Below are 141,054 nucleotides of genomic sequence, written 5' to 3'. Positions count from 1 at the left end.
TGTGAAGTACACAACAGGCCCTGCAAAGACTTGGCCTTAGCAGAGGAGTGGGATAGAAGTTGTATTTTAATAGGACTGTTTTGGTAGCTTCGCTCAAAATAAAAGCAAGGGTCACCTCGGTGAGAGGAGATGACGGCTAGAGAAGATCCCTAGCTCACCTGTGGTAGCCTTTCCTGAGTGGACGATTACAGGTGCATCACCATACCCAGCTCAGAAGCTCGGCTTTCAAAATGTACTATTCCCATTGGGACTTAAAAAAAGTCACTAAATTCTGCATCTGTAGACCATCCCAATCTTGGTGGGACAAAGCCAGCGAATGTTCTGTCCCAGAGCATGGGAACTAGCAGCTCTGGTGGCTTCAGCTCATTTGAGTCCCCAGCCTACACTGGAGGGGTAGGACTTGCAACTGTGTGCTCTTCGGTAGCTCTTCCTGAGGACAAGGCTCCAGAACGCTGGGTTGTGAGCTCTTCTGTGCCTCGAGCTGCTCATGCTCTAGTGCACACTGTTCCTTGCATTTCACTGACCACATGCAACACAAGTGTGGAAACTTCTAGGAACCCACCCCTATGAAAAGCATACTTCACCACAGATTCTTCTGGAATATGCTGCCAGAAGCTTTACCTCTGAAGGGCTTGTCGGTCTGAGACACAGTGTAGATGTAGAGTAGAATTAATCATGACATATTCTATACAGTCAGGCCAGAATTCTCAAAGAGAATGAGTAATGGGGTAGATGGAGATAGAATCTTAACTTTTATGTGGTGTATGTTAGCATGAAGAAAACTGCCAAGTGCTGAATTAGGGGAAAGTACAACATAGAAAAACATCCTTTGAGGGGCTGGAGAGATGGCTCAATAGATACAAGCGTTCGCTCTGTAAACATGAAGACCAGAATTCAAGTCCCCAGTACCTTCAGGAAAGCCAGGCATGGCCATGAATGCCTGTAAACCCAGTATTAGGGAGTAAAGACAAGTGGATCCTGAGAACCAGTCAGCTAGCACATTTCCAGTTCAGTGAGAGACCCTGTCTCAAGGTGATAAGGATAAGAACAGTGAAGAGGACACCCAGCCTCCTGTTCTGGCCACTGAGTGGGCACACACAGATGTGTGCATCCTGTTTCCGGCGTGTATGCACCATACAACACACAGAGGTGCTTTGGGGCCTGACATTGTGGCTCACTCCAGTGGCAATCCATCATCCCAGCACTTGGGAGACAGGCAGCAGAATCTAGATTTCAGGAGCCAGCCTGAAGTACATAAGATTCTTTCAAACAAGTGGTTTTTATGTGTTAAGAGATTGAGAAAACAGTTGCAAGCTACACGAACAAGCTTGTCTGAACCAATAAGTGAAGGGTCCTCTTCTCCCCATATACAATAAACTCAAAGAAGAAATAAAGTCCCTAGCCTTACTGTCTATAGTGTAAACAGAAAATAAAGCAATAGTGATAAAACTTAGTGCTGGAGGGCCAGCAAGATGGCTCAGCAGGTAAAGGTGCTTCCTGCCAAGCTTGACCACCTCCGTTTGATCCCTGGGATCAGCCTGGGAGAAGGAGAAAACCAACACTCAGTAGTTGTCCCCTGACCTTCACATACATGCCGTGGCATGTGCATGCCCACATTGTTACACAAAATTAATAAGTGGGGTTTTTTTTAAGAACTTATTGTCAATTATCTAGGTAGTGACTTTACTCACTTCTTAATCTTTTTATTGCAGTGCTGGGGAAGGCATGCCAGGCTCTGCCACTGACCTACATCCCCAGCCCTGTAGCAGTCTTACACAACAGAACTGCAGACTGAGGGGGTTGCAGAAGATAGTGCCCGAGGCACTGAGTTTGGTCCCTTGGGAACCGTGTGGTAGAAGAGAGAACCAGCTCCCAACAGTTGTCCTCTGGTCTCCAGACACATAGATGGTACTTATACAAGAGACGAGCGCCGAGGAGGTGGTAGTCCTGGCAGCTGGTTGCTTTTCCTGAGACATTCCGAGTCTGAATTGTCCCCTGAACTGAGGTCTTGAAAGGGAATAGAGCCAGGTATGGTGGTACCTGCCTGTAGATTATTTCTTCCACTCCTGGGACACTGAGACAGAGGATTTTACGTTCAAGTCCAGGCTAAGCTGTAGAAGAACATATAAGAGTAACAATTTCACATTGTCAGCCTTGGGGAATCTGATCAGAGACTCCCCTATAATGTCCCACAGGGACACAAGGCCTTGGATGCTAGAAAGATGTTCTGGATGGATGCCCTTCCCAGGCACAGTGGCACAGCTGCACTCCCTGTGTTTACAGAGAGAAATGGCAGCAAACAACTTCGGGGGAACTAAAGAACCTTCGTGTTTTTAGGTGAGATCTCACTATGTAGACCAGGCTGGCCTCAAACTAAAATTGAGCACTATTGAAAGTGACATTTAAAAAAGCCTTGGAGGAGCTGGGCAGTGGTAGCCCTCGCCTTTAGTGCCAGTACTCAGGAGGCAGAGACAGGCAGATCTCTGAGTTCAAGGCCAGCCTAGTCTACAGAGTGAGTTCCAGGCCAGGCTCCAAAGCTACAGAGAAACCCTGCCTCAGCAAGAAACAGTAAATGGATGGATGGATGGGTGGATGGATGGATGGATGGATGGATGGATGGATGGATGGATGGATGGATGGATGGATGGATAGATAGATAGATAGATAGATAGATAGATAGATAGATAGATAGATAGATAGATAGATAGATAGATAGATAGATAGATAATAAATGAGCCAGCTGTGGGGCAGGCAGGAAGGCAGACAGATAGATAGAATGAATAAATAAAAAATTCGCCTTGGGGCAGCTATAACTTGGGAGAGGTGGCAGGCTGACACTTGCCCAAAGCTTCAGAGAGTGAAGGTAAGTCTGTGAGAGGAGACAGACTAGAGACGGTCAAACTACGACAGGAGTCTTGAGGAAAGGATTCAGGACTGACCTCCTGTAGAGGACAGGGATTCCACCTTGAAGTCTGAGGTCTTAGGAAGAGTGATAATCAGTTTATCCGTTAGTTCTTTTGTCCTTCCTCTTGATGTTCTTGCCAAGGCTCTCCTCTTAGACTGGGTTATCCTGCCTTAGGGTATTGGTGCATGTGTGTTGGTTTTGTGTGCAGTGAGGTCCAGGCTCGTTTTTTGTGTGTGGACTGTGAGTATCTCTAACACAGGGTGTTAACAACTGGCTATTCCTTCTCATTGTCAAAAAGCAGTTTGCCACAGAAGTTAGGCTTGCTTTGAGATCCTTGGTTCTGCTCCACTGGTCTGTGCACCCATCTCATGCAGGTCCACACTAGGGTCGGACTCTATAGTGGGTTTTGAAGTCTGCAAGTGAGTCTCCAGCTTTAGTTTCTTTTTCTCCTTTGCATTTCTCATTGCTTTCATTTGCATTTTCTGAGGACAGTGGTGTGGGGGGTTGTTGTTCCTACTGTTCTTGTTTGCCTGTTTGTTTAGTAGGGGGTGTTGACACAGGATCTTGCCTCAGACTCAAAGAGATCCACCTGCCTATGCTTCCTAAAAGCACAGATTATAGACATGCACACCACACCCAGCAAGTTATTTTTAAAGAAGACTAAAGTGAGTGGCAGAATTGGGGGTACAGTAATGTGCACCTTAGTAGTAGAGCCCTTGCCTAGCACACAAAACCCTAGATTCTATCCTCAACAACACAGACACACAAAGGTGGACCAGTCTATCACAGAGACCAGCAAACTACAGCCTGAGGGATAAATGTCATGTGGCTTATTTTACTATGCCTTCCCCCAGCTAAGAAAAATAATATGTAGTAGAGAAAACTATTTGTAGCCCACAAAATCTAGAATAACTGGCACCTGGTGTAGATGTAACCAACCGTCTTATTAAATAAGAAACACAGAAACAATGTAAAAGAGAAAGCCGAGAGGTCAGAGCTCAGAGCTAAAATCTCACCCTTCCTCCTGCTGTCCCAGCTTCGTGAAAGAGGGCTACTTCCTGTCTGTACGCCTTTTTTTTATAGTATTATTGTTCTGCCTTCTCATTGGTTGTAAACCCAAACATGTGACGGCCTCGTCACTGTCTGAATGTACAGCCCCCTAGGTCTTAAAGGCATATGTCTCCAATGCTGACTATATCCCTGAACACACAGAGATCTATGGGATTAAAGGCGTGTGCCACCACCGCCACACTCTTGCTATGGCTCTAATAGCTCTGACCCCCGGACAACTTTATTTATTAACATACAATCAAAATCACATTTCAGTACAATTAGATTACCACCACAACCTGGTTCTTTATCAAAGATCTTTCTTGATCAGATATAAAGATGGATTTTTAAATATCTTTAATAACCAAGGCAGCAGGGGTATGGATGGAGATGAAGATAAGCAGAACTTTGTGATCTCATCCACTTCCAAACAGATCAGAAACTGAAATATGAAGAGCAGAACCATAGGCCTTCAGGAGGAGTTCTCTTAACACACACACACACACACACACACACACACACACACTGCCTCTCCCCCTCATTTTGAGACAAAGTCCTGCTCAAAAGCCCAGGCTAGCCTGTAACTCTTGGTAGTCTTCTGGGTACTAGGATTGCGGTGTGTGCCACAACAGCTGGCCTGGAAGACTTTCAAAAGGCTAGTCCAGACAGGCATGGTATTGCACACTTATAATCCCAGCACTCAAGAGGTAGACACAGCAGAATCAGGAGTTCAAGACTAGCCTCACCTGCGTAAGAAGTTGGAGGTCAGCCTAGGCTATATAAGACCCTGTCTCAAACAAACATGCAAGTCCAAGAGGGAAAGATTAGTAAGTTAAGTACCATTAAGTCAAGCCCTCTGTGCCTTCAGAGGCACCACCAGCCATGGAAGTGAAATTGTTTGCAACTGTAAGCTCGGGTGCAAGTGCCCAGGCCATTTCTGGAACTTCTCACTGTATCTTCAAGAGACAAACAGCTTACTAGGGAAATGAGGTAAAGCCTCGAACATGGACCTACTGGACCTGCAGACACTGAGACATCTGATTCTGAAATGCAGCAGGGATATGACATGGCTGGAGCTCTCAACACCGCTGCTGACAGGAAGGCAAACCAGTGCACCCAGTCTAGAGAACAGATTGTGTAGTTACTAAAGTGAGGATATGTGCTCCCTAGAGGATTCACAGTGGCATTATTTAATAGTCACAAACAACCCAGATGCTCCTTGGAAGTAAAGTTGGGAGCTAAAGGTTTTTATTTGTGACAGTGAGGTCACCGTGCAGTGAATCCCACAAATGATCCAGTGCTTAACCACACATACATTCATACATTTCATATGTATTTCCCATGGCTTCCCTTTTTTTTTTTTTGTTTTGTTGTTGTTGTTGTTGTTGTTGTTGTTGTTGTTGTTTTGAGACAGTCTCATGTAGTCCAGGCTGCCCTTGACTTCTTTATCCTCCTGCATCCTAAATGCTGGGATTTCAAGTGTGCCCCACTACAACCAGTGGTGTTGGGTGTGGAGTCAGGGCTTACCAAACAAGCACTCTGCCTACCTGAGCCCCAGTCTAAACTTCATATAGTACAACTTGACTGCACTCCAAATTTAACCACACTGTGGGACAATTTAGAACTGGATGTGAGAAAGGCACACATACACACATGCCTATAATCTCAATGCTGGGGATGTAGACAGTGTCCCAGGACCAGCAGCCTATGGGTGATAATGTAAATAAAGAATCTAAATAAATAAGTGAACATGATCATCCTCTGGCCTTCACACAGACACACACAGACACACACACACACACACACATACACACACACACAACTACACAAAAGTAATAAGAAATATCCCCAGTGTTGGCATAAGTTACTTTTTAGTGAAGTCAGGGTTTTATGAGGCCGCACTGGGGTTCCAGTCACGTCTCACTTGATAGTTTGTTTAGACAAGTTCTCACTATGTAGCCCTGGCTGGCCTGTGCCTCTGGAATGCTGGGATTGAAGGTCCAGCACCTCCCCTGGCCCTGTGAGTGCCATTGTGTCAGTTGTACTTTTATGTGCTTTCTCTGTCTGTCTGTAATTGACTGTGGTAAGAATTGAAAGGGAAGCAGTGGCTGAATATGCAAAGCCTTTTGTAAGGAGGTGAGTTGTGTTGTTTATCAAAGGAAAAGCAAACAGAAAGGAAGTAACCCAAACACTCACTAGGAGCTGGGCAGCCAGACTAGAGCTCTGACCTCTTGAGCACTGTGTAAGGGCCAGGAAAGCTGAGGAGTCTGAGTGCTGATGTGGCAGGAAGTCCTGGTCCTGCAAGTGAGAAAGCACAACATATCTGTCTATCCTGTCACCAAAGAGAGGCACATATGCCTGGGACATAGATGAGTAAAGCCTAGTATGGCCAGACCACCTCCATTCCCATTTTTGTTTTGTATCCCTCAGCCACAAAATGGTACACTCGCTGAGTTACCTGCTGACACAATAATAGCCAGTTGCCCAGGCTGATCTTCAGCTCTCTGGGGCTCGAATGATTTTCCTGCCTTGGTCGCTGAATGAGCTGGGAATATAGATGTGCACTGCCATACCCAGCTCTAAATTATTTTTATTATATTTATTTATTATTTGTGTGTATGTGTTCATGTATTACTGAGTGCATGTGTTGGCCAGAGGACAATTTATTGAGCTCAGTTCTCTCCTATGCTGGTATGGGGAATCAAACTCAGGTCATTAGACTTGGTGACAAGTACCTTTACCTTACTCACTCAGACATCTCATCAGTCCCGAAATTATATTTATTTTTAATTGTGCTGAAAACATATTATTTTTATAATCATAAAAGCCATGAGACATTTTAAGAACAGACTGTAAAACTCAGACCCTGCAGAAGCATGTTTTATGAAGTCCGTGTAGCATTTAGGTAAGCAGACTTCGGGTTAGCTCTCTTTGACTAGCTGTAATGTGCTGTGTGAAAGGCCTGCCTCCTATCGCCCAATTCAGCAGGGAGTGGGTAAAGCCTGTGCCCTCCAACTCTGTTGCCTGTCATTGAAGCCACCATTGCCTGGCTGTGTGGGGTAGCAGTCTCTCTCAGGTAGATTCTGGGAGATACAGGCTTGTCTACCACCACCTCAGGATCCGTCCTTCAGAATTCCCATTGGGCTCTACCCTGGGAGGTAAATTCCGGAAAGAAGGCTGCCCAGTGAGTGCAGGAGTTGAGGAGCCTGTAGTGGGGCCCTGCTTCAGCCTGTGTTCCTCACAGCTCCATGAGAAGGAAGCTCTAGGTCAGAACACCAGGAGGAAACAGGGCTTCGTCCTTGTGGGGAGGTTAAAGATGATTCTCCAAAGAAGTGGAAGGGAGGGACACTGTCCACTGTCCTTACTAAAGCCCGAGTAATAATCACTTCCGTAAAGCAAGGTCTGCCCTGATCTGGCCATCCTTAGGATGGTGAGATGATGGGTTTATTGGCTCGTAGTGCCCTTTGTCTTTGTTCTTCATCTTTTATGTTTGTTTGTTTTATTTTTTTCATTTGTTTTGTTTTGTTTTATTTGTTTTACATCCCAACCACAGTTTCCCCTCCCACCTTCCCTCCCATTCTCTAATCTTCTTTTTTTAAATGTAGTGAAATGTACCTTTTTGTTTCTGCAGTCCCTTGCCATCAGCCCTTCTAACAGAACAGCCTTACAAAGTACAGGTCAAATTTGTGGCCCTATTGTGTGCACGCCTCTGCTGGTGGGGCCTTGGTGAATGCCAGTGGATGTCACCATCTACCATGAATCTCAAGAGGTTGGAAAGGGGAAAGTGTCATACTCAGACCAGCTCAGAATCTTGTTGGAGCCAGGGAGGTGCACATGTGCCACTGTGCACTTGCAAAGGTCAGAGGACAACTTTAGGAGTCAGTTCTCTTTGCATTGCGAGTTCAGGAACTCAAACTCAGGGCATTAGATTGTCCCACGGCACTTTCACTCACTGATTCACCTCACCAGCTCTACTCTCCACCTCATTATTTGCAACAAGGTCTCTCATTGAGTTTGGGTTACACTGGCTAGCTAGCCAGTCCTGGGATCTGCCTATCTCCACCCCCTAGTGCTGGGGTTTCTACCAATGATGGCCACCATGACCAACTTTTCATGTGGATATTGGAGATCAGAATCCAAGTCTTAATGTTTGCATAGGAAGCACTTTACTGCTGAACCATCTCCCTAGCTACCCTCCCCACATGGGTGCCCTTCCATTTTCTGTGGTACCGTGAACATGAGTATCCATCCCTGGATGTCCATCTCACATTCCAGCTCCTGTTCCCCGTGAGGACTCTGCCACAGTCACTGCATTTGTCTCTCTTGCTGGCAGACAGTGCATTGCCACCACGTTAGCTGTCCAGACCTTCTCAGAGTAGTTTGGGCACTCTGCCCTGGATCACCTCCAGGGAACAGAGTTGGGACTCAGCGTATCTATGGGATGCTCCTTGGGTATTTCTGATGCCCTGGTCCCTACCATGCCTGCCTGTTTGGAAATCTGCTGTAGTTCCCAGACATAATGGTAGCTGCCCTTCCTAGGAAAACCCACCACTTAGAACAAGCTATCTAATATAGTAAGCCATTTGGTACCCAGGCTTCTTCAAATGCATAAGGACGAGGAAGTTCTGTTTCCCTGCTGTGTTTATTAATAAGGCTAGCAGAGGCCTCCAGTCAAGCCACTAGGCACAGGGGTCCTAAGCTCTGGTGACTCAGAGGATTGGAAATCAATCCCTTAAACTGTGTCTCCCATTTTAAGCTCCCATTTTCATGGTGTTGGCCTTGAACTCATGATCTTCTTGCCGCCCTGATGCCAAAAGGGCATGGTAAAGTCAAAGCTGAATCCAGAGTTAGAATTATAGGTATGTGCCACCTTTGGACCCTCAAGCCTTGGTTCTCACATGTGTTCCACCTCTGTTGCTCTTTATCCAAAATGATCTTCATGTCCCATCACTTAAATCTCTTGTCTCCCAAGGCAGCTCAAGCTGACTCTTTCTCATTTCAGTCCACTCTGTGGTGACATTTCAGTGAGATTAGGCTGTGGAATAGAAGGCGGTGTTCTGCCCTGCCTGTCTGTATAATCCCAGCACTCTAGAGACCGAGGTAGGGTGCAAGTTTGAGGCCAGCGTGGGCTAGAGAGCAAGATGTTGTCGAGGAATCCCAGTAGTAGAAAAGGGCAGTGTCCATTAGAATAAAACTTAGGCACCTAAGAAATGGATTAGAGGGGAACTTGTTTTATGTGTTTAGAAAGCTAAATGACAGGCTGGAGGGATGGCTCAGCTGCTCTTCCGGAAGACCCAGGTTCAATTCCTAGTACTCACCTGAGAGCTCATAATCAGCTGTAACTTCAGTCCCAGGGGATCCAACAACTGCTTCTGGCCTCTGGCACCAGGCACGCCTGTGGTGCACGGACATACACACTGGCAAAACACCCATACATGCAAAATAAAAATACAGGGAAATTTTTTAAAGAAAAGGAAAACTAAATGAAAACCATTTGCATGTGGCAGCTCCTACGTTCTGCACCTTGAGCTCTGTCCTTTTGTTTTAGCCGTCTGGTTTACTGATGCCATCCCTTCTCTTGTACTCTGGTGAGAAAGTCCAAACTGCTGACAAATCCTCCAGGATGACTTAAGAACACAAGGCACAGGCCCCTCTGCTTGTTCTTCTGATCTTCACCTTTAATTGGATATTTGAGTCAGAAGAGGGGTGTTGCGCTCACAGAGCACCCATTATTCTCTGCCCACTCAGTCGTTTGGCAGATCCTGTACTGAGTTTTTTGCCGTCAGCCTGGCAAAAACAGTAGTTCCCCCTCCTGCCCTTAAACTTGAACACAAATGGCTATAGATGTCAAAGGCTGAGGTTTGAAAGAGTCACTTGGGCTCCTGGGACCCAAATGCTTTCATTTAAGGAAAGGTCATTTTCTTCATGACACAGTAGATTATTGCTTTCCAGTGCACCTACCTCAGCACGCACCCAGCCTGGACAGGCATTTGACATAATTAATGCTTCTTAAGTCTCCAAGGACTTCACCCACTAAGAGGAGAGGGCTGAAGCCAGTCCGGCTGTAATCAGTCTCTGCAGGACCCACTGGCACATGCTGGCAGGGAGGGGAGAGGCCCCAAGGCTGCCCTGTAAACCACCAGGGTTTTCTTAGAATCAAAGAAAACCCAAGTACACTCAAGTGGAGTCCAGCACATGGATCAGACCATGGCCTTGATCAGGCCAGCTGACAGGCACTGAATCCCTAAGCTGTGGCACAGCGACATGGCAAACCCTGCCGCCCTGATGCCAAAAGGGAATGGTAAAGTCAAAGCTGAATCCCATTGTAGTCAGTTGTGAAAAGTGTTTTGGGATGGTATGGAAGAGTCACACTCCTGAGCCAATAACCTCCACACAGCATCTCAGCTATCGAGGGCATTAGGACAGTCCCAGGAACCTAAACTCTTCTGGAAGATGCCAGTGCTGCAGCCTCAAGGAGCCTTCTAGAAAGTGCAGGCTAGCCTCCCTGGAGGAAAGGTGGTACTCATGCTTCAGGCATCTTCATGGGAGAGCTGGATCTGTGACCAGCAGTCAAGTGATGTTCTGTCCAGTAGTCCCTGGGGCAGCAGTTCAGGACAGTGTGTGTGCCTCTCCACAGAACGTGCTAGCAGCCTTGCTTAGGGGGCCCTGCTGGCCAGGGGAGGAAGCCCTGGGTTGGGTAGGAAAGCCACTCTAAAGGCACATTCCCTGGATGTTCCAGGCTTTCTCCTTATCTGGTTTGGGAGCTTAGAAGGCATTCAGTCCACTCCTGTTTGGAAGCACTGTCCAGTGTTTCTTGGTTGTTTTTATGCTAATGTTCATGAAGGCACAATGTCTCCATTGTCATTTCTTGGGTTTTGGCTTTTTGTTTTGAGGTAATTTCAGGCCTGGAGAAAGGCTACAAGAGTTGTTCTGAGAGCTTCCATCTGCTGCTGTTTGGGCCCACTCTCCTTCTTTCTCCCTCCCCCTTCCTCCTCCCTCCCCTCTTCCCTTCTTTCCCTTGTCATATTTTCTCAGCGATGTTTTCTAACCCTTGCAGCCTCCTACCACAGAGCTGTAAGGAATGGATTATCTTGATAAACTTCCAACAAGCAACAGGTTTTAATAATTTTACCATGATTCTCCTTTCTCATGAGACACATTCTACATGTGGCTTTTTTCTCTCCCTCCCTCCTACCCCTTTATTTCTCCTCTGAGCTTGTCTCACTCCAAAGCCCAGGCTGGCCTTGAACCCCTGGGTGTCATTTGGCCTGGCCAGGATTACAGGCTGAGCCACCACACCTGGCTCTCTGACTTCATTTAGGGAGTCTTAATCTTACATGCAGAAGGATTCCATGGAGTTGGAAAGTTGGCTCAGTGGTTTAGAGCACTTGCTGCTCTTGTAGAGGACCCTGGTTCTCTATGGGTCAGGCCTCATTTCCTCCCTGCCTCCAGGAAATGGATTCCGCTTCAGGAACCCCCACTGGAGCAGCACCGGCCCAGCTCTCCCCATCTTCCTTCCCAGAGGCCAGCCGCTCTGCTCTGAGGGCCTTTGAAGGGAACTTGCTGGAGCTTGTAGTTCCATTTAGGGCTCTTACCCAGTTTCCTTTTAATTGACATGCGGGGTCTGTTTAACTTCCTGCTGCTATTTTGTCAAATAGCTGTGGTTTAATAAAGATGCACACAGCCTGTAACAGACTGTGTAATTGGAGCGTTCTGCCCTGCAAGCTGAGGCTCTGAAATAGATCTTAGCCCTGAACCCGCTCTGAGCTACTCAGGATTATTAAACGGAGATGATTAATCCTCCTTGCAAGCAAGGCAAGAGCTGGCTTAAGTAAATAAGCTGGCTTTGTGGAAACTTGGTTCTTTTTATGCAGTTTTTTTTAAGTGTATAATTCAAGGACTTTCAGTAAATTTCCCCTAGTTGTGCAAACATCACCCTAAACCCATTTTTAAAACATTTCCATCACACCAGTGAGATCCATCACGCCCATCCACACTGGCCCCAGCTCCCAACCTAGACAGTTGCTTGGCCATTCCTGCCTGCAGACTTCCTGGGTATTTCCTGTAAATGCAGTCATACAATCGCTGGCTTCTTTTTTGTTGTTTTATTGTGCTGTCCTGGGGCAGGGGGAGGGCGGGAGAAGGAGACTCACAGTGCATGTACATGTAGAGGCCAGAGGTCACTGTCAGGTCTCCATCTTTGTTTTGTTTTGTTTTGTTTTGTTTTGAGACAGGGCCTCATGTACTCTGGTTGATCTGGAGCTCACTAAGTAGATGAGGCTGGCCTTGAACTCACAGAAATCCACCTGCCTCTACCCTCAGTGCTGAAATTAAACAAATGTGCCACTGCACATTTTCTCCATCTTATTTTTTTAAAACATTTTTTATTTTATTTATTTTTGTGTATGAGTATTTTGCTTTCATTCATGTTTGTGCACTGTGTGTCTGCTTGGTACCCGAGGATCTAGAAGAGATCATTGGATCCCCAGGATCTGAGGACACTGACCTGCTAAGCCGTCTCCCCAGCCAGCCACGGCTGACTGCTTTGACTTAGCATCCACGGTTCAGATTCCCTCAAATTATACATACATCCTGTATATCAGGATGCCATGCATTTTTTGTTGCTGTGTTTCATTGTGTGGATGAACAGTGTTTTATCCACTAAGGACAGTGCTGCTATAAACAGCTTTATCCCACTTTTTTTCATACTGGCACTTGGACCTGGGTCTTCATGCATGCCGGGCAGTGCTCTACCCACCGAGCTACATCCTCGACCCTTTTCTCACCTTGTATTTTTAGACAGTCTCACTAAGATACCCAGGCTGGCAGTGAACTTGAAATCTTCCTGCTTCAGCCTCTCTAATGGCTAGGATTGTAGACCTCAACCACCAGACGATGTTGTTAGGAAGCTTTTAAAGGAAGGGTAAATATGAACAGTGAGGGCCGAGGCCTTATTCTTTTAGGCTGTTTGTCTTTCCAGAAAAACATTTGGAAGGCTGTGTGAACAGCAAGTCTGCTATGATGTCTCCCCTTTCCATTCTTGCTGTTACAGACACTGAACCCAGAAACCACTTTTTTCAAAGATTTCTTTATAATCTTTGTGTGCGTGTGCGCGTGGCACGCACGCTGGTATACACATGTGCATCTGGATGTCCTCAGAGACCAGAAGAGGATGTTGGGTTCCCCAGAGCTGGAGTTACAGGCAGTTGAGTCACCTGGTGTGGGTGCTGACAAACTCTGATCCTCTGCAAGAGCAGCCAGCGCTCTTAGTCGCTGACCTGTCGCTCTCACCCTGCCTCCCTTTTGACATCTCAATGAATGTTCTCTTCTAAAAAGGAACTTACTCATTTTAGGGTAGAATGTGATAAAATATTGTATCTTCCCCAGCCACCTTGAAGGAGCCAAACTCTGTGGTATATTTCTATTTACCAAGCTTGGAAATTTTTCAGAAATACCAAGTTAATTCTCCCAAAAAAGTAAAAAACATGTTGCTTTGAGAGACAGTCATTGACACCTTTCAAATGTCCACTTTGTCTGGAAAGTTCCTACTGCTCAGGCTATGGGAGGATGACACTTCACCTGGCACTCTTCCTGCATAAATGCCTAATGTTTCTCCAAGGAGGTGTCCCCGAGGTGGCCTGGCTTTGGCTCTGAGCATTCCAGACTGTTCTCTGAAGAAGGCCCTCCTAGGTGGCACTGCCATCACAGAAGCCCCAGGTCTTCATTCTTAAATGGCTGGCGCATGTGTTTGTTTTGAGACAGGCTGTCCCTATGTTGCTCATGCCAGCCTCCAACTCAGGATCTCCCTGCCTGCACCCCCAAGCGCTGGGCTTACCACCCCCGGCCTGACTCTAGTTCTAAATGACAGGGTATTTGCTTCACAGCCACAAAGGGGAAAGGCAGGAATGATCAAGAAACTTAAATGTTAGCTGTGGTTTGCTCTCCGGTCAGTTGGCAAGTTGGTTTTATTCTCAGCCTTTGAGTCCTGCCTGGGACTGTCCACTGCCTTCACAGGGGTCTGTGTGGAAGCTGTCTGCTGGTGACAAACGAGGACCTGGAGAAAGATCATTTTCCTCCATCTGACTTGTTTCATATGGTCATTTTTATTTTTGGTAAGGTCAAGTTAACTAAAGTAACTCATTTTTTTAGGTTAATTAAGACTAATTAGAGAGAAGCCAGGTATGGTAGCATAAACCTTTAATCCAGGTACTCAGGTAGCTGAAGCAGAAAGAAGCAAGCCTGGAGTACATCACACACATGGGTACACGCATGTGTTTGTGCACACACACACACACATAGAGATCAACCAGATTTTGAATATGATGAAATAATCCAATAACAAAACATAAACAGAATACATAGTTAAGCAAAGTTACCTAACCAAAGTTTTTCTTTTTGTGCTGGTCAGTCACTAAAAAATGCAAATGTCACAGTTTCACCTGTACAACCAGATGCTTATACCTTGAATTGTTTCTTTTGTGGGGATCAAACTCAGACCCCATACATGCTAGACAAATACTCCACCACTGAGCTCTGTCCTAGCCCTAGCCCTCGGTTTGCTTTGTATTTTGAGACAGGGCCTTGCTTTGTAGCCCAGGCTTCAAGCTTAGGATCCTCTTGTCTCAGCTTCCTGGGGAGCTGAGATACCAATGTGGCCAGCCTTTTTATTTTTATTTTTTCTTTTCCTGCTTTGAGCCAGCCTTAGACCCTGAGGCCTTTGGTGTCACCACTCCTGTTGCTCATGGGTCTGTGCTTTGAGTGGCAGGTGTGTCACAGTGTTAGCCTCCAACAGCAGCAGGAGTGGGTGAAGGGCGTTTACTCTGTCAGACAAGGCCTTGACTCACAGTGAGCCAAACAAGGGAAGCCTCCCTCAGAGGGCCGTTTGTGCTGCGCCTGAGCCATCTGCCATGTGAAGCTGTCACACTGGCAAGTTGGCAAGTGTGTACTACCATCCATGGTCACATGAGGTCATTCTGTGTCTACCTCTCCGGAGGAACATGGGGACAGTGACCTTCATACTTATACCACTCTGAACACCGCCCCGTGTGCGTGCATGCGTGCGTGCGTGCGTGTTAGGGCACAATCTCATAAATTCCTGCTAACCTCTCATCAGTAGAACAGTCAACAAGTGGGACACTCTAAGAAGAGGGGAGAAGGTGACTTCTGTTTGTTACCTCTGGTCAGAAGCCAGGAAGGAGCTCTAAGCCCCTTGTCCTCCCCGAGTCCAAGTTGAGAGTGCTAGTTGAAGGGGTGGCTTGCTGAGTCAGTGGTCCTGGGGCCACAGGCCCAGGAGTCAGAGCATCAGACCAGAGAGACGGCACCAGGGCTCTTTATGAGGACAGGCCCCACAGGGGAGCCTGGGTCTCCCTGCCCTTTGCCTGGCCTCCCAGCTGGCCGCAGCGCCTGGGCTGCATGGCAGAGCTTGTCTCTTCTTGCTTCAGAGAGCCCACTGCCCCCACATCAGGGATGACTCAGGGCCTGGCAAGCAGAAGCTGCTTTGAGCCTTTTTCTTTTTGTTCAGCCTGTGGTGGGGGAGCTCAGGCCTTGTCATATCCAGCAGGAAGACTCTGTGACCCCTTCCCTTTGGCAAGCCTCCACCACCAAATGGGAGGGACTTCCATATGTCTGGCCCCTCATTGTCTTGCTGCTCTGTGCCCCTGGTCTTCTCAGAGGGGAGCTGCCACCCTTATTCACGTGGCCTAAGTGTAGTCTGTAGGAGACACAGTTGCACTTCACTGGTGGGCAGAAAGCCTGGCATCCACAGTTCTGTTCTCAGGCTGTGTGTGTGTGTTTGTGTGTGTTACACATGTTATGCATGTGTGGACATGTAGAAGCCATAAGGTTGACTGACATTAGATATTTTGTTCTGTCACTGTCCACCTTAGTTTTTAAGACAGTGTTTCTTTCTCTCTCTCTCTCTCTCTCTCTCTCTCTCTCTCTCTCTCTCTCTCTCTCTCTTTCTCTCTCTCTCACACACACACACACACACACACACACACACACACACACACACACACACACACACACACAGTGACAGTGTGTCTTCACCCAGCTTTTACATGGTGATCCAAACTCAGGTTCTCAGTGCCCAGCAAACACTTTACCAACTAAGCCGTCTTCCCAATCTTTACTAGCTTTTTGACCATGGCCAAGTTAACTTCTAAACTTTGGTTTCTTTAACTGAGTGGGGGGGGGGGATGAGATTTTCTGTACCTTCTTTGAATTAATCAAGATAAAATGTGTCAGGCATACAATCTCCCCAGTGCCTGGCACCTAGGAGGGGGTGGTGTGTGTGTGTGTGTGTGTGTGAGAGAGAGAGAGAGAGAGAGAGAGAGAGAGAGAGAGAGAGAGAGAGAGAGAGAGAGAGAGAGAGAGAGAGAGAGACTGACTGACTAGGGGACAGAACCCAGGGCTTGGCGTGCTAGGCAAGCATTCTACCACTGACGTGCACTTTCAGCCCATGGCTTTTGTGACAGTCTCACTGTGTAGCTCAGGGTAGTCTTGCACTATTGATCCTCCTGCCTCAGTCTCCCTGTTTCCACCACTTTCATTAGCAGCCCCAGCTTTTCATTTGTTTGTTTGGGTTGTTGCTGGTTGTGTTGAGTCAGAACCTCCCTATATTGCCCAGGTTAGTTCCTGTGTTCTTCTACCTCAGTGTCCTGAGTAGCCATGGCTTTTAATTTTATCAGTGTTGACAGTTTTTCTTTTCCAGCAACCCATTTGGGCAACTGCTTGTTGTCAGACTTTTAAAAACAAACAAACAAACAAACAACCTGAAGCTGCTCAAAAGCACTTGCTGTGCAAGCATGAAGAGCTGGGTTCAGATCCCCAGCATCACATAGAAGCCAGGGGTGGTTGTGCACCCCGTAACCTGGCGCTATGGAGGGACAAGCGGGCAGATTGCCGGGGCTTGTCGGCTTCCAGTGGAGTAAGAGATTCTGTCTCAGAAGAACAGGGCAGAGAGTAACAGAGCAGGACCCTTGATGGGCCTCCTCATGCATGAATCATCAGAAGTTCAAGGTCAACTTAGGCCTCAGAGCAAGTTTGAGGCCAGCTGGGGCTACATGTGACCCTATTTGTAAATTTAAAAAGAAAACACAGTCAATACTTGTAAATCAAGTAAAACTTAGTTCGAACTTTCAACTTGGAGGCTGGTTTAAAGGTGTGCCTGAGCCAGGAGGTGGTGGTGTACATCTTTCATCTCAGTACTTGCGAGGCAGAGGCAATCGGATCTCTGAGTTCAAGGCCAGCCTGGTGTACAGAGTGAGTTCCAGGACAGAGAAACTCTGTCTCAAAAAACCTAAATAAATAAAAGCATGCCTGAACACAAGCTACTCTTGCAGAGGATTCAGGTTTAATTCCCAGTACCTACATGATGACTTACCACCATACTTAAGGGATCTGGCACCTCTTCTGGCCTCCACAGGTACCAGGCACATACATGTAGATGAAATCCTCACACACATAATAAAGGTATGCCTTTGTGAAATGGACTTGGGTCTACCCAATAAATTAAACTAAAGGACAGTGGTCCTGATGGGCCTGTAGGAGGTGTGCCTCTCTCAGCTTTCTCTTTTCTTTCCCTAGACCTCAGTAGCATCAGGTGGCTTTCCTGCTTCCCTTCTAGAGTGTCACAAGTCCCATCCTCACAGCAGCCACCCCCAAATGAGTGCCCACCCCTGTCAGCCTAGCCTCAGCACTGGGGTCGGGAGAAACTGAGGCCTGGAGAGGTAGCAGAGCTGGGCTGCCATGGAGCCTGCAGCAAGAGGGACTGGGAACCCATAAGGACCAGCCAGGCCAGTATGCACTGGAGTGGGAAGTCCCCACAGGACAGCACTCGGTTCTGAGGGAGTTCAGGCTGCCTGTCTGTGACAAGCAGAGCTGGGCCAGCTGCTGCATGCCTGAGGGAGAAACTAAACTTGCCTGGGGAAGGAAGTAAGGGTGACCTTAGGGGAGGGGCATGGGGAGACTCACAGGGATGGAAGGCTGCAGACTTTCCTGATGGGGGTGTGCTTGTGAATGCACCTTCACACGCACCTCCATGGGGCTCATCAGAGATGACCTTACGTCAAGCTCTAATTCCTTTTGTCTTTAGAATAACAAATTTGCCATAACAAGAGGGAAAGCAGTACCAGTGACTGCTGGAAGGGCATTTGGAGCTCTCCACTGCTGCCTAGATTGGGATTGGTCACTCTGATTTACTCTGGAATTTAGTCCTGAGCTAGCCCTGGTCCTGCATGTTATGTGTCTGCTCAGAGAGTATTTGGACTCGCTTGGGCTCAGGAGGAAGCAAATGGCGTGGAGATGCCAAAAAGCCATCTTAGAGTAGACCTGAGGAGTTCTGTTTCAGTTAAAAAACTGCCTCTGGACTTAAGCATGGTGGTACATGCACTCAGAAAGTTGAGGCAGGAGGATCACAAGATCCAGGCCAGCCTGGGCTGTATAGTAAAACCCTGTCTTCCCCCCCCACCCACACATACACAAAAAAAAAAAAAAGCCTAATAAGAACTAGGGACTGGGGAGTTGCTCAGTGGATAATGTGCTGAGTTCAAATTAAGGATTGGAAGGATTGGCCTGCCAGATCCTGGGAGCTTGCTGACCAGCCTGCCTAGCCCAGGTGGTGAGCTCTAGGGTCAATGAGAGACTGTGTCTCAAATACTAAGGTGGAACAAAAAAGAAGAAAGAAAAGAAAAAAGGAAAATGGAAAACAGTAGAATAGTTTCAACATCCAAAGTTGACCTCTGGCCTCTACACATATGTATACACATAAACAGGCACATACACGTACATACAAACATACATACATACAGTGAGTCATGGTCAAATTGAGTTTGTTCCAGGAAGGCAAGCTGACCCAATGTTAGAAAGTGAACGTAGGGGCTGGAGAGCTGGCTGGGTGGACAGTGCTTGCCATGCAGACTACGTGATCTGAATGTGATCCCTGAATCACAGTAGAGAAAACCAACTCGTCTAACCTTCATGCACTTGCATGTGTGCAAACAACAATAATAACAGTAAGTAAGCTAAAAAACTTATAAATACTTGTCACATCCTGGACAGCTACAAAATTTAGTCTGAAAGCATGTACACATTTTAAAAGTGGCCAAATAAGCCGGGCGTTGGTGGCTCACGCCTTTAGTCCCAGCACTCGGGAGGCAGAGCCAGGCGGATCTCTGTGAGTTCGAGGCCAGCCTGGGCTACCAAGTGAGCTCCAGGAAAGGCGCAAAGCTACACAGAGAAACCCTGTCTCAAAAAAAAAAAAAAAAAAAAAAACAAAAAACAAAAAAACAAACAAAAAAAAAAAAGTGGCCAAATAGTTCCGGACCCATAACTGAGTGGAAACTTAGAATAAACTCCACAAATACCACAACCCGCAGCCAGCAGAGTCCTTGTCCTGAGTTTGAGGCACTTCTTCCTCATTTTTTCTTGTGTTTTGTCACCTAAATATCACTAACAGGTAAAGTATGGGAGCATACAGCCTGCACCTGGGCTCGCTCCCTGACCTCCTCCTTACTTTGGTGTCTGTAGTTTGAGGACAGTAACATCTGCCTCTCAAGTTGCAGAAAACTAGTAACAGCAGAGGTCAACTGATGTCTGGCTCCTAGGAAGCAAGGTCTAGGCATTAGGGAGGTTTGGTTTGGCGCAGCTGGGCCTCTCTTATATATCCCAGGCTCTCTTATATATTCCAGGGATGCCCCTGGCTCAGTCTTCCCATGTCTGGCTTGTCTGTTAATTTTTATAACTAGTGTTGTATTTAGTTTTGCCTGTGTTTTAACTTTATGTGTATAAATACTTGTAAGGTTGGGCATGGTGGCACATGCCTGTAATCCTAGCACTCTGAGAGTTGGAAGCCACCCTGGGCTACGTGAGACCGGACTCCAAAAAAAAAAAAAAAAAAAAGGAACATAAATGTTAGTAGACGAGCTGACTGTGGCAGGGTTGTTTCTCAGTTTGAGGCCGACCTAGGCTACGGTAGAGTGAGGCTCTGCCACCACCACACTCCCTAAAAAGAAAAACGTTACCCTGACTTGTTAGACAGACATTGTGTTTTGAGATGCATTATAGACATGTAGTGATCATAACCCCCATGTTTGCAGTGCTGTGTTGATTAATGGCACAGCTGAGCTGGGGTCCGCTGAACTTAGAGGTAGATGGTGGTCACTTCACACTGGGCTGTTGGAACCATCCTCTGTGGAGCAGTGGCTCTCCTAACAGGTTCCTTGTCCCCGAGTCTTCTTCAGGCTCAAAATTACGTTCCCAACACTAACAAGCGTGTCGGGGTGCCGTCACTCAGATACCACACTAGATATGTATTTGTATATTCTTGGCTTTGAAAATGTTCTCAGAGCTAAACCTGACAGCACAGGCCTGTTGTCCCAGCTACTCTGGAAGCTGAGACAGGAGGATTGCAAGATCAAGGTTAGCCTAGACAGTTTAGTCAGAGCCTGTCTCAAAATGAAAACTCTAAAGAGGGCTGTGGTTAGGGTCTAGTGTAGATCCTGACCTAGCATGTGAGGCTCTAGTGCAGTCTCCAGCAGTGGGGGTGGGGCTGGACTTCTTCAGTTTTCATTTCTAATGCAAGGATTATTGGAAGCTTGAGCTACCGAGTGCTTCGGGTTCCAAGTCTTTGCTCTATTTGGGAATGGAGTAAAAATCCAGGGGCTTTCCAGAGGGAGCTGAAGAAGCAGGTGCTGACTCACCATGTTCAAGGCTAGAACTTCCCAGCAGGCTGTGGGGTTTACTGATTGTTTATTAGCAGTTCTGCCAGTGGGTGGGTGGGTCTTTCTCACTGCTAGGGGCCAGGTCTAGACAGGTGCTAGACAGTGGGCAGTTGGGGTCACGAAGCTAAGAAAAGGGAAATACTTGACAAAGTCAGCCTTGAAAACCACACATTGGATGGGGCAGTGGTGGCACATGCCTTTAGCACCAACACTGGAGAGGCAGAGGCAGGTGGATCTCTGTGAGTTCGACGCCAGCGTGGTCTACAGAGTGAGTTCCAGGATAACCAGGGCTACACAGAGAAACCCTGTCTTGAACCACCGCCCCTCTCCCCAAAAAATAGAAAACAAAGAAAGAAAGGCACACATTGGGCTGCGACTCCTGCAAGTTGACCTCTGACACACATGCACACACGGTGGTGTGCATGTGCGCACCCCACAAATAAATAAACTTTTGAAAAAAAAAATTAGAAGAAAGCTGGGTATTGTGGCACATACCTTTTTGTTGTTGTTGTGGTTTGGTATTTCGAGACAGGGTTTTTCTGTGTAGTTTTGGCGCCTGTCCTGGATCTCGCTGTGTAGAGCAGGCTGGCCTCAAACTCACAGAGATCCGCCTGGCTCTGCCTCCCAAGTGCTGGGATTAAAGGCATGCGCCTCCACCGCCCAGCATGACACACACCCTTAATCCTAGCCTTCAGGAGGCAGAGGCAAATAGATCTCTCAGAGTTGAAGGTCAGCCTGATCTACATAGAAAATTCCAGAACAGCCAAAGCTATATGGTAAGACCCTGTCTCAAAAAACAACTACCAAAAAGAATCTCTAAAGGGCTTTGAAGGGACGAAGACGTGTATCTTTCTACAGTAAACAGGACCTCTGAGGCTCAAGGGACTGCTAGGGCTGAGGGACACTAGGGAGCGTGACATTTTTTGGCTCATAGTTTCCTATCCCTAAAATACTGCTTTCTATAGCTGGATAATAAGCTGCCACTATATGGCAACTTAAAGCCACAGACGCCTGGTACACAAGAGGTATAGTGTGTGTGCCCAGAGGGTAGAGGACAGGACTGGGCTCTCAGGTCCTCAAGCAGTCCAGATGTGATCTGTGCCTTCATCTAAGTTATGTGCCTGATGTTCCCATTTTCTTGGTAGCTGTCAATAAAGACTGTTCTCAGCTCTTCCTTGTTACCTGTCACCCTTGACTGTGTCCTCCAAGGACCCTGTGCATGTCACATCTGTGCTGTCCCACTAATCCCCAGCCCTTTAACTGCACTAAACAGGGACACCTCCTCCTCCTTGTTGATGCCACCACCTAATCTAACAACAGGGACATATCTAACAGTAGTGAGCCTTGAAAGCATACACAAAGACTGCTCCAGACCATTGAGAGACCTGAACAGAGGAGGTGGAGAGTGACCCTCTGGATGACTCAAGACTGTCTTCTGGCTCCATACGTGTGTGCAAGCACACACGCATGCGTGCCCCAGATAGAGACTCCTCTTTCCTTCTGCTTATGCTACCACCTCAGTAGAACCGAAGGAATGCCCCGGCTGTGAGCTGTCTCCCCTGTCCAGCTGGCTGGGATGGAATAGCTGTGACCCAGCAGCTTCCTGTCTTTGTACTGGGGGAGGGGATGTGTGTGGACGGACCAGGAGAGGGAATTGTCGGCATAGGGGCTGAGCCACTTGGTCTCTTGACAGAGACTTCCTTACATGGAGGTGGGAACTGCTGTGGGAAAAGCCCATGCTGCCTGGAAAGGTGAGAGCTTGTTTCTGGGCCTCAGGGGCCTCTTCCTACCTCAGAGCTTGGTTGCCAGCCACCAGGGCCGTCTTTTCTGCTTATCGTGGGGGCTGGGTTGGGGGAACTTGAGTGCTGCTATCCCGGGAACAAAATCCTCTCTTTGAGTCATTCCTGTGGCCTTCCCTCCAGAGCAGGAAGGAAGTGACTGTTCACTTCTTCCTCTGGGCCATCTGGGACAAAGGACAGAGAGACGGACAAACAAGGGCCAGGCTTTGTGTGCACATATGTCATCTCAGCACAAGAAGGCTGAGGCAGGAGGATCATTAGTTCAGGCCAGCCTAGGCTGCATCATGAGACCCCCCCCCCCATCTCAAAGGTTTAAAAAACAAAACAACAAAAACAACTGTCCTTTAGAGGTTGGTGAGCCCTGTTCTCAACTTTGTCAGAAAATCACAAGCTGTAATGGGTGACCTGTCTTAGCCTTCCCTTGTCAAAGACCTAGAATGTCCACCTTTCTAGGATGGCGTAGCATTTGCCTTCCAGGTGTGTGGACCTGAGTTTGAGTGGTGGTACATGCTTGTAATCCCAGCATCTGTAGGCAGACAGGAGGAACTCTGGGGTTCACTGGCCAGTTCAGCCTGGTTGGTGATCTCCAGAACACTGAGAGACCCTGTTTCAGAGAGGTGGACCGTCCTCCTGAGAATAACACCCAAGATTGTCTTTTGGCCTCCACACATGTGCATGTGCATGCATACACCCACACATGCACTCTTTCAAGCATATAAAGTAAAAGGATCATTTTGTCTTGGTGCTGTCTTGGTGCACATGTGTGTATGGCCTTGCCTTTGTCCACTCCTGTGAGAATGCACCAAAGTAAAGGCAGCAGGTGAGCCAGGCCCGCTGTCATCTTTCAGACTAAGGTTCTTAGAGAGCCATGCTCTTTGGGGTTCGTGGAGGAATTGCTTTCCCATCTTCAGCTTGCTTGCTTCCTTGCCTGTTTTTTTCTTTTAATTATCGTTATTACATTTATTTTGTGTGTGTACACATGCTCAAGCACATGCATGCTGTGACACACATGTAGAGGTCAGAGGAAAACTTTGTGGAGTCAGTTGTCAATTTCTTCCTTCATAGGTTCCAGGGATCAAACTGAGGTCATCAGCCATGGCAGCAAGTGCTCTTACCACTGAGCCATCTCACTAGCCCAGCCGTTGATTTCTAAAGGAAGCTTTGCACACTGTAACCCCCCCCACACACATACACACACACATACCCATGGCATTCCCGTTAGTCACCACATAATAGCCTCTCGGCTCCTCTAGGGCCCTGTGAGTGCCATTGCATTTAGTTAGAGGGCAGGGCCGTGAGTGATGCACACAGGGAGGGGCATCAGTTGTTCGATGGCCCAGTTTGTGTCCAGAAGAAAGACTCATCACTAAAGTCTCCTTGTTCTGTGTCATGAATCACAGAGTGCTTCTAGAAACTGGATTGCCGGTTCTTGTCCCCTCTCCTCAGGACTTAGTGTTTTTACAGACAGCACCCAAAGCCCCTTGGGCCATGTGTGTCAGAGACAAAACCACACAGCAGCCAGGGTTTTACTTCTAGCCCTAGCCCTTGCTGCTGGTGTGACCTGGAGATGCCAGTATCCACCATCTATACCTGAAGGCCGCAGGGAAGCACCAAGAAGAAGAATTTGAACCTAGGGCTGGAGCTGCAGGAATAATAGATGTTTCCTTTACTTGTTTGTTTTGAGACAGTGCCTCTCGTATCAGAGGCTGGCCTCAAACTGGCTCTGTAGCTGAGGGTGGCCTGGAACTCCTGATCCTCCTGCCTCCACTTCCCAAGTGCCAGCATTATAGGTGTGCCCACCACACCCAGTTTGTATGGTGTTAGGAGTGGAACTCCGGACTCCATGCTGCATGCTAGACAACCACTCTAGAACTGAGCCACATCTCCAGCCCTGACGCAGCTTTTTGTTTGGTTGTTTGTTTGTTTGTTTTGTTTTGTTTTTTTAAGTTGTAGGGTTTGGGGATTATTTTTGCTTGGTTATTGTTTTGTTTCTCTGAAATAGGGTATTGTTCTACCTGGATTGGTTGGCCCTGAACTGTGGTATCCCGTCTCAGCTTCCCAAGAGTTGGGATCAGACATGTATAGCACCACACCTGTATCATTTCTTAAACTACCTGTACTGTCCTGTGTTGCTCTTCGTAGCTGTGACCCAAAGCAACCTGAAGGAGGAAAGGGTTTGTTTGGCTTACACTTCACCTCGCAGTCCATCACTGAGGGAAGTCAGGCAGGAACCCGGAGACAGGAGCTGATGCAGAGGCCAGGGAGGACCACTGTTCCACTTCTCCTAGTTTGCTCGCCTACCGTTTTTATACAACCCAGGAACTGCCTGCCCAGGGATAGCACCATCCACAGCGTTCCCACATCACATCAGTCATGAATCAAGAAAATGCTCCCCAGATTTACCACAGGCCAATTTGATGGAGACATTCCTCTGTCTGGTCCCTCTTCCTAGATGACTCTAGCTTGTGTCAAGTTAACAAAAAACCAAGCCCACACGGATACTCTCTGCCTTCCTAGACTTTGCTTTCCTGTTTTGCACAGCGGAACAGCTCTGCCATCGTCCCCCACCCCCACCCCAGCTCCCACTACACCCTTTCATCTGTTACTGGGCTTCCTCCATCAAAACTGAGTTGTGACTGTTTCTCTTCATGACAGGGTGAATCAGTGAAGTACTTCCTGGATAACTTAGACCGGATTGGCCAGCTGGTGAGTAGCCCCCCCTCCTTGCCACCCCAGTCTACCATCCAGGGTTAGAAAACCTGATGTGGAGACCAAAGCAGACAGCAGGCTCCAACGACAGCATGGCCCAGCTCAGCACATCGAGTGACTGTAAACTGTTCCGTCTGTTATGTCCCCATTCGGCTCTACACACCTGGTCTTAGGGAAGAAATGGCCCTGTGAGAAACACAGGAGCCCTGGCTAGGGCCAAAGGAGGCTTTTCTGTCACCTGTTCTGGGAGAGGAGTTCTAGCATATGCCAAGGCCAGCAGTATGATGAGGCTCCAGGTAAAGTGGTGATCATTCATGGTGACCAGCTTGCCTGCCCGAGAGCACCTCCATTGTCACTGCCTCCGCATAGTGTCTCGGCTCTAGATGTGGTGGAATGACATCAGCAGGCCAGAGGGTCAAGAGTTAGAGGCCGGCCTGGGAGACGGTCTCAGTACGACATAGAAATAAGATCCGTGTGCATGGCTAACAAAACTGAAGAGCACGGTCACACCGCCGTTGTGCTCCTGAAGGACCAGCAGAGGCTCCCGTGCCCACCAGCCAGCACCCAGGCAGTCTGGAGACTCCCTACTACCTGGCGAATGTTTCTGGTGATAGATACTCTTACTTTTGTAACATTTGAACTGAACTGACCTCCAATGAGCCCCCACTCATCCCACATGGCTAGTGTCACTGAAATGTCTGTTGTCTGTAGATTTTCTCCTCCCTGCTGGGCTGTCTTCCCCTTCTGATTTACTAACTGAAATACCCATATTATTCATCCATTGAGTGTCTTAGTCTGGATCTCACTGTTCTATTTTCATAGTGTAGTGGACAGATATCTTCTGTCCTCTGTGACCTAGTAAGTTATCTCCAGCTAGTGTTGGTCATGGCCTCTTGGCTTTTTGGTGAGACATGAGTGGAAAAATGTTCTAGTCCCTGAGATCTTCACAATGCAGAATCAAAGAGGTTTGAAAGTTGCCACAGTTAAGTCTCAGTGGTGGAGCACCTGCCTAGAATCCCCCAGTGAGGGGCTGGGGTGTGGCTCAGTGGTGGAGCATGCAGAAAGCTCTGTGTTTTATCTTCAGCACCAAATAAAAGAAAGTTTTCTAAGTCAAACATATTAAATTTCTCATAGGTTTCATTTAGATCTCATTACACAACCTAAACCAAATTAGTTAATGGGAAGATTTTAGAATGTACATGTTTGGAAGCTAGAAAACTCAGCAATGTCTGTGGTATAGAAACAAATGAAAAAGATGTTTAATTTCTTCTTGTGGAGAAGACAGACGAGATTTTACACATGGCTTAACTGAAGATTCTGGCTATTCTGTCTCAAGCCAGAGAGCATGTATTCACTGCTAAACGAGGTGTTTAATCCCGTTGTTTTGTTGCGAGGTAGATTTATAGTTCTGTCAGTGAGACTTGCTTTTGGCATTTGGTTAAATGTTCTTGCAAAAGTCCCTGTATCTTTCTGCTGCAGCCTGTCTTTCTGCCAGCTTTTTTATGCTCATCCCTTCCTGTTTTTCTTCCTTCTCAAACGTCTCCCTTCCTCACATTTTCCAGAACTACTTCCCCAGTAAGCAAGACATCCTGCTGGCCAGAAAGGCCACCAAGGGAATCGTGGAACATGACTTCGTCATAAAGAAAATCCCATTTAAGATGGTGGATGTAGGCGGCCAGAGGTCACAGCGCCAGAAGTGGTTCCAGTGCTTTGACGGGATCACATCGATCCTGTTCATGGTGTCCTCGAGCGAGTACGACCAGGTCCTCATGGAGGACAGGCGCACCAACCGGCTGGTGGAGTCCATGAACATCTTCGAGACCATCGTCAACAACAAGCTGTTCTTCAACGTCTCCATCATCCTCTTCCTCAACAAGATGGACCTCCTGGTGGAGAAGGTGAAGTCGGTGAGCATTAAGAAGCACTTCCCGGATTTCAAGGGGGACCCGCACCGGCTGGAGGACGTCCAGCGCTACCTGGTACAGTGCTTTGACAGGAAGCGTCGGAACCGCAGCAAGCCGCTGTTCCACCACTTCACCACCGCCATAGACACCGAGAACATCCGCTTCGTGTTTCATGCTGTGAAGGACACGATCCTGCAGGAGAACCTGAAAGATATCATGCTGCAGTGAGAGAGAGACAGCCCCTCTGCCGTCCTCTCGTGCCTCCACGGCCCAGGGTCACATGTCTGGTGTGTCGTCGCCTGCATGGACCTGCAGTGGGCATCGGATCCACACCATCTAATACCTGGCTCAAGAATGCTGGACTGCCAGCCACACCAGCGAGCTCCAGGCAAGAGGACGTAGGAGTGTCAGTGACAGCTACTGAATCCGGGGACTGTGAAACTACTGAATCCACGCCATCGCTCTGGTGTTGATCTGTAAAACCTGGCAACGCAGCTTTTTCCCTCCTTCCAGAAACTGTTCCTTGCTGACACAGCTTACCCAAGGTCCAGGCACACGTGTCCTCTCATTCATGACAGAAACACAAACCCAGCTGGCCTTGCAGCTGGCTCTTCCCTCTGACTTGCAGGTCCTCACTGAGACACACTAACTCGGAAGCTTAGCCTCACGTTAGGCTATAGAGGGGCATGTGACGCTGCTAAGCTCAGAGTGTCCAAGCTCAGGCCACAGTGCCACCCCTGCAGAGTGCACACACTGCCTTTAAAATTGTGCCAACACCCTCAGACGCCCCACTCCAGGCATATCAGGATGAGCCAAGGAGCCAGGTGTCCCCACTCCCTCTGTAGAGAACAAAGTGGGAGTCGTGACACCGCCTTAGTACCCCAGCAGTCACTCCCCTGTCTGCGTGCCCAGCGGGGCTCAGCGTGGAGAGGGGCCTCTGGAGCGGCTCTGGCTAGCCCGTGTATACATACTGGTGCTCTCTACTCCATCCCCATCCCTCCACAGCCAGTGGCAAAGACACAGAACCAAGTGGCCTTGTAGGTGGCTCCTATGCCTTACTTGACAGTTGGTGGCATGTAGCATCCTCTATCCTGGGCTCTGGAAGCAGGCCAGAGAGATGCTCTGGAGTTGCAGAGCATCTCCATGCCTTGGCTGCTTGGTGGGCCCCAGCCACTGGCCCTTCAGGAGAAGCCCTGGGCTCTGCACACCACCCCTCACCGTTGCCTTCACAGTGCGCTCTGCTCTCAGAGGTGCTGGCAGGCTGCCTTCCTTCACAGTGCACACAAAGCCAATAGGCACCCTCCAAACTCTGGGGACATCAGCACAACATCTCAGCCTGGCCTGCCCAGCTTCCTGGCAAGTGTCACACTATTTTACAATATATTGCATTCCAGACCTGGCCCTCTGTACATTAATTATTCTCTAGGGGTTGGGGGTGGGGCTTATGACTTCCTAGCATTTGAAACAAAAGATCTCTGGCCCCAGAGTGTTCTGTGGCTCACTAACACATCCAAGGGCCCTGTCTGCAGGCACACTGCTCCTGACACAGCATCCCATCTTGGCTTATTTCAGCAACCAGACAAATAGGATTCTTGGAGCAGATGCTAAGCCAGGAGAAGGGGGGCTGCTTCTGAAACCCCACTATTGCAGTGCTGTGATTAGGAAATAGCAGTCAGCCTCCCTGTCACTTGCTCTCGCTCTCTGTGCTCAAGAGTTTGTATCAGCGTTTGCTGAGCTTCTGACTCTTTCCTTTGGGAAGAAAACAGCCATTCTGCCTGCTTCACCAAGTCTTCATGGGCTGAGGGGATGTGGCCAGCAACCTTGCCGGGCTCCTCAGGGGTCTTAGGTCCGCACACAGTAAGCATCCTTGCCAGGTGCCTCATGTATCTCAGTCAGTGCCAAGACCCCAAGCAGACACAAGCTGTTCCCCAGCCGCTGTTGGAGGCTGTTGTGACTGAGGTGAGTGGTGGGGTTGTCAAGGAACAGTGCTGTCCCTCTGACAGCCTGACGTATGTACCAGTCCCTTTCAAAGCTGGAAGCATGTGAGTAGCAAGATGTGAACTTGCAACTAGCTGAGCAGGTGGATGGCCAGAGGCCCAGCGGCTTGGACCAGCTCAGCCTCTGGCCCACCTCCCTGGTGAGCCAAGCCTGGCCATATCCTCTGTTAGGATGCCCCACTCTGTGATCCGTGATGCAATCGGAAAAGGAGATGGTGTTTGCAGGGCGAGGTTGAAGTCATTTACAAGTCTCTACACATAGACTATAGTCAGGTTTGTCTCCCAGACCCTAGGCTTTTCTATTTTTTTTTTTTTATTTTAATTTCACTGTTACCTTGACTATTGTCCTTTTTATTGCAGTGTTGGAGAAGCAGAAGGTATTTGTGCCTCCTCTATTACTGCAAAAAAACAAATGTAACAATAAACTTGCTAAAAATCAGCCTGCTTCCTGCCTAGTAGACTGTAGATGTTAAAGAATGGATGGGGTGGAGGTGGGGGTATTCTGAGAAGTGTTCTTGACTCTCTCTATAATTTAGAGATCACTAGGATTTCTAGTCTTGTGATTTCCCTACTTTTTTGATAAGATAAAAATAATAGCAAAAAGAGGCCTGGGGAGTGGCCCAGGGAGACAACTGCTTTCCATACAAGTGTGAGGCCCTGGGGAAGCAGGGCCAGGGACCCAGAGAGCCTCAGGCCCCAGTAAGACACCTTGTCTCAGTGAACATGGTGGACAGCTCCTGGGGAACAGCCCAAGGATGACCTCCACGTGCACATACACACACAAAAACAATACCAGTGAGCCAAGCTGATGGGTCGGACTGGCCAGCTTGGGTCTGAAGTAGTTTGGTTTGTTAGGGTTTCGCTGGGGCCAGCTGCCCTCTACTTCACACTGGTGTTGGCATTGATTGGGTGGATCTCGCTTGAAGATTTGAGCATCACACCTCTAGATGTTGGTTAAAATGAGTCCTTGGTTTTACTTTGCTTAGTAAAAAACACTGGTTACCGCTCAAAGCCAACACTCACTTTCTCATTTTCCCATCCCCAAATCTTCTTCACTTGAAGATTCACTATTGCAAATTTTAATTTCATGTACCTGAGCCTGGCAGGTGAGAGAGCTATCATAAATGCCCTTTTTAAATGAAAGTCCCCCAAACACGTGATTTGATGTGGTATATACATTAAAATGCACCTTATCCAGGTACGCAGTCATACACCTTGGGAGGCAGAGGCAGGAGCCTCTACTACTGCTTACACATTCAAAGCCTAGGATGCAGGAGACCCACTCCAAAGGGGCCAGGGAGAGGGCTCAACAGATAAGAGCACTTACTGCACACGCCTGAGGACCGGAGTTCAAATCCAGAGCCCCACATTAAATGTCAGTTGTAGCTGTATGCTTCTTCACCCCAGCACTGTGGAGGACAGGGACAAGTGCTTGCTGGCCATCAGTGCAGCTCCTAGTGAGAGACCCAGCCTCGGGGGAGAGTGGTAAAGCAGGGCCCTGGACATCCTCTGCTCGTGCATATCGACATACGCACCCCACACACTAAACAACAAAGGAGCTGCTGCTCACTTCACAGAAACACCAAGAACCAGCCAAAGCACTGTGTGAGCTACTGGTAATGGAGACATTTTCCACACCAGGTGGTTTGTTGGGAAAAAAAACCACTGGCTTCAGCCTCTGCCGGGCAGCACCTTGAGCAATGCCTGGAAGCATGGGAGTTAGGGGCTTCCTTTTCCAGCCCTGGCACTGGTGGGCAGAATAAAGGAGGTTGTTCTAGCTGTCACCTTGGCACCATTATGGTGTGACCTACCCAGATGAACGTGATCCCAGCCCTTCCAGATCTTGGCAGAGCTGTTCCCTGGGACTGAGGGTCTCAGTAACTGGCTTTCTCTCTCTCTCTCTCTCTTTTTTTTTTTTTTTTTTTTTTTTTTTTTTTTTTTTTTTTTTGGTCTTGAACTTCCGTTAGTCCCTTTGTCTCCATCTCCTGAGCGCTGGGATTATAACTGGGTACCACCAGGCCTGGTTTATATAACCCAGCACTGCAAATGGAACCCAGGGCCTCCTGAATGCTGGGCACGCACTCTGCAAACTGAGCTACATCCCCAGCCCAAGAACCCAGCTTTTGAAATCTGCTTGCGAGAAATGCAAAAGACCAGTGGACAACAGCTGGCAGCTCTTCCTGCCCTGGCTCAGCGTCCCCCAGCATCACCTCGCATTGCCGGCTGGAGCCCAAAATAACTCAGGTTTATTTTTGAGCTCGGCTTCTTGGGTACGAGGCAAATGAAAACAAGCTTTAAGTCAAGAGGCTTGTTTTAAAAGGCAATTTCCAAGAAACATCTGGGGTCACTGTGGGTTCAGCCCCACCCAGCATGCCGTGTTCCTTGTGATAGCTGCCAGGTTACGGGCCCCCTGCTTCAGGCTGCAGAGGGATTGAGTCCCCAGGGGTCTTTGTTTTATTAGTATTATTTTATTATTTTATTACTGCATGTGTGTGCAAGTATGCCACGGCATGGGTGTGGGTGTCAGAGGGCAACTTTATGGAATCAGTTCTTTCCTTCCACATTTACATGGAGGATCCAGGGCTGGTTGACGGGCTCACATGGGAAGCACCTTTACCCACTGAGCCATCTCATTGGCCTGATTTTTGTTCTAGGTAGTGTAACCTCCAGCTTCCCACCCTGTAGAGAGGCAAGTGTGTAGAAGATTCCAGAAGCTGTAACAGCTGGGTGGGGGCTGCCCGGGAGACCAGGTACAGGTGTCCAGCCATCTGTGCATCTCCTCATTCTGCCTATTTTCCCCACAGAGTTCAAAGAACATGGTTAGTGAAAGCAGAGGGCTCGGGCAGGCAAACGGCCTCATTTCACTCAGCTCCATGTTGCTGAGCCTCACGAGGTTACCACCTCAGCTTCCGTAGCCATAGAACAGAGTGGCGTGCTGTGCACACTCACTCTCAGATTTGAGGCTGGGTGGCAAGATGGCTGAACTGAAAAGTGCTTGCCACACAAGCCTGATGCCCTGAGTTCAATCCCCAGAACCCATGGGGTGAACTGACTTCCAAAAGTTTTCTTCTGACCTCTACATGCATGCCACACAAGTGTACCTTCCTCTGCCCATTCACACACACTAAGGTTTTAGTAAGAGAAGTGAGTGAGTGGACACAATACATTCCCTGCACTTAGAGGCTAAGAGGCATGGCAAGGCCTGGTGATGGACACCTGAAGTCTCTACATGTGGGAGGCCCAGCAAGACAGTGAGCTCCAGCCCGAGGGGATAGAGCAATATCATCTCAGCTGGTAAAGGTACTCAGGACCCAAGTTTGATCCCCAGAAACCAAGTAAAAAAGCTGGGCATGCTGGCACATAATCCCAGCTCTGGAGAGGTGGAGACAGGCAGCTCTCTAAGGGCTCACGGGCCAGCCAGTCTAGTTTAACGTGGCAAGTTCCAGGCTAGTGAGAGACTGTCTCAAAAAGCAAGATAGACATTCTCAAAGAATGAAAGTACTATTTTTTTTAATAGCAAGATGGACCAGGCCTGTGGTGCACACCTTTAATTTCAGCACTGGGGAGGCAGAGGCAGGTGGATTTCTGTGAGTTAGAAACCAGACTGGGGGACTAAAGAGAAGACTCAGCACTTAAGAGCACTGACTGCTCTTCCAGAGGACCTGAGTTCAATTCCCAGCAACCACATGGTGGCTCACAACCTTCTATAATGAGATCTGGTTCATAATAAAAGAGGGAGGAGAAAAACCAAACTGTCTACAAAGTGAGTTCTGGGAGAGTCAGGACTATGTAGAGGGACCCAGTCTCAAAACAATGTTGACTTCAGGCCTGCACATGTGCACGCATGTACACACACACACACACACACACACACACACACACACACACGTTCCTTTTCAAGACCTTTCCTGTCCCTCCAAAGCCTGGCTATCTGCTGGCTGGATTCACAGAGTGACTCACCTTAGCACTGCTCAGACACCTCCTGTATGGAATGTTCTGGCATCCCCTTAGACCTCAGTGGGATCCAAGTTTGGACTTTAGCTTTACCCAGCTCTCCAGCTAACCCACCGCATGATGGAGGGTCTTCTCATCCACAAAGGTCTGTGTCCTAGGGGGCAGTATTCTCAGGACAGCAGCCCCTCCCTACTCATGCCCTGGCCACGAGGTGAAACTCCATCTCCCATCCCCAACAGTTCCTGTCATGAACAGGAACATAATGCAGGCCTGCCTTCCTCCCTGATGGGAGCCTGGGCTCCAGGCAGAAGAGGGGACATCAGGGCAGCTGAAGAGGTATCCACAGCCATCGTCCAGGCTCTGCTGCTCACCCAATAAAGCCAGAAAGCATAAGGAAGCATGCAGTGGGTGCCCTGACAACACACGGTGTGCGAGACCCAGCAGCGTGAAGCTAAGGAGGCAGGAGGGCCAGAACCCCAAGGTCGTCCTTGGCTACACAGTGAGTTAGACATGAACTTGGGCTACTGAGACCTTACCTCAAAAGGGAAAAGACAAAAAGAAAACAAAACCATGAGGGGGTAGTGATAGGAACCAGGAGGAACCTGCAGGAGGAGCCTGGCAGGAAGCAATCAGTGGGGATATTCCCTTAAAGGGTAGGTAGTTCTCTGGCCCTTCTGCTTTGCTTCCTGGTAAGGTGAGCATCTCTCCACACGCTCTCCACCCACAGTGATGTTCTCCCTCACCACAGACTAAAAGCCGTGGGGCCAGCCCACCACAGAGCAGTCCTCAGAAGCCTGAGCCCGAACAAATCTCTATTGTCGATTGCCTTGGGCCTTTTGTCACAGCGGTGAAAAGGAGACTAACACAGCCACTCACCAGATGCACACGTTCCGCTCTACTTGCCAAGACCCCCACCCTCCTCCGCTCTCGGGATAGTGAGACTGGCATTGCTAGCCAGCTGGGACATTAGAGAACAATGAGGGTCACTTTAGGAAAACAATCAGTGTGTGTGTGTGTGTGTGTGTGTGTGTGTGTGTGTGTGTGTGTGTGCAAAAGAACTTCAACATTACACGGCACAGAAACAAAGGGGAAAAACACAGCTGTGGATGAATAATTTTAATACCCTTCTTCTGTCAGGAGTGTATAGACTGAGACAGGAAAAATGCCATCAAAGAAGAGCCGAGCCGCCACCTCCACACTGGCCTAACTGGTAGTGACAGCAGCAGCAGCAGCCTCAGGGCTGGAGAAGGGGCAGCTCTGCCTTCTATGCCCAACCCCATGAACCTGCACACTAGTCACCCCATCACCCCACTTCTTTCTGAAGAAATGGCCAACCTCACAGGGCACAAATTTCTCTAGGAGAAAATCCCTCCAGCCACAGAAAAGAACCCCGTGTGAGTGACAAAAGATTGAAAAGAGACAGTGCTGGACACATGGCTCAGACATCAAAGGTGTGTTCAGCACTTGCAGAGGACCTGAGTTCAATTGCAAGCTCCCACAAAGGGTGGCTCACAACTTCCCGTCATGGCATCCAGGGATTCAGACGCCCTCTTCTGGCCTCTCTAGGCAGCTGCACTCATGTGCACAGACACACACAGAGAAACATACACATAGCCACATAACCCGTGCCATCGGGTGGTCCAGAGCTCCGGCTGTGAGTAATTAGACAGACCAGAGCCCCTCCTGTAGGGAAGAAGAAGCATTTGGCTAACTCCTGCCTCAGCCATAGCTTCAGACCACATAACACGGGGACTCAGTAGTCAAGCACCCAAGGAGCTTTTCTTCAGCTTCTGGGGACATTTCTTTTTTTTTTTTTTTTTTTTTTTTCGAGACAGGGTTTCTCTGTGTAGCTTTGCGCCTTTTCCTGGAACTCACTTGGTAGCCCAGGCTGGCCTCGAACTCACAGAGATCCGCCTGGCTCTGCCTCCCGAGTGCTGGGATTAAAGGTGTGCGCCACCACCACCCGGCGGACATTTCTTTTAACCCTGAAGATACCAGAGTGCCCTCAGTCACTGGGCAGGCATGGTCTGTTGGTATCTTCAGAAAAAAAATGCCAGGAGCTGACTTCACTGTATTGGATAGTCCATCTCTCTGCATTAATTCTCTGTCCCCCGGTGGCAGTGGGAAGAACTGGCCTTGGCAAGTCTTCGAGAGCTCAGCCGCCGCCTCAGGGAAAATAACTTGTCCTCCAGGACCCTGCGCAGCCCCACATTGTCCTTGCCACAGGGCAGGTGCGGCTTGGTGACTGGGAGCTGCCCTGTGAACATCTCCCACCGGCCCAGGGCATCCACAGCTGCATCAACCTGGACCAGCTCCTCTTCCGCCACTTCCCTCTCCAGGGCCTGGATACATGCATCCAGCCACTGTCCATACTCCTCGATGGCCTCCACGGGGCCCCCGAGTTTCAGCAACACTTCTGAGGCCACCAGAGAGCTCAGGCCATCCTCAGACCCCGGTTCAGGCCCTTCAGGGAAGACATGACTCCACGCATCAGGGGTTACTGGCTCTGATGGGCTGGTGACAGGCTCTGTGTCACTCTCGCAGCCCATGCCTGAGTCAGCACTGAAGGGCAGGGTGTCCTCTGACACAGACGGTTCCCCGGCCTCTTGGCCAGACCACATCTCCACCGTCGCCCGGGTCCAAGTGTGGAGTCTCTGTGGGAAGAGACATATATAGACTGGGGTTGCTGTTTAGTCAGGGAGCTGCTGGAGACCACCCCAGGGCCCGCAGGAGGCTGGAGCCCATAAGGGCCCTTGAGCTGGCCTATCTGAGGACTGGAGTCCAGGCCACAGCCGAGCTGGACCTCCCAACTCCCAGAAGGCACCTTTTACAGGCACTCGGCAAGCTAGTTATGTTAACCAGCCATTGCTCAGAGAGAAATTACATGAAGATTATAGTTAATCTGAACTTTGTGTGTCCTCGTGTGCATGCAAGTTGGGGGGGGGGGCACACACATGCATGTAGAGGTCAGAGGTCAACACCACACATGCTCATTTTGCACCTTGTGTTTTGAGACAGAGTCTCTCACTGAACCTAGAGCTCGCCATGGTTAGGCTGGCTGGGCAGCGAGCTTCCGGGGTCCTCCTGTCTCTGCCTCCCCAGCACAAGGGTTGATAATGGACACCACCACACCCAACTTCTTTGGGGCAGGGAAGGCTTCAAGACAGGGTTTCTCTGTGTAGTCCCAGCTGTCCTAGAACTCGCTCTGTAGACCAGGCTGACCTCGAACTCAGAGATCCGCCTGCCTCTGTGCGAGGATTGAAGGCGTGCACCACCACCAGCTGGCCATACCCAACTTTTTACATAGGTGCCAAGGATCCAAATTCAGGTCCTCATACTCCTAAGCCATCTTCCCAGCCCCTAGAGGTAAAACTTTGTTTTCCTCCTTTTTTAATTTTATTTATTTGTTTGTTTATTTTTTTCCCTTCTTTTTTAAAAAAATATTTAGCCAGGCATGTGGTACATGCCTTTAATCCCAGCACTTGGGAAGCAGGGGCAGGTGGATCTCTGTGAGCTTAAGGCCAGCCTGGTCTATAGAGTGAGTTCCAGGACAGATAGAGCTGTTCAGTTGAGGCCCTGTCTCAAGAAAACAAACCAAAAAAATGTATTTATTTTATATGTACATATATGTGCCTGAGTGCATATATGTGCACCCCATGCATGCAGGTACCCACAAGGCCAAAAGAGCTGGAATTAACTAGCAGTTGTAAGCCACTAGACATGGGTACTGGGAATCAAACTGCTCTCAACCACTGAGCTGTCTCTGTAGTTTGGAGTTAACCCTTTAAGCCAAAGGGAAGAGTCAGCACACTTTCCACCCCTGAATGCCACCTACTGTCAGCTGTGTTGTGACGTTAGCATCCTATGGTACATCCCAAGATGGACACCCTCGTGTGACAGGATGCAGCATGTCCCAACTCTGCTGTGAAGCTATGCCTAAGTTAGCTCTGTGTCCCCTATCAGAATCCCCAGGGACTGTCCTAGTGACAGTGAGCAGACTCCACCTCCTGTGACAGCCAGGAAGGCCAGAGTCCCTCAGGTCCCCATGCCCTATCCCCAGAAGGCCTTGGCCACCCCAGGGTGCCAACTCAGTCCCTGGCTTACTCTGACAGCAACTCTACCACAGACCTGCAGGGAGGGGCAGGATACCCCAGTTCAAAGGGGCCCTCGCCACCAAGGCTGAGTTTGACCCCGTGACTTGTCTTCTCAACTCTATATGTACACCATGGCACACCTGTGCATAAATAAATAAATGAATTAATGAGTTTCTAAAACTGAGGGGGAGCTGGAGAGATAGCTCAGCAGTTAAGAGTACTAGTTATTTTTCCAAAGGACCCAAGTTCGATTCCCGTCATCCACGTGGCATCTGTAACTCTAGTCTCAGAGGATCTTCTTCTGGCCTCCATAGGCACCAGGCACACAGATGGTGCACAGACATACGTGTAGGCAAATACACACGAAAATGAAAATCAATTTTTTTTTCCTTCGAGATAGGGTCTCACTATGTAGCCCTGGCTGTCCTGGAACTCACTATGCAAACCAGGCTGGCCTCACACTCACAGAGATCCATCTGCCTCTGCCTCCTGGGTGCTGGGATTAAAGGCGTGCACCACCACACCTGGCTGGCTAAATAAATCTTTATAAAAATTAAAAAAGAAAAAACTTGAGGGGAGGGAGGCTTCCCACACCGAGTAAGCTGAGCCTAGACGCTGAATACAGCCAATTTTTACACAGACAGGAATAGCTCCTCTCTGCACTGAAAACTTGAACTTGATTTCAACCAAAGGTGGACTTCAAATAAGAAAATCAGGCAGCACTTGCCTTTGATCTCGGAACCCTGAGCCAAGTGTCCTAGTTTGCAAACAAGCCTTCCCACGGGGATAAAGGGGGGTGCGGGTGGGATGTGGCAAGGAATGCTTGCAGCAATACTGCATGCTGACAGCAGAGGGCAGCATCCCCTCACCAGCTCAGCCAAGAAGGGCTCTGCGGCTGTTTACCCTTCTGGACACCAGCTTGGTGTGCATCCCCTTTCTCCCAGGGACTGTACTGCCTCTGGGTACAAGACCCCCCAGTGTCCACCAAGGAGCAAGGAGAGGAAAGAGGACATGGGGAAGATGTGGGGGAGGGGGCCCTCACCTGAGCTCTGTAAATACAGCGCTTCATGGGGGACCATTGCCCTCCTCCCCCACTGCAGCCTGACGTCACTGACACCACCCCGGGTGTTTCATCGGCCAGAAAAGCCTGCAGCCCCCTCCCCAGGAGTGATGGTGCATGCGTGTCCTTTGGTTCTCCTGCACACAGATCCAGGTCCTGAACCTGTCCCCTCCCACTGCCTTGGGGTGGCTGCCCCACACCCCACACACTCACCTTATACCTCTCCAGGAGCCTGAAACCCAGGAGGTGTTGCAGTTTCCGTAGGCAGATGGGACAGAGGTCTAGGGGCCTCCTTATGGCCTCATCCAGGCTAAGTGCACCCTGCAGGAGGCAGCGGAGCCAGCGACAGCTCCCCAGGCCCAGGAGGTGGCAGAGCTCATGGCAGGTGACCTGAGAAGAAATGACACCATGGCCTTGCCTCACAGTCTCAGCACCCAGTAACTCCCGCCCAGGGATACCTGAGCTGGCTGGGCAACCCTAGAAGTCCAGTACCTTGGGTAATGAAGATCCCTGGGCAGGATCCACGCATCCCCCGCACTGCATCCTCCCTGATGATAGATAGCTCTAAGAAGCCACACAGCATGAGGAAGCTTAGCAGCCAGCCAGACCAGGGACCAGATCCCAGAACCCTGTAGGTTCATGGCTGTGTGGCCTTGAACACTTAGGGTCTTTGAGCCTTGGTTTTCTCACTCCGTAAAGTGAAGGACTGTTGTGGCATATTATTTTAAGGTGTGTTACATTTGTTTATGCTGTGGAACATTTGTTTAATGATGCAAAGGTGTGTTGCATTCTTTTATGTTGCGTTTGTTTAACTCTGTGAAGCTGTGATAGTTTGCCTGTCTAAAACACCTGATTGCTCTAAGAGAGCTGAACGGCCAATAAGGAAGGAGGAGAAAGGATAGGCAGGGCTGGCAGGCAGAGAGAATAAATAGGAGGAGAAGCAAAGAACAAGGAGAGGAGGACACTAGGGGCCAGCCACTGAGTAAGAGTGAAAGTAAGATTACAGAAGTAAGAAAAGGAAAAAGCCACAAGCAAAACGTAGATGGGATAATTTAAGAAAAGCTGGCTAGAAATAAGCCAAGCTAAGGCTGGGCATTTATAAGAAAGAATAAGTTTCTATGTGATTTATTTGGGAGCTGGGTGGCAGGCCCCCAAAAGGGTCAAAGAGTTTAAAAACAAACAAACAAACAAACCATTTTGGTGTACCAACATGAGGCTCAAACTTCACATCTCCTTTAAGAGTTCTGCCTTGGGCTGGAGAGATGGCTCAGCGGTTAAGAACACTGACTGCTCTTCCAGAGGTCCTGAGTTCAATTCTCAGCAACCACATGGTGGCACAGAACCATCTCTAGTGGGATCTGATGCCCTCTTTTGGAATAAAGTGTACATGCAGATAGAGCATTCATATACATAAAATGAATAAATCTTTGGGGAAAAAAAGAGTTCTGCTTATGGCAAGCCCTTGAGCAGCAGGAACATAAAAAAAGCTAAGTTTAAAAAAAAAACCCACCTACAACTGGGTTGGAGAAATAGCTTAGAGGTTAAGAGCACTGGCTGTTCTTCCAGAGGTCCCAAGTTCAATTCCCAGCAACCACATGATGGCTTACAACCATCTACAATGAGATCTGGTGCCCTCTTCTGGCATGTAGGCATACATGCCAGATCACTGTATATATATATATATATATATATATATATATATATATATATATATATATATATATATATCTTTTTAAAAAATTAAGAAAATGGGGCTGGAGAGATGGCTCAGAGGTTAAGAGCACTGGCTGCTCTTCCAGAGGTCCTGAGTTCAATCCCCAGCAACCACATGGTGGCTCACAACCATCTATAGTGGGAGCTGGTGGCCTCTTCTGGTGTGTGTATACATAATAAATAAAAAAAAAAAAAATCTTTAAAAAAAAAAAAAAATTAAGAAAATGGTTATAGACAGTCATAGAAAGAAATAAGTAGATTAAAATAATATAGTCTTTAAAGAGACAGTAAAAGAAAAAAAACCACATAAAGATGGGAAATACACAGAGTCTGCATCCTGTATAGTATTGTGTCGATTTTGAATTTTTTGAATGCTGATAAGCAAAGGACAGTTGCTAAAAGACCTGGAATTGAAAGAGGGACTGATGACATAAACCAGCCTACATACTTTAGGAATGCCTTAACTTTAAAATGGAAGTCAAAAAATGTATTTGTTAAATGGAAATCAAAAACGCTTTGGAGGAGAGGTTTTGCTTTTGTTTCTACAGGAAATGAGAGGCTGTGAATTCCTTCCAGGTTAATATGGTTTGATCAGGAAAGACCTCTTAATCTTAACAGGTGATAAATATCAGCAAAGGTTACTGCTGGTCTTCCCAGGACTTGGCCATTATGTCAAATTTTCTCAGGGACCCTAAAGATGTCTTCCACTCACAGACAGCAGGAAGCAGTTTGGAGAGCATGGCACCCACATTCCCAAGAGGGGTGTGGGTGGCTTTTGGTTATTTGGTAGGTTATGAATGTGTGTTATCATTTAGGGGAATATAATATATTGATACAAATTTAAAGTTGCTTTTTACACTGTATATATGTTTCTACCCTGTTTAAGTTATTGTACCTATGCAGGTCATTTAAAAATATAAAATAAGTTCTAGTTTTTTAAAGCTATTACAAACTATTTAGGATAATCAAGAAACCTAAGTTAGTAGTCATCTATAACAATCAAATTTGTAAATATGTTAGACATGTTTTATAGATCATACAGAGATATATTTTAGATAGATAAATGGTCTTCAAACACTTCAAAGACTTATAGAGTATGGCATTTAGAATGTTTTATTAACTTGGGGCTTTTTATGACAATGAGACACATCTGCTCCTGGCAGCACCAATTTACTTCATAAGAGAATGATGAGCATTGAAGAAACTCCATAGGAGTTTACTTTCATTGTGGCAAGATTAGCCATTTGGTCAAGAAACTGCTTTTGCCTTGACTGCTGGATTGTGTGCCATACAGACCGGACATGCAGGACCCACAGGAACGTGACTGACGAACTTTGCCAAAACAAGGCAGGATAGTCCTTCAAATTTCGTGCTTCACTAAAAAGTCTGCTAGGTACTCTAGGCCTATAGGCTGAAGATGGATGACCCAACATTGCAGAGGGACTTTGGATGACTGTCTAGGCAGTCAGATGTCTCATTTCTAAAGTCTTGGAAGTTGCTTGCAATGCACTTCCTCTTTACTCAGGTAATATTATATCCTTCTGGGGTCTTGGATGGAGCTGAAGACTAGATAGTTATAGTTGGAGTTTCAATTATGAAAGAAAGTGAATTAGATGTAATTAGTAGTGTAGTGACTTTGGAGTCACTAAGATGGGATGGATGGTGAAGTGTTTTCTCTGAATTTGCTAAATGCAAATGGACTGAAAGTTGTAAATTAATTCTTGATAACTGTTTTTGTTGCATATAGTTAGTTGCACTATGTTAAAGTTAAAACCTTTCATTTTTATTTAGACAAAAAGGGGGAAATGTGGAATATTAAAGTGTGTTACATTTTTTTCTGCTGTTTTTGTTAACAGTTCAAAGACATATTACATTTGTTTTATTAAATAAAATGAACCAAGGGTCAGGAGGCTGAGTCAGTGACTAGCTGACAGGAAGTGGTAGGGAGAACCATATGTAGCTAGGGTTCTGAAGTGGAGGTTGAGCGGAAGGACACCTGGTTTTTCAGGAGACTCGAGCAAGGAGAAGAGGTGAGCTACTTGCTATTCAACCTCTCTGAGCCGGCAGAATTTCACCTCGACCTGTGACTTCTGAGTTCTATAAAGGGGTAGAGATCTAGATAAAGTTTCCTTTAGTGGCCATGGTAGAGCTGGCGCCTGAGGGACCAGAATTCCCGCCCGGCTGCGGCCAGTGCGGCTGAACGGATGCTGGGAGCTGCTGAGCTGCAGCTGCCCATTAGGACAGCAGTGGCTCAAGGGGCAGCCACTGAATTCAATGAAAAGCAAGGCCGTCCACCTTTTAGCCCTGACTCTGCCGGGGGCTCCTGGCTTTGATCGTCCCTGCCCATGCTCACCTTGCAGCACTGAACCATGCCCAGGGCGCTGAAGCACAGGGTCCGGCCTCCCTCGTGTGGCAGTGTCTCAGGGCCATCTGCTGCCGCCTCCAGCAGAGCTGGGTCTGGAACACTGGGCCCGGCCTGCAGGAACTCCCCAGAGAACCGAGCAAAGCTGCACACGCCCACTTCTGGGGAGAGGCCAGAAGAAGGGACAGTCATGGCTCAAGGGACCCATCCCAGCATTCCCTGCAGCCCAGGACAGCCCGAAGAGAAACTCATCCTCCGGCCCTGCCATGTGCAGTCAGCTCCGAGGACCATGCCCAGGCCTAGTGAGAACATAGGCTCAAGTTCGTGCACACAAATCACCCGGGGGCTGGGGCACATGTACACCACCCCCGGCATTGGTGGGCCTTGGGACCACACCACTCTGCCTCCTGGGCAAGAGTTGATAGAACCTCAGCTCACCATGCCCCGGAAGGAACCTGCCAAAGGTGAAGGTCCAGGCATCATGGGGGTACAAGTCAGCCAGTGTGAGGCCCAACACACACAGTGCATCTCCTGGCTTGTTGTTCTTCAAGAAGGACAGGATGCCATCTGCAGGAAGAAGGCTGGGGTCAGGGTGGGCAGAAGAGCCTCCCGTCTGTCTCTTGATCTGGCAGCCCCTCTCAAAGCTGGATGCTGACAAACTACATCCCTGGTAAGACCCAACCCAGAGCAGCTATATGACAGCCTGAGAGCCATGGGCCTGACATGAGAGCCAGGCCGTGGATCCCCAGGGCCCATCATTTCCGGGGTCTCTGTCTCCTGGGCCATGAGAGCCGATCTGGACACAGCAAGGCCATCGCCTTCCACGTGGAGAGGTTGAAAGAGCGGTCCGGGGCTGAGGACATCACTCAGAAAAGTGAGTAGAGTGTTCGCCATGCAAACACAAGAACCTGGCTCTGACTCCAGAACCCATGTAAGAAAGCTGCTCCCGGCTTGTAATCCCATCCCTGGGGAAGCAGAGACAGGTGGATCCCTGGGGTCACCGGCCAGTCCAACTAGCCCAATTAGCAAGTCCATGGCAGTGAGGGACCTGTCTCAAAAAACAAGGTTGTCAGTGACTGAAGAAGACCTAACCAAGATTGACCTCTGTTCTACACACACACACACACACACACACACACACACACACACACACACACACACAGAGGCAACAAGAAAGAACCCAGGAGGGAACAGGTAGCTGAACAGTTATCCCCAAAGTGCCCCACATCCACATCCCTAGGCCCTGGGAACATGCTGTCTCAAACAGCAAGAGGGACCTGCAGCTGCGATTACAGGTGTTAGGAGGACCAGGACTCTGCATTGTCCAGAGAGTCCGGGTCACAGCATGGTGTCTCAGCCATCGAGGGCAGCGGGAGGGAGAAGAGGGAGACCCAGGTGGCCAGGGAGGCCCTGGAAAGCCAAGAGATGGACTGCAAAGGGGGAGGGGAAGGGCACTAGACAGAATTGCTGCCCCAGCTCTGCTGTGGACAGGGGCGGAGAAGTCAATGGGGCCATGACCACCTTCATGAAGAGCAAGCTGGAGACCAACAGAAGACAGGGAAACTGCAAGCCACGGCTACAGAGGCATCCAGTGGAGCCCGTCCACAGCCTTACACAGCACAGGGAGGAAAGAGCATGCTGGAGCAACACACAGGCCAGTGAGGAAGGAAGAGGGAAGTCGGAGACTTCCGGGTACCGCCAACAGCATGCATCTCTGCGGGAGGGTGTCCCAGCTGCACCCCACTGAGTGGGTGGGTGGCTTTAAGCAAGTGTGGATCACACAGGGAGACGAGGGATGGGGGGGGTCGTTAATGGAGAACGGAGTAGTCCAAGTGAGGAGGACTGAGACTCAAGGAGGTGGATAGCGTGTAACCACAGGGCTTTGTGACCAGCACGAGACCATTATATTCGGGAGGACAGAGGCTGAGAGGGATGGAAGAGGGGCTGCCTGAGGGGTATGTTCACAGTCCAAAGTACAGGGTGATGTAGATCTGGTAACCGCAATGTGGGGTGCATTACTGTCCTGCAGAGATGGTCTAACCATGATGAGACTTTAAAAGTCTCAAAATGGCCAGGCATGGTGGCCAAGTCTTTAATGCCAGCACTCTGAAGGCAGCAAACAGGCTGTGAACTCCAGGCCAGCCAGGGCTACAAAACGTTAAAACAAAACAAAAGAAGTAAACTGATTTTTGACAGAATATTTGGTGTAACCAAAACTACTACAAAACTACCATACAAACATTTTTCTCAGTGTTTCTGGGGACCTGCATGTGCTATACAAGTGCTCTACCACTGAGTCACACCCCAGCCCCTCACTGGGGGATTCTAGGCAGGTGCTCTACCACTGAGCCACACCCCAGCCCCTCACTGGGGGATTCTAGGCAGGGGCTCTACCACTGAGCCACACCCCAGCCCTCACTGGGGGATTCTAGGCAGGTGCTCTACCACTGAGTCACACCCCAGCCCCTCACTGGGGGATTCTAGACAGGTGCTCTACCACTGAGCCACACCCCAGCCCCTCACTGGGGGATTTTAGGCAGGTGCTCTACCACTGAATCACACCCCAGCCCCTCACTGGGGGATCCTAGGCAGGTGCTCTACCACTGAGCCACATCCCAACCCTCTTTTTACTTTTTAAAACAGGTTGTTAGTATGTAGCTTAAGCTGGTGTCAACTCATTCTGTAGCCCAGGCAAGTCTAAAACCTTAAATCCTCCTGCCTTAGCCTGCACTACTCCCTTCACTGACCTCAATGAACTTTTCCTGAGCCAGACACCAGCTAAGAAAGCAGGGCCAGGAGAAGCCCGGCCCACAGTGCGATGAATCTGGGCTGCTCTTAGGCAGGAAACAGACCCTAGAGATAACTCCCTACTCTGTCTGCTGCCATTGAATTCCACACCCAACACAGGATGCAGACTGTCCCCAAGGGTCACAGAACAGCCCAGAAAAGAATCATGCCTTTGACATACATGGCCAGACATGGGGAAGAGAAAATCCCTCTGAAGGAAAACTATCCCAGGACATAGATTCTCCCAGGAAATGCTTTTCAAAAAAAGCATCCTATAGTGGGTAGCCATTCCAGCTTTGATCTGGAAGTTCCAACCCCCATTGAGGCTTCGGTAACTGTCACGCCTACAAGGCGGGGCCAAGAGAGGACCCTGAAGACCCGAGATCCAGATGTGCCGGCTCTCTTGGTTCCTGGACCCTGGACGCTGCAGGTAGACCGAGCAGAGAACACCTCCGGACTGCACTACGCCTTTCCCAGACTCTGTAAACTATCCCTTCACTTGTAAGTTACCCCACAAAATAAACCTCCCTTTTAACTACATGGAGTGGCCTTAATAATTTCACTAATATCATCCCACTATTAATCAAAACTAGTAAGTCTCTGGGCACTGCGGTGTGTACCTTTAATCTCAGCACTCAAGAAGCTGAGGCAGGAGGATCACAAGGTGAAAGCCAGCCTGGGCTACTGAGCTCCTGTCTTTAAAATCCACAAAAACGGATAAGAGTGGAAGAATTGCCTCAGTCCCAGAACCCTCATGGAGTCTCCCAGCCTCCTGTAACTCCAGTTCCATGGGATATGTTGCCTTCAAGCCTCTGGCATGCATGGGATCTACATAAACTCACACAAGCATACATGTATACACTTATATAAGAATAATGATTATTTTTAAAGCCAGAAGAGGAGATGGAGAGATGGCTCAGGCTTTGAAAGCACTGGCTGCTTTTTGCAGAGGACCTGGGTTCAGTCCCACCAGTAACTCATAACCATCTATAAGTCCAGTTCCAGGGGATCTAACGCCCTCTTCTGACCTTCTGACCTTGGCAGGTACCAGACATGAATGTGGTGTGTAGACATACGTGCAGGCAAACACTCATGCACATAAGAGAAAGTAAATAAGGCTTTAAAAGTCTTAAGTATATCTAAGTCGGGAGTGGTTGCTTGTGACTGGAATCCCAGCACCAGGGAGGCAGAGATAAGAGGACGCCTGGCGATCACTGGTTAGTCAGCCTGGCCGACTTGGAGAGACGGGGCTGGAGAGACGGCTCAGCAGTTAAGAGCACTGGCTCCTCTTCCAGAGGACCAGGGTTTGATTCCCGGCACCCACATGGCAACTGTCTGTAACTTCAGGTCCAAGGGATCAGGCACCCTCACACAGACAAACATGCAGGCAAAAGACCAACGCACACAAAGATAAAAATAAATCTTAAAAAAATTAAGAAAACAAAGTGTACAGCTCCTGAGGAATGATATCTAAGGTTGTTCTCTGGTTTACACACACACACACACACACACACACACACACACACACACACACACACACACACCACATCAAAAACATTCCCTCCCTTTGCAGGGCTCCTTCCTTCTCACTTTTCTTTCCAGAAGTATCTTTTTTTTTTCTTTTTTTTTTTTCTTCCTTTTTTTTCTGGAGCTGAGGACAGAACCCAGGGCCTTGTGCTTGCTAGGCAAGCGCTCTACCACTGAACTAAATCCCCAACCCCCAGAAGTATCTCTTGCTGCACAGTGGAGCCCCAGGCTGTCCCCCGACCTTGCCTCGCTCACCTGTATGAAGCTGGAGCCCATCAGTGTCCTGACTGGGTCTTGAGGAGCAGTGTATGGAGGCAGCGGCCACTGAGGGCAGGCACTTGACACGAAGGCCCAGGAAGAAAGCCTCTGCACAGCTTCGGAGGTGGTCCAGCAGGGGGCATCCCAGCAGCCCCTCACTCAGATCTAGTGAATAGAGAGACATCAGCCTGTCAGGACCTCCTGCCCAGTGAGCCTCGCTCATGCTGGCCCCTTGGGTGAAAAAGGCCAGTTTCCTGACAGGGCAGGGATCACAGTCCTACACGGTAACTCAGGGTGGGTGAAGGCATCTAAGCTGACCAGAAGAGGACAGCTGGCATAGCTAGACGCTAACAGGTCCCAGGCCAAGAGAAGGGTAGCCTGGCTAGGGCAGGGGGACACCAGCTGGCAGCGGTGAGCCAGGGTATCTGGAGCAGGGAAGGGCTGCTGGAGGGAGGGGCATAGCTCACTGTATGCTACTTGGACAGGGCACAGATCTAGGGTGGAAATAAGGAGTGAGTGGCTGCAGGGTCCCCAACACTGCTGGGGCTCAGTTGATAGAAAGCTTACCAAGCACTCACAGGACTGTGGATTCCATCCCCATCACTGTGCACACTGGGCATGGTGGTGCACACCTGTAATCCCAGCACTGCACACACTGGGCATGGTGGTGCACACCTGTAATCCCCATCACTGCACACACTGGACATGCTGGTGCACACCTGCAATCCCAGCACTGCACATGCTGGGCATGGTGGTGCACATCTGTAATCCCAACACTGCACACACTGGGCATGGTGATAAACACCTGTAATCCCATCACTGCACATGCTGGGCATGGTGGTGCACACCTGTAATCCCAGCACTGCACACGCTGGGCATGGTGGTGCACACCTGTAATCCCAGCACTGCACACGCTGGGCATGGTGGTGCACACCTGTAATCCCAACACTGCACACACTGGGCATGGTGGTAAACACCTGTAATCCCATCACTGCACATGCTGGGCATGCTGGTGCACACCTGTAATCCCCATCACTGCACACGCTGGGCATGCTGGTGCACACCTGTAATCCCCATCACTGCGCATGCTGGGCATGGTGGTGCACACCTGTAATCCCAGCACTGTACACACTGGGCATGCTGGTGCACACCTGTAATCCCAGCACTGCACACACTGGGCATGGTTGTGCACACCTGTAATCCCAACACTGCACACACTGGGCATGCTGGTGCACACCTGTAATCCCCATCACTGCACACGCTGGGCATGGTGGTGCACACCTGTAATCCCAACACTGCACACACTGAGCATGGTGGTGCACACCTGTAATCCCATCACTGCACACGCTGGGCATGCTGGTGCACACCTGTAATCCCCATCACTGCACACGCTGGGCATGGTGGTGCACACCTGTAATTCCAGCACTGCACACGCTGGGCATGGTGGTGCGTACCTGTAATCCCCATCACTGCACATGCTGGGCATGGTGGTGCACACCTGTAATCCCAGCACTGTACACACTGGGCATGCTGGTGCACACCTGTAATCCCAGCACTGCACACACTGGGCATGGTTGTGCACACCTGTAATCCCAACACTGCACACACTGGGCATGCTGGTGCACACCTGTAATCCCCATCACTGCACACGCTGGGCATGGTGGTGCACACCTGTAATCCCAACACTGCACACACTGAGCATGGTGGTGCACACCTGTAATCCCATCACTGCACACGCTGGGCATGCTGGTGCACACCTGTAATCCCCATCACTGCACACGCTGGGCATGGTGGTGCACACCTGCAATCCCAGCACTCAGGAGGTAGAGGCAGGAGGGTCAGGAGTTTAAGGTCATAATGAGTTCAGGGCCAGCCCAGAGGACGGGATGGAGAGATGGCTCAATGGTTGAGAGCACATACTGCTCTTGTAAAGGACCCAGGTTCAATTCCCAGCACCCATGTTGGGCAGCTCACAGCTGCTTATAACTCCAGCTCCAAGGGGATCAGACATCTCTGGCCTCTGAAAGCACATGTGCTCACCTGCACAAACCCACTCACAGACACAAATACACATATTTAAAAATAAGAAAGAATGGAAAGAGGAGGGGGGCAAAAGACAGGTCTTAGGCTCACCCTAGCCCTCCTACCCAGACCCAACAGATGACATGGACAGAGGGGCTGGACTCTGAAGTGGCCATGAGCAGTCTGCAGGCTCTGGGATGCAGGGCAGCAGGTACCACAGCACCTGTGGCACTCTGGTCTAAGCAGCAGGGAGGAACTGCTGGAGAACCCAGGCTGACCACTGAGGTGCCATTCTAAGGGCGGGACAAAGCAGAGTATGGCAGTGTCTCAGAAAGTAGGTGCCCCCTGTCCTCTGTGACAAAGCTAATAGCCACAGTGCCCTGTGTGTCCCTCTGCCGGCTAGGGCCCTCCTAACTTTGGTATACTGAGAACACAGGGCCAGCTTGTCCCCCTGCCTCTCTGCACCTGGCTGAGCCATATTCTCAGCCCTGGTGCCCCACTTCCTCTAGTGTCTGCCTGATGAGGAGACCTGAAGGAGTCCTGGGGACCCCCAAGTCCCCTCCATGCCCAGTGCAGTGTCTTCGAAGAGATCACGAGGCCAGCTGGACTTGCCTTCACATCTCACCTCGTCCAGAACCTAGCTCTTCCACCAGCTGGGAAGCCAGCAACATCTCCAACCTCAGCTTTCAGCCTGTGAAATGAGGGGCCCCTGCCCTCAGCACCCACAGAGCACCCACCGCTCCCCTTAGCACCCAGCATAGGTGTAGGGCAATGTAGGTTATGACCAGGTCATGACAAGGACTATGAGCACACATCTGAATGACCCATACAGATAGAATGGGGAATCCTAAAAGGGCAAGCCACTTTGTCCCACCTGAGTACCCAGCAGACCCCAAGCCATCTCTTTCAAGTCACCTCTGCCTGGGGCTGTTTCCTACTGGGAGATTCTAGGCAGGGGCTCTACCACTGAGCCACACCCCAGCCCCTCACTGGGGGATTCTAGGCAGGTGCTCTACCACTGAGCCACACCCCAGCCCCTCACTGGGGGGATTCTAGGCAGGTGCTCTACCACTGAGCCACACCCCAGCCCCTCACTGGGGGATTCTAGGCAGGGGCTCTACCACTGAGCTACACCTCAGCCCCTCACTGGGGGATTCTAGGCAGGTGCTCTACCACTGAGCCACACCCCAGCCCCTCACTGGGGGATTCTAGGCAGGGGCTCTACCACTGAGCCACACCCCAGCCCCTCACTGGGGGGTTCTAGGCAGGGGCTCTACCACTGAGCCACACCCCCAGCCCCTCACTGGGGGATTCTAGGCAGGGGCTCTACCACTGAGCCACACCCCAGCCCCTCACTGGGGGGTTCTAGGCAAGCGCTCTACCACTGAGCCACACCCCAGCCCCTCACTGGGGGATTCTAGGCAGGTGCTCTACCACTGAGCCACACCCCAGCCCCTCACTGGGGGATTCTAGGCAGGTGCTCTACCACTGAGCCACACCCCAGCCCCTCACTGGGGGATTCTAGGCAAGTGCTCTACCACTGAGCCTTGATTGCTGAGCCAAGCCCCCCTCCCAGGAGCCCTGATGGCTCCAGCCCAGCTCTCCTACCTATGGGCTGCAGATAAATGTGTTTCCGGGCCAGGCTCTGCTTCCGGAGCTGCAGGGAAGCATGAAAGGTTTCAAAATCCTCAGGGGCCTCTGGGCGACTCAGGAGCCAGTCAAAGGCTGAGTGGATGAGCAGTGTGCTGAAGAGGGTCCGGTGCGGGTTGTAGGCTTCAGACAGGAAGAGTCTCTCCGATGGGGAGAAGGCTGAGGTGTAGAGCTGCTTCAGGGCCAGATCGCAGGAGATCAGGGCATCCTTCAGGGCCCGGGGCCCAAAGCTGAACTCCTGGGGGGGTCTGCACTGCAGCATGGTGTGTGTGTGGCCCCTGGCCACTCCCTGGAGCTCCTTCTCTGGCCCATGAATCTCCCAGGGGACAGCCACGGTCTCTTCCAGAACCTTCCCTCAGGCTGATGGAGTAGCTACTCAGGGCTCCCAGGAGACGGACACTGAACCGACAGACCGTGTGGCTCAGTTCTGCCTTGTGCTGGAACTTCTCCGCTGACACCCTGCAGAGGACACAGGAGGCACCATGGTCACTGTCCTGAGCACAAATGACTCTCTCAGACAAGAGGCAGTTTTCTATGAACTGGAGTCAGAATGACGCCATCTACGCTAGGAGGTAGCATTCCCCCAGCCAGGTCAGAAGGGATGCGTGCGTGCGTGCGTGCGTGCGTGCGTCCATGCACGCAAGCCTGTGGACACCAGAGGTTGACATCAAGTCTGTCACTCTCCACCTTACTTTTGGAAAAAGAGTCTCTCACTGACTGAACCTGGAGCTTAGAACCTCAACCAAGCCGACTGGCTAACAAGTCCGCAGACACGCCACCTCAGTTTTTCGTATGGGTGTCGAGGATCCAAACTCAGATCCCCAGGCTTGTGTGACAAGTGCTCTACCCACTGAGCCATCTCCCCACCCCAGAACTGAATCCAGAGGCGCCCTATTTCCTCATAGAGGTGTATTTCCACAGGACCCCAATTCTGCTTTGAGCCCTCAGAAGCAAGGGGCATGTAAAGAAGGCGGCTACCCTTCAAGGCTAGGAGGGCGCCTTCAGAAAAGCCGGAGCCTGCTCCTCCTGCTTTTCACACTCACAAAAACTCACCCTGCTCCCTCAAGGAGGTGCCCAGACCTTCCTTCCAAACCATAGCCTTCCTTTCAAGAGCCCTTCCGTGCACCCAGGGGCTGTCCTCTGGGGGGGAAGGCAGCCCAGTGTCTCCCAGATTCTGGTTTCTAGACTGTTAGTAAGGCTCTAAGACTCACATCTAACAGTCAAGAGCCAGCCTGGGTGCGGGACACAGCGGACTGTAACTGGAGGCCAGGCGGACAGGCGGAGGGGCTGCTAGCTGCTGTGGTCACTGTCAACCAGAGTCCTGCCTGGGAGTGAGGGCTGTCCCGTGAGTGCCTTCATCGGGTCAGGCTTGGCTCCGGCAACAGGCTGCTTTGGGCTTCATTTTGCATCTCAGCGTGGTCAGCTCGGCATGATGCTGCTTGCCTTTCCTCCCAAGCATGGTCAGCTCCCAGAGGGGAGGAGGCATGCAGCCCCAGAGGCCCCGCAGGCTGCTAAGCACCTGACTCCTCACACATCTCACCAACCTATTTTTGTTTCCGGATGCCAATCACACCACCTACTTAAAACTTGCTCTGCCCCAGACCTGCTCACAAACACAGCACCCCGAGCTTAAGCCAGGAGCTGTGCCTCTGAATTGCCCCTCCAGGTTGTAGCTACTTCATCTTTCCTTCCTTCCTTCCTTCCTTCCTTCCTTCCTTCCTTCCTTCCTTCCTTTCTTTCTTTCTTTCTTTCTTTCTTTCTTTCTTTCTTTCTTTCTTTCTTTCTTCCTTTCAGTGCTAGAGATGGAACCTGTGTCCTGATACAGGCTAGGTAAACCCTATCGATGAGCCATACCTATAACCCCTCACTGGGGGATTCTAGGCAGGTGCTCTACCACTGAGCCACACCCCAGCCCCTCACTGGGGGATTCTAGGCAGGGGCTCTACCACTGAGCCACACCCCAGCCCCTCACTGGGGATTCTAGGCAGGGGCTCTACCACTGAGCCACACCCCAGCCCCTCACTGGGGATTCTAGGCAGGGGCTCTACCACTGAGCCACACCCCAGCCCCTCACTGAGGGATTCTAGGCAGGGGCTCTACCACTGAGCCACACCCCAGCCCCTCACTGGGGGATTCTAGGCAGGTGCTCTACCACTGAGCCACACCCCAGCCCCTCACTGGGGAGTCTAGGCAGGTGTTCTACCACTGAGTCACACCACTTGTCTCAGAATTACTCCTGCAACTTGAAATGGTCTATGTGTTATTTCTCTGGAGTAGCCCAGGAGGTTCTACCTCACAGTTTCCTCAAGAGGAGAAAAGAAGGGAGACCCTGGTATTACAGGCATTCTGAATCACTCTGATCAACATCTTATCTACCTCATCTGCCATTCTAAAGATCCCTCAGGAGCTGGGTGGTGGTGCATATCTTTAATCCCAGCACTCAGGAGGCAAAGACAGGCAGATCTCTGAGTTCTAGGCCAGTCTGGTCTATAGAACAAGTTCCAGGACAGCCAGGACCAGAGAAACTTCTGTCTTGAGGGAAAAAAAGGAAGGAAGGAAGGAAGGAAGGAATGATGGGGGGAAAGAAGGGAAGGAAGGGAGGGAGGAGGGAGGGAGGGAGGAAGGAAGGAAGGAAGGAAGGAAGGAAGGAAGGAAGGAAGGAAGGAAAGAGAAAATCCTTTGGGATCTGTGGAGGCCCAAATTACTCAGGGTCTGAGAATCTAGGCTACAGTAGGGCTACATAAGGGGATGATTTGACCACGGATGTGGTTACCAGGTGTTTGGAAGGGTCTGCACTTGGCTGTGTGGTGTACTTTGATCTAGCAAGGGGGAGGTCTTTTACCCCGCCCCTTGGCATTGTTATAAAAAGACCTTTTGAGTAAATGGAAAAGGCCATTGGGTATATGTCCCAGGTCTTCCCGAAGCTATCCTGTGTTTCTGTCTTTCTTCTTGTTATCTAGGTCTCTCTTTCTATCTAATATTTTTTATCCCTCTCTCTTCCTCATAGGAACCCTTGAAAAGGTGGGAGCTGGCCTCCCACAGGGACCATTTTGTATGTGTGTGTGTGTGTATGTGTGTGTTTGTATGTGTATGTGTGTGTATATATGTGTGTTATGTGTGTGTATGTGTATGTATGTGTGTGTGTGTGTGTGTGTGTGTGTGTGTGTGTGTGTGTACTTGCACACCTGGAAGCCAGAGGTCAATGTCAGGTATCCTCCTCAGTCATGCTCCACGTTATTTTTTGAGGCAGGGTCTCTCACTGAACTTGAGGCTCACTAATTCAGCTAGACAGGCTGGCCAGCGAGCTCTGAGGATCCTCCCGTCTCCACCTCCCCACAACAGTGCTACGGTTACAAATGTGGACCACTACACCTGCTTTTATAGGGTCTGATACCCACTGAGCCATCTCCCCAGCCCAAGACCATTTTTAATCCAACACTTTGTTCACCCTCTATGACAAGCTTAAAGTGTGGTTATCAATATTCACCCATCTTATTGCCAAATAAACTGAGGCTTGGAGAGGCGAAGCCAACTGTCCAGGGTTGCACAGCTTCCTTGGATCCTGACTACTGATTTAGTTCCCTCTAATCTTGACTTGTGGACCCTCTCCTACCCACAGGGTCTTCCCTGTCAGCATCCGGTTCCCCTCTTACCACCACACATACCAGTCAGGGGCTTCGCTGCTGCCAAAAGCCCCTGCTCAGGCAAAACCACAGAAAATGAGAGTTTATCGTTGGTGAGACAGGGTCTCACTATGTAGCCCAGGCAGGCCTGGATTAAGTCTCCTGCCTCAGCCTCCTAAGGGCTGGGGTTACAGGCATGTTCCACACACCCAGCTCACAAGAGCTTGCTTTTTACCAAAAGTTCACTGGCTCGGCCATGTTCATCCCAGTACCAGCTGTTTCAGTTCTGACCCCTGCCTCCTACTCGGGAGGGCTGCTCGTGTACCCACACGCATGCTCAGAGCACCTTGACGGGAGGAAGCCCAACCAGAAAATCACCCCGGTGTTCTGCTCCATGCAGAGCACCATGGGGCAGCCCCCCCCCCCCAATTCAGGGTTTGGAGGAATGGAACACACACCAGATGACACTGGATGGATGCTACATGTACTAGGGTGGCTGAGGCAGGAGGATCACCACGAGTTTGAGGCCAGCCTGGAAGACCCTATCTCACAAAAAAAAAAAAAAAAAAAAAAAAAAGCAAGACCAACAAGTAGGAAAACAAATAGCATCAGAGCATGATGGGATGTGGGATGGGGGGTGAGGACCACCTCCCAACTGGGACTGGAGGCTGGGTCTGAGTTGGGCACCAGAGTAAGCAAGTCTCTCTGTCCCTTCTCATGTCTTTCTCTGGGGCCTGGTAGCCTGGATGTCTACACAGACAGCATTTCCTCTCAAACAGCCCTTGTGGCCATATCATCGGCTGGGTTCTTAGAAGACGCCCCCATCCCCACTCCTGGCCACTACCTCAGTCTTTCCGTCTTGTGTGTCAAGTCTTCACAAGGCCACACACTTCACGTAGAGACAGAAGCTGCAGGAAGTGGTCCTAGCAGCCGAAGCAGCCACAGAAAAAGCTGCAGGGACTGTGAAGGGCCACCCCACTCGGCCCACCCGCCTGCCCACCCTCTCAGCCATGCCGATCGTCCTCAGAATCAAACGTCCAAGATGGCCCCGAGCTGTCCTCTGTGTCTGTCATGGTCTGTCGCCATCCCCTGCTAATCATCATGACAGTGGCTGGCCCGCAGCCTGCCCATGTCCCACGGGCCTTGAGACCTCAAAGAGCGAGGGATACTGTCGTTTCAGATAGGGAACATGGAGCTCAGAAACACTCGTGGTTGGTCATGGGTCACAGGGAGAGACAGGAGGTCCTGGGGTCCAAGCCATGAGCTCCCTGCAGTTCTCAACCTGTGGGTCCTGACCCCCAGAGATCACCTATCAGACGTTCGCATTACAATTCATAACAGTAACAAAATTACACTTATGATGTAGCAGCAAAATAATTATGTGGTTGGTGCTCTCTACAACATAAGGAACTGTATTAAAGGGTCGCAGCATAAGGAAGGTTGAGAACCACTGTCCTAGAGGACGGCTGTCTCGTGATGAGAGGACACGTACTCCAAAGAAATGGTTTCTCTCCCCGGCTGCTCTACCTCAATTCCTTCTCTCTGTGGTGCCTCCCTCCCTGTCGTGTTTTCCTCAAACCCTGGGGCAGCATGCATATCCTTGCTCAGGCTCTAGCTCCCCAGAGAGGCAGCTTGAGGTGACCAAGATAGGGTCACCCAACTCCCGCATACTTGTTCACCTCCCTTATTTATATTTTTATTTTGAGACAGGGATTTATCATGTAGTTTGGACTGGCCTCGAACTTGCAGTAATTCTCCTGCCTCAGCCTTCCAAGGGCTAGAATTACAGGCTTGCCTCACCATATCCAGCAGATGCCTGCCCTTTGGACAAGAATCAAGCTTGCTCCTTATTATTCTGGAGACTACAAAAACGCCCAGCAGCTGCAGCCGGTTCATTTACTGAGGGCCAATCTTCAAGGCGGCTTAAGCAGCCCCAGGGAGAAGGAAATACAGGATAGGAAGCGCCTGGAGAGCGGAAACCGGGCTTAGACGGCTGGGGGAGGAGTCCCCTGTGCAGACCCTACCCTCGCTTGTGAACCCCAGATTCCAACCCAGTTCCCTTCCAGGCAGTGTGAAAGGTCTATGCGGCTGAGCTTTGGACAAGTTTGGAGTCTTCCTGCACCAGCTCTTTGGACTGACAGGTAGCCCGACTCTCCTGGAGCTGTGACATCACCCAGCGGTCACTCCCACCCCTCCCAGACACGGGCTGAGGAGCAGCCCGGTAGCTAGCGAGAGACTTCGCCTCTCTGGGGACATCCCACAACAGCCAGCCAGTCCTTGCTGGGAAATGCCTTCGTCTGGGAGCTTTCCCACAGCCTGATTGCCTCCTATCTGAAGATGTCAAGGCTGTTTGACCCGGGGAGCAGCTGGCAGGGAGTGGGCACCCCGCCCCTTGGGAACCCAGCTCCCAACTATCTGGAACCTGACCACCAGCGTGACATGTATCAAATCCCGGTCCCCGGAGCTCACCTCTATCCAAGTCCACGGTGAGCATCCCGCGGTCCCCGGCACAGGGACACGCCGCCACCACCCGGACGTCCCCCTGGCTTGTGCCGGCTGCAATTCCCACTCCGCAGCACCACCTGCACCCACCCCGGGCATCAGGCCCCTGCCAGGTCCCTTCCTAGTCCCCGCTCCTGTGGCTGCTCTCAGCGCGTCCCCTACCTCGCAGCCCGGTGCCCTCCGGAGCTGCCCTAGAGCAGCTTGGTGTGCGAGCCAGAGGGACCAAACTGTCCCCGGTGTGACGTCAGCACGCGAGGCAGGGACTGAAGCGGGATCAGGTGGAAAGTGCGAGCGAACGGCGGGTAGGAAACGGTAGGAAACGGTGCCACACCCTCCCCAGTGGCGCTCAGACTTCTGATGTCTGCTCAAGAGCACGTGGGACACTGACACTCCCAGCGACACGTGCTTCAGAGGAGCTCATCTCCTAGCCCGAGGAGGAGAAGCCGGCACAGCCAGGCCAGCCTAGGACACGAGAGGAAAACTCAACCGCGGTTGGGGGTGGGGGGCATGCCTGTAATCCTAAAACTGACACTGAGACAGACGGATTGAGGGCTCCCAGCCGATCTGAGCTATATATAGTGAGACGCTATCTCAAACACAACAAAGCCAAAACCAAACAAACACATAAGAAAAAAAAAAAAACTAGGCAAGAATGCCTGTCTACCCAGCACAGGGTCCTGGGTTCAAAGCACAGCACTGCATAAACACCAGTAAACCATGTGTGGCAGCATATGCCTATAACCTAAGGCATGACCTCGAACTTCTGATCCTCCTGCCTCTATCTCCTGAGTCCTGGGGCTGAAGGGGTACACCATTATACCCATTTGGGCAGTGTTGGGGATTGAACCTAGGACTGGGTTGCTTGCTAGGCAAGTACTCTACCAACTGAGCCACATCTCTAGCCCCAGACAGTATTCTGAATGCTTCCAGAACATTCTTACCAAAGTTACCTACAAAGCTTGTTCCCATTTTACTGATGGAAAAACTGAGGGACAAGCAGGAAAAATGATGGAGCCACAGCTAAGGGCTGTTCCCTAACCTTTAGGAAACCCATCAGGGGCGTGTGCTCTTTTTATTCCTCTTCTAGAACATTCTTGCCCCAAATACATTGCTATGATAGGGACTCCAGGAGGCTGCTTCAACCTCCGTGGCACTTTTTACCCCAGGTTACCCCTAAATCAGGATTTTGTCCTGTCCCTCTTGCTGTATCTGAAGTCCATGCTCTGGACCCAAAAACAGGTCCTGGCAGAGAGCAGGCGTTCAGTACATACTAGCCAAGTGCGAAGACACACAACCCGCCAAATCAAGTATCTTAAGATGCTACAGCCCACTCATTGGTGGCCACATGGGACTGTTTAGTCACTTAACAAACAGGACAGGGGGACAGATAGAGAGGGCTCCGTGGGAACCAAGTGCCACCCCAGGGACCAGAAGACAAGGGCAGCTACAATCCTGTTGGGGTCACAGTGGCCCTGGGTTCTTCTCTGAGACCAGCAGCCATCTAGGCTGTCCCTGGGGATGTCCTCTAGGAGCCCAGAGCTGCTGGCTATGAATGGCCAAAGGCCAACCCATGGGGACTTTAGCACATACAGCAGTGAGTCTCTTGACCGCCTCCCAGGGCCCACTAGCGGGTCACTGGAATCTGGTGTTTATGCTCCTGGCATTCTTGCCCTAGCTAAAGGCCCAGGCATGGCTACAGGCAGGATCAGGATCCTGACTCCCCACCCCAGAGTCAGGCTTGGAGTCTGTGATAGTTAGCTTTGTCAGCCTGGCACAGCCTAGGATGGCCTCGGAAGAGAGTCTCAGTGAGGGCTTGTCTGCGTTAGCTGGCCTGTGGGGGACGGTTTTATAAGTAGATTGATGCAGAAAGGCCCAGCCCAGTGTGGGTGGCACCATTCCCTAGGCAGGAGGTCCTGAGCTGTGCAGGAATAGAGAAGCAGAGTTGAGCACACTCAAGCAAGCAGGTATGTATTCATTTCTCTGTGCTCCTGGCTGTGGTTATGATGTGTAAGTTCCTTAACTCCCCTAGTAGGATGGGCAGTTATCAGGAACTCTCAGCTAATAAACCTCCCCCACCCACCCCCAGGCAGCTTTCTGTCAGGCTATTTTGCCATGGCAACAGAAATGAAGCTAGGACAGAGTATGAGGGCTGGGGGGAGGGGCAGGGAGCGGGGCTCCTGTTTGTTTCCAGGGCTGGGAACTCTGGTTATAAATTGGTGCTGGGGGAGGAAGGCTGCTACATTTTTTGTTTTTGTTTTGGAGACAGTTTCTCTATGTAGCCCTGGCTGGGCTGTCCCGGAACTCGCTCTGTAGACCAGGCTGACCTCCAATTCAGAGATCTGCCTGCCTCTGCCTCCCTGAGTGCTTGGACTAAAGGTGTGTGCCGCCACAGCCCAGCTGGGAAGCTGCTATTTAACAGATAGGTATTGAGTGGAACTCAGGCGGGATAGGTGAAGTGAGAATACACTAGAGGGGCCTATGAGAGGGTTCAACAGGTAAAGGTGCTTGCCACTAAAACCTGGCCACCTGAGTTCGATCCCCACAACCCATGTAAAGGTGAAAGAGAGAAATGACTCCACCAAGTTGTCCTCTGACCTGTGCCCAGCCTCAGTCATGGAGGTGACATTGTTGCTACCATTGGGGTACCGTTTTTTGCTTGCCAGGGTCTCTGTACATAGCCCAGGCTGGTCTTGAACTCTCATCCTCTTTCTTCAGCATCCAAGGAACTGGGATTATTGGCTTGTACCGCCATGCCCAGCCAGCATTGTCCCAGTTAAACCTCTATGCCTCTTCCCAAACTTCCCTCTCTCCTTGGGTATCTTTAGGGTAACAGACTCTTTCTTGATGGGAAACCGACAGTCTCCTGGGACCTTTCCAGGCAGCCTGCCCTCTCCAGCTGCATTCTCGGGAAACATCCCCCCCCCCACCCCCGCTCTCAGCAGCACCCCCACAAATGGCTGAGCCATGCATCACCGTCATTCCCACAGGGCAAAGAAATTTTCCGTAAGAAAATAATGATTAAGAGATAATGATTCAGCGGGGGTGGGGGGGGGGGTGGGGGGGGTGGCGGCGGTGGTGCACGCCTTTAATCCCAGCACTTGGGAGGCAGAGCCAGGCGGATCTCTGTGAGTTCGAGGCCAGCCTGGGCTACCAAGTGAGTTCCAGGAAAGGCGCAAAGCTACACAGAGAAACCCTGTCTCAAAAAACAAAAGAGAGAGAGAGAGAGAGAGAGAGAGAGAGAGATAATGATTCAACTGTAAACATCCAATGTAGAAAATGTGGGAATTCCGAAAAAGAAATTAGAGGTGACCCTGTAGTCCCAGGGCCAGGTCTCTTTCCTAATTTCCCTCCACACTTAAAACCTTCTTTTTTTTTTTTTTTTTTTTTAGATTTATTTATTTATTATGTATACAGTGTCCTGTCTGCACATATCCATGCAAGCCAGAAGAGGGCACCAGATCTCATTACAGATGGTTGTGAGCCACCATGTGGTTGCTGGGAATTGAACTCAGGACCTTTGGAAGAACAAGCAGTGCTCTTAACCTCTGAGCCATCTCTCCAGCCCCACTTAAAACCTTCTTAAAGGGATAATCTACATAGTGCTCTGTTAGAGGCTATTTCCTTCCTTCCTCTTCCTCCCTCCCTCCTTCCCCCCTCCTCCCTTCCCTCCATCCGTTCTTCCTCCCTTCCTTTCTCTCTTCCTTCCTTCTTTCTCCCTCCCTCCCTCCCTCCCTCCCGCCAAAGATTCAGGTCTCACTAGGTAGCCCAAACTGGCCTTAAACTCACAAAGCTCCGGTCTCACACTCCCAAGAGCTGGTATTACAGGCTTGCACTGAATAGTGGCTAAAATACCACACTTCCGATGAGTATTTCTGGTGTATTTTGTTAGGGCAAAAACTAAGGCTGTGAGAAAAGATCCACGGTCTGCTCCAAAGCTGGTCACTAGGAAGAAGCTGTAAGGGACGGGGAGGTGACTCTGGAGGTAAAGTGTCTGCCCTGAGAGCATGAACTCTAGCAGCCAAGGAAAAGCCAGGCACAGAGGTGCAGGCCTGTGATCCCACCACTGGAAGGCAGAGCCACTCAGCGAGAGATCCTGCCTCAAAAAAAATAGGGTGGACACTAAGTGTGGCGTGCACATCTTTAATCCCAGCATCCAGGAGACAGAGGCTGGAGGATCTCCATGAGTTTGAGGCCAGCCTGATACATCTACATATCCCAGGCCAGTCAGGGATACATAATGAGACCCTTTCTCAAAAAGCCAAACTCTAGCTTGGAGAGCAATTGAGGATGATGTCTGGAATTGACTGATGGCCTGCACACACATGCGAACACATAAATGAAGTTGGAGAATGTATACTTGTCACAGCTGGGAGATGCCAGAGCCACCACAGCCAGGCCTCTGGTTGCCAGGTCAGCACATGGACTCGGAAATCTAGATTAAACAGGTCCCCAGTGGGAACTTGATGATCTAGAAGGAACCCCCCAAAGCAGGTGGTACCCAAGCCAGGATGCCCTGGATACAGCCACATCCAGCCCAGACCATTGCCTGTCAGTCACCCACTCTGTACAATAGGACACACTGCCCTCTACCCAAGCAGGTCTCCAGACCTCTAGAATATTCTAGAAATTGAATCCCTATCTTTTGAGCCAGGTGTATCCAGAGAGCCTTCCTTACCATCACCCTGGTCCCTGGTCACCAACCTCTGAGCCAAGCACACCTAGGACTCACAGCTGACCACCATAAGAAGTTGCTGTACTTCTGTGCCTCAGTTTCTCCAGAGAGAGTAAAACAGTCCCCCTAGAGACAGGTTCACCCACACCCTCAGCATAGGGGTTTTATTTGGAACAAGGGTCTCTGCAGATACAAAGTAAGGATCCAGAGATAAAACCACCCTGAATGAGGGGACCACTGGTACAAAGAGGCCTTTTTTATAGAGAGGGGCACAGGGTCTCATGGAGTCCTGGACAGTCTTGAACTTACTATGTAGCTGAAGAAGACCTTGAACTTTCATTAGTTTTTGTCTGTGGGGCATGGGAGAGGTGCAAACAGGCCCTGATGCATGTTTAGAAGTCAGAGGGCAACTCGCAGGAGTCAGTTTTCCCCTTCCACTATGTGGGTCCCGGGGATTGAACTCAAGCCCTCGGGTTTGATGGCAAGCCCCTTTATTGGCTGAACCACTTCACTGGCCCCAACTCTGAACTCCTGATGTTCCCTCCTCCACTTCCCAAGTACTGTGATTGCACAGTTCATGCCCAGGGTGTGCATTGCTGGCGTGGGCCCCCGGGCCTCAGGTGTACTAGACAAGTGCTCCACCGTCGGAGCCGCATCCCAGCCGATGTCGGACAGAAGCAGCAGCCACTGTAATGGGAGGGAGGAAGCCCTAAGCGAGGGGTAGATGCATGGCTCAGTAGTAGAATATTTGCCTAGAGTCCCCCAGTGAGGCGTTCGGGTATGGCTCAGTGGTACAGTAGATGCCACCAAACTGTGCACTTCATTATCCATTTATTATTTTATTTTATATATAATTTTGAGATAGGGTTATCATTCTGGACTCACTGTGTAACCCAGGTTGACCTCAAACTTGCAGCAACCCTCCTGCCTCAGCTTCCCAAGTATTGAGATTACAGGTATGAGTCACCATGCCCAGCTGAACTGGTAAACCTTAAATGGATGGATTCTGTGGCATGTAGATCATATCTCGATAAAGCTGTTTTAAAATACTTGCAGGTCAGATGTGGTGGCACACACCTTTAAACTTGGCACTCGGGAGGCAGAGGCTGCCAGACCTCCGAGTTCAACGCTAGCCTGGTCTACATAGTGAGTCCAGGCCAGCCAGGGCTACACAGCAAAACCCTACAAGGCAGAGAAGGAGTGGTGTGGTCACAGGCAACTAACGGGGAGGAAGGAGCCTTCTCAGAGCCTCTGGAGCAGAGATTCTCAACGTGTGGGTCGCGACCCCTTGGGGGGTCACATATCAGATATCCTGCATATCAGAGATTTACATTATGACTCAAACCAGCAGCAAAATTACAGTGATGACGTAGCAATGAAATAATTTTGTGGTTGGGAGTCAACACACGAGGAGCCGTATTAAAGGTTGAGGAAGGCTGAGAACCACCGCAGAGGACTCACAGTGTACCCCACCATCTTGGACTTTTCTGGCTCCAGAAGTGAAAATGCATGTGAGCCGTTGTAAACCAACCAGTGACAGGAGCTCATCCGATTCGGGAAACAGGAAACTGCTTCTCACAGTGCTGGAAGGATTAGAGGAAGCGAGCAATGTTCTTGGCACAGTCATATTCCTCGGCTGGGCAGCCCTTGGTTTAGCAGACACAGTGTGTGCCAGGTGCTGGGCTGCGGGGCGGGCGCCGGGCTGCGGGGCGGGCGCCGGGCTGCGGGGCGGGTGCTGGGCCGCGGGGCGGGTGCTGGGCCGCGGGGCGGGCGCCGGGCTGCGGGGCGGGTGCTGGGCTGCAGGGCAGAATGCCCAGATACAATTCCAGCAGAAAAAGTGAAGGTGCAGAGGAGGGTGAGTCCGGGGTCAGTGTTTGGAGGCTTGTGCCACACAGATGGACCAGCTGGATGAGCCAGAAGTAAGGGTAGGGAAGGCTCAGGTGTGGGAGAGGAGCTGGCATGAGCAACAGCCAGAATGAGCTGGGGCCTTGGGCAGATGATGGATGGAGTAGGTCTAGGGAGCAGACTGGCGATGAGGCCACATCATAGCATTATCAAGGGTCCCGAGGGGTTCCCACTGCTTTGCACTGAGGCCATCTGACAGTGACAGAGGCTGGTGGTGAGGGATAGAATCAGGCAGGTGACCTTGAGATGGTGGTGATGGGGTCCAGCCATGGACAGCAGGGAGGTAGCCTGCATGAAGAAGCCCTTGGTTCTAGCCCCAGGACTGCATGAACCAGCCATAGTAGCAAATGTCTATAGGTCCAACACTCAGAAAGTGGAGGCAGGAGGGTCAGGAGGCCAAGATCATCCTCAGCTACATAGAGAATGGGAGGTCATCCTGGGCTACATGTGAACCTATCGGGGGGTGGAGTGGGGGGAGAGGCTGATTCAAGTTTTGCTGAAATTGAGTAGAAGAGTCTAGGACTCCTTCAAGCCAATGGGGCTCCTTATCTATGCCTCAGTTTCCCCATTCCCCCTATCCACAGCTTGAGAAGAGCCCTTCTGTTTGCCTGACGGAGGCAGCCATTTTTCTGGAAGCCTTTTATAGAAGGCTGAGCCAGAGTCAGCTGGGACTGGGTGCCCTCTAGTTCTCCAGTCCTTACCCCATCCCGGAGCAGCTGAGGTCCCTTGTCAGGGTCAGCTGGGACCAGGGACCAGGGACCACAGCTCTCTGGGTCTCCAGTCTCCACCCCATCCTGGAACAGCTGAGGACCCTCCCTAGGCCTGTGAGAGTAACAGAAGCCCTTGGGCATTTGAAGCAGCTTGATTCAGTGATGGGGGTGCACAGGGCTCTAAGGCAGGCCCAGCCGGCCCTGGCCAGGGTCCAGCCGTCTGTTACCAGCCTGTGAAGCTGCCCTGTGAGCAGCCCAATTAGTATTCACACCAGGTCCCCCAGTTCTGAGATCCCTTGTTCCCCCCAGACAGCAGCCAGGGTGGTTGAGACTCGGGGCGGGGGGGTTTCTCAATGGAAAGTTATCCCCCAACAAACAGTGAAGGCCTTACGCTGAGGTACCCAGGGGAGGGAGCTGCCAACTATAGTATGAAGGAAGGTCCTTGGGGCTCCCCAAGGCTAGATCAAATCTGAGGTGCAGGAGGGCACTGGGCATTAAGATTAGGCTCTGTCTAACCCATCCTCTCTCTATCTTGTCTCTGCCCAGGTCTGGCTCTCTATATCATCCCCCACTCCCTCCTCCATTTTATGTAGTCAGGGTGGGAGAGAGCCCACCTGTTGCTCCCTAAACAGAAAGAACCACACAGGAGGGTTCAAGGCATGGTCCTTATGCCCACCCCATGCCCAGTAACATCTGTCCATGTCAAGGTTCTCTTTGACTTAGGGCTGCCTGGAGATGTCCCTACAGCCCCCACATGGGGACACCAACAATACAAAATGGCAAACTCATCTCAAGGTGTCCAGAGCAGGCTGAAGAATGAGGGTTGTCCCATACGCCAGCGCCCTCACTCTTTTCAGGGCCATATCACACCCACTGCCAGGGTGGGGTGGGGGAGTACTGGCTTACAAGGCTGTGCCCTGAAATGGAGAGACTCTTCTTTTATCCATTTGTAGGTGGGAAGCGTCAACCCGAGGAGGCACAGAGTGCAGGAGAAGTGGGTGCTAGTGATGGAGGGAACTCCCAGAACAGTGGGTGGCCCTGAACAAGCTTGGATAGAGCCAAGACCCTGGCCATGTGCAGCCCGGCAGCTCCAGACCCCTGCAGCTTTGTCCAAACAGGCAGGCAGCATCCCGGGAGCCTCCAGTGTGGGAAAACTGTTGGAAATGGGTCCCGAGTGAAGCCAGTTCCCTCTGAATAGAAGGACTTCATGAAGCAGCACCTTGGCACTCAATGTATTGTAAGCGGGGCAGGATGAGGCATGGGACATTCCCTTTGGAGCACCCAGGAAGACTCATTCAGGAGACTACAGACTCTGGCCTGGGAGCCCATGTAACACCCAGAGATCCTTGGCTCTAGGTACCTGCAGGGCGGGGTCGCCAAACTGGCCACATCCCCCACATAGATAAAAGAGCTGGGGGAGGCTACAAGAATGGAGATTCAGTATGGATGTAGAGACCTCAGAGAGAGAGAGAGAGAGCACAGTACTGTCCTTAGATCCTGGAGAGGTGGCCCTGGGGACACAAACCTCATCTTATACTGTCTCACCCTGTAGAAGCTACGTGTCTCCCAAACACTCCTCTATCTACCCACAGGCCTATAATCAACAAGGAACATCTGGTCAACCTCCAGATTTTTTTTTTTTTTTTGCTTTGTTGTTTTTTGTTGGTTTTGTTTGTTTGGATGTTTTGTTTTGTTTTGTTTTTCCTGACTGCCCAGCCCACCTGACCTTACTCCCTTCAAGCCCCTGCACATCGAGATTATCGAGTATCCCTTATTCTCGCAAGAAAGCCCCCCATCTTGTCCCTGGAGCTTCCAAGCTTCCTAGGCACCTGGCTCGTGCCATCACGCCTTCACCAGCTCTGCTGTCTGCCCCCGCCGTTTGCCCTCTCCTTCCACATGCCGCCTCTGTGGGTCTCTTCTGGCATGCCCATTCTAGGAAGACTGGCTTCCTAAACTCAAGTGAGGACCGACCTTGTTCAGGCTCGCAGGCTGTCTCTCCCCTTTCCCAGACTCTCCCCATTGCCCCCAGACTCCAGGCCTTGGTCCAGGCTGTGCCTTCCACCCAGAGCATCGCCATTTCTCTGCTCCGCCTGGCTGACTCCCATCCAATATGTGAGCTTCGGGCCCAGCAGCTGCCTCCTCCCAGAAGCCCTCCAGTCATGCACGCCCACAGATGCATAATTACCTGGGCAGTGGCTGTCTTTGGCCAGGAGTCGCACATGGAGGGTGGGGACAGCAACCACAGGCCGCCTTCGTCTGGTCCCTCAGCATCTATTGACACCTAGCCTGTAGTACACACATCCCTGTCAGTCGTCCACTTCCCATCTCTGTGCACACCCAGCAGCCATCACACACAGAACACATGCACGTGGACACAGTTCCCTCTGTTGACATGCATGCACACATATGCACACACAAGAGCACACGCCCTCGGACCACCTCCAACACGCCTCGCACCAGCGCCCACGTGCCGACCCAAGCCCTCACTCACCGTGCACAGTCCACACACGGCCAGGCGAGCTCGTGTCACTTCAGCGGGTGCCGGGAGCTGGGTAGTGCGAGCGGCTGCTGGCCGCCTCTGCCTGCCAGCATTTGCCAAGCAGTTTCCATGGCGACACATCTTGGCTCTGACAGGAACTGATGTGTGTGGGGAAGAGGGTCCCACAGAGGGGGCGAGATGGGAGGTCTCTATGTCCTCCACTCCTGACACAAATAAGGGGGTGTTCCACGAGTGGAGACATTCTCAAATCAGGCTGGCACCTCAAGAAGGAGGTTCTGAGCCTGCCTGGCACAGGAGCAGACTTAGGTCATTCAGTCATTCAACAAACCTCCTGGCGTAACCACTCTGTGCTGATGGCTGGGGCTGCAATGTTGCCTAGAATGTAGGCTTACCAAGGACTTGAGGTCTGACACTAACTCAGTGTCCCCCCCAAACCCCTCAGAAGGCTCTGTCTGTCCCAAGGGTTTGATGCTCAGTTGACATCCCTCTGAGCATCAAACCCTCTGTCCCTCTTCTCTGAGACTAGAAACAGGGAGCGGATGCTGGGTACCCCTTGGAAAACCACTCACTCAGCATCTCCTCCCCTCCCTGAGCGACCACTTCCGGCACTGGGTTCCTCACCGGCTCCTCTCAGAAGTGGAGTCTTTTCCCATCCTTCAGGCTAGGCCTGTCTCCTGGCTCATTTCGGACAATAAAAGATGATGGATAAAGGGTTCAGTCAGTAAAGTGATTGCCACATAAGCCTGAAGACTCGAATTCAGACCCCCAGCGCTCACATAAAAAGCCAGATGCAGGAGTATGCCCCTATAATTCCCGAACCAGGGAAGCAGCGACAGGCACCTCCCTGGGGCTTGCAAGCCAGCCTAGTTTAATTATGACTCCGGCTTCAGTTGAGAGACCCTGTCTCAAAAGATAAGTGTGGGGGCTGGGGAGACGGCTCAGAGGCTGAGTGACACCGCTCTTCCAGGGGACCTGGAATTCCAGCTCCAGCACAGGTGGCATCCTCTCTCTCTCTCTCTCTCTCTCTCTCTCTCTCTCTCTCTCTCTCTCTCTCTCACACACACACACACACACACACACACACACACACACACACGCACACGCACACACACAGACTCTTACACACATATAGAGGAAAAATGACTTGTGTGACACTGTGCCAGGGCCCTGGAGGAACACCTACTCCTCTGCCTAGTCCCTCCATTCTCGCTAGCACAAGAGCAATCCATCTGCTGTCCCAGGGGCGGGGAGGGAACCCACAGGGCCTGGGTTATCCCAACTGAAGGCATCTTGGACCAGCTAGCCCCAGCCAACTCACCAGCTGGCGTGAGCTCAGCTAAGACGAGCTGTGCCTGACCCGGAGCAACAGTACTGCTCGGGTGTTCCATCAGAGCTTTAGAGCTAATAAAAAGCTGTGATGAAACGCCAGGCAGTGGTGGTGCACACCTTTAATCCCAGCACTCGGGAGTCAGAGGCAGGCGGATCTCTGTGAGTTCAAGGCCAGCCTGGTCTACAGAGTGAGTTCCAGGACAGCCAGAACTACACAGTGAGACCCTGTCTCAAACAAAAACAAAAAACAACAAAACACCCAAACTAAAACAAACAAACAAATAAAAAGCTGTGATGATTACTATCAGTTATCGGGTTGACAGGATCTAGAGTTATCTAGGGGATGCAACTCTGGGTTTGCCTGAGGGCATTTCTAGATTAGGTGGAACGACCCACCCTCAATGTGGGGAGGCACTGTCCCATGGGTTGGGAGCCCAGGCTGAATAAAAAAGAAAAAGTAGGCGAGCTGCTTCCTGAGTGTGGATGCCATGTGACCAGCCGCCTCAGGCTCCTGCACCACGCCTTCCCTGTGCAGACTGTACTCTCAAACTGTGAGCCAACATAAGCCTTCCCTTAAATTGCTTCTGTCAGGAATTTTTTCACAGCTGTGAGTCAAGCAACCAATGCATGACCCTTCAGGATTAGTTGTCACACGGCATTAGCTGAATGATACACACTAGAGGCCCAGCCAGTAGTCCCCCAGCCTCACACACTCAGTACATGCTGATCACTCCAAGAGCCTCTCAGGGATACTGAGACCCTGGCCTGATGAGGGTGCTGGGAACCAAACCTGGGTCCTCTGCAAGAGCAGCAAGTGCTCTTAACCACTGAGCCACCTCTCCAACCTAAGAGTAAATTGGCTTTTTATTTTAAGATTTATTTTTCTTTTATGCACATGAGGGTTTTGTCTATATGTATGTATGTGCACCGCATGTATGGCTGATGCCTGCAGAAGCCAGATGAGGGTGTCATATTCTATAGAGTTGGAGTTAAGGTAAGTTAAACCATTGTGTGGGTGCTGGGAGCTCTATTCGGGCCCTCTGCAGGAACAGCAAGTGCTCCTAGCCACCTAGCCATCTCTCCAACCCAGTAAAATTTCTAAAAGCAATAAAGACCTAAAAGAAGAGCATCCTGCACAGAAGGTGGAGTGACAGCCATACCCTGAACACAGCGCTGAAAGTCAGAAAGCAATGGTCGGTGATCTATTATGGTTTGTGTCTGAATGGTCCCCACAAGGCTCAGAAGGGACAGAGTTCTAAGGATACTGACCTGACTGGTGGACTAATTGCCGCACGGATTCATGATATGATAGAATTGCTACGAAGTGGGGCTGCTCAAAGGGAGAAAGTCATTGGATACCTTGTCCCCGCCCCTTCCCATCTGTGATGGTTTGAATGAGAATGGCTACCACAGGCTCATATATTTCAATGTCTGGTTCCCAGTTGGTGGAACTATTTAGGAAGGATTAGGAGGTGTGGCCTAGTAGGAGGAGGTGTGTCACTGGGAGTAGGCTTTGATGTTTCAAAAGCCCATGTCAGGCCCAGTCTCTCTCTCTCCCCCACCCCCTGGACCAGATGTAAGCTCTCAGCTACTATTCCTGCACCACCGCTGCCTGCCTGCTGCCACACTCATGGACTCTAACCCTCTGAGACTGTAAGCAAGCCCCCAGTTAAATGGGTTCTTGTATACATTGTCTTGGTCATGGTGTCTCTTCACTGCTATAGCACAGTAACTAAAGTACTGTATCTCTTTCTCCCCAGCCTCCACAAGGTAAGCAGCTGTGCCCCATTTTGCACTGTCCTCTACGATGCTCTGTCCCACCCATGAGGCCAAGAACCATAGACTGAAACCATTGAGCCAAAAGAAACCTTTCCTTCCTCATCTTCCCAGGGTTCTGTCACAGCATGGAACTACACATACTCAAAATAGACATATTCCACAGGGGCTGGAGAGATGGCTCAGGGCTTGACAGCACTGGCTGCTTTTTCAGTTCCCAGTACCTACTTGGTGACACAGAACTGTCTGTGACTCCAGTCTCAGGGCTGGAGAGTTGGCTCTGTGGTTAGGAGCATGAACTGTTCTTGCAGAGGACCTGAGTTGGGTTCCCAGCACCCATGCTGGGTGGCTCACAGCTGCTTGTAACTCCAGCTCCAAGAGATATGACCCCATGTGATGACCTCTGTGGGCATTGCACTTTGTGTGCACTTGTGCACACACACACACACACACACACACACACACACATACACACACACACACACACACACACACACATACACATACACAATTTTAAAAATAAAGATTGGCAGAGTGAGGTCAGTGGGAAGCCAAGAGCAAGGCGGGTGCAGAGAAGTGAATGCCACTGACTTTGGGGACATCAGTACCAGTAGATGATGCTATGTCGTGTTGTGGTTTGAATGTGGTCAAGCATGTCCCCCAAAAGCTCAGGTGCTGCAAACTTGGTCCTTGTGTGATTCTGGTGCAGCGGTGACAGAGACAGGAGGAGCTCACTGGCCAGCCAGTCTAGCTGAATTGGTGAAGTCCAGGTTCAGTGAGAGACCCTGTCTCAAAAAACAAGGTGGGGAAGCTAGATTGGTGGTTAGGGGCACTGGTCGCTCTTCCAGGGGCCCGAGGTTCATGCTCAACACCCACACCAGGCAGATTACAACCACCTATGGCTCCAGCTCCATGGAATCCAGTGCCCTCTTCTGGCTTCTGTGGGTACCCACCCAAAGGTGGAGGAAGAGGAGGAGGAGGGAGGAAGGGAGAGAGGAGAGAGAGAGAGAAAGAGAGAGAGAAAGAGAGAGAGTGCGCCCTGATGTCAACCTAGGATCTGACACACACATACACACACAGAGGAGAGAGGAGATAGTGCAAATCTAGCATTTTGATCCTGTACACACTCCTTCTGAATGAAGCTGTTCCCTCCTCTGTTGAGAGTCAGGTGATCCAAGGCTTTCTCAGAGCCCCACTGAAACAACAGAAGGAAGCTAGTTCTATGTCTTTGCCCAGGGGCAGACTCGGCAAGGTCCAGTCTGGGGCAGGGGCCTGGGCTTTGAAGGAGTTAAGTTTTGGTTGCTAGGAACGTGGCTTTCCCCTCGAAGAGACTGGAGTTATCAGTCCCAAGGCTTCCATGTGCTCGTCTCTGACACCCTGGAGATAACAATCAACATTACCTGATTAGCAGCCTGCTGACCTTGTCCTATTGTATAATGGCTTTCTGCTGACTCCATCCCATTTCCCCCACAAATAGTATATAAGATGCTGTACTTCTTAATAAACATGCCTGGCATAAGACATGACTTGTGCAAGACCTCCTGAGCCCACCTGATCTATCTTTGCCTCTGATCCCTGGCCCCTCCTCCTCAGGACCCTGTCACTGAAGAGTGACTTGTTGGTCCAGGTCACTTCTCTACCTCCACTCCACCTGAAACAGCTAAGGTACCCTCAAGCAGGCCTTGAGGCTCTGCTGTTTGGACCTTCCACCCACCAGAAATGCTACAGAAACCATTTGACTTTATACATTGTTTAGACTTGGCTGTTCTGCTATGGTAACGCAATAGAATGGAGATCCAGGGGCCATGGAGGTGGAGGACCAAGTCGGACCTGTAGTTGTATCCTGGTATCTCAGAGTGAGATTTGGTCTCAGGCCTCTCCAAGCCTGGTGTGCAGGCTGTTTTTATGTTAACTTGACATAAGCTAGAGTTATTTTGGAAGAGGGAACCTGAATCGAGAAAATGCCCCTGCCAGATTGGTTAGTGGGCAAGCCTGTGGTTCATTTTCTTGATTGGAGATTGGTGTGGGAGGGCCCAACTCACCATGGGCAGTGCCACTCCTGGGCTGGTGGTCCCGGGTGTTTTAAGAAAACAGGCCAAAGAAGCCATGGGGAGCAAGCCAGTAAGCAGCACATCCTCTGCATCAGCTCCTGCCTCCAGGTTCCTGCCCTGCTTGAGTTCCTGTCCTGACTTCAGTGATGGACTGTGATGTGAAAGTGTAAGCCAAATAAATCCATTCTTCCTCAAGTTGCTTATCCGTGGTGTTCTGTCACAGCAATGGAAACCCCTAAGACACCTGGTAAGGGCACCCCACTTCACAGACAGCTGAGTGGGCTGCCTGAGTGGTAGGTAGCTAGTTAGGCATTAGCAGGCCTGGAAGGCACTCAGGTTGGGCTTCTCACAGCCGGTGGCCTATACAAGAAAGGACTGGACCCGCAAGACTTGAATTACTAGCCAGAAGAATGGGTTGAAGTCATGTCTCTGACCCTGTGAGTTGTGACATCCTGAACTGCCTGAAAGGTCATTCAAACCCTGCTCCCAGAATCCCTGATCTGTGTAAGATGGCTTCATAACATGCACGAGGCCTTCTGACTAAGAGAAAAGAGGTCACATTCCTCCCTCCAGGAAGAGTGCAATCAAAGACCTGATGTGAGTGCTAATGCTATCCACATGACAGGCACTAGTCACCTAGAGGACAAAGCTCTGAGCACGTCTGTGAGGAGGCTCCTATATTGGCCAATTGGGGTGGGAAGATTCACCATAAATGTAGGTGACACCATCCCATGGGCTGTATTGAATAAAAAGGAGCAAGCGAGCTGAGCACTGCATCCGTCTCCCTCTTCCTGACTGCGGATGCCACGTGACCAGCCACTTCCTGCTAATGCCATGTCCCTCACTGTGATGGAGCGTCCCCTGGAACTGTGACGCTGTAATGACACTGAGTCTGTGTGTTCCTGCATGGTTTGTCTTCTCAGACACTGAGTCATTTGAGGGTACCATCGCTTCGTCAGTGAACATGTGAAAGGGCCCCGGTGTCTGTTTCTGATGGATGCAGGACAACCCAAGTGAAGCTTCAGGACGTTTAACCACAAATGGACATTCTGGCTATCAGGAGACACTGCTACCAAGATGTGGCCGATGTTTTCCTCAGTCACCTCCTATCTAACTCCCTACCTACAGGGCATCAGGGAGGGACCACTTTAGTGGTTTGAATGAAAAGGGCCCCTATAGGTTCATAGGGAGTGACACTATTAGGAGGTGTGGCCTTGTTGGAGGAAGTGTGTCACTGGGTGGGGGGGGGTTGAGGTCTCAGAAGCTCAAGCCAGGCCCAGTGCCACTGTCTCTTCCTGCTGCCTGCTGATCCAGAAGTAGAACTCTCGGCTCCTTCTCCAGCACCATGTCTGCCTGCACACCGCCATACTTCCCGCCATGATGATAATGGACTACACCTCTGAACTGTAAGCCAGCCCCAATTAAATGTTTCCCGTTGTGAGAGTTGCTGTGGCCAGAGTGTCTCTTTACAGTCATAGAAACCCTAAGACAGCCAACATAAACATCACTAGTCTCAGAGTCTGGTCATCAGCCACTCTTAACACTGTCCTTTGGTCCAGTTTCTGTCCCACCTCCTGAGGCCCTTTCTGCTATGACTCATACCCACCTGGTGTCAGTCTGGTCGGCTCCACCTGCTGCCCATAGACAAACTGATCCTGGAGGGCAGAGAGTACACATTTGCACTTGGTTTTTCTGCAAACTGCTGAGGACTGAAGTCAAGGTCAGAGACTCTGGATCCCGTGCCACCTGCCCCCAGACACTGAGGGTCACAGGACATCATTGGCAATGGGCTGAGGATGTAGATCAGTCCGTAGAGCACTTGCCTGACATGCATGAAGTACTGGACGTCATCCCTAGCACTACAGAAACCTAGAGTGGTGGGGCACACCTTTTATCCCAGCACTTGGGAGGTAGAGGCAGGGGAATCAGAAGTTTAAAGTCATCTTTGGCTGCACAGTGAATCTGAGGTCAGCCTGGGCTTCATGAGATTCTGCATAAAAAAAAAAAATCCAAAACATCTGGCTGTGGTGGTGCAGGCTTTAACCTAATTACAGGCAGACACAGACAGACCTCTGGGAGTTTGAGGCTAGCATAGATAGATAGATAGATAGATAGATAGATAGATAGATAGATAGATAGATAGATAGATAGATAGATAGACAGATAGATAGACAGATAGATAGACAGATAGATAGACAGATAGATTTATATCTAGATTAGATATAGAATATCAACACCAGTGTCAGAGAACTCTAATAGTTCCCAGCTTGCTTTGTGAAATCAGTATTACTAACACACCAAAGTCAGATAAGAATCTCACAGGGAAAAAAATCAGGGCTGGAGAGATGGCTCAGAGGTTAAAAGCACTTGTTGCTCTTCCAGGGATCCAGGTTCAATTCCCAGCACCCATATGGCAGCTCACAACCGTCTGTGACTCCTATCTCGGAGGATCCAATGCCTTCTGTTGGCCTCTGCAGGTATCAGATATGCATATGGTACAAAGACTGACATGCAGGGAAAACACCCATACATATAAAATAAAAACAAAGGGAAACAAACCTCACAGGCCAACTGCTCTCATGAACACATACAAAACCCCTCAGGCAAATGTGAGCACACAGAACTCAGCAGCATGGGAAAAGGTTCATTCATCATGTCAATGGATCCCTGGGAGGCAGGGAGGGCTCACATACAAATCAAAACTGTGATACAGAGCCCAACAAGATGGTAAAGGTGACGTCAGAGGACCTGAACTCAATCCCCAGAACTCATAGTGGAAGGAGAGAATCAACTCTTCAAAGTTTCCTCTAACCTACACACACAATGATAATAAATAAAAATTAAATTTAAAGGGGGGGGGTTAGAGTCATGGCTCAGCAGTGAAGAGCACTTACTGCTCTTGCAGAGGACCTGGGTTCAGTTCCCAGAAATCACATGGTGGCTCACAATCATCTGAAACTCCAATTCCAGAGGATGTGATGCCCTCTTCTGGCCTCTGTGGGTACTGTGTGCACATGGTGCACAAACATACAGACAGACAAAACACCCGCAAATAATAAAAATAATTGTAAAAATAAGAGTTGCAATTAAATTTATAAAAATTATATGGCCATCCCAATAGATGCAGAAAAAGGCTTCATGTGCCATGGCATCAGACAGGCTACATGTGACAAATGAGCAGCCTGTAACTAACTCAATGCCAGAGGTCAAATCTCTCTGAGGACAAGGTTACCCAGTCTTGTCACTTGTGTAGCACAGTGCTGGAAATCCCCATCAGGCAACTGAGCAAGAAAAGAGGTAAAGTCTTTGATAAAATGAGATAAGGGAGACATGAAGCTATCTTCTCCCAGATGACATGAACTTATGTACATGAACTTATGTACAGGAACTCCATCAACTGTTAGAAGTGAATTTATTGAAGTCACAGGCTAGAAGAGTCAGCACAAAGGGCAGGTCTGTGTCTATCCACTCATGGTGGCTAGTTTTCTCCATAACAAGGTCTTATGACATAACCCAGACTGGCCCCGAGTTTACAATTCTCCTGCCTCAGCATCCCAAGCCCAGGGTTTACAGGCATATTACCACTCTTGGCTTGATGGTGAATGATTGTAAATCTGACTGAACTGAGTGGCACCAATTTGAATAACGCACACTTGGGTGTACCTGGAGAGGTTTCTGAAGCCAAATGACTGACGGGAAGAGCTCCTGAATGTGGGCAGCACCATCCCCTAGGCTGGGGGCCTGGATGCAAAAATATGGAGGGAGGCTCACTGCACATACACATATTCATTTTCTCCCCATCTCCTCCATCCCTTCCTCCCTGGCGACCATGTTATGAACTGTTCTGCTCCATTACACCTCCCTCACCATGATGGATGGATGCTTCTGAAACCATGAGAGAAAACAGACCTTTCTTCTCTTGTGTTAGTCATTTTCTTACAGTGACAAGAAACTTTAACAAGGATCTACGAAACTAATTAAGAAATCAGCCCCATTTGGAACATCAAAACCAATGAAGTCCCTGGGAGGAAACTCCATTAAGGAGGTGACAGCCGTGCCTGACAAAAACCCAAAACATGAGTGAAGGAGAATGAGTCACGGAAATCCGTGTTGAGTACATCCCTGGGCTGAGGGGCTAAAAGCATTATGTTAAGAGAACCATCCCACCCAAGGCTGATCCAGATGTAGAACTCTGTTACTCTCCAGCACCATGTCTGCCTGCATTCCACCATGCTTCCCACCACGACAATAATGGACTAAACCTCTAAACTTGTAAGCCAGCCCTAAGTAAATGTTTTCCATTATAAGAGTTGCCATGGTTGTGATGTCTCTTCACAGCAATAGAAACCCTAAGACAGCATGGTGTTTACGACAGCAACAGAAGAAAGTAGTCCAGAACTTGGTACCAGGAGTGGGGTACTGTGGACAGATCTGACCATGTTGTTCGGGGACTTATAGACATGTTTGGAACCCTAAGCTCTAAAAGCCATTGAGTGCTTGTGTTTTAAAAGATAATGGCTCCCAGAGGGAATGGCACTATTAGGAGGTGTGGCCTTGTTGGAGTAGGTGTGGTCTTGTTGGAGGAAGTGTGTCACTGTGGAGGCAGGCTCTAAGGTCTCATAGACACCCACGCCATGCCCAGTGAGACAGACCACTTCCTGTTGCCTTTGGGTCAAGATTTTTAACTCTCAGCTCCTTCTCCAGCAATACATCTGCTTACATGCCACCATGACAATTGGACTAAACCTCAAGCCACCCCATTAAATGCTTTCCTTTTTAAAAATTGCCATGGTCATGGTATCTTTTCACAGCAACAGAAAAGACAGTGCATAAAGCCTGATGGGCTGCTCTGTGAGAACTTAGGAGTGTTCAGAGAAACGCCGATGATAGCGGCCTGACTTGTGAACTTTTAGGAGGGAAGAAAAAAGTACCAGGGCCACTCATGTAATGTATTTACATTCAGAATCTTGCTGGGGGATGGTGGGGCACATCTTTAATCCCAGCACTTGGGAGGCAGAAGCAGGTGGATCTCTCTGTGAGTTCAAGACCAGCCTGGTCTATAAAGCGAGTTCCAGGACAGGCTCCAAAGCTACACAGAGAAATCCTGTCTCGAAAACCCAAAAATAAATAAATTCAGAATCTCTGTTTCTGGTCAGCTGAGGCTGAAGAATCAGCTGTGATCAACAGAGACTAGGACCACTGAGGTAAATCTTCTAAGAAGGAAGTCTTCAGGACCAACACACAGAAGCTGTGGTCCAGAGGGGGTCAAGACTGCATCTCAAGCAGGCTGCTGAATCTGGTAAAAAAAAAAAAAATCTCATGTGGTACTGGTTTCGGTCACATAAAAGTGATAGGATTAAAGTGAACATGGAAAGAATCCAGGAGAGACCACTGGTGATGGTACGACTTCAGGTGTGGCAGAGACCCTAGCAGGTGTGAGGTGTCAGGATGTGGGATGCCCAGCAGGTTTGAGATGCCAGGACTGTGGGATGCCCCGCAGGTTTGAGATGCCAGGACTGTGGGATGCCCAGCAGGTTTGGGTGAAGCTGGCCTGAATCTAAAGGACCAGCTGGGTGTGCTATGGATGGTAGAGCCAGGAAGTGGAGCTGCCCAAGCCCTTTGGAGCCCAGATCACGAGAAAGCTCTAGATGCCAGACATTGAGCTTTTTACACTGCTGGATGCTGGTTTTGCTTTGATTGTAGCTGTGGCCTGATTTGTCCTTCTTAAAATAAGATACAACTTTTAACTTTTTATTTTTTTGAGACAGGGTTTCTCTGAGTACTCACTCTGTAGATCAGGCTTGAACTCAGAGATCCGCCTGTCTCTGCCTCCCAAGTGTTGGGATTTAAGACGTGTGCCACCACCACCCGACTAGTATTTGAATTAAGATTATGGGACTTCTAAACCTTGGTGGTTGGATGGAGTAGAGAGCGCCAAATGGCCATGTGCAAAAGAACACCAGTAGGACCTTGGGTTAAACCACACGCAAATTTAACTTGAAGGATTACAGACTTCAACACTACTGGTTCTGGGCAGAAAACACGCCACTTCTTTAATAATCCATCAGCGGGAAGGTTCTGGGGCCGGGGATCAAGTGCTTGCCGGGCAAGCATGAGGACCTGAGTGCGACGCCAGCCCCAGTACAGACCCGGGTGTGGCGATGACGTGTTATAATCCCAGTGCCGGGGAGGTGGTGACAGGGTCCCTGGAGCTCACTGGCAAGTCCCATCAGCGAGAGCCAAGTCCCAGTGAGAGCTTTTCTCAAAAAACAAGGTGGACAGCACCTGAGGAGTGACACCCGACACCAACCTCCGGTCTGCATGCACGCGCACACAAAAGATAGAGTGTTTGTTTTGATTTGATTTCTTGTTTCTCTGAGACAGGGCTGCTATCCAGTCCAGGCCGGCCAGGAATTCTACGTTCTCCTCCCTTGACCTTTAAAACTCTGGAACCACAACTGTGTTATCATACCCGGCTTGATCTACTCCCTGGAGGGTCTCATGAGCAGCTGGCCTGGGCTGGCGTCCTGCTGCTGGCAAGGGGCTGAGGCTGTGGACACAGCCTTAGTAGCAGTCAGCTTCGTTCTCCTCTAATATGCCCACGGTGGCCAGCATGTCCTGCAGCAGGGACTGTGGGCTCTTCTCCACGTGGTCGCTGCTCTTGGCCAGTTTGCCCTGCAGGCCCTCCAGGTCTAGGGACCTCAGGAGAGATAGCATGGCCTCAGGCTCCAGGGCCCCAAGGGGCTGGCTCTGCTCCCCCTCCCGCCACCTCTGCAGGACAGCCTCCACAGAGGCCAAGTTAGGGCCGTCCCCTGCCTCCCGGGGGCCACTGCAGGGAGCCGTCTTGTCCCTCAAGAAGAGGAGCAAGTCACAGGCCTTCTGGGCCACCGGTCGGTCACAGTCCAGCAAGGCACAAAAGGCAAACTCCAAGAGTGGCAGTCTGCAGAGAGTCTGCAAGAATTCCGGGCCTGGGCTGGGGCAGGCGGCCTCGGGCAGGCCCACCGTGTAGGGACAGTGCAGGCTGGGTTGCCCCATTGCCTGGCTGAGGAACACCTGAGCCAGCTCCAAACCCTGCACTCGGACCTCCCAGTCCAGATCCCGGCTCACCGCCTGGAGCACAGAGGCCACAAACCACTCTGTGTCTTGAACCACATCAGCGTGGCCATCCCTCAGCCACTCAGTGAAGACCCGTAAGACAGCCCTCCGAGGGAAGCCCTCTGAGTCCGTAGACAGGATATGCATGAGGTCCATAAGGAGGCCCTGCAGAGAGTTCCAGAAAAGTCAGCAGAAAAGTCAGCATGATATTGTCAATTAACAGGATCCAGAATCACCTATGAGACAAAGGTCTGGGGGTGACTGTGATGGAGTTTCTAGATAAGGCTAGAGGAGAGAATGCGCTGGGGTCCCAGATTGAATAAAAAGGAGAGGGCTGGGCATCCACCTCTGCTTCCTGACTACAGCTGCCATACATAACTCACCCACCATGATGGACTGTACCCTCAAACTCGAAGCCCCAGTATACCCACCTGCTTTCATCAACTATTTGATACAGCACCAAGAAAAGCAGCTAAAACAGCTGATGAGCCAGTGAGGACCGGACCCAGAAGACCCGAGTCCACGACCACCATGTGCTGCTCTGGCCCCTTCACACAAGGTGTTCTGTATGCACTGCTCTTAAGCTTTGCCCTTGCCCATTATCCAGACAGGGTCAGTGTCTATGCTGGGGTGCCAGGAAGAGCATAGACTGTGCCCTGCTGTCCGCAGCTCCTTGGCGGTCCCCCTGGACAGCCCTGCTCTCAGGAACAGTTGCTACAGATCTGACCAGCTGCTCCCCCACCCACTGGGCTGACAACAACAAATGGCTCCTACCTGCTGGGCCTGCCGGTTCTCAGGGTTCTCAGGGCTGGCGGGAGTGGCCTGCAGACCCCGGCTAGAGAGCTGCCCGGCAGCGCCTACCGCACTTGCTCGGACGTAACTCTCGGGGTCTCGGAGGAGCTGGCGGGCAAGCGTGGGCACTTCTGAGGAATGCAGTGTCTCTCTGAAGTCAGCCTGCCCTGGGAATCAAATGCCCCACAGCTGTGACCAAAGACCACTCAGATGGTTTGGGAGCCCCAGAGCCAACAGGACACATAAACACAACATAGGCACCCCTGTCCCCAGGGGGCTCACCTCCCCAGTGTCGGGTCAGATGTGTCAGGAACTCCAGGGCTGAGTCCCTCACCTCCCAACACGGGCTGCACAGGCGCTTCTGTAGTATGGGGAAGAGCTCTGTACCAGGAAGGAGTGGTCAGTGGCCTCTAGGGTCACCTCTGCCTCCCCCAGGATTACTTTGCCCAGCCCGTCTCCACCCTAGCTCTCCAGCTCCATGCAGTTCTGCAAGGAGCCAGGGTTACCTCCAAGGAACAGCAGGGCATCGGGGCTGAGATCAGAGCAGTTGGAGGTCTTGTGTGAGTTCTGGAGCCATCTGAGTGTAGCCTGGAAGGCCTTTTTCAGGACCTAGAATGGGCAGGACAGGCTATAGGGTTGGAGTGGCAGGCTACCCATGTGGGTAGGACTCTGTGGCCCCTATTGGAAGCAGTCCTAAGCAAGCAGGTCCAGCTGTGCAGGCCTCCCGGAACCCATTTGCAGTACCGTGGGACTGGACTCTGGGCTCTCGAGGGTCTTCAGGAGGACTGCAAATACCTCCAGCACCAACTCCAGGGGGCCTGAAACAGACAGGAATGGAAACATCAACCAGACTTCTACCCAGAGCCCAGCACCTGGCAGGGAGCATGGATTCCAAGCCTAAAAAAAGCAGGGGGATGTAAGATGCCTGAGTGCAGGGATACATGAGGGCCTGGTGGGACCACAGAAGAAAGAAGAGAAAATGGAATTCGGGGCAAGAGAAAACCCCACTCACTCGTTCCCTGAGACAGTGTCCCCAAGAAGTCGAGGGCTGCTCGCTGGACACGAACACAGCCGCCCAGAGTCCCACAGAGACGGCCTCCCACACTGGAGCTGGGGTCTGCCGAGCCATCACAGAGGCGCAATATGGTCACTGCAGCTCCCAGCAGGGGTACCTGGGGCCAGGGGGAGGGGCACTGGGGCTGAAGGAAGGAGTTTGGGTTAGTAGAGGCCTGGAGTCACATGACCCGGTGGACAGGGACTAGGGCTGCACCTACCAGCATCTGTAGTTCCTCCAGGTGAGCCAGAGTCTGACAGAGGAGTCCCACACAGGCCGACTTAGAGGACAAGAGTGCATCCACAGTCAGCACACTGCCCGCAGTCCCATCCAGCAAGTCTGAGGCCAAAGACAACAGCATCCCTGCAGTGACCACCATCCACAGCAGGGGCCAGGGCTTGTCAAGGATGGAGGTTCCACCCTCCCTGCATACCTGGAGGCCCAGGGGCCTGAGTGGTGGCTTTCAGGATACAGGCCAGGGGCTGGAGGAGGACTCCAAAAGCCTGGGTCCTCAGTTCCTGGGGACTGGGGACATAGTACATGGTGAGGGTTATACTCTGGCCGCAATCTGAACATCCCCAGCAAATTTATGGTGGCTCAGTACAAACAAGGGTGCACGCTCCCCTGACACAATTCCTCAGCAAGGAAAAGGAAATGGGGAGAAGCCTAACCAGGGCCTGAAGGCTTGGCCCTGATGTCCTCAGGGGCAGGTGCTGGGTCTCAGGGTCCCCAGAAGGTCTGGTCACACTCCGTGATTAGAGTGATGGGCAATTTTTGGGCTCCTAGAGTAGTGTCCAAGTGTGCTCATGTTGTGGTCAGTGACCCTAGATGTCCTTTTTCACAGGTTCGTGACCTGAGCCTGCTCAGGTATTTAGCACCCATCCTCCCTGCATCCCATATCAGCACACCCCCTGGAGTATACACGATTCAGCAGCCCACACCTCTGCACACCCCCTGGAGTATACACGATTCAGCAACCCACACCTCTGCACACCCCCTGGAGTATACACAATGGGGCACCAGGAGCCTGGCTCATCCATAGTAGAGGTCAGAGGACAGCTACAGATAGCTCAGAAGTTAGCTTTAGCTCTGGGGGTACCATAAAACTTTCATTTGAAATAGTTCTGTCTCTTGCTCAGTATGATGGAGCATGACTGCAATCCAAGCTGTTTAGGAGGCTGAGGTGGAGATGTGAGGTTCAAGGCCAGTTTGACATACTGAGTACGTTCAAGGACAGCCTGGGAAATTTAGTGAAAACTGTCTCAAAATAAGATGAAAAAGAGGGCTGGAGGTATAGCTCAGTGGTGGAGCCCCTGCCTAGAATCCCCCAGTGAGGGGCTGGGAGTGTGGCTCAGTGGTAGAGCCCCTGCCTAGAATCCCCCAGTGAGGGGCTTGGGTGTGACTCAGTGGTAGAGCCCCTGCCTAGAATCCCCCAGTGAGGGGCTGGGGTGTGGCTCAGTGGTAGAGCCCCTGCCTAGAATCCTCCAGTGAGAGGCTGGGGTGTGGCTCAGTGGTAGAGTACTTGAATAGCATGCATGAAGTACTGAGTTCCATAACAAGTATTGAGGAAGGGAAAGAGAGAAAGGGGAGGAAAAGACAGGAGGGAGGGACAGAATGAGCTGACCACTGCTTTTAATACCTGTCCATCCCACCTGGCTGCTCTCCCTCCTGACCCAATCTCACATCTGGCTTCCCAGTTTCCAACGTTCCCCAACCCATTAGTGTAACACTCTTAGCACCCCCAATCATACCAATGCTGAAGTTTCAGGGTCCCCAGGGCTAGAGGCCCAGCTTGTGTGGGGCTCAGGCGGCTCAGGGTCTGGGCCAGCATCTCCCACAGACCACAGGCTGTAAAACTCAACACAGGAGACCTGCAGAAAGAAAATCACTCCTCCATCAGTGCCCAACTAGACAGCTGCAAATGTGCCCAGTCCTGAAGAGACCATCCCCTGAGGTGACAGTGCCAGGGTCCTCCCCATGAAGCATCAGCTGCTCTGAGACTTCACAGGCAACTGCCACTCACCCTCAGCCCCTGCAGCCACCTGACCTGGCTACGCTGAGGAGGAGGTCCATGAGTGAGTGTACAGCTGGAATAGGGTCTCTCTCAAACAGGCTGGCCACAGGGGGACTCAGTCGTCCCCAGAGGACCCCTGTCCAGGGGCTATGGCAGCGCCCGAAGGTGGTGGTCAGTACATTCAAGGCCTGTGTGACCTGCGGGGTGGCTTTGGAATGCAAGGACTCTTCCACATGGTTCACAATCTTCTGGGCACAGACAGGCCAGGCAGCAGCTTCTGAGATGGGGGACCCTGAAGCCCCACCTTGCATGGCCAGAGCCAGGATGTGTACTAGAAGCTGGCTGGCTGCGGAGGCCACAAACAGGCTGGGGTCTCCCTGCAAGGAGAAGATGGTGTCCACAGCACCTGCAGTGGGCAGCGAAAGGTCAGCCTGAATGAAGAAGCTTGCAGGGAGCACCTTCCATCTGTCACACCCTTCCAGGCCTCAGGGAAAGCACCCAGACTCCTCTGCTCACAGGCAAACCCAACATGAGCCTCCAGCACGCTGGCTTCAAGGCCGATGCGGCTTCTAGCCAGTTCTAATCTGTTTCAAGGGCAAACTCGTGACTGCTTGACAATACACTAGCGCGGGAGCCACCCAGATACTAGGAGTCAAAGCTGCCACTGTCCCTATGGTTACTGTGTGCTTATCTTGACAACTCTGGACCACCACCACCACCGCTTCCCCAGCTGAGAAGACTGGACTCGGAGTCTTCGGGGGCTCCTCGGAGATCCCACACCTCAGCACTCGAAGCTAGAGTGCCCTGTGGGAACTGGGACAGGGCGTGGGCTACACTCACCACTGTCAGCCAAGAAGTGCAGGGCGCTGGGGTGGTGTGCCAGGGAGCACAAGCCCTGGATCCAGCCACTGCGCACGCTGGGCACGCTCCAGGCTGCCCAGCTGGGGGCACCCGTCTCCCCAAAGAGCCCCAGCAACAACTCCCCCTGCTAAGAAGTAAAGAAAGCATCAGGGATGCAGAGAGAGAAGGCTTCGTTTGTTTGTCAGGACTGGGAGAGTCAGGCTTGGTGGTGGCGCACACCTTTAATCCCAGAACTCAGAGGCAGAGGCAGGTGGAGCTCTGTGAATTCGAGCTCAGCCAGGGACATGTGGTGAGACCTTATCTCAAAAATGAAAACAAGGGGCTGGAGAGATGAATTCTCCATCAGAGCACTGGCTGCTCAGATGGAGAATCCAGGCTTGGCTCCCAGCGCCCCCACGGTGGCTCACAACTACATAAATCTCAGTTCCAGGGCAATCTGATGCCCTCTTCTGACCTCCACAGGAACTGCATACATGTGGCCCACAGACATATACATAGGCAAAGACACAAAATAAAAATGAACACCAGGTGTGGTGGCGCACCTTTAATCACAGCACTGGGGAAGCAGAGGCAGGGGGATCTCTTGGATAGCAAGCTCTAGGACAGCCTGGACTACATAAGAGAGAAAACGTCTCAAAAAGCAAAAACAAAACAATGAATAAATACATAAATAAAGTCTTGAGGGAGAAACCCCTTCAACAACAAAACGGAAAACGAGCAGGCCTGGGGGAGGTGCCAAGGGTGCCGCACAGCTGTCCCAGGCCCAGCACCGTTCGCTCGGCCCTCGTGAGAGGGGAGAGGTCAGGGGAAGAATGAAGAGACTTCTTTTCCTCCTCCTTTCTCTATAAGATTTTTACTATTTTTCCAATTCTTTAATTATGTGTGTATGTCTGAGTGTAGGTATGAATGCTGGTGCCCGTGGAAACCAGAAGAGGGCATCCGATCCCCTGGAGCTGGATTTCCCTGGGCAGGTGGACTCACTCCATGTGGACCACTCTGTTCTTTGTCCCATGCAACCCACGACTGCACTACAGGCAGAGCACCAGGGTAGCCCCCAGCCCTCACGTGTCCCATCAGAAAGAGGAATTCCGAATGTGCCAAGGATCACATAGCCAGCTTCATTCCTGGTGAGTGTTTCCCAGTAGGAACAGTGTGAGGTGACAGTGGAAATCCTGACACACGGGCCAGGCACAGGAGCAGGGCCAGCCACTGAGACCCAGGTACTGAGATGGCTCCTAATGCAGAGGGAAAGGATGACCCCCCCTAAGGGGACAAGCACACGGGAGACAAAGGCTCACCTGAAGGTACTGGAAACAGTCCTCCTGGGCTGCAAAGATCCCAACAAGGCGCAGAGCAAAAGAGAGGACCCTGGGGCTCACATCCTGTGGCTTGAGCACATGGGACAGTAGCTCCATTAGGCAGGGGTGGTCCTGTAGCAGTTGGAGGCTGGACTCTGGGGAGACAGGACATCTCAAGAGGGCAGTGACCAAGGAGAGCCTCTCTAGAAGTGACTCATAAATCCCTATCCCTCAGGATCAAGTAGTCCAAGGGGGGAGGGTTTTTGCAACAAATAGCAACTAACCTGAATTCATTAAGGAAGAGACCTCAGAGAGTCAATGACTCAGCAGTAGGTAAAAGATACAGACAAGAACCATACAGACAACAAGTCAAGAGCTAGGGCTGTAACTCCACATAGAACACCTGCCGAGAATCCCCCAGTGAGGGGCTGGGGTGTGGCTCAGTGGTAGATCACCTGCCTAGGATCCTCCAGTGAGGGGCTGGGGTGTGACTCAGTGGTAGAGCACCTGCCTAGAATCCCCCAGTGAGGGGCTGGGGTGTGACTAAGTGGTAGGACACCTACCTAGAGTCCCCCAGTGAGGGGCTGGGGTGTGGTTCAGTGGTAGAGCCCCTGCCTAGAATCCCCCAGTGAGGGGCTGGGGTGTGGCTCAGCAATAAAATTTTTGTCTATCTCTAGTACCATTGAAAGAAAGAATGGAAGAATGAAAGAATGAATGAATGGAAGGAAGGAAAAGAAAGAGTGACAGAGAGAAAGAGAGAAAGCAATGAGATAAATAAGGAGCCATTAAAGAAAAGACAACAGTGCAAAAAAAAAAAAAAGTTGAACTTGCAATCTCAGGGCAAGACTTTTACACAGCTCACCTCTGAGAAACAATTTCTTGGACAGATTGTCAAGAACACAGCAGGTGTGAATGGTGAAAGCCAACCTAGTGATCTAATGAACAAGTGTGAAAACATTCATCCCAACACGTGGAACATTTTTTTTTTTTAAATACTTGCAGGTCAGACGTGGTGACACACATCTTTAAACATGGCACTCGGGAGGCAGAGGTGGGCAGACCTCTGAGTTCAAGGACAGTTTGGTCTACATGGTGACCAAACTGGTCTACAAGACAGCCTGGACTACACAGCTGAACCCTACCTCCAAAGAAACAACAACAAAGCAAACTTGTGAAAGGGGCTGGGGGGATGGTTCCACAGATAAGACAGGCATGGCAAGCATGAGGAGCCGAGTTCAAATTCCCAGCACTCACATACAAGGCCAGGCATGTCTCTGCATGCTTCTAATTCTAGAGTTGGGGGAGGGGTGGAGACAGGCAGAACCCAAGAACTTCCTGGCCAGCCAACCTAGTTTCCTGTAACTTCAGGTCCAGTAACAGATCTTGTCTCAAGGCAATAGGTGGAGAGTGATCGTAGAAGATGCCTAATATTCTGCTCTGACCTTCATATATAGAAGCCTGGGTGCGCGCGCGCGCGCGCGCGCACACACACACACACACACACACACACACACACACTCCTGTAAAATTACTTGCAAAAACTTGACTAAAAACTAGGCTTTGAGGGCTGGGGAATGGTTCAGTAGGTAAAGCTTTCTGTTCAGGACCAGAGTTTCGATTCCCAGAGCCAATATAAATGCTGGGCAGACAGCACCCCAGAGACACAGACGGGAGACCCTCAGCTGTCCTGTTTGAACAGCCAACCTGGAAAGCTCTGGGTTCAAGTAAAAGAGACCTTGCCTCAATATGTAAGGTGTAAGGTGATTGAAAAGACAATGTCAACCTCCGGCCTCCACACTCATGAGCAAACAGGTGTACACACACACACACACACACACACACACACACCAGGAGTGGTGGCACACGCCTTTAATCTCAGCACTTCAGAGGCAGAAACAGGCAGATCTCAGTGAGTTGGAGGCCAGCCTGGTCTACAGAGTGAGTTCTAGGACAGCCAGGGCTGCTACACAGAGAAACCCTGTCTCAAAAACAAAACAAACAAACAAAAAACCTAAATTACAAAAGTTTCGGGCTGGAGAGATGGCTCAGAGGTTAAGAGCACTGACTGCTCTCCCAGAGGTCCTGAGTTCAATTCCCAGCAACCACATGGTGCTTCACAACCATCTGTAATGAGATCTGGTGCCCTCTGCTGCCCTGCAGTCATATATGCTGTATACATAATAAATAAATAAATAAATAAATCTTTAAAAAAAATTACAAAAGTATCATACAGTAAAGCTTGTAGGATTCAACTAAAATGTTACTTTTACAGGGAAATGTCATTTTGAATCCTATCATTTAGACACAAAACACAAAAGAAAAGATAAAGGCTGGGGATGTAGGTCAGCTGGTAAAGCGCTTCTCTGCCATGCAGGAAGCTCTGGCTCCGTCCTCAGCATCCAATAAAAACACGGAGTGATGGTTCACACCTATGATCCCACTCAGACACGGATAGGAGGACCAGACGTTCAAGGTCATCCTTGAGGACAGCCTAGGCTACATTAGATCATGTCTCAAAAGAAAAGAAAAAAAACCAACAAACCAAGAAGAAATGAAGGTAGGTATGAATGACAAGACAAGGCTCAGAAGACAATGATCAACCATGAGAGGAAAAAACGTTTAGTTACCAGGGTATTCACGCTCAAGGTAAAGACAGTACAACACTATTTATAATAACAAAAAAATTGAAAACACAAACAATGCACGTGATTAAAAAAATTAAGGTCCACCCACACGGCAAAAATGTAACTCAGCCTGGCCTTGAACTCACTATGTAGCGCTGGTTGGCCTCAAAGCTGAGAGGTCCACTTGCCTTGACTTCTGGATGACATGTCCCACCACATCCACCCAGAGATCTAAGTTCTTCAAGATAAGCGAAATACAACAGAGACAACTTAAACAATGTAGGTGTGCTCTCTGCAAACACCTAGCGTGAACTGAACAGCGGGAAGCCTGCACTGTGGATGGACTCCGATGGGACTTTCAATTTGTGACTCCACAGCTCACTGCCCTGGTGCCCGATCTTGACTCTCCCCGATCATCCAGAGAACCTCAAGGAGGTGAAGTTCCACACGCCATGTCCTTACCTGTCTCTGTCACTGTTTTAAACCAATCCAACAGTTTCTCCAAGCAGGTGTCATCTGCCACCAGCTGCCTGGGGTCTGCCAGAACAGCACAGAGAGCCGGGAGGAGCCTGGAGCATTCTGGGTCCATGATGAGGACAGTGGTTCCTACAGAGGAAGCAATGGATCAGCCATGATCAAAATTGGCTTCAGACACCAGCCATCCTAGTCAAAGGCAGCCTTCAATGACAGGGGAGGGGCCGGGAAAACTTCTTGTAGACCAGAACTCTGAGCCCACAAAGATGCTAAGCTCAGTCCAGGGAAACCTGGGCAATCAAGAGGGCTGAGTCCTGGCAGCTGCACCGTCAGTGAGTGAGGAAAGGTTAATCAGAGCCACAAGGCCTTTGGTTTGGTGGCATGGGGTGGAGGTGCAATTGCCTACTGACCTAGCTGCGGGTAGCACAGAGTCAAGGGATCAGCCAAGTGTGCAGGGGACTGTCCATGCAGGCACCTGATCCCAGAGTCGGTTCCCAACGGTCAAGAGAAACCTGCATGAGACCCAGGAGTGCAGAAGGTGTGTGTCACAGCCCAGGTCGGTAGAGGCTGCAAACGACAACCCTGCGGCCTGCATCGGACAGAAATAGGTATCTTGGAAGGCAATGATATCGGTATCTGTCGGCCCAGCAGGGTCCGTCTCAATCCCGACATTGGTCGTCCGTACCTCCTAAGCCGGGATAAGAGGTGCGCTCTCTGCGATTTCGAGCGCTCTCTGCGATTTCGAGTTAACTGGGGTTCGAATCCCACCCCCGCGTCCCTCAGCTACGGAACTAGGCCCGAGAGTACAGAATGCACTACCAGGCCCCAAGTGCCCAGCCGGAACTCAAAGTTCGCCTTACCGGGCTCTCGACCCCCGGTCTGCGTGCCACTCACCCGCTGAGGTTCCGGTATCTGCTGAAGGCTCCGCCCGCGCCTCCGCAAATTCCGCTCCACGCCGGCCCAGGCCCCGCCCTCCCCAGCTTCGGCCCGACCTCAGAGTTCGTTCTACGCAGCCGCAGGCCCCGCCCCACACCATTACAGGCCCCGCCCTACGGCGGGAGTTGGCTCCACCCCGCCCTCTTCGAGTCCCACCCCGCCTGAGTTCGCAGCCGAGGCCCCGCCCCCAACGCAAGTTCCTTTCACGTGGTTACAGGCTCCGCCCCTCAGAGCTGCGGACCCGCCCTTCTCCGCTTGAGTCTACGGCTCTACAGGCCCCGCCTTAAGGCAGTACCACGTGACAGACACGGCGCGAAAGAGCTGGGAGGGTGCGCTTGGAGACCGGTGACGACCCTGACCGCCGCTCCGATCCCCTCTAAGGCTCAAAACCCTGAAAATGTACTCCAGCTGGGTGTAGCTTGGGATTTTCACGCACACTCGGAACTATCACCGTCCGGACACGCTAAGTGGCTCATGCCCGGAGCGTCTCCAAGGCGGGTTCGGTGTGGGCGTGGCTATTCACGGGAAGGCGGGGCCTCCCTGGCCTCAGGCCACGTGTCTAGGCATTTCTGGTCCCTGGCTTTTGCCAGCTCCTGTAACCCTCGTTCCCAGCTGCAGTGACCAGCGCGGGCAAGCAGTTTATGCACAGGACCTCCGGTGCTGAATCCTTCGGCTCCTACGGCGGCTAGCGCTAAACTCCGGGGTCTAGAGTCCAGTCACCAAAGCCTGCAGTTCTGTGGCTCTTCACGGCTTCACCCACTCTGCTAATGATAAAGATAAAAAGTAGACAATGGGCTGGAGAGATGGCTCAGGGGTTAAGAGCACTGACTGCTCTTCCAGAGGTCCTGAGTTCAATTCCCCAGCAACCACATGGCGGCTTACAGCCATCTGTAATGAGATCTGGTGTCCTCTTCTGGCCTGCAGTCATATATGCTGTATACATAATAAATAAAAGAAAAAAAAAGGAGACAAGCGGGGCCTAGAGAGATGGTTCAGTAGTTAAAAGAGTACCTCCTATTCTAACAGAGGGCCAGAGTTCGTTCCCCAGCCCTGAGGTCACCCACCCAAGGTTGGCATACACTCACTCAAACACATAAATAAAAGTATTTCTCAAGGCTGGGCGTGGAAGCTTCTGCCTTTAAACTCAGGACAGATGTACCCATGTAAGTTTGGTGTTAGTCACGCTGTCTCAAAACAAAACTTTTTTTTTTTTTTAAGAAAAAAAATTCTTTTTCAAGTAGGTAAGAAAAAAACCACTCAGGAGAAGCCTTGTCTTGAGCTTTAATGTTGCAATATCACCCAGCTGCGGAGAGCTGTTTACCCAGAAACTGAATGCGGGCTGGGGACGAGTTAGGCTACTGAGTGTGTCAGTCGCCGGACCCATGGGGTAGGGTGTAAGAAGAAAAAGCCAGGCATGGTGGTACACACTTGTAATCCCAGCACTGAGGAGGCAGACAGGAGGATCCCCAGGAAAATGTGATACTGTGTTTAGACCTATCGGGGGCCTGCTGGGCCACCAGCGAATGCTCCCCAACTGGCCTGGGTGGGGAAAGCCTCAGGGTCCTCCGGGAGGTTCGGAGGCTTGTGATAGCAAACTGTTGTCAGCTGAGGGTACAAAGCGGTTGGTGCAGGCCGATGGGTAGTCCTGGTGTGGAATGTCCTTCCCGCAAGGTGCCAGCCCCAGGTCTAACAATTGGGGAGTCACTGTGGCTCCCAACATCTCGGATTATTTAGAGGAAAAAGAAACATTTAAATAGGTGCCTATCACTAACAATGGTACCTTACGCTGTCTCCTGTGTCTACTCAGCATGGCGACCCTCGGAACCCCTGCCCACTGGACTACACGGTTGGAGCCACTGTCTGCTGAAACCCAACTCGAGCTCCTGAAGTTGCAGCTGAGAGCGTAGCTCTGAGGTAGAGACGCGGCCCTGCATGCAGGAGGGTTCAATTCATGCATCACGAGAAACCGAAAACCTACAGGAGACAAAATTTCGTTGCGCAGTGCAACCCCGGAAGAGTCCATGGTCGGCCCCCACGCCCGCGCTCACTCTGCGCGCGCGCACGGTTCGCCAGGCTCCGCAGGGAGGTCCACATCCGGGGCTCCGTGGCCGCGGCACGGTTGCCATGGCAGCAGGGCGGCTGGCAGACCGCCCACGCTGAGGGCCGATCTCGCAGAGCCCAGGAGGCCGCGCAGCGCCGCCGCTATGAGTCTGGACACCGCGGAGCTGGCTTCCGAGACGGTAAGGAGGCCCGGGGCAGAGGGAGGACAGGCGCATGGTGGCAGCCAGCTCCCGCAGGCCGATTGTTACCGCACAAGAGCCAGCCCCGGGCGTAGGCCGCCACCGTGCCCGCGCCCCAGCAGCCTCTAGCTCCGGCCCGCGCTCGCGGAAGCCTCGGCTTTCAGAAAGTCCCCAGGACTGCGCCCTCCCGCGCGCGCTGCGGGTCTGAGGCCGCGGCCGGCTGGTGACGAGTTCACCTCGTAAGTGTTGCTGAAGGCTGCACTCCAGTGATTCCTCAGAGCCATCCCACGCAAAGGAGAAGGCCTCCACCCCCATGGCCAACCCTGCACGGGTCAGAGGCATCTCTAGAAGAGGCGTGCCACGCCCTCGGTCTCCCGGTGCAGGGTGGACCCGCTGGCCCTCTGTGCGTGCCGGTACCAAGTGAACTTTGTGCATTCCAGTGGGGTCTAGGATAGGGCCATGGGCTGATGTCCCCGATCTCAAAGACAAGTAGGAAGAATTTGGTACAGGCCAGCGGGGACAATAAATGCATAAGGCTTCGAGGCGGGAAAGTGCCATGTCCAAGGGACAGAAAGCAAGCCCTCTGGGATAATATTGAGAAGGGGACTGAAGGGAGTAGGCAGGAACCTGGCCATGGGCAGAATGACTTATCAAGGGTCCAAGGGCCCGTGGAAGGTTCCATACAGACTGAGGGACAGTGCTTCTGGTGAGCCGAGAGCAATTGGAATTTGCTATGAGTCCCTGCAGAGGAGACTTCCCGAGCCCTACCTAGTTTGGGAAGTCGGTCACTCTTTGCTGTGTGTGTGCTGCTGGAGACTGAACCCCTCATGCCAGGCCAGAGTGCCACTGATGAGCCTCCCCCACACGGTCACTGGGGGATAGGCTGAGTCAGACCCCTAGCCCAGGCAAGTGCTCTTCGACTGAGCCATGCCCCCAGCCCCTCATTGGGCTCTCCCCCTTGAAGAAGTTAAAACCTTCTTGTGTTGTAATTGCAAAGATAATGCATTATTCTTTCAGGACCTTTGGGAAGTTGTCCATAACCTGGCAATCTACAGAAAGCCAATTAACGTTTGTTGTATTTTTCATTTGCGTTGTTCCCCCAGAGGTTAGAACATCATATTTCTATTGTTCTGTAACTTTTACCATTAACATTAGCTAGCACTTTCCATATTTAAAAAAAAAAAATCTGACTTTGTATGTAGCTCAGGCTGGCCTCAAATTCAGCATCCTTCTTCCTCAGCTTCCCAGATCCTGACTTGCACCAGCAGGAGGTGCTTTCCTAAATGTAACCAAGGACTGGGGAGAAGGCTCCAGGGAGGGATAAGATGATTGCCTGCACCGGGCCGGAGTTCAGATCTCCAGAACCCACGTGGGTGCAGCTGCTGCCAGTATTCCCAATGCTCAGGAACTGGAGACGGGATCCCCTGGGCAAGCTGGCTAGCTAGACCAGCCACAGTTGACAAGCTCAGAGTTCAGCAAGAGACCTGTGTCAAAGTGGGAAGGAGTGACGGAAGACACACGATATGTTTACACACACACACACACACACACACACACACACACACACGAACACACGAACACATGCAGACGAGCACACCAAATACATGTATACACACAAATAAAAATAAAGTATGTGGGGGTGGACTGGAGAGATAGCTCAGGGGTTAGGAGTAGTTGTTCTCTCAGAGTACTGGAGTTCGGTTCCCAGCACCCATGTCAGACAGCCCACAATTGCCTGTAAGTCCACCTCCAGGGGATCCAGCGCCCTCTTCTGGAATCCACAAGCACCAACACACACACACACACACACACACACACACACACACACACACACACACTATCAAAGGCACACAGTAGTCCTGAGAACCCACCATAACTCTGTGCATACAGTCACTCGGCCAGGCAGAACCTTTCATTCACACACACCACACACACACACACACACACACACACACACACACGCCCCATACTCCTTCCTCTCCCTATGTGTGTTCATGAATGGAGGCCAGAGGAATGTCACATGGCATGCTTCAGACATTATCTGCACACACGGTCTCACACTGGCCTCAGATGCACCAAGGCTGGGCTGGCTGGTCGGTGGACTCCAGAGATGTGCCTGTCTCTACCTCCAGCACGGGCGTTTTCCAGCTGAGGCATCCCCATGCTCCCAACCCCTCCTTTCTGACTGTTGGGCGACATTGGCTACTGCAGCATGGCGATGTCCCAAGCTTCCTGTGATGTCCCATGGGATGTGCTGGGTGGTGTGGCGGCAGCTGGGACAGGCAGTGTAGAAATGGGACTGACGGACCCGAGCAGGTGCCCTCCAGTGACCCTGTTTGCCTTTCTTCCAGGGCGATGACAGTCTGTCCGCAATTACCTTTGATTCCGACTTTGAGACGGTGAGTACAAGCAGGGTGGCAGTCCGCAGGTCAGTGTTCCTTGGATGTGTCTGTGAAATAGTCTCCCCAGATGCTGGTAGGCCCCAGAGCACTGGTGCCCAGAGCTGCTTCTGGTGTAGAAATTTCAGTCTACTAGTTGAATTTAAAGGGTTGAGATGTCAGTTTTAAACTTTTTACTTTTTAGAAATCAATTTCAAGGGCTCAGAACAGCTCAGTTGATCGAGTGTTTACCTAGCAGGCATGAAGCCCTGGGTTCCATCTCCAACACTGCATAAACTGGGCACAGTGGCACACGCCTGTAATCCAGCATTTGGGAGGTGGTGGAGGCAGGGGGATGAGTTTAATGTCACCTGGCCTGGGCTACTTAAGACCCTGCCTCAAACAATAGCAGCAGCAGCAACAAAATAATAATAAAAACTGAGGTTATCATTTTAAAGCTAGTTATAGAAATTAATTATGAAGGGCTCAAGAGATGGCTCAGTGATTAAAAGCACTTGCTGCTCTTGCAGAGTCTAAAGATGTGATTCCCTGTACCCACATGGCAGCTCACATTGGATCCCCAGAGTGCTAGGAGCTAGTCAAGAAAACTGGCAGAGGTGGTCAGACTAGGATACACTGCAAAGCCATGCCCTACCCCTCAGTGGGGTTCTAGGCAGGTGCTCTACCACTGAGCCACACCCCAGCCCCTCACTGGGGGATTCTAGGCAGGTGCTCTACCACTGAGCCACACCCCAGCCCCTCACTGAGGGATTCTAGGCAGGTGCTCTACCACTGAGCCACACCCCAGCCCCTCACTGGGGAATTCTAAACAGGTGCTCTACCACTGAGCCACACCCCAGCCCCTCACTGGGGGATTCTAGGCAGGTGCTCTACCACTGAGCCACACCCCAGCCCCTCACTGGGGGATTCTAGGCAGGTGCTCTACCACTGAGCCACACCCCAGCCCCTCATTGGGGAATTCTAGGCAGGTGCTCTACAGTGGAACTTCACTTCCAGTGCCCCCTGGGGATTAGCTAGCCTCTTGGGTTCTTTGTAAGTTGTGCTGAGTAGCAAAGGAAACATGCTAAGTGCCCACTTAGGGAATAAGCCAGTGAAGTTACCCTGAGTGTAGACTTGATTCCAGCTATCCATGGGCTCTGAAGGGACCCGACACAAGAAACCTCAGCTGCACTTAGAAGCCTCACAAGCCCATCGTCCCCAAGGAGGAACATGTGTTGTTGTTTGACAAAACCTTCCCTGGGGAGACACAACACACATGTCTCCTCACCCCAGACAGGGGTCCTACGACAGAACAAAGTCCAGATACCACCAAAGTCCACCTTGGTGAGGGGTTACTTAGAGGAGTATCGGGGAGAGGTCACTTGATAGGAGCAAAAAATGACTCAAACGCAGCCGCATTAACCAAGGCCCACCCCAGCATGAGCGACAGCTCACACGCCTGGGAGCCTAGAGCACACTGCACACCCTGCAGGAATCTCAGCAGGCTGGAGAATGTCCTTTCCAAGTGACCCAGGTCTTGGAGTCGGAGAATGGCTTTGGCAGGGAGGAGCCTAGTGAATATGGTCAGTTTCGGGGACTTCCTGGAGCTATTTTGAGTTGTTTACCTTTGTGCTTAAGGAGCATCCTGCGGGATGGGATGTTTCAATCTGGAAAGAAATTGTTACACAAGGTGTGTCTGCAACTAGGACCTCTCTTCTATGTCATAGGGACATGAGCCCAAGATCCTCGGCCCAGAGGTGATCCTGATGTCACAGGCCTTGTCTCTCTGGGGCATAGAGGACAGTGTTCCCACCAGAGGGGGAGCAGGGCACGTCACATGCTGCGGCCCTCGCCCCCAGCCTGAATGGTACTTAGAAGGGCAGGTCACTCTCCACAGCCCAGCCCTAGAAGCAGCAGCAGAACCTTGTTCCCACTGGACCACGCGAGTGTCTGGTTCCACATACCATCTTGCTGGGCTTCTCTTCCTTAATGGGGATCTGCCATGAACTTAACTTAGCACACCTGCTGTGGGCACAAAGTGCTCACCAGTATGCAGAGCAGGAATGAGGACAGTATGGGAGAGAGATCCCCCCTCTTTTTTTGACTTTTCCAGATAAGATTTCTCTTTTGTATCCCTGGCTGTCCTGGAACTCCCTCTGTAGACCAGGCTGGCCTTGAACTCAGAGATCTGCCTGCCTCCTAAGTACTGGGGTTAAAGGCTTGTGCTACCATGCCCAGAGAGAGTGGCCTTTTTGGCTCCCAGCCCCCGGCCCTGGCCTCCCATGCATGGGGCACACTCTGGAGTGCCCCAGACCTCAGAGAGGTCTGCCTGGCCAGGGTCTCCATCAGGGCCTGTCTCTTCATGGCTCACTCAGCGTGGTGAGGTTTTCCAACAGTGCCACTGAGGCCTCTCAGAATGCCCAGCATGCTTCACATTGTTTCTTCTTTCTTTCAGAAAACGAAAAGAAAAGAATTTCACAAACCTCCTCCCACATCACCGAGTAAGTATGACCAGATAGACGAACTGTTCCCTCATTCCCACCGCGACTCTGCAGTGTGGCAAGGATGGTCTTTCCCCTGGGTCCCAGGGAAAGGGAAGGATGTTGCTTTTCTGGTGAGGGGACTCAGTGGTGCAGCTGGAGGGGAGAACTCTGATGTTGGGTGTCACTGTCACCATGCTCCAGAACTCAGTGGCCCATGTGTCAGTCTGTGATGGAGTCTCACTGACAAGTGTGAAGTCCTACACTTGTTGTCCCAAAACTATAGGGACTTTTCTGTGTGTGTGTGTGTATGTGCGCGCGCACATACGTGTGAGCATATGACTTCTCTGTTTTTTTTTTTTTTTTTTTTTTCGAGACAGGGTTTCTCTGTGTAGCTTTGCGCCTTTTCCTGGAGCTCACTTGGTAGCCCAGGCTGGCCTCGAACTCACAGAGATCCGCCTGCCTCTGCCTCCCGAGTGCTGGGATTAAAGGCGTGAGCCACCACCGCCCGGCTGACTTCTCTGTTTTTGTTGAGACAGTCTCATAGCTCAGGCTAGCCTCAAAATCACTTTGTAACTGAGGATAACTATGTATATTATATATGTGTATATGTATATATATATATATATATATATATATAATATATTAACTGCAAAACCAGGTATGGTGACATACATGTATAGTTTTGACTAAATACACTAGGCCAGACAGCAGATATCGCTCAGTGGCAGACCAACTGCCTAGAATCCCCCAGTGAGAGGCTGGGAGTGTGGCTCAGTGGTAGAGCCCCTGCCTAGAATCCCCCAGTGAGGGGCTGGGGTGTGGCTCAGTGGTAGATCATCTGCCTAGAATCCCCTGGTGAGGGGCTGGGGTGTAGCTCAGTGGTAGAGCCCCTGCCTAGACCCCCCAGTGAGGGGCTGGGGTGTGGCTCAGTGGTAGAGCATCTGCCTAGAATTCCCCATTGAGGGGCTTGGGTGTGGCTCAGTGGTAGAGCATCTGCCTAGAATTCCCCATTGAGGGGCTGGGGTGTGGCTCAGTGGTAGAGCATCTGCCTAGAATTCCCCATTGAGGGGCTGGGGTATGGCTCAGTGCCCCAAGTTCTGTTTCAAGATGCTTAGAGAAGAAAATCTCTTGAGGGGCTGGATAGATGGCTCAGTGGCTAAAAGCACTTTCTGCTCTTCCAGAGAACCTGCGTTTGGTTCCCGGCACCCACTTGAAACTGTGTGTAACTCCAGCTCCAGGGGATCTTATGCCTCTTTCACTGTGACTGCACTCACGCACACACAGACATACATACCTCACCGGTCATTAAAATAATAAAAATAAATCTTCAGAAAGAAAAAATAAATAAATAAATAAATAATAAAAAATAAGAGGGTCTCTTGAACCCAGGGTTTCTAGCCTGGCCTATCAATATAGGAAGACCTCACCTCAAAGTCGGTCAGTCAGTAAATAAAATCATTATACTTCTTGGTATTTGCCAGCGTGTGTTCCTCCTGGAGCGCCCTCTGCGTGTTGCATTTGATCAGTTTTTGTCTTTGTAAAGTGAAGGTGTCAAGGCACAGCGACTCCACAGCTGTTAAACTGCATGTTACCTCCCCAGAGTCACCTTACTACTCCAAGCCCCGAAAAGCGACATCCTGGCGGTCTCTGAAGACAGCAGGGAGCATGCCTCTGAGCAGCAGAATGTCCCTGACTCCACAGAAGCTGTGGCTGGGAGCCTCGAAGCAGGGTACGTGGCTCTCCTGTGGACAGAGTGGGAGATAGCAGATGATATGAGATAGCGTGTATGAGGCGTGTGGTTTCAGTGAGCTTGTCTTTTATCTTCTCCAAGATCCTGAACATGTCACTGGTGGGCATGGCTTTCCCAGGCTCACCTGAGGACACTCTAGCCCCATTTGATCAAGGTTATCTCAGCGCGGCCCAGGGACAGAGGTGTGATGGAGCCTTTTCCTGCCAGCTTGCAGGAGATGAGTGTTAAGGTTTCTGTGAGCTGGTCTTTGTCACACTGGAAGCCTGAAGTGGGAGATGGGCTCCCTGGGTTGTGAGCTGCTTGTTAGGCATTTACCAGTACAGCCCGTCTCCTGGCATCCTCCAGCCTTGGAGCACGGTGCGAGGTAGAGCTTCGCAGACTGTATGCTTGTACCTGTCCTGTTAAACCCATGCACATTCAAACCAGGAAGTGTGACCCAACCCCTGAGCTCCATGCTTACCTCAGAGCACGCGTGGACCCAACCCCCCAGCTGCACTCCTGACCACCCGACAGAAGCCATGAGAGCGAAGAGGGCAGACCTCAGGCGTTCTGGCAGCCATGGTGAGCATGCTCCCGGGAACAAGGCCAGGAGAGCAGAAAGGAAAGCCTCTAGCAATTGAGGGGAGAGATTTTTTTTGGCTTTATGCACGAGCTCCATCTGTAAGACATTCTAGAATGTTCTGAGGGACAGTGATTCATGAAGAGAGTCTCATAGCCAAGGCCTCGTGTCACCCTCCTTCAGTAGAGTTACATTTAAGCTCCTTGGGTATGGGTGGGCTGTGTGTGTGCTGTGGCATGCATGTGGAGGTCAGGCATTCCCTTCCTGCCACCCCAGGGGCCCTGGGGTGGAAGTCAGGTCTTCAGGCTAGGTGACAAGTGCTGTTACCTGCCGGGTCCTTGTTTGTTCCTTACTGGTGTTTTCCCATGGGGCTGTTGGCCTCTCTGGGCCTTCATAGAGAGGAACAGCTCTCCAACATGGGGAGGCTGGCTCCATGTCCCTCTGAACCAAATTTACCGGTTAGGGTTATGGTTTAGGCTTATTTGGATATTTTGGATTTATAACTGGTTAAGCATCATTAAAACCTCCATAAGTGGAGAGCTGGCTCATGGGGTTAGAGCACTTGCTATTCAAACAGGGACCTAAGTGCAGATCTCAGCACCCACGCAAAAAGCCAGGTATGTTCCCAGTAACCCAGCATTGTGGTGGACAGAAACGGGAGGACCGCCAGGGCCTGCTGCCTGCCAGCCTAGCACTGTGGTCAGTAAGAGACGCTGTCTCAAGGGAATGAGGCAAAGAGCAATAGAGCAGGACTCCAGATGTCCTCCTCTGGCCTCTGCATGACCACAGGCTCAAGACACACACACACACAGACAGACAGACAGACAGACACAGACAGACACAGATAGACACACAGACACACAGATAGATAGACAGACAGACAGACAGACACACACACACACACACACACACACACACACACACACACACCCTCAGTCAGCCAGACTGGAGGGCACTCCCTTGTCTCCCTAGTACTCAGAAGGCTGAGGCAGGAGCATCTTGAACTGCAGGCAATCCCGGCTATCCAGCGAGACTCCTCGGTCTTAGCAAACAAACAAGTATGGTTTTATTAACTCTCAGGTTTCCCTCCAGGCATAACCAGAGGTCCTTTCTACTGTCCCAGGATGTCCTAAGAGGTGTGTGTGTGTTTTCCTCCAGGTCACATCTCTGGGACTTGTGTCTACAGAGAGAAGGAGGACATGTATGATGAGATCATGGAGCTGAAGAAGGTAGGGTCCACTCTGCGCCTCTCTGATAGCCTTTCTGACTATCATGTGTCAGTCCCGTGGAGGCCACGCCCTGGCACTGTACTCTAGGAGCTGGCTGTCCTGGGAAGGGAAGGCCTGTCCACCAACTGCAGAGGAGGCGGTGGGCTCAGCAGGCATGCTGGTGCTTGCCGGTCATCCCAGCACTGAGGAGACAGAGGGGAGAGTAAGGTGTTCAAGGCCAGCTGGGCAACATAGTAAATGCAAGGATAACCAGGGATACATGGGACCATGTCTGCAAAACGTAAACACGCCAGCTGTGCAGCAGCAAAAGGACCCCCTGCAAAGGACTTGCAGCCCCTTGTGTGGACATTCCCAGCTGAGGCAGGGCTGCCGTTGGAGGTAGTGTAGAGGGGTTCCTGCTCTGCTTGGGAGACTGCTAAGTGGATAGCCCCCAACAGCGAATCACTGTTACAAGTGGTACCTTGTAACAGTGGGAGCCGTAGTTTTGGGCTAGAAACAGACCTCTGGGGAAATGACCCTGACTTTATTCAAACTCATCATTGTAAGTTGGAGATCTGCCTGAAGGGAGTTGGAGACATAGTAGTAGACTACTTTCTAGAATGTGCATGGCACAGTGTTCCATCATGGAACAGCAGAGTGCTATGTAGAATCAGTCTCATGATATGGACCTCAGAGTGTGGCTCAGTGGTAGAACACCTGCCTAGAATCCCCCAGTGAGGGACTGGGGTGTGGCTCAGTGTAGAGCACCTGCCTAGAATCCCCCAGTGAGGGACTAGGGTGTGGTTCAGTGTAGAGCACCTGCCTAGAATCCCCCAGTGAGGGGCTGGGGTGTGGCTCAGTGGTAGAATACCTGCTTAGAGTCTCTCAGTAAAGGGTTTGGGGTCATGGCTTAGCAGTAGTGTGCCAGCCAAGTACACACAAGGCCCTAGCTTCAATCTCAGAACTGCAAAAAGTAAAATTAAATAAGAGTTGACTACAGGATCTTGGCCACAGGTGGATGTTGGGAGCATCTCTTCCCACAAACAGCTGAGGGCTAGTATTCCTTCATTATAATTTTTTTAATGGTGTGTGTGTGTGTGTGTGTGTGTGTGTGTGTGTGTGTGTGTGTGTGTGTATGGTGTGTGTGTGTGTGTGTGTGTGTGTGTGTGTGTGTGTGTGTGTGAGAGAGAGAGAGAGAGAGAGAGAGAGAGAGAGAGAGAGAGAGAGAATGAGAGAATATGTGTGTGCCCCTGTATGCATGTGTGTACAGAGGCCTATGGAGGCCAGAAGAGGGCATTGGATCCACTAGAGTGGGAGTAATAGGCAATTTTGAGTAACCCACTGAGGGTGCTGGGAACCCAACCCAGGTCCTCTGCAAGGGCAGTATGTGCTCTTAGCTGCTAAGCCATCTCTCCAGCCCTGTGGTATTGCTAAGGAGCATCAATCAGTCTGTGTTATGTATTATGACAGATGAAATTGAGTAAAGACTTTGGGACTTTCCAGGGCCAAAGTTCACAGGCTTAAAAGTATTTCTCAGCTGGTTGCCATTGGTGTTACAATGGGAAAGGTGTCAGGTGCAGTAGCTTTTCCTGCACCCACGAGTGTTGGGGTGACCCTTGAGGGGTTGAGACAGGGTCTGTCTGTATAACAGCCCTGGCTGTCCTGGAATTCACTCTGTAGCCCAGGCTGTCCTCAAACTCACGGAGATCCGCCTGGCTCTGCCTCCCGAGTGCTGAGATTAAAGGCGTGCGACACCACCGCCCGGCTGTTGTTTTTTTGTTTGTTTTGTTTGTTTGTTTGTTTGTTTTGGCACTGCCCAGCTTTTTAAAAAGATGTGTTTTATTTTTATCAATGTATTGTTTTCCTGTACATCTGCAGGCCAGAAGAGGGCATCAGGTCCCGTGGGTTCTGCGGCAGGGAAGGTTGTACATTCTTAACTGCTGAGCCGTCTCTTCAGCCCTCGAAACACCCTGGGCTTTAAAAGCCTCTTTCAAAGCCAAGTGTGGCTGTAATCCCAGCAGTTGGGAAACTGAGGCAGGAGAATTGCTGCCAGGTCTAGGTCTAGGCTGGCATGGGGTGTTAAGACTCTAAAGAAAGAGAGAGAGAGAGGGAGCCTCCCCAATTCGTGGATTTACTGTGCTTATGCAGACTGTATGAATGTGGCCCTCCTTTTCTTTGTTTTTGGTTGATTGGTTGGGTTTTGTTTTTACATTTATTTATTTTGTGTGTGCATGATGACTTGGGGGAAGAACAACTTCCACTCTGTGTGTGTGTGTGTGTGTGTGTGTGTGTGTGTGTGTGTGTGTGTGTGTCCGTCCTGGGGATTGAACTCAGGCTTGGTGGCAAGCCCCTTTACCTGCTGAACCATCTAGCCAGCCCATCTCCTTTTCTTCTGCAGTCCTTACATATGCAGAAAAGTGATGTGGATCTGATGAGAACAAAGCTTCGGCGCTTGGAAGAGGAGAACAGCAGGAAGGATCGGCAGATAGAACAGCTTTTGGATCCAGGTCGAGTAAGTCCCAGGGCCCACAGAGGCCTCTGCTGCTGCTGGTGCCAGTGGTGCTGTGGGAAGCAGAGGGGAGGAAGAGCCACGTGACCTTAATGTCTCCATCTGCTTCCCACAGGGCCCAGACTTCGTTCGAACCCTGGCCGAGAAAAAGCCTGACACTGGCTGGGTGAGTAGAGCCGCCTGCTCTAAGGAGAGCCTTCCACTGAGGTCATAGTGGAACTAAGGGAAGGAGCATGGGCTGAGAACTCTCTGGAAGTGTTGTTCGTAGAGTCAGAGAGGTCACAGGATAGTACTTTGAGGTACTTCCGAGGGCAGCACAAAGGTAGAACACACGCCATGTCATCCCAGTGAGGCCTGCGGGGAGAGTGTGCAACCCTGGCTTTAGTCTCCAGAACAGGGCCTGGGAGGGAACCTAAGTTTAATCAGTAAATAGAAGGAGGCACTTGGGAGTTCAGGGTCAGCCTCTGCGCCATAGAGTTAGAGGCCAGCCTGGGGTACATGAGACCCTGTCTCAGAATACAAAAAAAAAAAAACCCACAACAACAACAACAAAAGCAGGGTCTCAATGAACAACTTGAGAATTACATCCAAACCACAGTTCCTGCTTTAAGACAGGGTTGGGAGGGTGTGGAACATGTCATTGTCCCCATGAGTCAAGAAAGTGCAAGGAGTAAGAGAGCGGTGGGTTAATGGGCTGGGCGACATAACGACATGGTAGCAAAGCCTTCAGACTAAAGGGAATTGGGGCCTCAGGTTACAGCAGTGTTCTCTGTAGGAGTCACCAGGGATATTCCAGACGTAAGGTCTGGGAGATAGAACCAGCAAGGCTGGCATCAAGGCACTTGCCACCAAGCCTAATGGCCAGAGTCCCGTCCTAGGAATCTATACAGAAGGAGACTTCAGTCCCTGGAAGTTGTCCTCTGACCTCCATATGAGGGCCATGGCATGCATTCCTCACCCGAACCCCTAACATTAATAAATGCAATAAAAATATTTTAAGAGGGGTTGGAGATTTAGCTCAGTGGTAGAGCGCTAGGCAAGCGCAAGGCCCTGGGTTTGGTCTTCAGCTCTGAAAATATATATATATTCAAGAGTCTGGCTGAGCAGTGGTGACACACAGCTTTAATCCCAGCACTCAGGAGGCAGGGGCAGAAGGATCTGTGTGAGTTCAAGGCCAGCCTGGTCTACAGATCAAGCTCCAGGACAGGCATCAAAATTACAAGGAGAAACCCTGTTTCAAAAAAAAAAACAAACAAAAAATTTTAAGTCTGAAAATAGCAGATATATAACACATCGTATAGAAATACACATTTAGCATAAATGATTAAAGACATTCTGTGTTTAGGACTCAAAGTCAACACCTAACTAACACTTGCGAATGGTCAGTATATGGCCACAAGAAAATACTTATTTCTTTAACAGTGTCTTGCTGTGTTACCCAGGCTGCCCTGGAACTTGTCTCAATCAGTCCCCAGTGTCAGCCTCTCAAGTGCTCAGCCCACAGCCCACACTGCTGACTCAAGAAAATGTCTTTGTTGTTTTTGAGACAGGGTTTCTCTGTGTAGCCCTGGCTGTCCTGGAACTCACTCTGTAGATCAGGCTGGCCTCAAACTCACAGATCTACCTGCCTCTGCTTCCTGAGTGCTGGGATTAAAGGTGTGTGCCACCACTGCAAGAAAATGTCCTAGAAAACAACAAATCCTGAAGTTGTGACTGTACAGCCAGTGCGTTTGTGACCTCATTTCATCTTCTGGAAGAGGGATCTGTGTGTGTGTGTGTGTGTGTGTGTGTGGTGTGTGGTGTGGGGGGGAGGGTGTGTGTGTGTGTGTGTGTGTGTGTGTGGTGTGTGGTGTGGGGGGGAGGGTGTGTGTGTGTGTGTGTGTGTGTGTGGTGCCTGTGTGGTCCCGTCGACACCTCCCCTGAGCAGAGGTTACAGGCACACAGGGACACAGGCCTTGTTTGTGGCTGCTGGGGATCCGAGTCCAGTTTCTCATGCTTCTGCAACAAGCACCTGAGCTGCAGAGCCATTTCCCCAGCCCCTCATTTGAAAAGCAAGAAAAGGAAGTTCAGAGGTTTACCCAAATCTGGCTCCTCCCTGCTGTTCCCAGGCTCGGAGAAGGCAGGGATGGCGGTGGTAGACTTGGCTTCTCATCTCCCCAGCCCTGCATACTGGGAGGAAAGAACTTATTTTAAGTTACTCTGAGTAAAACCTTAGCACCATAGAGCAACAAGATTAGCAGGGATGGTGCACAGCAGATGGGCCGGGGCCTGGATGAGAGGAGCAGTGCTCAGAACCTACACTCGAGTGTTAGTGTTAGGACAGTCTGGGCTACGTGAAACCTTGTCTCAAAAAGAAAAAAAAGAAAGTGTATATCTAATAGTGTAGTATTAATTAAAATGTTTACTTCGGACATTGGAGGATGTTGTAGAATTCATTAATGAATGAACAGATAGTTCCATAAAGATACCCTGTCTTTTTTAATTTTCAATTTTCTGTGTGGGGGTGTTTTGTCTGCATGTATGTCTGTGTGCCACATGTATGGCTGGTGCCCTTCAGGGTTAGAAGGAGGGGAAGGCATCATGTTCCCTGGAATCGGAGTTAGAGATGGTTGTGAGCTGCCACGTGGGTGCTGGGAATTGAACCTGGCACCTCTGGAAGAGCAGCCAGTGCCTTTAACTACTGAGCCATCTCTCCAAGCCAAGCCCTGTATTTTTATTGTTCCAATGCCAAGAGTGTGTATGTGTGAGTGTGTGTATGTGTGTCTGTCTGTTTGTGTCTGTGTGTGATATGTGTGTCTGTGTGTAAGTGTGAAGTTGATTCAAAGTGGCAATTGTGAGCCAGTCCTGGTAGCCCAAGCTTGTAATTCAGCACTCAGGAAGCTGAGGCAGGAGGATCAGAAGTCAGACACCAGCCTGGGCCACACAGGGAGACCCTCACTTTAAAAAAGTTGTTTAGGTTGTGAGGGAAATAGCTCCCCAAGGCGACATGAAGACGGGAAGGCTCAGGCCTTGGCAGAACAGCCCCTGGACCTTGGGCAAGGACTTGCTGGGTCCCAGTGGATCCCAGGCACGGGCAGCATCCAGGTTCTGGTGACTTCTTCGTTACTAAGCAACTGACTGCACATGCAGCCCTCTCGTCCAGTGCACAGTGTGTTCCCTAGGACAGCTGCCTCGGGGCTCAGAGGGTTGCCTGTTGCCCTCTGACCCCCCAGAGGGTTGCATCTTGCTCCCCCAGTCACTTACTCAGCACCCCTCAGTGAGGGAGCAAGTTGGGGGCTTTAGCCATCCCTGGGAGTATGCTAAGGAAGGAGGGAGGGATGTGTAAGAATCCTGATAGAAAGAAGCTCGGAGGCTGTAGGGTCTCCCAGGAGGGGTACCCGACTATCCCGGGGACCCCGCAGGCCGAGCCCTCAGTGGGTGGCTGTGCTGAGGTGGTGGCCCTCTGCTGGCAGGTCATCACCGGGCTCAAGCAAAGGATCTTCAGGCTGGAGCAGCAGTGCAAGGAAAAGGACAACACCATCAAGTACGACCTGAGGGCAGGTGGGAGGTGCCCAGTGTCCGTGGGCGCTGCGCTGGGCCAGCAGAGACGGACCTCTCCCTCATCCACCCTTTCCTTGTTGGGTTTCTTCTCCCTTCCTGCCACATCTTTGCTCAGACCTGAAACTATGAGAAATCCTAGCTTCTCCTTCCCCTGAATGTCATGGTGGGAGGCAAGCACTCTACCACTAGGCAGGAACTCTACCACTGAGACACACCCCAGCCCCTCACTGGGGGATTCTAGGCAGGGGCTCTACCACTGAGCCACACCTCAGTCATGTTTTCACTTCAAATTTTGAGACAGGACCTCCTTGAATTGACTAGGCAGATGGCCTTGAACCTTTAAGTCTTCTGTCTCGGGTCCTGAGGAACCTATACTATGACTGGACTACACCTTTAGGCTCAGCCTTTTCTTTAATTTGAATTCCCTCCAGATTTCACTAGGAAACAGCATTTCTTTTCAACTCTCCTCCCCATCCCCGTCAGTGTGCAGTCCACCGCTGAGGTCCATGTGAGCATTCTGGGTCTGGATTCCAAGGCCTCTCAGCAGACGCTGTGCTACGCCCCCAGCCTCATGACCCTGCATCCTCCCTGCTGCTTTCTGGTGTCACTAACATAAGGGATGATCTTAGATGTGGTTAAGTCCATTTCAGGGAAACTGAGGCAACCTGTCTGCACCTGTGGCCCTGTTCCTGCAGCATTTCTGCCCCTCTTGTTTCTGGATGAAGTTGGCAGTGTGAGTCTGGGTGTGTGCTGATGGCCTGTTTTGCGCCCTGAGCTCTGCTCTCTCCGGTGGCTTCTTTCTGAAGTGTGTGACATTGAGGACAAGGTGACAGTGCTGATGGGGGCAGGGGAGCAGAGGATTTGCTTTTATTTGTCTTGTTTTGAGACAGCATCATGCTGTGTAGCCCAGGCTGAGCTTCAATTCCCCGTCATCCTGTGCCAGCCTCCTGAATGCTGGGATGACATGTATGTGTCACTACCGCTGGCTCCCTGATTCTTCTTTATAAAGTGGGCTCTTGTGCTCTGAAGGTGATCCAGGGTCCAGGGTCCTTTGGTACCACTGACCCCAGTGTTTCAGGGTAGCCTTTCTTAGAGAAGACTATCTGTTGATGGCGTGAGGCTCTTTAGGGCAGTGGCTGGTGTGAGTGTTCCAGAAGTATGGACTCATGGCGAAGGCCCATGCCAGGCTTCTCTTTCTCCTTGCTGTCCTGTCTGACTTCGGGGAGTCTCCTCCTCTGGCTGTCCTGGGTGTTGTTGGTCCCACCATGTTAACTCTGAACTTGGGTTTCCAGCAAACTGCAGACCGACATGAAGACCACCAACCTGGAGGAGATGCGCATCGCCATGGAGACATACTATGAAGAGGTATGTACACCCTGCAGCATGTGGACAGGGAGGATCCTGATGCCTGAAACCTGCAGCTGTGCATGCGCTCGGGTGCAGTGGCCGAGCGGAGTCGTCACAGCATAGCCACGGCGTAGTGTTCTCTCCCTGCATGAAGCCAGAATCAGGAGCCTGGCTACAGACTCGGGGAAAGCTGCCCCTCTGTTGTGGTTCTGACACCTGCTCTGCTTCCTTGCAGATCCATCGTCTGCAGACCCTCCTGGCCAGTTCTGAAGCCACAGGAAAGAAGTATGATGGCGTGTGGGGTCTCCTGTCTTGGTGCTGTCAAGGCTGCTCAGAGAGCCGGCTGGCCCTGACCTGCCACGGGCTTGCCCCCCTTTTCTCGGCAGTTGTGCAGTGCTTACTGTGTGGGGTGTGTGTGTCGCATTCATGTGTACACATTTGTGTGTGTATGAACGTGCGCACATGGGGAGACCACCAGTCAACATCAGCTATCTTCCTCTATTGATAGCTTTCCACCCTATTTTCTGAAACAGTCTCACCTGTCTGTGTCTCCCCAGTGCTGGGATTACAGGCACACACTGCCAGTGCCTGCTTTAACTGGGGTGCTCCGGTCCTCATGGGTGTATAGCGGGTACTTTACCACTGAGCCCTCCACTGTTCCCGATGGTCACAGTGATGCGTATCTAATGGCCTTGTTACAGCCTCCTCTGTTCTGACTGCCTGCTGACCCCACACGTGTCCATGCTCTGAGAGTGAACTGTAGATGCCCATGGCAGCTTCCAGCCTAGAACTGGAGAGCACTGGTTTTCAGCGCAGGCTCCGCCTTACTTGTTTGAAACAAGCTTTTTGTTGTTTTGCTTTTGATGATAACATGTTCCCAAGTTAAGGTCTCCTTACTGTGTTGACTGCACCTGTCTTTGCCAAATGCTACAAGGCCAAAATGCCAACCATCCTAGCACCCACACCCAGCGGCCTACAATGCCTCAACTCCAGCTCTGGGGGATCTGATGCCACTGGCCTCCACAGACACACGTGTGTGTGTGTGTGTGTGTGTGTGTGTGTGTGTGTGTGTGTTAAAAAAACGGATCTATCTACACCGCAGGCTTCTGCGTAAGTTGCCCGCTCCAGGTGTAGCTATCCTTTTTCTCCTTTGCCCCCAGTCACTCCAGACAGCCACTGGAAGACATTCTCTTAAAGAGCCATATAGAGCTGAGGAGGTAGCTGCATGGTAAAGCACTATTCAGTTGTGCAAAACAAAACCAGGCATGTTGGCATGTGCACTGTAATCCCAGTGCTGGCGGGGTGGGGAGTCCAGGGGACCAAGGAATTATACAGCAGAAAGACCCAATCCATGAGACGTGCTGGCTGCCAGCCTAGCTCCAGGTTCAGGGAGAGACCCTGTCTCAAGGGAATAAGGTGGAGAGTGACAGAGCAGGACACCTGATGTCCTTCTCTGGCCCTGGTACCCATGCACACATGTACGTATGCTACACACACATATGCACACACACAAAGACCAGATAAATAGAGTCGGTTCTGTTATTTGCAGGAAGTAAGTATCCTGTGATGTTTCAGGGATACTGAATTAGGAAATACTGAAACACCAGTCCTGGGCAGTAGATTCAGGCTTAGGTCCCTGTGTTCATTTGTTAAATTTTCGCTGGGGAAGATACTGAGATTGGTGGTATGTGTGTTTCTCTTTAAAGACATCTAATATCTATTATTGATTCGCTACACTATACCAGTGATTTTCTAGGACTAAGCCAGAGGCCAAGAGAGCTGCACCACAGCCTTGGAACACTAGGGGGCGCTTGGCACCCTGTTCTTGGCACTTTAGTGCCTTATTTATGTGTGTATATATTTAAATAAATACATGGTGGTCCTGAGAAAGGAACCTAGGGCCTCCCTGGGCTGGGTAAACATTCCCCCAACTGCACTACATCCCCAACCTGCTCCTTGGCCACTTTATACACTAGCATAAAGTACAAAAAATAAAATAAAATAGAGGTCAGCCTGGTAACACATCCACATCACAGCAACACTCAGGAGGTAAAGGCAGGAGGATCCTGAGTTCCAGGACAATCTGGGATACATATGGAAACCCATTTTCAAAAAGGGGGCCACTGGGGATATAACAGTTGGTAGAGCACTTGCCTGGCATTCCTGTGTCAAAATACTTAAGTGGAATTGATTCTGTCAGTGGAGTTACCATTTCACTCATCTGGGGCTTAGAGGTGGTTTCCTGTGTGATGATTAATACTCATGTGTAGCCAGAACCTGGGAAGAAGCCATGTTCCTGTCTGAGATGTCTGTAAGTCGGTCTGGAAGTGTGACCCTCAGCCTGTCTCTTGCTTATCCCCAGGCCCATACTGGAGAAGAAGATGGGTATGAAGAGGCAGAAGAAGATGAGCAGCGCCCTGCTGAACTTGACCCGGAGCGTGCAGGAGCTGACAGAGGAGAACCAGAGCCTGAAGGAGGACCTGGACCGCATGCTGAGCAATTCTCCCACTGTCTCCAAAATAAAGGGTAGCTGCCCATAGGCCACTCACAGAGGGACAGGTCATGTCTTATTCTGTGGTGAAAGATAGGAATCAGGCCCATTCAAACGTGGAGAACTTGGCCCCAGGCCTCACAGCAGACATGGCCCCTTCCCTGTGTCAAAGAACTTGTCAATAGGACGGGTGCTCCACACTGGTCCAGGGAGAGTCCACGTGGCCTGGGCCCGTGGCTGTGGATATGTAGGAAGAGATTGAATGTGGGGCCTGTGAGAAGCGAGAGGATCGGAGAGCTGCAAGCTCTGGGTCTGTTGCTTTGTTTTGCAGTATTAGGGATGGAACCCAGGTCTAATAGGGACTAGGGAGGGCTCTACTGCTGAGGTGCACTTCTGGCCATAGGCCCCAGGGCTTTTTGTCTGAGCTATGGTTGAGATCTGAGGCAGGTGCCCGCCATGCTGGAGACCTGGATGTGCTGGTCCCTGGCAGATAGACTCAAGTGATGGCACCCTGCAAGATGTAAGATCTAAGCCTGGGGCCTTTAGACGGTTAGGTAATGAGGGACAGCTAGTACTGCATGGTCAGCAGTGGCAGTGACTGCGTGAAGGCCAGGCCTTGAGTGTCTGAGGTGTGACGAGGGAGACTAGCATTTGGAGTTTAGCAATATGAAAGTCATCAGGCTGGGGTTGTAGCCTAGTGTGCCTGGAGCCCCAAGTTCGAGCTCCATCAACACATAAACCAGGCATGATAGAGCATGCGTCTCAGTACACAGGAGAAGGAGGCAGAAAGATCCAAAGTTCCAGGTTGTCCTCGATTGTTATGTAAGTTCGAAGCCAGCCTGGCTCACATGAGATAAGTAACTCTCAGGTGACAAGCACCTGCCCCTCTGGTGTCGGTGGCTTGGCTGTCAGGCTGCAGTGGGAAGCTGGGAGTCCATCTCGGAGAAGAGTAAACCCCATTGCCCTCCTTAGGTTACGTGGACTGGAGCAAGCCCCGGCTGCTGAGACGCATCGCTGAGTTGGAAAAGGTAAGGCAGGTCTAGTGTCTCCTCAGGGCCTACCTGGCCAAGGAACAGCCTCTGTCTGACGTAGTGGGGGTACAGGGTTGCAGAGTGAGATAAGTCACTCAACATAGACATTGGGGTGCCCAGCAGGCCTGACCACGTACGCAGGAAAGACAATACTCCTTGCAGGTCTGGACAAGACTTGACATTGGGTCCTTCACAGCCCTCATTTTATAGAGGGCCAGGCCCAAGAACCCATTCCTGGGCTTCCTGTAGCCACAGACCATGAATGCCTGAGTCTGACCTGGTGCACACGTACATCTGCAAATCCCAAACCTTCATATCATACTCGGATTCTTAGCAGTCACTTCATCTCCACTGCTGACCAGCACACATGGGAGCCTCGCTAGCAGTTCCTCATCCCCCAGCCCCACAGAGGAGTCTGGTTCTGGGGAACCTGTCCATCCTGTTAGGATCTTGAGATAGAATGCCAGGGATATAACTTAGTGATACAGTGCTTACCTAGACTCTAGGTAGGAGCAAGGGCAATGACTCAGTGATGGAGCACCTGCCTAGACTCCACAGTGAAGATGGGGGTGTGACTCAGTGGTAGAGCACCTGCCTAGAATCCCCCAGTGAGGGACTGGGGTGTGGCTCAGTGGTAGGACACCTGCCTAGAATCCCCCAGTGAGGGGCTGGGGTGTGACTCAGTGGTAGAGCATCTTCCTAGAATCCCCCAGTGAGGAGCTGGGGTGTGGTCAGTGGTAGAGCACCTGCCTAGAATCCCCCAGTGAGGAGCTGGGGTGTGGTCAGTGGTAGAGCCCCTGCCTAGAATCCTCCAGTGAGGGGCTGGGGTGTGGCTCAGTGGTAGAGCACCTGCCTAGGATCCTCCAGTGAGGGGCTGGTGTGTGGCTCAGTGGTAGAGTACCTGCCTAGAATCCCCCAGTGAGGGGCTGGGGTGTGGCTCAGTGGTAAAACCTCTGCCTAGAATCCCCCAGTGAGGGGCTGGGGTGTGACTCAGTGGTAGAGAACCTGTCTAGAATCCCCCAGTGAGGGGCTGGGGTGTGGCTCAGCACTAGAATGCCTGCCTAGAATCTGCTGTTGAAGGCTAGGTGCGTGACTTGGTGGTACAGGACTTGCCTAGCATGGGTTGCATGCCCAGTATTGAAAGAAAAAGTTACAGACCAGAATACTGCAGTTGTTTGGCACAGCTGTGCAAAGCCCAAGGGAGAATGTTTTCAGTACAGGCAGGTACTGACAAATGGGAACGTGGAAAAGTAGGCCAAGCAGAGAGGGAAAGAAGTTCCTGTGTTGTGAAAATACTTTATAGGTAAAGCATGCTGGGAATAACAGGAAACGCGGGTGCATCTAGAGACCCAGTAGGAAAGGCCTAGGGAGACAGGAGTCACTGTCAGACAGAACTGGACCTGTTTAACATCAAGCACAAGGGTTGGAAATACCCAAGTTCCAATGCCTGTGTCCTCCTTGCCTGCCTCCCTCCCGGTGACCTTTATGGTACAGTGTTGGTAGCTCTGACCCATAGTCCTGCCTCTGGGCCTAGCCAGCACTCTCCACTTTGGTCTGGGCTTCTGGTAAGGGAACCTGCTGACTCGGCCCCCACAGTGAAGCTTCTCCCACACACTGGAGATTGGCTGCCCCTGAATCTCACAGAGATTGTAATGTTAACAAATGCCTTCATTGCCTCCAGAAAATGAGTTCTTCAGAAAGCCCAAAGCCGTCTGCTTCAGATTTGGTCAAGCCAAATACTCTGGTCCGCTCCTCATCCAATGTCTCAGTGCAAAAGCAGTCCAAAGAGGACCAGCCCAAAGAGGACCAGCCCAGGGAGGATCCGCCTGAGGACCAGGAGCATCTCCAGGGAACCGTGAGGATCCTGAAAGGGGAGAGGAGTGCACTGGAGGCCCAGCTGCTGGAGAAGGGGTGAGTGCCCGGCCTGGAGGAGTTAGCGCATCCCTTTTCACAGCACCCAACACCCTACCACCATCTCCGCTCGGAGGGGTGGAGGCGGGAAGATCACGAGGTCAAGGCCAGCCAGCCTCTGTCTTAGTTAGTTTCAAATCGCTGTGATAAAACTGTGACCAAGGCCACCAGCCCTGCCCACCTTGAAAGCTGTTGGAAGTGAAGGGCCTCATCAGGCCCCATCCACCTGGAAAGATGGTATGGGAAGCAAGACCTACTTACTGCCCACCTGGGAAGTCCCAGGGCCCCCACCCACCTGAATGCTGGTTGGGAATGCAGGCCTTGTCCCTGCCTCTCCCCTTCTCCCAAGCACACCCCCACCCTAGCAGGGCCTGATTGAGAGCTTAGGGTTTCAAGCCCTGCCCACCTCAGGCCCTGTCCGTTGGAGAGCTGGTTGGGAGATGCAGGGCCTCTGCTTCTGTCCACCCATGAGCTGGCTAGGGATGCTAAATTTTTGGTCCCACTCAGTAGCTAACTGGGATTGAAGACCTTAGCCCTGACTGCCTGGGAGCTGCTTGGGGATGCAGGGGTCTCAGGTCCCACCCTCCCAGGAGCTAGTTAGGATTGCAGCCTCGTTCAGCTGGAAAGGTTTGGATGGGAAGCTAGGTAAAGAAGAAGATCTTGCCAGGTATGGCATGCGCCTGTAATCCCAATACTAGGTGGGCTGAGCAGGAGGATCTCGAGTTTATGTAAGCCTGGCTACATAGTGAAACTCAAAAACCCAAGGTCTGTGGATGTAATTCAGTGGTACAATTCTTGCCTAGCATGTGGGATGTAATTCAGTGTAAAGTACTTGCCTAGCATGTGGGATGTGATGGATGTAACCATGGTACAGAACTTGCCTAGCATGTGGGGTGTAATTCAGTGTACAGTACTTGCCTAGCATGGGGGATGTAATTCAGTGGTACAGTACTTGCCTAGCATGTGGGGTGTAATTCAGTGTACAGTACTTGCCTAGCATGTGGGGTGTAATTCAGTGTACAGTACTTGCCTAGCATGTGGGATGTGATTCAGTGTACAGTACTTGCCTAGCATGTGGGATGTAATTCAGTGTACAGTACTTGCCTAGCATGTGGGATGTGATTCAGTGTACAGTACTTGCCTAGCATGTGGGATGTGATGGATGTAACCATGGTACAGAACTTGCTTAGCATGTGGGCCACCTTAAATTCAAGCCCTAGAACCATGGGGTTGAGAGAAAGTAAAAAATGTAAAGGTTCAGGGCTGCCAAGCCCTGCAAATTGTGACCCATGTACAGAGCAGGGTCCCTAGTTGCCTCATGGCCAATTTCATATGCATTGATGAGAACTGATGGTGAGTTCCTTGTAAAAAACAGCATTTCGTGGAAAGATTTTTAAATCGTGGCGGTGGGCCTGAGAGCAGATAAAGGAACTTGCCACCAACCCTGATGGCCTGACTTAGACCCTGGACCCACATGGTGGGAGAGAGAACCAGCTCTCCCAATTTTCCTCTGGCCTCCACATGTGCGAGTGTGCATGCACATACACAGTATCTATAAAAATAACTTAAATTCTGTTAGTCATTTTGAAGTGCCTTCTGCATTTTCTATCAAGCTGTCATTGCTGCAAAACAAAGCAATAAAACACCACAGTCCTCACCCCAAGGGGGTTAGCAGTTTATTCTGTAGTTACCTCAAATACCGTGCTCCACCGTGGTAGCGGTTTCATGAAGATTTAAAATAACAGAACAAAGAAAGTCCTAAGTCAGGGTGATTTAGAATACCCTGGTGGAAGCCACAGGTAGGTGGGTGCAGTGGAGTGGGGGACTCTCCACTACTGCTTCAGGTGCTGTCTAGGGACATTCTTTTTGTTTGTTTTGTTTTGTTGGTTTTTGTTTGTTTGTTCTTTGGTTTTTTTGTTTTTGTTTTTGTTTTTTCGATACAGGGTTTCTCTGTGTAGCTTTGGAGCCTGTCCTGGAACTCACTTTGTAGACCAGGCTGGCCTCGAACTCACAGAGCTCCGCCTGCCTCTGCCTCCCGAGTGCTGGGATTAAAGATGTGCGCTATCACCGCCCAGCTTTTTGTTTGTTTTTCAAGACAGGGTTTCTCTGTGTAACAGTCCTGGCTGTCCTGGAACTCACTCTGTAGACCAGGCTAACCTTGAATTCACAGAGATCTGCTTGTCTCTGCTTCCCCGGTGCTGAGATTAAAGGTGTGCGCCACCACTGCCCACTCTGGGGACATTCTTAGCCTTTAGGTTGGTGGAAGCCAGAGGTCCACTTATACCTTCTCAAAGGATTTGCCTAAAAGTCACATGGATGTTAGGTAAGACACAGAGGTGGGTATGAATGGCTGTTTAGGACTAACAGGTTTCAGATAACTTGGCTTTGGACCTGTGACATTCCAACTCTGCACAATCACAGATGTTCTAATTGGCCACTCCTGTGAAATGTTCAACACGGGGATGGGAAAGATGTCTCTGTGATTTAGAATACTTGTGGCTCTTGCAGAGGACCTGGGTTCCATTCCCAGTGTCCACACATTCAGCTCATAACATTCCAGAACTCCAGTTCCAGGGAATCTGACATGCTCTTCTGGTCTTGCACATGATGCCCATACATGAGGCAAAACATTCAGACACATAAAACAAAGCACGTCTTTTTAAAGGTTTCTTACTGTTTTAGCACAGGTGTGGGAGCTGTAGTTCACACCTTGCTATGTGACAGTCACCCTGCTGCACACTCGAGGAGGAGGTCATTTAATGTGGAGATGAGCCGGGACCTGGAGAAGTGGGGTCACCGGGAGTCAGTGGCAGGACTGAGTTTCAAACAGCGCCATCAGGGCTAAGTACGAGGCGAGGTGCCACCCATACCTTGGTGCAAGCACCTGCCCCAGGGCTTGGAGTCAGCAGTGCCCCAGGCTAAGCCCGAGCAGAGCAGGTCCTTCCTAGGTTCAGCTTACCTGTCCTCTGTCGTGTTGAGGTCTCTGTCTTGGAGTAGAACCTACCTGCTTTTGCTCATGTGACCCCATCCTGTGGCAGTCCCTCTACAGTGGTGTCTGCAGCGCAGTCAGCACCCCCAGAGGTGCCTGGCACCGTCCTCGGGACCAAGGGCCTGTCCGGATTCGGTGCCTAGGGAAGGAAGCAGGGTGACATGGTCCGTGAAGCATCCTTCAGCTGTGCTAGCCTTGGGTGGGCTAGTCTAGTGATCACGGAAACATCTGCTTGGTCTCTCAGCGTGGAGATGAATAAGCTGCTACAGGCCAAGATCGACTTGGAGAAGGAGCTGGAGATGGCCAGGGAAGGCGAGAAGGAGAGACGGGAGCAGGAGCAGGCTTTGAGGTAAGTCCACTGGTTATTAAGTAGTGTTTTGACTTCATGTTTTCTTTTGCTTTGTTTGACCCAGGATCTCACTGTATAGTGCAAACTGGCCTCAGTTGGCGACTTTGCAGCTTCAGCCACTCAGTTGTCAGAACCACATTTGCTGGGATCACAAGTGTGTATCCCCACACTGGGATGCCCCCGTTTGTTGTGTGACAGGGTTTCATGTACCCGACTCCGACTTTGAACTTACTGTAGCCAAGAATGACCTTCTTATTCTCCTGCCTCAACTTTCCAAATGCCAAGATTACCAGCGTGTGCTCCCATGCTGTTCTGTGTAGTACTGGAGTGGACCCCAGGACTTCCTGCATGCTAGGCAAGCCCTTACCACAGACCCCTTTTCCAACTCCGATGATATTTCGTCAGCCCTGCCCCTGAAGGCTCTCAGAACACAGGTGACAGTTTGGAAAGCCCCAACAGTACGTTGCTGGTGGCCATCGGTTACCAGAAGCCGGTTCCTGTGGTCCGTCGCTCCGCAGCACTGCCCGGACCACTGTAGGACATTTTCCCTTCCAGATGACGACGAAGGGTCATCTTTTCCCTTTGCACTTTAGAGAGGAAATCGAAGCCCTCACCACCAAGTGTCAAGAACTGGAAGAAGCTAAGAGACAAGACAGAGACTCCGCCGCAGCAGGCGCTCATGAGGTACCACATGCCTGTGTTGTTCCCTCGACTTTGGGCATGGGCGGGGCTTGTCACCATTGTCGTTACATGCCGCTTCTCCATGATCCACCACCTGTCACTTGCCCTAATGAGCTGCATAAACCAGATGGTATGTGTAGATGCCTCAGGTAGCCTTGGGTCTTAGGCAGTTTGGACAGGATAGGTGCAGCTCTGAGGAGGCAAGAAGACCAGAAAGGAAGGAGGAATAGCCCACTCCTAATCTGCATAGATGTGAGTTCCAGAACATGCTGCCTGGGCAGGTACCTTGCTGCAACCTCCCTGTCTCCCGTACCCGTGTTTGTTTTTGTAGGGCTGGATAGAACCCAGGGCTTTATGTATGTTAGGCAGTGCTGTACCACGGAGCCACACCCCAGCCCCTCACTGGGGGATTCTAGACAGGTGCTCTACCACTGAGCCGTACCCCAGCCCCTCACTGGGGGATTCTAGGCAGGTGCTCTACCACTGAGCCACACCCCAGCCCCTCACTGGGGGATTCTAGGCAGGGGTTCTACCACTGAGCCACACCCCAGCCCTTCACTGGGGGATTCTAGGCAGGTGCTCTACCACTGAGCCACACCCCAGCCCCTCACTGAGGGACTCTAGGCAGGTGCTCTACCACTGAGCCACACCCCAGCCCCTCACTGGGGATTCTAGGCAGGTGCTCTACCACTGAGCCACACCTCAACACCTCACCAGGGGATTCTAGGCAGGTGCTTCTCCCTTTTTGTCTAAATAAAAAGAAAGATTTTTGCTTTTACATAGTAAGACTATATACAATAAAAACAATTATCAAGTAAGAATTACATTTACAATATCCAGTCCATTTGCATTTGGCAAATTCAGAGAAAATCCTCACATTATCTGTCCTATGTGGTTGAGTCCAGAGTTGTGAGCCTAATGTATTTTCTATCCTAACTTGCATTACCAACCCAAAATTATCTTTTTAGACCTCAAAACATTTTTAGATAAAGTTTAAGCTTTTATGTTTCTCAGGCTTATAAACTTTTTTTTTCATGTTTTTTTAAAAAGACTTATTTATTTATTATGTATACAGAGGAGGGCACCAGATCTCATTACAGATGGTTGTGAGCCACCATGTGGTTGCTGGGAATTGAACTCAAGACCTCTGGAAGAACAGTCAGTGCTCTTAACCTCTGAGCCATCTCTCCAGCCCCCAGCCTTATAAACTTAACATCTCTTATGTAAGTTTCTTTTCTGAATTTGATAACAATATATATATAAATAAATATCTCGTCTTCAACTCCATCAGAGACCCAGGAAGTATATAGTATTACCTGAGTAAACAGAAGTGCTGAGCAAGCAAATTCCAAAACTACAGAAATGACAGAAGCAGCTGGCTGTCTGGACAGTCACCCAAGGTTCTTCTGTAGTGTTGGGGCGTCCATCTTCAGCCTACAGGCCTAGACTATCTGACAGACTTTTCTGTGAAGCAGGAATTTTGAAGGACTGTTCCACCTTGTCTTGGCAGAGTTCAGCAGTCATTTTCCCTTTATGTCCTTCTTGTCCAGTTTGTGCAATATACTATCGGCAGTCGGGGCAAAGGCAGTTTCTTGCCCAGTGGCTAACTGTGCCATAATGAAAGCAAACCCCATATGGAGGTTCTTAGACACCTATCATCCTTTTATGAAGTAGATTGGTGATGTGTCTTGCTGTTGTGAAAAGCCTTAGGTTATTAAACATCTTAAGTGCTGTATCCTGTAGGTCTCTGAAGCATTTGAAGATCACCTATCTATCTAAAATATATCTATTTAACCTTGAAAACATATCTAACATGACTACAAGTTTGATTGTGGTTTTTTGTTGTTTTTTTGTTGTTTTGTTTTGTTTTTTGAGACCGGGTTTTTCTGTGTAGTTTTGGTACCTGTCCTGGATCTCACAGAGAATCTGCCTGGTTCTGCCTCCCAGACGCTGGGATTAAAGGCATCTGCCACTGCCTGGCTTACAAGTTTGATTGTGATAGATGACTAACTACTAACCTGCATTTCTTAATTATACATTACGTTTTTAAATGAGCTACATAAGCACAATATCCCAAACAAGAGTAGAAACATACATACAGCATAACAAAAGTAACTTTACATTTGTATCAATGTACCAAAATCCATTCCAATGTATAATATTTTAGGTTAATAGTTGTCTTTTTATCCTATATTCCTACATGCCCCACTAAACAATGACAAACATCCATAACCCACCGAATGACCAAAAATCACCCACCCTACCTCTTAGGAATGTGGGCATTGTGTCCTTTAGACTATGTCCTGTTGTCTCAGGGCAATGGCATCTTTATGGAACCCTGAGAAAATTGAAATAATGGTCAAGTCCTGGGAAAACTAGTTGTAACATTTGTTGTCCAGTCTCAGAACTGTTCCCATGCAGAAGGATCAGGATATATGTCACCTGTCTTGTAGTTTTTCTTGGTTTATTTCTTTATATCTGTAGCCAAGATTTTCAGGAGGTCTCTCCCATCAAACCTGATCTCTATCAACCTTGAACAAATCGACAGCCTTTGTTTCCTGTGGAAACAAAAGCATAACCTCTCCCCAAATGTAATACATTTTCTGAATTCCATTTTAAAGTATTTCTTTAATTGTTGTTATATATAGTTTTCTTAATATACTTTATACTTTGATAAATAACTTTTACATATAAATGAAAGTTAGACAACAACTTCTAAAAAAAAAAGACATCTCTAAAGTATCTAGGCTGGTTTAATTCAGCAGTTCTTTTTACAGTCCAGTGTCTCTCCGCAGCTGTCATTCATTCATCAGCTTCAAATAATTCAAAGTCAATACAACACCATACAGGATCCAGACTCCCTGAGTATTTCCCATCTTTACGTGGCTGTTTTCCTTTATATTACTTTACACTCTCTTTAAAGACTTCATTATTTTTAAACGTATTTTTTTCCTATGACTATCTATACCCATTTTCTTAGCACCCACACACATTTTTTAAACACACTGTAACCTGTTTAAAGGTTTTTTCGGTCTGGACCTGCTTTATAGTGCACCTGTAGCGTTCTCTGACCACTGGCCACGCGGCTTTGCACTGGCAGCTGGCTCTGCCCTGCTCAGGACTGTGAGACCTGATCTTCAAGCCCTGCAGGCCTGGCCAAGAGCTGTGCTTAATGGGGAGCTGCACTTTACTGCCCAGCTCTGGAAGTTGGTGTCTACATTGTGGCAGGCATTTTGACTCAGCTTGTCGTTTTTTTGTTTGTTTGTTTGTTTGTTTTGTTTTGTTTTGTTTTGTTTTGTTTTGTTTAAATATTTGTTTATTATGTATACAGCATGTATGACTGCAGGCCAGAAGAGGGCATCAGATCTCATTACAGATGGTTGTGAGCCACCATGTGGTTGCTGGGAATTGAACTCAAGACCTCTGGAAGAACAGTCAATGCTCTTATCCTCTGAGCCATCTCTCCAGCTTATCGTTTTTAATTAGCATGCCAGCTGCTCAAGTACTTGCTGCGCCTCTGTATGCTAAGAGCACCAGGCTGCTAGGAAGCCGTGTTGGGGTTCTTTGTTGTTGTTGTTTTCTTTTTATCTCTCTCTCTCTCTTTTTTTTTTTTTTAGCTTTCTCAGGCCCTATGTGGAAATTTGTACCCCACATTGGGCACCAAATATAGCAGGCTTTCTTGGACTGCCAGCCCCCAAATCATGACATGGAGGCTTATCGTTAGTTCATTAATGCTCAGCCTTAGTTTAGGCTTTGTCCACCAGCTCTTTAACTTAATTTAGCCTGTTTCTCTTCATCTACATTCTGCCTCTGGGCTTTTTACCTTTCTTTCATTCTGTATGTCCTACTTTCCTGCTTCCTCCATATCTGGCTGGGCCCTGGTGTCTCCCTGGAGTCTCTTTTTCTGTCTTCTCTCAAGCCTAAATTCCTCCTCCTACTTACTCTCCCTACCCAGAAGTCTCGCCTATACATCCTCCCTTGCTGTTGGCCATTCAGCTTTTTATTAGACCAACCAGGTCCCTTATGCAGGCAAGGTAAAACAGCAACACATCTTTACATAGTTAAACAAATACAACACATTTTTACATAGTTAAACAGTTATTCTGCAACATAAACAACTGCAACACATCTTTACACTGTTAAACAAATATTCTGCAACAGGTGCTCTTCCACTGAGCCACACCCCAGCCCCTCACTGGGGGATTCTAGGCAGGTGCTCTACCACTGAGCCACACCCCAGCCCCTCACTGGAGGATTCTAGGCAGGTGCTCTACCACTGAGCCACACCCCAGCCCCTCACTGGGGGAGTCTAGGCAGGTGCTCTTCCACTGAGCCACACCCCAGCCCCTCACTGGGGGATTCTAGGCAGGTGCTCTTCCACTGAGCCACACCCCAGCCTCTCACTGGGGGATTCTAGGCAGATGCTCTACTACTGAGCCACACCCCAGCCCCTCACTGGGGGACTCTAGGCAGATGCTCTACCACTGAGCCACACCCCAGCCCCTCACTGGGGGACTCTAGGCAGGTGCTCTACCACTGAGCCACACCCCAGCCCCTCACTGGGAGATTCTAGGCAGGGGCTCTATCACTGAGTCACACCCCAGCCCCTCACTGGGGGATTCTAGGTAGTGCTCTACCACTGAGCTACACCCCAGCCCCTCACTGGGGGATTCTAGGCAGGTGCTCTACCACTGAGCCACACCCCCAGCCCCTCACTGGGGGACTCTAGGCAGGTGCTCTACCACTGAGCCACACCCCAGCTCCTCACTGGGGGGTTCTAGGCAGGTGCTTTACCACCAAACTATATTCCTAGTCTTCTTATTATGTTTTATTTTGAGACAGGGTCTTGCCAAGTTACCTAGGCTGGTACCTTGAATTTACCATCTCCTGCCTCAACTTCTTGAATGCTGGAATTACAGGCCTGTGACATCAGGCCTCCTCTTTTTCTTGGAAGTGTCAAGATTTGCTGTCATTCAGGGGAGGCTTTGTGGTTGTGAATGTCACCTGGGTGTTCTCCAACTCCAAAGGTCAGCAAGAGGGCCCGTGGTCCTTGTTCTCCAGGCTGCTGACACCTTCAGTTCCGGGAATTGGAGTGTATCCCCGTGTGATCTGTCCCATTGTGTCACAGTGGACGCCAGCACAGGTAGAAACTGGCTCATTGGGGGCGGAACTCCTGTGCTGCTCTTTGCTCAGGAGGACCTGATATGTGGATACATAATAAATAAACCTTCATGGGCCATGCATGGTGGTGCAGGCCTGTGATCCTAACACTCAGGAGGACCTGATATGTGGATGCATAATAAATAAACCTTCATGGGCCATGCATGGTGGCGCAGGCCTGTGATCCTAACACTCAGGAGGACCTGATATGTGGATGCATAATAAATAAACCTTCATGGGCCATGCATGGTGGCGCAGGCCTGTGATCCTAACACTCAGGAGGACCTGATATGTGGATGCATAATAAATAAACCTTCATGGGCCATGCATGGTGGCGCAGGCCTGTGATCCTAACACTCAGGAGGACCTGATATGTGGATGCATAATAAATAAACCTTCATGGGCCATGCATGGTGGCGCAGGCCTGTGATCCTAACACTCAGGAGGACCTGATATGTGGATGCATAATAAATGAACCTTCATGGGCCATGCATGGTGGTGCAGGCCTGTGATCCTAACACTCAGGAGGACCTGATATGTGGATGCATAATAAATAAACCTTCATGGGCCATGCATGGTGGTGCAGGCCTGTGATCCTAACCCTCAGGAGGACCTGATACGTGGATGCATAATAAATAAACCTTCATGGGCCATGCGTGGTGGTGCAGGCCTGTGATCCTAACACTCTGGAGGACCTGATATGTGAATGCATAATAAATAAATCTTCATGGGCCATGCATGGTGGTGCAGGCCTGTGATCCTAACACTCAGGAGGCAGAGGCAGGAGGATGGAGAGTTCAAGGCCAGCTTCAGGGCTGGGGAGATGCCTCGGTAGGTACAACGCTTTTGCTCTCCATGCATGAAGGTGTGTGGAGGACAAAGAAAGGAGGGTAGCCGGGACTAGTTGGCTGCCAGTCTAGATGCAAAGTCAGCGAAGGATGGTTTTTGTCTTTAGAGAATAAAGCAGAGCAGAGGGCAGGATGCCGGAGACCTCCTCCAGTCTCCGTGCACAAACCTACACACACAGTAAATGAACAAGCTGAAAAGAGATGCATGAGTTTGGGCAGGAAGCTATGGCAGAGAGAGCCAGGGCCTTCACTGTGGGCAGGACAGGACATGAAGAGCACATGGCTCAACGTGAAGGCAGCTGCTTTGAACAGCTGTGGTGACCGCCAAGCCACAGGGCATCCTAACTGCTCAGTCCCTAGTCCTGGGTGACTGAGAAGAAAAGACACTATCTTGGGGTGTGAAGATTACAGAGGAGATGGGTGGGGTGTGGTTGGGCCTGTGAGTTGCCTACGCAGCCTCCCTCACTGCAACACCCTTCTCATCCTGGGGTCTGTCCCATCTGTCCAGGGCCAGCCAGGCCACACATGTCAAAACCTTAAAGTAGAGCAAATGAAAATCTTGGTTTCAGTGCTGACTGACCCAGTGTGGCGCCAGCCACCTACTGGACATGCATATCTCTCACGTGGCCAGGAAGGCAGTTTGGGTAGCATGCTCCTCCACTGAACCTGCCTTTAATGTGTGCGCGTGAAGTATACGTGGAGGAAAAGGCAAGGCTGGCCAGCCAGCAAGCCCCAGGGACTGCCTTGTCTCTGCCACTCCAGTGCTGAAACGCCACCACGCCTGCTCTTTACACGGTGCTGAGGCGCAAACTCGGGGCCTCACGCTGTGCGGCAAGCCCCTTTTGGACTGGGCCCTCTCTCCAGCCCTGACCTGCCTTTTGACATGAGGAAAATACTCCAGTGCTGTTAATTGTAGTGAGAAGAGCCCTGGTGGGTAGATTTCGAGAGCACTACCTAGAAGTCAGCGGCATTTCAATGGTTCAGGTCCTCTTCCTATCAGAAACCACACTGGAAATATCTCCACTTCAATCTCCCAAATCCTACTTTTATCATACCGCATCAATCTTTAAAAAGAGCCCCAAAAAAGACCGCCACCGCACCGGGCTCAGACTTGGTTTTATTAAGTCTACTGTCTGATGAGCAAGGCCTGTAATATCCTGGTTAATATCCTGTCCGCTGCCCGCTGCTGACATCACTAATGCCACTGACCCCTTTTCATTTCCTGCAGGCTCACCCAGAGCTCCATGTACCATCACCCTGCAGCAGCAGGCACTCCAAGCCAGACGACGACAATGAGCCCGATTCCCACAACAGTGCCGGCGAGGGAGGTTGCTCCCAGCCCCCACCCCCGTGCTCTGAAGAGAGGAGAGAGGCCGCCATCAGAACCTTGCAGGCCCAGTGGAAGGCCCACAGACACAAGGTGAGCTTCCTGGTCCATGTCCAGCTGCAGAGAACATCTGGTGTTGGTGTGCTCCATTACCCAGTGGGTTCGGCACATCCACTCAGTGCTTTCACCCCACCACCACCACCAGTCATCACTGGTGCTTAGAGTGGGTTGGCTCGAAGAAGGTGGAGTTTCAAGTGCCCGCACCTTGAAAGGAGAGGTGCTGTATGCTTGTAAACCCAGTACCAAAGAGAATTGGGAGTTCAAGGTCGACCTAAGCCACATGAGACCATCTCTAAAAACAAACTAGTAACAGTCCAGTAACCTGGCTTCAGCCATCTTGGGTAGCCACAGGACTGTTTGCAGTTCCGTCTTTCATCGGTCAGTTTCCGTGGTGTAAGCAGCAGTTGCTCAGCATTGGACATGGATCCGGGTGCTCCTGAAGAGACAGGGCAAGCCTTTTTTCTAGGCAAATAACAGTTTCAGAGCAGGGAATTGTTGGATGATCCCCCTTCTGGCAGAACACAGGAACCCCTCCCTGTATCCCTCTTGGGAAGAGAGTTAATTTGAGCTCAGATTCTTTCATTTATTGAATCATTTTCTTTTTATGATTTATAAAATCTTTACTGACAAATAATTCACATAGTACACAATTTGCCTGTTGGCACAATTTGATAGACTTTAGTCCAGCATCCTCATCGGCCCATGACACCATCACCACTTTCTATTTTAGAACATCGCTATCTTACTGAACAATTTTAAAAGTTAGTTGCAATCATTATTCTCTTTAATATTGGCCCAGATATCGTCACGAGAGCCCCTTTGTCATGTCATTGTTTCCTGGCAGGGAAGGTTCCCATGCCCCACCTCGACCTGGCCATTAGAGTCAGCCGTCAGTGCCCCCTCTGCCCTTGTTGGCTTTCGCAGATGGAGGAGTAGACACTGGGGTAGATGCAGGAGAGGGTGAGAGTGGCAGTCACCATCAAAGTGCGCGATGAACTTGAACAGAAACGTCACAGACTCCGTCACTGCACCGCAAGTACAGGGTCCGCTGCTCTTCCTGCTGCTGTGTCAAAACTATCAGCCAGAGCAACTGCAGGGACAGGGTAGATCTGGGTTCACAGTCTGTGTCGGCCACGTCATGGCACCAGGAGCGTGAGGGAGGCAGCTGGTCACATCGTGTGCAGAGTCAGGCAGCAGAGACAGAACTCCATGCTCAGCTCCATTCTCCTTCTGTGCAGTTCAGGACCTCAGCCCATGGGCTGGCACCACCCACACTGAGGGTGAGTCTTCCCGCCCAGTTAACTCATCTGGAAAGCCTCTCACAGACACACCCACAGGTGTGTTGCCATGGCAAATCTAAGTCAGCAGGTTACAGTGAAGATTAACTGTCACATCTACTGAGGGGGACATTCTTCTAAGGAATGGAAACCTGGCGAGACGTCACTCTGCTCACATTAATTCATTTCTCGGTTTCCTTATTTCAGAAAAGAAAAGCAGCTTTGGATGAGGTAAGCCAGCTCAATTGCACCCGGGTCCAAACACCCCTTTTCACTGTGGTGTAAAGTAACCTAGGAGTAGTCAGGGAGGGGTGTGTGCACTTGTGTAAGGGATGCTGGTGTGAGTGGAGGTCGGGAAGGCTGGAGCTGCTTCATTACTTTTGGCCTTATCCTCTTGAGACAGGGTCCCTCACTGAACCTGAAGCTAGGCTGGCTGCTGCTGTATCTGCTGCCCCTTGTGTGCTGGGTTACAGGCACATGTGGCCACACCTGGCTGCCTCTGTATCTGCTGCCCCTTGTGTGCTGGGTTACAGGCACATGTGGCCACACCTGGCTGCCGCTGTATCTGCCCCTTGTGTGCTGGGTTACAGGCACATGTGGCCACACCTGGCTGCCGCTGTATCTGCCCCTGGTGTGCTGGGTTACAGGCACATGTGGCCATACCTGATTCTAGGGAGGTGTGAGGGGATTCAAATTCAGTTCCTAATGCTTGCACAGAAAGTGCTCCTAACTTCTGAGCCATCTCTCCAGCCCATCCAAGGGATAGTTAAAGGCATCTCCCTGGTGCTGATTTTCGGGAAATGAATTCAAGCTCAGGCACAGAGTCTAAAATACACTAGTAACAGAAGCTAAAATGAACACCTGAGTAGCTTCACATTTTAAACTTCACTTGCGCACTCTTTCCTCCACTCCCACTTCAGTTTGGAGTTGAACAATCCCACGTGCTCAGCCACAGATGCCACGACACACATGCTGTAAAGCAGGGAGAACTGAGGTGGTCTGAGGACTAGAGCTGCCATCCTGCAGCCCAGCTGTCCCCTGGGACACATGGCGAAGGACAGTAGGCTTGTCCCAACAAGAGAGCTGGCAAGAAGGAGAAGCAGGTTCTGGTGGCTGTGAAAATAAGAGACTGCTATTGTTATTGGGGCTTCCTGCATGCTAGATGTGGCTCCACCACGGAGCCATGCCCCAGCCCCTCACTGGGGGATTCTAGGCAGGTGCTCTACCACTGAGCCACACCCCAGCCCCCCAATGGGGGATTCTAGGCAGGTGCTCTACCACTGAGCCACACCCCAGCCCCTCACTGGGGGATTCTAGGAAGATGCTCTACCACTGAGCCACACCCCAGCCCCTCACTGGGGGATTCTAGGCAGGAGCTCTACCACTGAGCCACACCCCAGCCCCTCACTGGGGATTCTAGGCAGGTGTTCTATTTCTGAACCATGCTTGCAGTCCTCCCTGTATTTTTATTTTGAGACAGTTTTGCCTCATTTTCCAGGCTGGCCCTGAACTTGTGATTCTCTTTCTCTTGCTTCAGTCTTAGGTAGTTAAGATAGCTGGCCTGTCCTATCAAGCCCTCCTCCTGTGGCTTCTTCCTGCCCAGATGTCCATTCTTGCTTTGTGGTTTCCCAATTAGATTAGCTTACCTGGGCTGGGTTTCCGCCTCGACACTGTCCAGCTGTTAGGTGTTCTAACATACAGCCTGGGCCAGAGTTCAGGCCACATTAGGGGCTGAATGTCTCTGGCCTCAGTTACTGCCCTTCAGTTCATTGGCTGTTGTGTACAGGGTCGTCACACTCCAAGAGCTAAGAAGAGCAGGTGTGGCTGGAAACTTCATGGCACCTTATCTGCCTAGAATCCCCCAGTGAGGGGCTGGGGTGTGGCTCAGTGGTAGAGCGCTTACCCAGCATGCACAAGGCCCAGGACTCAGTTGCCAACACTTAAAACAGAAAAGATCTTTCTGTAGTGTTTGTGACTGGAGAATGTGTGAAAGGAAGTAAACAGAACACTTCAACCCTGCTGTGAAGACACGCCGGTGTGTGGAGTCTGGAAGACAAGCACCGGCATACACTTGTAATCCCAGCACTCAGGAGGCAGAAACAGGAGGTTCGGCACACGTTTGAGGTCTTAGCAAGACCCTGACTCAAAAAGTCAAAACAGTGTGCCAAGTCTAAACTAATATTAGCAGCTGGTGTGACCGGGATTGGTGTGTCTGCTGCGGCAGTCGGCATGTGCCAGCGTGCGTGCGTGCAGGGTTAGGAGGAGGCAGAGGGGGCACTGTGACGTGCCCCTGGTTACACAGCGGTAAGAGGAGTTTTCTCCATTCGCCGTTCATCTCCACCCAGTACCATCTTCAGGAAACTGAGTCCTTCCCTTTCCCACCAGGCAGCAACTGTGCTCCAGGCGGCCTTCAGGGGACACCTAGCTCGTTCAAAGCTGTTACGCAGCAAAGCCCCAGACTCCAGGCCTCCCAGCCTGCCGGGCCCTCCCAACCAGGTAACCGTCTGGGTGGCTGACACCAGCTGCTTGACCCCTCTTCAGCCCCTTACACGTCTTCAGCAGAGGACTCTCAGGCCGTGTGCAGCCTTCTAGTCCTCTGGCTGGGCAGATGTGCCTGGTGCTCCACCCGGCCCTGCGGTGGCCCCTTTGACATGCTGGGCTGGTTTAGCCTTGAGTCTGGAACTGGCAGGCCTCACAGTGACTGGAGTGGCTGATGAGGAGCACCATTGGGGGTGCAGCTGGAAAGCCCCCCCTCTCCTGCCCCGGATACTTGCATGCTGCATTTGGAGACAGCAGGGTGGCCCCAGACAGGTCTCCCTCCTGTTGTCATTAGCTGCAGAGCTCTGCCACACCCCGTGTCCCAAGCCCCGTCACCCGGCCTGAAGACAGCCCAGCACAAGAGGAGGCCATCATCGTCATCCAGTCCATCCTCCGGGGATACCTGGCCCAGGCCAGGTTCATGTAAGTGGGGCCACAGACACCTCTCTGCTGTGTTACTTTGGGGTCTAGGGGGCTAGCCTGAGCTCCAGTGGGATTCATAATGATGTGTTGTTATGACACTTGCTGTGTTAGCCATGGCCTGGCAGTCACCATAGCAACTGGTAGGCCTTCGGGGATATTCTAGCTTCACTTTGGGTATTGGGTGGGCTATAAACTCTTGCCATCCTGAGAAGACCCTCCTAGGGGAAGTAAGGAGGTGTGTGGACATCAGGTGGAACAGGGCCTGTAAGTGTGTGGGCATCGTAGGCTTGGGCTCACATACTGTCCCTTTTTAAAGAAAAATGTAATTTGGCACAGTGATACACACCTGTAATCCCAGCACTCAGGAGGCTGAGGCAGGAGGATCTCTGTGAGTTAGAGGCCAGCCTGGTCTACAGATCAAGTTCCAAGACAGCCAAGGCTGTTTACACAGGAAAAACCCTGTCTCGAAAAAAAGATTGAGCACCGAGCACCCTGAGTTCAGCAGGGCCTAAGACGTGACCCAAAGGCATAGACTTTGAGGGCAGCAAAGGCCCTAGGCAGACTTGCTCCGTGTTTCACTTACGGAAGTGGCTGCTGCCCCATGATCAGATTGCTGTGGCAAGCAGGCCAGGACGCTTGGTGTTGTCCAGCCCCTGGCTCAGCCAGAGCCTTCTGTCTTCCAGCGCCAAGTGCTGCCGAGGAATCGCTGCCGCCTCTCAGAGGGAAGCTGTCTCATCCCCGCCCTCCGGGTCCGTCTCCCCACCCTCCCTAGCAGCTTCTCCTGGTAATTTCATTCAGTCGTCGGTTCTGCTGCAAGGGGGAGGTGGCCCTGCAAGGGTTAAGGCAAAGGTGGCTGGGTAAGAATGCAAGGCCCCACTGTCAGCTGCCTCAGCCTGGGTTCATACCTCTGCCGGAAGACCAGAGATTCCCTCTCCTCCATTGCTGCTGGAGCGACAGCTGGGGTTTGAACCAGTGGACTGCATCAGTGATGGCCGTGGTGTGGGCCCTGTGTCCTCCGTACCCCCGAGCCATGCAGTCAGAGCTTTCCTGGCTTGTATTTCTTTTTCTTTTTTTTTTTTTTTCTTTTTTTTGGTTTTTCGAAACAGGGTTTCTCTGTGTAGTTTTGCACCTTTCCTGGAATTCACTTTGTAGCCCAGGCTGGCCTTGAACTCACAGAGATCCGCCTGCCTCTGCCTCCCGAGTGCTGGGATTAAAGGCGTGCGCCACCACCGCTCCGCCTCTGGCTTTTATTTCTTCAGCCATGGGCTTTCAGGCGAATCTCTGTGAGTTTGGGGCCAACCTGGTCTACAAAGTAAGTCCCCGGACAGCCAGAGCCACACAGAGAAACCCTGTCTCTAAAATAAAATAATAAAAACGCATTAAGAGAAAACAACAACAAGCATTGGGTAAAGAAGCCCCAGGCTACTCAAGGTAAAGGAACAGGGTTCAATTCCCAGGCCTCACATTGAAAAACCCATGGGCATGGTGATGCACATAATGTCAGTGCTGGAGAGGTAGAGACAGGAACGCCCCTGGGGCTCACTGGCTGGTCTGCTTAGCCAAATCATCAAGTTCCTGGCCAGCGAGAGGCCTTGTCTCAAGAAATAAGAGACAAAGTTAACAGCACCTGAGAAATGATACCTAAGACTAACTCTGACTTCTTACCTACACACGAACACGTACACACACACACACACACACACACACACACACACACACACACACACAGAGCAAGTACACATATACTCATACAAATCAAGTCCAGGGCACAGGCAGACTCTGTCCCCAGCTATGAGGTCTAGCTCGTGCTAAGATGTGGTCCCTTTAGGCCCCTGCCTGCGGGGCATCTCTTCTCATGAGTGGAGAGCTGGGCTGGACAGCCCAACAGTCTACTAGCCCATGGGTCCTACTGCTATGTGTCGGTGCCTACAACTCCTGCCTTAGCTGCAGCAGTGGCCCACTGTGACTGGCATCAGTGAGGATGAGGAAGGACTTGGGTCATGTTAGAGAAGTTCAGCTGTGCAGGCATGTGACACCCCAGGGAGCTGAGCCCCTGGGTGTCAGAGGTGGAACTAATGAAGGCTGGCAAGGTCAGAGAAGTGCTGGCTGCTGGCACAGTGGGTGGGTGGCTGCTAGGACAGTGGGTGGGGGGCTGCTGGGACAGTGGGTGGGGGGCTGCTGGGACAGTGGGTGGGTGGCTTCTGGGACAGTGGGTGGGTGGCTGCTGGGACGGTGGGGGGGAGCTGCTGGGACAGTGGGTGGGGGGCTGCTGGGACAGTGGGTGGGGGGCTGCTGGGACAGTGGGTGGGGGGCTGGTCCTGCCCAGAACTGACATGCCTTATACAGAATGGGGTCCTTCAGGGAAGGGCATCGAGGAGAGCTGTGGGAAGGCTGCCGAGGCTGAAGAGGAGTCGGAAGAGGAAGCCGAAGAGGAGGCAGAAGAATCAGCAGCCCTGCAGCTCTATTCAGGTTTGTGTGGTAGTGGTGGCCAGGGCAGCAGCTTCCCGAGCAGTCCCCCACTCCGTTGGCAGTAGAGACACACAGTGGAGACAAGGCTGACTCTGACTCCAACCTCACCCAGAGACCATGGCTGGATGGCCTTCTCTAGCAGCTCTCCCTACTGTTGCTGTTTTCTCTGAGGTGCTGGAGATGGAACCCAGGGCCTTGCACATACTAGAGAAGTGTTCTGCTGAGCCACACCCCAGCCCCTCACTGGGGGATTCTAGGCAGGTGCTCTACCACTGAGCCACACCCCAGCCCCTCACTGGGGCATTCTAGGCAGGTGCTCTACCACTGAGCCACACCCCAGCCCCTCACTGGGGGATTCTAGGCAGGTGCTCTACCTCTAGGTGGGGACTCTACCACTGAACCTCACCCCAGCCCCACAGTAAGGGATGCTCTACCATTGACACTTTCTCAGCCCTTCGTGGGATAGAGTTGGGCATCGAAGACATGTACTGTACATCTGAGCCATAGCCCCAACCCTTAACTGGTTCTGACTGGATCAGTCAGTTCCCAGGGGCCCCAGAGAAGCGTTTTAGGAGACCCTCCTGCAACTCCATGCTTAACGTATTGTCACATTTGAAAGTCCTACATCCACTTCAGCTGTCACTTTCCAAGCTGTGTCAGAGCTACAAAACCATGAGCTCTGCTGTTCTCTCCAAACCCTTGTCTGCAAAGTGAGGTGAGCCAAGACAGAAGCCCTCGGATTTCAGAGAAGGCAGGCACACAGACACCCGAATCCCAAAGCCTGCAATCCCCAGGCCCCCAAAGGCTTTGGACTGTTCTCTAAAAAGCTGTCTGTGCTGATCTCACCAGGTCCAGTGTCTGCTGACCTTTAAATTATTTGGTCAGGGCTGAAAAGTGTATTTATGCTGCCCTTTTTTCCCCTTGTCAAATGTAATTTAAAGTGGCAGGTTTATCCACCTGTGTAGACTGGCCCAGAAGCATCCATCACTGCTCACCAGGCACTGACCCCCGGGATATGCATCCATGTGAGAAAAGTGAATGACACCCTTGTTTGAGCTGATTGTGTTGGGTGCTCATTGGCTGATTGGTTGTTGAGACAGGATCTCACTCTAGCCCAGGGTGAGTGGCCTTTACCTGACCATCTTCCTGCTTCCACCTCCCACGTGCTGGGATTCCAGGCATCACAGCCACACCCAGGCCTTGACTGTGCAGAGCCTGCCTTCAGTCCCAGCAGAGGGGAGAGGATGAGCTGCAGACCAGCTGCAGCCACTCAGTGGCTTTGAGGCTACATGAGTTACATGAGACTCTCTCACAGAAGGAAGGAAGGGGCTTGAAAGATGGTTCATTGGTTAAGAGCACTGGCTATTCTTGTTGAGGGCCTGGATTCAGTTCTCAGTGTCCACATGGTGGCTCACAACTGTCTGTAACTCTGGTTCCAGAGGATCCAATCCCCCCACACACACACATACACACACACACACACACACACACACACACTAGCTTCTGCAGGCTCTGCACACATCTGGTGCCCAGACATTCATGCAGCAAATCACCTATACACATAAAATAACCTTTTTTTTTAAGAGGAGAGGTGAGAAAAAAAGACATGAGAAAGGGCAAGAGGAGAGAGGAAGGAAGGAGGAAGAAAAGGAAAATAGAACTTAGGGCTACAGGCTAAAATCCCAGGAATCTAGAGGCTGAGGCAGGAGGATCATAAGTTAAGGCTAGCCAGGGTTACATGGCCAGACCCTATCTCAAAGACTAACAAACAAGAGAACAGCTAGAGAGAAGAACGCTCCAGGAAAGTGTGTCTGTGGGGGAAGCGCTTGCATGCAAGCGTGAGGACATGAGTTCAGATCCCCAGTACCCATGTGAGGCCTCCTGTGAAGGGGGGGGGTCAATACAGCATCAAACAGCAGAGACCCTCTTTAAATCTCAAATCAGTAGCCTTTCATTTCCCCCCTTTAGGAGCAATAAGAGTGTCGCTCTGTGCCAAGGAGGAGCTGAAAGAGGCCGCTGCTGTTGACCCTGCCCCCTCCTCACACCCCTCAGTTCCTGCCTCCCCGCAGGGTGGCCATCGGGACTGTCTGTCCCCATCCGGTCTGGAGGCTGTGCCTCGGTCCAGTGTGAAGGATGTGTTGTCCTTGGATGTGTGTGACGGAAGGAGCAGCAGTGCCGGAAGTGCTCAGCCATCCCTGGGTACGTCCCTCTGTCCTTCTGTCCCCTCTGCCTCATCCTGGCTCCTCACCAGACAGGGCAGGCGACCCAGGGCCCCTTCAGCCAGGACCTGCTTATACACAGTGGCCACTCGGTCCTGATTCCCTTTGCATGTTTTCAGTTTCTGAGCTAATCTTGCTGCGTAGTCCAGGCTAGCCTCAAACTCACTGTATAGCCCAGTCTAGCCTCAAACTTGTGACCCTCCTCCTCCTCCTCCTCCTCCTCCTCGGTCGGCTTGCCGAGTGCTGGGATTACAGGTGTGCACCACCACACCAGGCCTGCATGGGTTTTCATGTCGGTGCTGCCAGGCTGTCACAGGAGTGGGAGCTGGCAAGAGGCTCTGGAGTGGTGTGCGGGTGGGCTCCGAAGATGGGCCTTGGCTGTGTGGTTGGGGCTTCAGTCTTGCATGCCAGCTCACAGCTGTCCACACCGCGTGACCGACTCCACGTGGCTGACCTCCCTCTCTGGTTCATTTCAGTGGCGTCCTCTTCCTCAGGACTGCAGCCCCTGTCGCCACCACCTGTGGAGGATGTCAGCTCCGATGACTCAGATGACATTATCTTTTCACCATTTCTGCCCAGGAAGAAAAGCCCCTCCCCATTCTAGGACCCCAGTCGTCGCCTCCTGGTGAGGTGTCTGTGGGGACAGGTTAGAGGACTCGCTAACTGAATTTGAGAAGATGACCTATCTTGCTAGGGAAAGAGCCCCGCCTTGGGAACAGCTCAGCCATCGGTTTTCTTGTGTCTTGTGCCTGTGCCTTTGAGGGACCCTGGTGGCCTTACGCTGCTCTCTGGGGAGGGCGGACAGCCGCCTCCCACTTCCATCTCCGGTCGCAGCCCATGTGTTTCCAGTGCCCACCCCAAATCAGGTCAGCAGGGAGTCCCGCCAAGACAAGAACTCTTGCAAAGTCTACCACCTGCCCTTGACCTTGGCACTGTCAGCTGCCACTGATATATGGCCTTCTTTGTCCTGTGCTGCCCACTGCCTTACACGTCACCCAAGCAAATCTCCTGTCCCCACAGCAGAATGCAATCATACCACAGTCAGCAAGAAGCCTTGGACATCAGGGTCCCCAACCGAGCCCCTGTCCCATGGGCTCCTTGCTCCCCTTTCTCTTATCCCCACCACCTCCGTCCCCCTGAGAGGACGAACTCTTGGAAGAGCAGCCAGCAGTGTCCCATGGAGGGGCACAGCAGCTGTTGAGAGGCAGCGAGAGGACAGAGCCACAGGCCACCCAGAGACAAGGCAGAGAACAGGACCAGGAGGCAGCCCACCATCCCAGAGGAGAGAAGTCTCAGGGATGAACAAATCCCAATGTGGACCTGGGGACAGCCTTGTCACCTGGGTGTGCAGAGGCATCTGCAGGCCACCAATGCCACCTCGCCCACTCAGCAGCCAGTGCCTGACATGTTGGCCCCTTGTTTGTGGAATTTGCTGCTGTCAGTGGGTGAGAAGGAGGGGCTTTGGGCTGGACAGTGTTAGGGGTGTCCAGGCTCCGTGTGGCCCAAGTCCACCTTCCCTGTCAAGAGTGCCTGTGGGACTGGCTGCCGGTGGGCTCCAGAGATCACTGGGGGTGGCACCTCCTGGCCCCATGGGACTGGTTTTTGTCTCAGGGAAAAACCTAATGCTAGAAGGTTCCTTCTTGGACGAGACCAGTGGGAACACCAAGAGGTTTGCCCTTAGGACCATTTGATCCTGGCATCCTCCACAAAACACCTGTGTGATGCTGCACACAGCAGGCTGGGCGTGGGAACCTCAGGACGGGAGCTGGGCTTGGTGGCCAGAGGCCAGGAAGAAGGAGCCCAACTTTGCCGGCTTGCCCCAGGGAGGGGAAGTGCCCCTAATACTGTGATGGGAGCAGGCACTGGTGCCTAGCCCTTCTCTCCAGCAGGGGGACCCTGGCTGGCTCGGTCTTTAGGCACCGTGGGCTGTCTGCCAATTTCGTTTCTTCCCCATGAACTGATGTGATTGCATAAACACGGCAGTCAGCTGGAGCCCTCCAGATCTGTCTGCCTCTGCCGCAACTCGGGGTGTTTCCTGTGATTGATGCCACCACTTCAAGTGTCAGACCTGCCCATTAAGGCACGAAAAGATGGCTACCGGTGGCCCTCGTGTGCCTGTACCTTCCCTGAGGCCAGCGGTCCTTTTTATGGCTACTCTGTCCCCTCTCTTCTTTAATAGCAGCCATTTGTACGTTGAGTGTTCTGAGAGTGAGCAGTCAGGAGTTCTGGCAGAGGATGCATAATGGGTGTCTTCACCTCGGCTGCTCCCACCTCAGGAAAAGGGGCAGGGTCTGTACAGAGGCTGACCTGTGCACCCAGCCTGGCCAGCGGGCAGTGAGGTCAAGATCAGCCCCTGCACTTGAGTTTTCTGAGAACAGGAAAACTATAAACCTCCTGTCCTTTGGTGCAGCAGCTAATCTATTAAAGGTAAACCCTGCCTTGGAGCTACCTCGGTAAATGACGGTGCCTCAAGCCTCTGTGTTTGGCTGGTGTCCTGTGTCCTGTGCTCCTCACCCAGGCCCCATTGCTACAGCAGACTGCCCCTGGCTGGTCTGAAACAGCACCTGGGTGGGGGTAACCCATATGGGGCCTAGGGACAGTACTGAGAACTGCTGGCTTCTCCAGGAGTGAATGTAGGAACTGGGAGTCCAGCCAGTCAGTACAGCTTTGAACCCCGCCTGATCTATAAGACAGGCTCCTTGTGCTTGGCTTGGTTTCCGAGGCACAAGTTCCCCAGCACCTGACTGGCCAGCTAGGGCCAGTGGCAAAGCCAAAACTACGGAGACTGGGCAGGGTGAGCTGTAAGCCAATTGCCAGAGGCTGTGGGCCGGGCCAACCATGCTGAGAGTATGATTGGTCCGGGACCCAGCCGGTTGTGGTCTGTGGACTCTAAATGGGGTCGTAAGAAGCAGCGAAATTCATCCCTGGGGGAGACTAGGAGTGGAGACCTTTCCAGAAGGAAAGGACCTCAGACCTCAGCAATCAGAACCAAGCGGGCTCAGGTGTGTGCCCTTGAGATGGGTAAGTGATGTCACTGTGCCCTTATTTCCATGGCAACACCTCCACAGCACCTTGAGCTTCAAAGAGCAGCTGTGAGACTCCTCTGGAGGCTGGTAGGTCTTCCAGCTTTGGAGGACCCCATGCTTTCTTCGTGACCCACTCAAACTCGAACATGAAAAGTCAGAACGTGACTCTACCCCGTGAGCAGCAAGCAACCTGCCGCCCCTGCCCTGCTGCAGTCGACCTGTGTGGAGAGCTGGAAAGGTGGAGGTGCCGTTCACACCAAGACGGTGCTGACTAGAGGCCTTGGGATCTCTGGAGAGTGGACAGGAAGCCAGCGGGGATTGGGACACAGTGCTTGCAGGGAACCTCTGGGATGGTGTTCCTCTTACCCATGACTGGGGGAAGAGGATGCCTCCGGCTCAGAAGCCAGGAACAGCCTGGGGTCACCGTCCTGAAGATGCCATCCCAGTGAAAAAGCAAGATCCAGGAAACACCACAGTCCTCTCTTGCCCTTGCTTCACCTCCACCCACCAGATACAGCTGAGAAGGAAATGCAGAGGGGCTGGTACAAGCCAGACTCCCCCAAACCGGCAAAACAGGCAGCAGTGAACTGAGTGTGGATGGGGAGCAAACCTGGAGTGAGCAGAATCAGACTGTAGGGGCTTTGTGTGGCACTGGAGATGGCCCCCAAGCCCTGGTGGAGCTAGGCAGGTGCTCTACCACTGAGCCACACCCCAGCCCCTCACTGGGGGATTCTAGGCAGGTGCTCTACCACTGAGCCACACCCCAGCCCCTCACTGGGGGATTCTAGGCAGGTGCTCTACCACTGAGCCACACTCCAGCCCCTCACTGGGGGATTCTAGGCAGGTGCTCTACCACTGAGCCACACTCCAGCCCCTCACTGGGGGATTCTAGGCAGGGGCTCTACCACTGAGCCATACCCCAGCCCCTCACTGGAGGATTCTAGGCAGGTACTCTACCACTGAGCCACACCACTAGCCCCACAGTGCATCCTTGGTGTAGTGTCACCACAGGGGCATGCGGCATTGAAAGGGGGCTTGGTCAGAAGCCACCCGGAGCACAGTCCCTCTAAAGCTCCTGGTGACTGAGCAGCAATGGCCAGGACCCCATGTCTGGTCTTTGTATAAAGTCCCGTAGTAGAGTGGGGAGCTCTTTGTGGGTCTGTTTCATGCCGAGGAAGGACTGACTGAGCGACCCTGACTGCAGGTGCTGGCTGTATTGTCTGATAAATGTCTATTTTTGTCTCCCAACGAGGGGAGTGCGGACCGTGTGCCTTCAGTCTCGCAGACCTAGGACCCTCTCTGTGAAGAGACCAATCATTAGAAAAAGACAAGGTGACAGCGGAGTACATTCCTTTAAAGCTATAAATACCTTCCCGGGAAAGCACTCTAACCTTTGAGATCTAAATAAAAATTCCATTATAGCCCGGTCAAACTAATTGCAAATTCCTCCTCGGAGGGGAAAGCAGCATTGGCTCCCTCGGCTCAGACACTCTGAGGAGCTCGTGTGGAGCTCCCACCTCCTCGGGTTCCCAAGGGCCTGCATACACAGCCCCCCTCTGACTGACTGACCTGTCTGGTGCAGGTCCCAGCTGGGCAAGCACCTCTTAAAATGAGAGAGATTGCATCTAGAAGCTGGGGAATTGTCAAAATGGCCCGGAACAGTTGGGAGTGGATCCCTGGCCTTTTTGGTCTTAATTTTTTTCTCTCTCCCTTTTTAAACGGCCTCGCTGTGTAGCACTGGCTGGCATGAGATTAAAGTCATACGCCACCACACCCAGCTTAGAAAAATTGTAATTTAGGGCCAGCAAGATTGCTCAGTAGATAAAGGCACCTGATGCCAAGTCTGACACCCTGAGTTCAGTCTTCAGGCCCCACACGGTGGACGGAGAGCCAGATGCCACAAGTCATCCTCTGATGTCTGGATGTTGTCATGTGCATGTGTGGGTGCATATATACACATAACTGTAGTGAGGACGTTTACATTGTTGTGTGTGTATGTGTGCTTGTGTTTGTGTGGCTGTTCAGGGGTGTGGGGGGGGTAGTGTACCAGAGGTCAATGTCAAGTGTCTTCCTCGATTGCTCTCCACTTTTTTTATGTGTAATTTTTTTTAAGATTGAAGTGTATGAGTGCTTTGCTTGCATGTATGTCTATGCACCTGGTACCCTTGGAGGTCAGAAGAAGGCATCAGATCCCCCGGAGCTGGAGTTACAGATAATTGTGAACCACCATGTGGGTACTGGGAATTGAACCTGGGTCCTCTGTAAGAACAAGAAGTGCCCATAATTGCTGAGCCATCTCGCCAGCTCTCCTGGATCCTTTGAGACAGGGTCTTCACTGACCTGGACCTCTTTGATTCAGCCAGACTGGCCAACAAACTCCAGGAATCAGCCTGTCTCTGTCTTCCCATGCCGGAGTTAGAGATGTGTGCTGCCTCACATGCTGGCCATCTGAGCTCAGGTCCTCATGCGTGCATGGCCCCGAGCCATCTCCCAGACCTTTTGTAAAAATATATTCGTGTGTGTGTGTGTGTGTGTGCGTGCGCGCGCGTGCATGCGCGTGTGCCACAGCATGCTGTGGCGATTAGAGGAAAGCTTGCAAGATACAGTTCTCTCCTGTGTGGGTACCAGGGAATTGAACTCAGGTCATCAGGCTTGGCGGGCCTGGTTCATGCATGCCTGCTTAAAGCCGGGAGAGACTTGACTGACTCCATGCCTGACCCGGCCGTTTTAAATACACCATTCCCCCAGGTCCTCAGGGAACACAGGAAGAATGTGAATCCCTTGTTCCTTTAGGCAGCGCTGTCAGGTCCGGAATGCGAATGAAGAGGATGGGAACAGGCGGCCTGTCTGCTCAGGCACCCGCTAATGGTCTTTGACCAGCATGTCTTCCCAGGGGCTCCCTCAAGCTGGACCCAGTTACAGCTGGAAGGACGCCCCATTAGACCGTGGTGCCTGCCCGAGGAGCCTGGGAGAGGTTTCCATGGTGCTGGGGCTCTCTCTGAATAAGGAGAAAGGGGTGCCCCTGAGCTACTCGTTAATTAAGCCCAGAACAGCCAGGATTCAAAGAACAGTCCAGTGTGTGCCAGGGCTCCTGGGGGGCCATTCATGGGACCCAGCCTGGGGCTTTCTTCCTCTGGGCCTCTCTCTTCCCAGGCCCGGCTTCTAAGAGATGAAAGAGCAGAGAGGCTGTGGCGTGGGCGGGGAGGGGCCCTGCTGACATAATTCATGAGCGAGGCTGTTCCATGCCAGTGCCGCAGTCCCGTCCACCCCCCACCCCCCCCAGATCTGCGACTTCCCTTGGACAGAGCTGGCTGGTGAGCCAGGGCTGGCCCACCTGAAGCCCCTCTGCCTCATCTGACCTCCCTGCCTCCTGCATTGTCCTCCGCCCCTCCTCTCCACCTCTTCCTCCAGTCTAAATGAGTTGTTCTCAGGTTCCTTTCCCAACACCTGCCCCTCTGGATACCTGTGGGCCTTCGGCACATACAGTACTCCAGGTCAGCTTGCCCTAGGCTCTGAGCCTGCTGCTGCTGCTCCTGTGAGTAGCATCCCAGGCCACCTGGTGGTCCCCACCAGGATCTGAGGTCACCTGTTTTCCTCAGAGCTGTCAGGTCCTATGGGGCTACCACCTAGGCAGCCCTCAACCGAGCTGCCACAGCACCGCCTATAGAGGAGACCCAAACAGCTCTCCCCACAGGCTCCAGGGCAAGTGAGTTCCTGAAGAGGCTGTCCTGCCATGTGCATACAAAACGTGCAACACACAGGCATGTGTAAATTGCAAACCTCCATGTGAATACATCTGTGCACATGGCACATGCAGCATTACAGACATGTATGTGGACAGATGGGCACATGGTCACAAAATCACAGTGTACACAAAATCACAAGCATACACACGCACAGATATAGGCACAAAAATATAAACACATGTACATACAAAAATGCATGCAGGCCGAAGAAATGCCTCAGTGGGTTAAGTGAGGAGGACCTGAGTTTGAGTCCTAGAGTGTACATTAAAACAAAACAAAATCCAGGGGTAGTGGCTTGTGCCTTTAATTCCAGCACTTGGAAGGCAAAGGGAAGCAGAGCTCTGTGATTTCAAGACCAGCCTCCCTGGTCTACTTAGTTCCAGGCCAGCCAAGGCTACACAGTGAGACCCTGTCTCAAAAACAACAAAAGGCTGAGTGGCACACTTGTACTTGTGAGGCTTGTATTGCCAGTGCTGGAGAGGCAGAGACAGGTAGATCCCAGAGGCCAGCCTCACCCACCTGGCCAACTCCAGGCTAGGGCAGACCACACCTCAAAAAAAAAAAGTGGATGTTGAAGTTGACCTCTGGCTGCTACATGCATGAATGCATGGACACACATGCGCACACAGAAATATATTTGAGGGTCCTTTAAAAAAAAAAACCACAGAAAAGTCAGATTGGTGGTCCATATCCATAATCCCAGCACCTGGGAGGCTGAGGCAGAAGGATCAAGAATTACTGCCTGGCGTTTGAGGAGAAAGAGTTTTCTTCAGGGATGTGGCTCCCGAGTAGGCTGACTTTGTTCCAATGGATGGCTTCACACCCGTGTTCACATGGGTGGATGGCTTCACACCTGGGTGCACATGGGTGGCAATAACGTGGTGGGTTAGAACAAGAGAGGAAGAGGGCGTGAACCTGGGAGGGAAACCTGGAGAGGAGTTGGAAATGGGGGATGGAGGGTGGATATGATCAGAATACATGCTGTGCATGTATCACATTCTCAGATAATAAAGTACAGTAAGGTCCAACCTGGGCTACATTGTTAGACACACACCACACCACTACCCCCCAAAAAGCAAGAAGCTCTGATCAGGGATGGGAGCCCAGCTGCCAGCATGCCCAGCCCAAGGTTTGCCCGTGGAGGTGGCTGTGGCTTCTGCTCAGAACCCACAACGTAACCGCTGGCTGCAAGTGAGCATGGCCTTAAAGCCCAATACACTGGAGTGAACTCCAGTCCTGGCAAAGGAGAGGCTCTGCCCCAGACTGTGAGGAAGTCTGAGTGAAGTTCCACATTGACCTGCTGTTAGCTGACGTGCTGACAGTCTGTAAGCACTGCTTCAGGACCCTGCTCCCCTGCCTCTCCAAGATGCTGTGTGTGTGTGTGTGTGTGTGTGTGTGTGTGTGTGTGTGTGTGTGTGTGGTGGTGGTGGTGGTGGTGGTGGTGGTGGTGGTATTGTGTTCCCCAAAATATTTGTATCCTAATAAACTTATCTGGGGTCAAAGAACAGAAAAGCCACTAGATACTTAGGATAGGCAGCGGTAGCACACACCTTTAATCCTAGCATTCCAGAAGCAGAAATCCATGTGTTCAAGGATACAGCCAAGCATGGTGACTCACGCCTTTAATCCCAGAGAGCAAGCCTTTAATCCCAGGGAGTGATGGTAGAAAGCAGAAAGATATATAAGGAGTGAGGACCAGGACTAGAAGCATTTGGGTGGTTAAGCATTTTGGCTGGTTAAGCTTTTAGGTTTTGAGCAGCACAGTTC

The 141,054-nt window shown here is 51.1% G+C and overlaps 4 protein-coding genes across 29 annotated transcripts in view; 2 read left to right on the top strand and 2 right to left on the bottom strand.

The window, feature by feature from the left end:
- Gna12 (G protein subunit alpha 12) overlaps positions 1–29,524 on the top strand; it is an 86,101-nt gene extending 56,577 nt beyond the window's left edge. The window contains exons 3-4 of the mRNA XM_006990742.3: positions 25,131–25,181; positions 26,747–29,524. Of these exons, the coding sequence (XP_006990804.3) occupies positions 25,131–25,181; positions 26,747–27,316 (621 nt within the window). The 3' untranslated portion in view covers positions 27,317–29,524. The remainder of the gene's footprint in view (positions 1–25,130; positions 25,182–26,746) is intronic.
- Positions 29,525–34,140: 4,616 nt separating this feature from the next.
- On the bottom strand, positions 34,141–56,936 carry Amz1 (archaelysin family metallopeptidase 1). Of its 2 annotated transcripts, none has more exons than XM_042268100.2 (7): positions 56,800–56,936; positions 50,471–50,971; positions 46,838–47,005; positions 42,707–42,835; positions 42,260–42,429; positions 38,407–38,583; positions 34,141–35,693 (listed from the first exon to the last, which is right to left on the bottom strand). In XM_042268100.2, exons 2-7 carry the CDS (start codon positions 50,772–50,774, stop codon positions 35,136–35,138), a joined length of 1,506 nt encoding a protein of 501 aa, XP_042124034.1. In that variant the 5' UTR covers positions 50,775–50,971; positions 56,800–56,936; the 3' UTR covers positions 34,141–35,135. The 2 variants fall into 2 exon arrangements, with proteins under 2 accessions (XP_042124034.1, XP_042124036.1); XM_042268102.2 differs by having other exon boundaries at positions 56,605–56,869.
- Positions 56,937–76,843: 19,907 nt separating this feature from the next.
- Positions 76,844–89,218, bottom strand: Brat1 (BRCA1 associated ATM activator 1). 15 transcript variants are annotated; one of them, XM_076560527.1, is made up of 16 exons: positions 88,687–89,218; positions 88,203–88,304; positions 87,781–87,924; positions 84,695–84,849; positions 83,376–83,523; positions 82,569–82,941; positions 82,273–82,392; positions 80,955–81,046; positions 80,742–80,860; positions 80,480–80,666; positions 80,212–80,285; positions 79,974–80,076; positions 79,750–79,848; positions 79,450–79,634; positions 78,688–78,840; positions 77,608–78,272 (listed from the first exon to the last, which is right to left on the bottom strand). In XM_076560527.1, exons 3-16 carry the CDS (start codon positions 87,905–87,907, stop codon positions 78,171–78,173), a joined length of 2,037 nt encoding a protein of 678 aa, XP_076416642.1. In that variant the 5' UTR covers positions 87,908–87,924; positions 88,203–88,304; positions 88,687–89,218; the 3' UTR covers positions 77,608–78,170. The 15 variants fall into 15 exon arrangements, with proteins under 15 accessions (XP_076416641.1, XP_076416642.1, XP_076416643.1 ...); XM_076560528.1 differs by lacking the exon at positions 88,687–89,218 and adding an exon at positions 88,653–88,676; XM_076560526.1 differs by lacking the exons at positions 77,608–78,272; positions 88,203–88,304 and adding an exon at positions 76,844–76,876 and having other exon boundaries at positions 88,687–88,957.
- On the top strand, positions 88,914–134,537 carry Iqce (IQ motif containing E). 11 transcript variants are annotated; one of them, XM_076560518.1, is made up of 24 exons: positions 88,914–89,057; positions 90,536–90,968; positions 93,320–93,367; positions 95,802–95,847; positions 97,430–97,558; positions 99,297–99,367; positions 101,745–101,858; positions 101,971–102,021; positions 105,308–105,378; positions 106,688–106,760; positions 106,978–107,027; positions 109,105–109,268; positions 110,206–110,261; positions 111,946–112,175; positions 115,409–115,513; positions 116,107–116,197; positions 123,431–123,622; positions 125,074–125,097; positions 127,252–127,362; positions 127,700–127,827; positions 128,511–128,611; positions 130,189–130,296; positions 132,265–132,495; positions 132,992–134,537. In XM_076560518.1, exons 2-24 carry the CDS (start codon positions 90,750–90,752, stop codon positions 133,117–133,119), a joined length of 2,541 nt encoding a protein of 846 aa, XP_076416633.1. In that variant the 5' UTR covers positions 88,914–89,057; positions 90,536–90,749; the 3' UTR covers positions 133,120–134,537. The 11 variants fall into 11 exon arrangements, with proteins under 11 accessions (XP_076416633.1, XP_076416632.1, XP_076416634.1 ...); XM_076560517.1 differs by having other exon boundaries at positions 88,986–89,127; XM_076560519.1 differs by having other exon boundaries at positions 88,999–89,073.
- Positions 134,538–141,054: the final 6,517 nt, after the last annotated feature.

Source organism: Peromyscus maniculatus, chromosome 23 (assembly GCF_049852395.1).
Source record: "Peromyscus maniculatus bairdii isolate BWxNUB_F1_BW_parent chromosome 23, HU_Pman_BW_mat_3.1, whole genome shotgun sequence".
In the NCBI taxonomy this organism is placed as follows: Eukaryota; Metazoa; Chordata; class Mammalia; order Rodentia; family Cricetidae; genus Peromyscus; species Peromyscus maniculatus.
This window is presented reverse-complemented; position numbering and strand designations above follow the sequence as displayed.

Bases quoted from the DNA above. Each gene is read 5' to 3' on its own strand.
- Amz1 (XM_042268100.2), bottom strand. From the start codon at position 50,774: ATGCTGCAGTGCAGACCCCCCCAGGAGTTCAGCTTTGGGCCCCGGGCC. The intron at 42,430-42,706 runs GTGAGCTGAGGT...GCCTCTCCCCAG, and splicing joins CAGGTTCCTTCCGGGGCATG to AAGTGGGCGTGTGCAGCTTT. The intron at 38,584-42,259 runs GTGAGCATGGGC...ATTTCTTCTCAG, and splicing joins GCATGGTTCAGTGCTGCAAG to GTCACCTGCCATGAGCTCTG.
- Brat1 (XM_016009015.3), bottom strand. From the start codon at position 88,828: ATGGTGTGGGGCGGGGCCTGCGGCTGCGTAGAACGAACTCTGAGGTCG. The intron at 84,850-87,780 runs GTAAGGACATGG...CTGTCTCCCCAG, and splicing joins TAAAACAGTGACAGAGACAG to AGTCCAGCCTCCAACTGCTA. The intron at 79,635-79,749 runs GTGAGCCCCCTG...TTTGATTCCCAG, and splicing joins TCTGACCCGACACTGGGGAG to GGCAGGCTGACTTCAGAGAG.
- Iqce (XM_016009009.3), top strand. From the start codon at position 90,750: ATGGTCGGCCCCCACGCCCGCGCTCACTCTGCGCGCGCGCACGGTTCG. The intron at 97,559-98,005 runs GTACGTGGCTCT...CATTCAAACCAG, and splicing joins GCTGGGAGCCTCGAAGCAGG to GAAGTGTGACCCAACCCCTG. The intron at 130,297-132,264 runs GTTTGTGTGGTA...TCCCCCCTTTAG, and splicing joins AGCCCTGCAGCTCTATTCAG to GAGCAATAAGAGTGTCGCTC.